The sequence below is a fragment of the Vulpes lagopus genome, chromosome 11 (genome assembly GCF_018345385.1).
Source record: "Vulpes lagopus strain Blue_001 chromosome 11, ASM1834538v1, whole genome shotgun sequence".
In the NCBI taxonomy this organism is placed as follows: domain Eukaryota; kingdom Metazoa; phylum Chordata; class Mammalia; order Carnivora; family Canidae; genus Vulpes; species Vulpes lagopus.
The window spans coordinates 49,530,880-49,647,076 of record NC_054834.1 but is presented as its reverse complement, the minus strand read 5'-3'; the positions used below and the strand labels follow the sequence as shown (position 1 = coordinate 49,647,076).

At 56.3% G+C, this 116,197-nt stretch overlaps 9 protein-coding genes and 1 long non-coding RNA gene across 11 annotated transcripts; 5 read left to right on the top strand and 5 right to left on the bottom strand.

Moving 5' to 3' along the window:
• The first annotated feature begins 22,747 nt into the window (after window positions 1-22,747).
• Window positions 22,748-23,567, top strand: LOC121471548 (interferon-induced transmembrane protein 1-like). The gene is made up of 2 exons (XM_041722353.1): window positions 22,748-22,933; window positions 23,373-23,567. Exons 1-2 carry the CDS (start codon window positions 22,748-22,750, stop codon window positions 23,565-23,567), a joined length of 381 nt encoding a protein of 126 aa, XP_041578287.1.
• Window positions 23,568-29,322: 5,755 nt separating this feature from the next.
• LOC121501414 (interferon-induced transmembrane protein 1-like) lies at window positions 29,323-30,404 on the bottom strand. Its single transcript, XM_041773429.1, has 2 exons — window positions 30,042-30,404; window positions 29,323-29,603 (listed from the first exon to the last, which is right to left on the bottom strand). The coding sequence occupies exons 1-2, from the start codon at window positions 30,288-30,290 to the stop codon at window positions 29,412-29,414; spliced, it is 441 nt and encodes a 146-aa protein (XP_041629363.1). The 5' UTR covers window positions 30,291-30,404; the 3' UTR covers window positions 29,323-29,411.
• Window positions 30,405-31,790: 1,386 nt separating this feature from the next.
• On the bottom strand, window positions 31,791-32,893 carry LOC121501415 (interferon-induced transmembrane protein 1-like). The gene is made up of 2 exons (XM_041773430.1): window positions 32,625-32,893; window positions 31,791-32,094 (listed from the first exon to the last, which is right to left on the bottom strand). The coding sequence occupies exons 1-2, from the start codon at window positions 32,802-32,804 to the stop codon at window positions 31,900-31,902; spliced, it is 375 nt and encodes a 124-aa protein (XP_041629364.1). The 5' UTR covers window positions 32,805-32,893; the 3' UTR covers window positions 31,791-31,899.
• Window positions 32,894-54,929: 22,036 nt separating this feature from the next.
• LOC121471919 (interferon-induced transmembrane protein 1-like) lies at window positions 54,930-56,029 on the top strand. Its single transcript, XM_041722812.1, has 2 exons — window positions 54,930-55,195; window positions 55,726-56,029. Exons 1-2 carry the CDS (start codon window positions 55,016-55,018, stop codon window positions 55,918-55,920), a joined length of 375 nt encoding a protein of 124 aa, XP_041578746.1. The 5' UTR covers window positions 54,930-55,015; the 3' UTR covers window positions 55,921-56,029.
• Window positions 56,030-57,416: 1,387 nt separating this feature from the next.
• LOC121471438 (interferon-induced transmembrane protein 1-like) lies at window positions 57,417-58,498 on the top strand. The gene is made up of 2 exons (XM_041722212.1): window positions 57,417-57,778; window positions 58,218-58,498. The coding sequence occupies exons 1-2, from the start codon at window positions 57,530-57,532 to the stop codon at window positions 58,407-58,409; spliced, it is 441 nt and encodes a 146-aa protein (XP_041578146.1). The 5' UTR covers window positions 57,417-57,529; the 3' UTR covers window positions 58,410-58,498.
• Window positions 58,499-62,115: 3,617 nt separating this feature from the next.
• Window positions 62,116-62,935, bottom strand: LOC121471547 (interferon-induced transmembrane protein 1-like). Its single transcript, XM_041722352.1, has 2 exons — window positions 62,750-62,935; window positions 62,116-62,310 (listed from the first exon to the last, which is right to left on the bottom strand). The coding sequence occupies exons 1-2, from the start codon at window positions 62,933-62,935 to the stop codon at window positions 62,116-62,118; spliced, it is 381 nt and encodes a 126-aa protein (XP_041578286.1).
• Window positions 62,936-68,139: 5,204 nt separating this feature from the next.
• On the top strand, window positions 68,140-69,522 carry IFITM5 (interferon induced transmembrane protein 5). Its single transcript, XM_041722101.1, has 2 exons — window positions 68,140-68,567; window positions 68,993-69,522. Exons 1-2 carry the CDS (start codon window positions 68,376-68,378, stop codon window positions 69,203-69,205), a joined length of 405 nt encoding a protein of 134 aa, XP_041578035.1. The 5' UTR covers window positions 68,140-68,375; the 3' UTR covers window positions 69,206-69,522.
• Window positions 69,523-70,565: 1,043 nt separating this feature from the next.
• On the bottom strand, window positions 70,566-77,696 carry PGGHG (protein-glucosylgalactosylhydroxylysine glucosidase). Of its 2 annotated transcripts, none has more exons than XM_041722099.1 (14): window positions 77,516-77,696; window positions 76,987-77,270; window positions 76,415-76,625; window positions 75,905-76,340; window positions 74,952-75,071; window positions 74,473-74,604; window positions 74,239-74,350; window positions 73,964-74,036; window positions 73,739-73,875; window positions 73,507-73,640; window positions 73,287-73,406; window positions 73,022-73,119; window positions 72,737-72,948; window positions 70,566-72,632 (listed from the first exon to the last, which is right to left on the bottom strand). In XM_041722099.1, the coding sequence occupies exons 2-14, from the start codon at window positions 77,243-77,245 to the stop codon at window positions 72,538-72,540; spliced, it is 2,139 nt and encodes a 712-aa protein (XP_041578033.1). In that variant the 5' UTR covers window positions 77,246-77,270; window positions 77,516-77,696; the 3' UTR covers window positions 70,566-72,537. The 2 variants fall into 2 exon arrangements, with proteins under 2 accessions (XP_041578033.1, XP_041578034.1); XM_041722100.1 differs by having other exon boundaries at window positions 70,567-72,632; window positions 73,287-73,382; window positions 77,516-77,690.
• Window positions 77,697-80,131: 2,435 nt separating this feature from the next.
• Window positions 80,132-87,308, bottom strand: NLRP6 (NLR family pyrin domain containing 6). The gene is made up of 8 exons (XM_041722098.1): window positions 87,023-87,308; window positions 86,015-86,304; window positions 85,734-85,772; window positions 83,775-85,497; window positions 82,868-82,960; window positions 81,581-81,751; window positions 81,310-81,477; window positions 80,132-80,889 (listed from the first exon to the last, which is right to left on the bottom strand). The coding sequence occupies exons 1-8, from the start codon at window positions 87,046-87,048 to the stop codon at window positions 80,751-80,753; spliced, it is 2,649 nt and encodes an 882-aa protein (XP_041578032.1). The 5' UTR covers window positions 87,049-87,308; the 3' UTR covers window positions 80,132-80,750.
• LOC121471382 lies at window positions 85,475-88,490 on the top strand. The gene is made up of 2 exons (XR_005982673.1): window positions 85,475-85,790; window positions 88,181-88,490. It is a non-coding gene; the product is annotated as an uncharacterized LOC121471382 (long non-coding RNA).
• Window positions 88,491-116,197: the final 27,707 nt, after the last annotated feature.

Sequence of the window (116,197 nt, the reverse complement as noted above, 5' to 3'; positions counted from 1 at the left end):
GCCCTCCAAACCTTGTCACCCTCCCACCCCGTTCCTGTCCTGCCCTCTTCCAGTCCACTTTTCATATTTATCTGCACACATTAAACAGACCAAATCGCCCGTGTTGTGAACATCAGCATCAGTGAGCTACGTTTCTCGGCTCTTCTCCAAACCGCATGTGTCCATGCCCGCTGGCAGGCGAGCGCAGCGGCCTTCGGGAGGCAGCAGGGCTGCGGCACGGGTGCTGCTCCTCGCGTGGGGCCAGCCAGGGCTGCAGGGACGGATGCATGCGGCCCGGACCATGAGGCGGCCTGGACCGACCGCAGAACCTCCTAGCACCCGGGCTTTGCCGGCCGAGGCACTGCAATAGCTCGGCCAGGTGAGGCGGCTTGTGTCCCAGGAAGCAAGGCGGACCGGTCACCCGTCTGCTTCTTGGTACAAGGGACTGGAGGCAGCCACTTGCTCTCCAGGAAGGAACGTCCAGGCGCTGCCGGGCTGCTGGGCCCCAACGTGTTTCAGAGGCTGAAAGCCCTGCACTTGATGTGGAATTTATTTTTCACTGTCTGGCACACACGTGAGGGGCAGAGGACAGTTGCTTTCTGCTCCGCGCTTCAGTCTGCGTGACGTCACCTGTGTAACGGGCCAGCGTGAAGTCCATGGAGAGGAAAAGCCGTCCAGGTCCCCAGGGGCAGCCCTGGGTAGTGAAATCGGGGCAGGAGCAGCGGGTGCTTAGAGGCCCCACCTGGCCAGGCTCACGGTGCGCTGTCAGCCTCCGATAGGAAGGGGGGAGTTGCCACCCCGCTTGTTTCCTGTTCTCCTCAGTGGCACTGATCTCTGCACTCGCCCTGCAGGTGCCTCACTGCTCTTGCTGGACGACTTTCCTCGGTAGGGGCGGTTCTGGGGTTGCAGTGGCCTTCCCCCCATAACCACCCCCACCCCAGGGGCCAGGAAACCAGCGTGGGCTTCTGCTAGCCGCCAGTTATGTATTCGGCAATGGGGTGCTAGCCAGGTAGGTTCAGGGACCCTCTGGACCCATGGTGAGACGGACGTGACCAGAGCACCATCGGTCACCTACTCTCTGGAAGCCGCTGCCCTCACTGGTGCTCACGGGGCCATTGTGGGTCTCAGGAATCAACATCGGCTCAGGGCCAGTGTCCCCGAAAAGCCTGGGATTTCTTCTTTCCCATCACAGCCCCGTGGTAAGTGGCTCCGCATCCAGGGCTTTGAGGTCTGTGCACTGCCGTAAACCCGGGAGTTGGTGGGAGCCCAGGGTTTTGGATCACAGCGATTCAAGTACAACCTTTCGTGTGGACCGGATGCTGGCATCCCTTAGGTCCATGTGTTGAAGCCCTAATTCCCAGTGTGACGGCATTGGACAAGGGATTGGGGGAGGTGGTTAGGATCAGAGGAGGTCGTGAGAGGGAGGGCGGGGGGGCTCTGGCCTTAGGGGATCATGTGCTAATAGGAAGAGACGGCAGGCGCCTCGCTCTCCCTCCACTCACACGCACACGAACCTAGGAGAGGCTGTGTGTGGCAAGGTGCTGCACCCGACAGCGTGGAACCTGACAGCTCCTGCCAGAACCCCAGCGCCGGCGCCCCGGCCGGGACATCCAGCCTCTGGAACGGAGCAAACACCCCTGTCACCAGGTGCCGCGGCCCGTGGCATTTCATTCGCTTGTACTCCCCGTGTCGTGTCGAGAGCTTTTCTGTTCTACCATCAAGGGACACTCAGCCCCGGGGTTTCCAGGATTTCTGTAGGTCAAGCATCCTGGCTGTGCGTTGGCCCCACAGTAACCACACCCCTGGTCTCTGGGCCTTGGGGGTGCCCTTGGCCCTGCCACACCAATGTCCTCAGAAACCCCATCTCGGGCAGCAGTTCCCAAGGTGCTTCCTGGCCCACAGAGCTCCTCGGGGAAGCTCCCCTCTCTCTGCGGTGGAAAGGAGGAGGGTCCTCTGGGTCACCCCAGGGGCGCAGCTAGGAGGGAAGAGCAGATACAAATGACCACTCATGCGGCATTAAACAGAATACTTCTTTAACAATTTTAGGTTTACAGAAATAGTGAGCGGGTGTCAGCACAGAGTCCCCATAGGCTGCCAATCCCAGTTTCCCAGTTAATATCGTGCATCAGTAGGGTCCATTTCTCACAATTAATGACCCAATATTGATGCATCATTATTAACTGAAGTCCACACACTATTGGGATTTCCTCAGTTTCCCCCTAATGTCCTCTTCCTATTCCAGGACCTCACCCAGGACCCCACATGACGTTCAGTCCTTGTGTCTCCCGAGGCCCCTCTGGGCTGTGACAGCTTCTCACGCTTTCGGGTTTTGATGACCTTGACAGTCTGGAGGAGGCTGGGTCGGGTATGCTGTAGGAGGTTGCGGTATTGCAATGTGTCGGCGGTTTTTCTCCCCATTAGGCTGGGGTTGTGGGGTTTGGGAGGATGTGCGCAGAGGCCAAGTGCCACTTGCATCATGTCGTGTCACAGGTGTGCACGTCGCCATGACTCAGCAAGTGGTGCCGCCCTGGGGCCTGGCTGTGCGTGCTCGTTGGGGCCTCTTGCGTGATGCTGCTCACCGCCCCCTCTTCCATCCCGTGCTCTTTGGGAGGAGGGCCCTCTGCGCAGCCTGCGCTAAAGGGCTGCTGGGCAGTGCCTCCCACTCTGTGTAGCCACACGCTTCAGTGTGAGGTTTGTCTCTTCCCTCCCACTTAATGTGTTCCACCATTTATTGACATCAGCGTGGACTCGTGGATGCTTATTTTATACTTTTGTTTATAATGCAACACCACTTTTTTAAAAAAAGATTTTATCGATTTATTCATGAGACAGAGATAGAGGCAGAGACACAGGCAGAGGGAGCAGCAGGCTCCATGCAGGGAGCCCGATGCAGGACTCGATCCCGGGACCCTGGGGTCATGCCCTGGGCTGCCCTGTTCATTCACCTTTAAAAGACATCCTGGTTGCTCCCAGTTTTTGGTGATCATGAATAAAGCTGCTACAAATATCTGTGAACAAAGTTTTCAATTCAATTGGATAAATACCCGAGCGTTGCCGTGAGGGGATCGTGTAGTAAGACTATGCTTAGCTTTGGAAGACGCTGATGGATGTCTTCTAACTTGGCTGCGTCCATTTGCACTCTTTCCAGGGACACCTGGGGCCCCAGCGGGTGAGCGTCTGCCTTGGGCCCTGGTGTGACGCCGGGGGCCTGGGATTGAGTCCCGCCTGCTCCTCCTTCTGCCTGTGTCTCTGCCTCTCTCTGTGTCTCTCAGGAGCAAATAAATAAAATCTCAAAAATTGTTTTGCATTCCCTCCAGCAATGAATGAGAGGCCCTATTGCCCCACATCTTTGCCAGCATTTGGTATTGTCAGATTTCTTTGTATTTTAGTCATTGTGTTGATATCTTACTATTTATTTCTTATTAAATGTTATTTATTTGTAACTTCCTAATGATACATGATGTGGAGCATCTTTTCAAATTCTTATCTGCCATCTGTACATCTTCTTGGGTGAGGTGTCTGTTCAGATCTTTTGCCCACTTTTTTAAAAGATTATTTATTTATTTATTCATGATAGAGAGAGAGAGAGGCAGAGACACAGGCAGAGGGAGAAGCAGGCTCCATGCAGGGAGCCCGATGCAGGACTCGATCCCCGGACTCCAGCATCAGGCCCTGGGCCAAAGGCAGGCGCCAAACCGCTGAGCTACCCAGGGATCCCCACTTTTGCCCATTTTTAACTTGTTCTCTTGTTGTTGATTGCTGTGAGTTCCTTGTGAATTTAGATACAGCCCTATATTGGGTATATGTTTTATAAATAGTTTCTTCTAATCTGTGGCTTATCTTTTTCCTGTGATACCAGTATATTTAGCAGAGCAGAATTTTAAAGTTTTAATGAAGTCCAACTTAACCATTTTTCATTCATAATGATTTTTTATCTAAAAAAATTATTGCCAGGGGGTCCCTGGGTGGCTCAGGGGTTTAGCGCTGCCTTCGGCCCAGCGCCTGATCCTAGAGTCTCGGGATTGAGTCCCACATCGGGCTCCCTACATGGAGCCTGCTTCTCCCTCTGCCTGTGTCTCTGCCTCTCTCTCTCTCTCTGTGTCTCTCATGAATAAATAAATAAAATCTTAAAAAAAAGATCATTGCCGTATCCAAGTTCACTTAGATCTCCTCCTGTTCTCTCCTAGAAGTCTTAAACTTTGCAGTTTATATTTAGGTCTATGACCAACTTTTTAGTTAATTCTAGTCTGTGTGTAGACTCACTTTTTGCTTACAGATGTTCGGTTGTTCCAGCACCATTTGTGAAAAGACAGACTTGAGTGTGTTGCCTTTGCTCCTTTTTCAAGGATCTATATGTGTACAGATCTATTTCTGGGCTCCCTGATATGTTCCGTTGGTGTATTTGTCTGGTTTTTTGTCGGTACCAGGTCGTCTTGATTCCTGTAGCTTTCTAGGAAGTCCTGTAGTACCAGCCCTGCAGTCTTGGTGTTCTTTTCAGCATGGTGTTGTCAATTCCAAGTGTTTGCCTTCTCTTTCTTCCTTCCTTCCTTCCTTCCTTCCTTCCTTCCTTCCTTCCTTCCTCCCTCCCTCCCTCCCTCCCTCCCTCCCTCCCTTCCTTCCTTCCTTCCTTCCTTCCTTCCTTCCTTCCTTTGTTTTTCTTTCTTTGTTTTTCTTTCTTTTAGATTTGTTTATTTATTCTGGAGAGAGAGAGTACATGGGTGGGTGGAAAGAACCTCAAGCACACTCCCAGCAGAGTGTGGAGCCCGATGCGGGGCTTGATTCCATGACCCTGAGATCTGACCTGAGCCAAAACCAAGAGTCGGATGCTCAACCGACCGAGCCACCCAGATGCCCCTATTTGCCCTTTCATATAAGTTTTAGCATCAGTTTCACAACGTCTACAAAATAACTTCTTAGGGTGCTTACATTGGAATGACATGGAATCTATAGATCAAGCAGGGAAGAACTGACCTCTTAGAAATGTTGAGGTCCTATCAATAAGCATGCTGTATCTCTCCATTTATTTAGAACTTTAATTTCTTTCATCAACATTTTATAGTTTTCCTCGTTGTAGGTCCTTTACATATTTTGTTAGATTTACACCTAAGTATTTCATTTCTATAGTGCTAATGTAAATGATATTGTGTTTTTTTTAAATTTATTTATTCCTGAGAGACATAGAGAGAGAGAGAGAGGCAGAGACACAGGCAGAGGGAGAAGCAGGCTCCACGCAGGGAGCCTGACGTGGGACTCGATCCCGGGTCTCCAGGATCATACCCTGGGCCGAAGGCAGCGCTAAACCATTAAGCCACCCAGGATGCCCTTGTGTGGTTTTAAAAAAAGATTTATTTATGTATTTATTTATGTATTTATTTATTTATTTACTTACTTACTTATTTTATGAGAGATCGAGCGAGCATGAGCACAAGCAGGGGGAGCGGCAGAGGGAGGAAAAGCGGGCTCCCCGCTGAGCAGGGAGCCTCAGATAGGATTCAATCCCAGCACCCTGGGATCATAACCCGAGCCTAAGGCAGACATTTAACTGCTTACTTGACTGAGCCACCCAGGTACCCCTGGCATTGTGTTTTAAATGTCAAATATCTACAGTTCATGGCTGGTGTATAGAGAAGCAATGGATTTTTGTATATTAACCTTGTATCCTGCAACCTCATAATAATTGCTTATCAATTCTAGGACTTCTGTTGTTGATAATATTTTGGGTTTTCTACATAAGCAGCTATACCATTTGTGAACAAAGATAGTTTTATTTTTTCCTTCCCAATCTATACATATTTTATTTATGTCACATCCTAGATTCTCAGTACAATGTTCAATGGCAGTGGTAAGAGGGGACATCCTTGCCTTGTTCCTGATTTTTTTTGTTAAAGATTTATTTATTTATTCTAGACAGAGAGAGGGAGCAAATGCCCAAGCAGGAGGAGGAGCAGAGGGAGAGGGACAGGGAGAGAAGCAGACCTCCTGTTGAGTGTGGATCCCAACACTACACGGGGCTCAATCTTACAACCTGGAGATCATGGCCTGAGCCAAAATCAAGAGTTGGATGTGCAACCTACTGAGCGACCCAGCTACGCTGCCTTGTTCCTGATCTTAAGGGCAAAGTACCTAGTTCCTTATAATTAAGAAATGTGTTAACTATACATTTTTTGATAGACGATCCTTAATCAAGTGAAGAAATCCCCCTCTAAGTTACTTGAAAGTTTTAATCATGAGTGAGTATTGGATTTTGTCAAATGCTTTTTCAACATCAGTACAGAATATCATATTATTTGGGGGGCACTGGGTGGCTGAATGGGTTAAGCATCTGTCTTTGGCTCAGGTTGTGATCCTGGGGACCTGGGATCGAGCCCTGTGTCAGGCTGAGCAGGGAGCCTTGCAGACCTAGAATAAATCCCACTTGGTTACGGGAACAGGTGTTTTTGTGATGTATAATTCCTTACTGGATTGGACTTGCTAATACTTTGTTAAGGATTTTTGCCTTTATGCTCATGAGAGATATTGAGCTGCATGCAATATTCCTTTATGTCTATCTGGTTGTGGTTTTATTGGGGGTAATGCTGCCTCAGGATGAATTAAGAGGCATTCTTTGTTTCTATTTTCTGGAGAAAATTGCAAAGAATTGGCATTATTTTTCCCCTTAAATAAATGGTACAATTTACCCATGAAGCCATCTGTACCTGGTGCTTTCTGGTTTGGCATATTATTAATTATTGATTCAATTTCATTGATAAATATAGGCCTATTTAGTTTACCTATTTCTCCTTATGTGAGTTTTGATAGTCTATGTATTTCAAGGAATTGGTCCATTTCATCTAAGTTATCAAATTTGTGAGCGTGGTTGTTCATCATATTCCTTTATTATCCTTTTAATGTCCATGGGATCTGTAGTGATGGCTCCTTTTCCATTTCTCATTATAGTAATTATTTTCTCCTTTTAATTTTGTTATCCTGGGTAGCAGTTTACTAATTTTATTGACTTGTCTCCCAAATAACCAGCTTTTGGTTTTGTTGATTTTTTTCCCCTAATGAGTACTGTTTTCAATTTCATTGATTTCTGCTCTAATTTTTATTGTTTATTTTCTTCTCTTTTTGGGCTTATATTGCTTCTTCTTTCTCTAGCTTCCTAAGATTGAGGTTCAGGCTGTTGGTTTTAGGTCTTTCTTCTTTCTGAATATACCTTTAATTCCATGGAGTCCCTTCTAAGCACTGCTTTTGCTACATCTCACAAATTTTGGTAAGTTGTGTTTTCATTTTAACTTAGTTCAAGTTATTTCTACAATTTCTCCTGGGACTTTTTATAGAATTTAATGCCCAGTCACATGTTATTCCTGCCATCCCTGTGCCTCGGTCTCCATCTGCTCGGGGCCAACTTGATGGCTGCAGGTTAAAATGAGAACCCTCATGTTTGGGTCCAAAGCCTTTGCTCCCAGCTCCCTGGTTAAAGCAGGTCCTAATTTGGGCTTTAGTCTAGTTGGAAATTTGATGGGGAGGGGGGAACCTGGGTGGCTCAGTGGTTGAGCATCCACCTTCAGCTCAGGTCATGATCCTGGAGTCCCAAGATTGAGTCAGTGGGCTCCCTGCTCAGCAGAGCCTGCTTCTCCCTCCTCCTTGCTTCTCCCTCTCCCTCACTCCTCCCCCTCCCTCTGCTGCTCATGCTCTGTCAAATAAATAAAATCTTTTTTTTTTGAAAAAAGCATTTTAGATTCTTCTTCCTTTTATTTTTATTTTTTAAAAGATTTTATTTAATCTTGAGACACACACAGAGAGAGAGAGAGAGAGAGAGAGGCAGAGACACAGGCACAGGGAGAAGCAGCTCCATACAGAGAGCCCGAGGTGGGACTTAATCCCGGGTCTCCAGGATCTGGCCCTGGGCTGAAGGTGGCGCTAAACTGCTGAGCCACCAGGGCTGCCCAATAAATAAAATCTTTAAAAAGCACAACAAAACAGAACTGCGATGGGGACCAATCAGGACCAGAATTAGGGTTACGTTGGCGCCAAGACCTCTGGGATTCCAGATTCTCCTTGGGCTTGAGGGACTAGGTCTCTGGGTGGACCCTCCTCTCTAAGCATACTCCTTGCCCCTCTCTGTACTTCCTGCGGCCGCATTTTGCCCAGGTGCCCACCAGGTGGTGTCGCAGGCTCATCTTCAGTGTCAGGTGTCAGGTCCTGGGCTCCTCCTTCCAAAGGGATGACGGGGGGAAGGGTGGGTGCCCAGCCAAGGTGAGGGTCTGCACCCTGCAGGAACCCAGGTGGCCTATGGTCAAGTGAGTGGCTCCAGTGGTGCGTCGGGAGGGGGCAGCACGTTTCCTGGCGCTCGGGGGTGGGGTAGGGTGGGGTGGGTGGGTGGTGGGGGGCACGTGATGCTCCCAATAAGACTGTGGCTGGGGGCCACCAGCTGGGGTGCGGTTGTCCAGAGGGCTCCTAGGGAGCCCCAAGTGGATGGTCATCCCTCCAGACCACAGGAGGGGGCAGAGGACTGAAAGGGGCTCAGAGTGGGGATGCCCGGGGGTGGGGCAGGGGCAGGGGCAGGTGGGGGCTGGGGATGTGTGCAGGAGCTTGTGGGAGGGTCAGGGTGGGCAGTGTGGGGGCTGGGATGGGGTAGGGACTGGGGTGACCATGGGCCTGGGGTAACCACGGGGACTGGGGTGACTGTGGGGACTGGGGTGACCACAGGGACTGGGGTGACCACGGGGACTGGAGTGGCTGTGGGGGCTGGGGTGACTGTGGGGACTAGGGTGACCATGGGGACTGGGGTAACCGTGGGGACTGGGGTGACTGTGGAGTGGTGGTGATGGTACTGGGGTGAGCGCAGGGGACCTGGGATGACCGAGGGGACTGGGGCGACCTTGTGGACTGGGGTGGCAGTGGGACTGGGGTGACCACGGGGACTGGGGTGGCCCAAAGTTGCTCCATTGGATCCTCCCTGATGTAGGAAAGACGTTAGGGTTCGAAGCTGAGTGCCAGGAAAGGATTCTTGAGAGTCTTTGGTGCACAAAGGTGGTTTTATTGGAGCTTGAGGACGAAAGAGCTGTGCTGGGTCCTGAGGGGCCCCTTACATGCTTTCAAGGTAGGAAGGGTGAAGGAGAGCACCAACCTCTGGGGCTGTGGAAACAAGGTTCGCGGATGCTGAGGGGCTAGCTGCTGTTAGGACAGGTCAGTCATCGTGTTTAGTAAGCTTGTCACAAGCCCCTTTAGATGGACATCAAGGGCCATGTGCTGGAGGGTGATCGCCAACACCATCTTGGGGGGTAGGAACAAAGGAAGTTTCCAAAGGGATTTTTATACGTTAAAGCAGAGTCACAGGGTTGTGGGGATCGGGCTAAGGTTGCCTTCTGCCCTCAGCAAAGTGTCCACACGGAGGCCACTGAGTCCCTAGAGGAAAGTCACTGCCGTGGCAAAGACTCGTCCGTGGGCTCTGAGCAGTAAGGACACTTGATAATTTCTCTCTTTGTCTCTCGCATCACTCCCGGCTTCTCCGTTTGCCTGAAGTGGGGGGCGGGCTCCTGCGGGGCCATGTGGGATGGGTCAGGGCGTGGGTACCCCGGGACCAGGAGACCTGGGATGTGCCTGAGGGAGGATGAGCCCGACTGTGGGAGGAGAACCTGAGCGTGTGGCCTTGTGCGGGGGGCGGCAGACACGGGGACACACCTGTGCTGCAGCCTGTGACCGCTGCTGCACAGGGAGCCCGGCCTAGAGGAGCGGCTAGAGGTGGGGCTCCTGTGCCCCTCAGGTCTGAGCCCTGGGGAGACTGTCCCCCGAGCCCCGCAGTCAGAGGGCAGCCCCCTCAAACTTGCTGCGGGAGAGGCTGGCCCCAGACCTGCCTGTGGAGCGAGGCCTGGCCCCCCCGGCCTGGGGCAGCGGCAGGGAGGCCTGCGAGACCCTGGCCGTGGCTCGTCCCCTGGTTCCACACTGTCCTTCTGAGGACATCCTCCCCCGGACAGTCCGGGAGCGCTCACCGGAGCAGGGGTGGCCCTGTGTGTCATGTAGCCTCATCGCGGCCTGTGTGGACGCGTCAGGCTCTCCGTGCCCAGGAGTCCCCTCAGGGAGCCCCCCGTGTCCTCTGCCTTCGCCAGGCCTCAGGTGTGACACCAGCCGCTGCGCTCGTCGTGGGAGCCGACCGCCTTCTGCTCTGACCCAGGCCCCCACCCTCTGAAACCGGCAGCTTCATCTGGGAGGCGAGGAGGCCCCAGAAGTAGTCCACACAGAATTCCCCGCCTGCTCCAAAGAGGGCAACCCGGAGCCCCGGCTCCCGCACGGCTGCCACCCTCCCCAGAGCCCCTCCCACGTCCCCGTGCCCGCGCTGTGCTCCCCATCGGCGGACCCAGAACAGGCCCATGGGGGGCTGCTGCCCCGTGGGGACCCTCCCGGCTGCTGGCGGCCTGGTGTCCCTTCCTGTGCTCAGCACCGCAGCGCACGTGGGCCCCGGTGCCCCCCGCGTTTCCCACCCCATGCATCCTTTGCCACCTTGCTGTCCACGCAAAGTGCACAGGCGGGGGGAGCCCCGGGCTCGGGTGCTCAGCCTACGGGGCTGCCGCACTGGCCTTGGGTTTGAGCGTGGTTTGTGTTTGCTCACGCTGCTTGGAGATCTGAGGGGCTGCTGTGGCGTCGGCCCCCTGCGGGGCTCCTCCTCTGTCACCCACGACACCGAGATGGGAAGGAGAGCACACAGAAGCTCAGGTTCTGTCGTCGCAGTATCAAGATGCCCCAATTTGAATATAAACCCTTTTCCAATATCCAGTACCCAAGATATTCAGGAATTAATCCTGTCCCCCAGTAAGCTGAGCCTCGGAGATTGAACTGAAATCCCTAAGTTCAAGTCCACAGGGTTCAAGTACTCGGGAGGAGAATGGCCCCAGACGTGGGGAGGAACGGGAGTTAGTGGCCAAAATCAAGGGGTTCTGTTGCTGTTGGTCCCCGTCACCACCCAGGCGCTTTCCCTGCTCTGCCCGGGCTGCCTGGTGGGTTCCCAGGGTGGGTGCTGGGCTGGCAGCGCAGGGAGGGCTCCCCGGCCCAAGACCCCCTCACCTCGACACAGGGAGTCTGCACGTCTGCAGTGAGCCTCGGGTGCAGGCTCGGGGCCTGAGCTTTGCTTCCGCCCTAACAGTCCTGTGCCTCTTTGATTTTAAATCTTTCTCTCTTTATGGCCCCACCTGATGAAGGTCTGGAGTATAGGTGAGGTCCGGGGCCAGGACCGGGAAACAGTTCTTGAGGTGTCTGTGGTACAAAGTGGTGGTTTTATGAAAGCCCCGGGGACGGGATGCGGGGACGCGGGGGCGGGAAGCTGACGATGTACCTGGGAGTTGGGGGGGCTTGGGGACAGCGTGCCCTCTGAGGGATGTTGGGAGCAAGGTCTCCAGGACCTGGAAGGAGCTACTAGCTGTTGTTGGGAAAGGGCACTAATTACCATCTAATAAAACCTGAGTCATGAGACCCTGCAGATGTGCATCATGGGCCACGTGCTGGGGGTGATCACCAACACGGATCTCGGGGGGTAGAGAGAAAGGACATTTCTTTCTCTTTTTTTAAAATATTTTATTAATTTATTCCTGAGAGACACAGATTGAGAGAGGCAGGGACCCAGGCAGAGGGAGAAACAGGGTCTCTGCGGGGACCCCGATGCGGGACTCGATCCCGGCACCCCGGGGTCATGCCCTAAGCTGAAGGCAGACGCTCAACCTCTGAGCCACCCGGGTTCCCACAAAGGACATTTCTAAAGGGAGTTTTACATGTTAAAGCCAAGTCACAGGCTCCTGGGGCCGGGCTGGGATGGCCTCCTGCTCTCAGCGCAGTATGAACATGGAGGCAGCAGAGTCCCTAGAGGAAGGGCCCCTGCCTGTGTCCAGGCCTGGTCAGCGGGCCGCCGGGCTCCTGCCTTGTCCTGGGCTAGCCCTGTGTTCCCCCATCATGCCCACCGGAGGCTGGGGGCGCGCAGGAGGGGAGGGAGGGGAAGAGGAAGGCAGCTGGGGACTGGGGGGTTAGGACGGAGGGCAGGGAGGGGGGGGCAGCTGTGGGCCCCTCAGCGCCCAGTGGGAGGGGCAGCACCCCGGAGTGTCTGTCCTATGAAAGGGCACTGGGAGGGGTGGGGTCCTCGCATCAGACCCACACGCTGTGGGAGACCTTCTCCGCTTCCAGATCTTTCTGGGCCTTCCCGCTTTCCCAGGTCTGGGGGTGGGGGCACCCAGGGCTCTCCAGGAGCAGAGACTGGGGACACCCAGGGGGAAGGAAGGGAACCCGTGCTTGGTTCAGACGAAGTCGAGCAAGATGGAGTGACTCGCGTCAACAGGGGCCTGTGTCCCTAAGCGGTCAGGGGTTGCTCAGCCTGGAGACCTGCACCTGCTGACCACCCCCAGGGCCCCCCCCCGCCCCCAGTGGAGCAGAGGGGCTTTGGCAGCAAACTGTGAGCTTCTTCAGACGCGACGGCTCGAGGACCACCTCTCAGGACAGAAGTCACTGCGCCGCAGCTTCAACACAAGCCGCAAGTGCCGCCGAGAGCTGGGCCGGTGCCCCCGCGGCTGGTCCGTAGCTTCCCGCCTCCCCCCTCCCCCTCACTGTGCTGCTCCCCGGTCCTTGCCACGCAGAGGCCACGCGACCAGGCCAGGAAACGTCCCCTGGAATCCTGGGCCTGCTTTACTACGGAGTGAAGCCCACGTTGTGGAAACGGGGCGCGCTCGGGACTCCAGGCCTCCGTCACCTGGTGTCACCGTGCTGAGCCCCCGGCTGTCCCCTGCTGACCTCCCACTGTCCCCCGCTGTCCCCCTGCTATCCCCTGTGGAGCTGCCGAGGCTGGAGGACAGCCGCCCTCAGGGACGGGCAGCGGGGCCTCACAGCCGGGCTGGGGGCACCTAAGGAGAGCAGCCATCTGACCGCATTCAAAGGAATCCGTGGGATCCCGTCACAGGAAGAAAAGCATGATGACATAATTACAAGGACAAGGTGCGGGGAGCAGGGGACGCAACGAAGCGGGTTGGAACCTGGGCGCGTCCAGCCGGTCCGTGAGGTCACTAGTCACCTTCCTGCCAGGCGACCGCGCCTGCGGATCTGGGCCTGCGCTGGGGTCGCCGTGGGCAGGAGCCGCTCACTGAGGACGGTCAGTCGGAGGCTGCGTGTGTCCCTGGCCCCGAGGCGGCGTGGGGTCGTCGCGGGGAGACCCTCGGGGAAATGAGCTCGTCAGGATGCTGTGTTCGTGCTCCCACCCCGGGAGAGGGCCTCGGCCTCCCTGACTCCACGTGGGTTCCCTGAGGTCCCCTTGGGTTATTTCCTCGGTTCCCCTTGGTCAGCAGCTCTCCTGGGAGCATCGCTGATGGGTCCCGGCCACCAGGTCCTGTGTCACAGGGACAGGGCTGCACATCCAGGCCTGTGGGGCGCGAGGACGGGTTGGAGGCCCACCTCAGGCTCTCCCGCCACAGGCTGCCTCACCAGGCACCGGGCGGGAGCCGGATCCGAACTCGGGTTCAGCGGCTCGCGGCTCAAAATCAACATGGAGAGAAGCAATGATGGGAAAGGAAGGGTTGCTTGTCCCGGAAGCTGGCAGCCCGAAGGAGGGCGAACGACAGCCCCAGAGCCCCGTGGCCCCAGAGGGCGGCAGAGGGAGGACGGCCGGCAGCAGGAGCAGGCTTGGCGGCCAGTGTGGCGATGCCCCAGCTGGGTCCGGGCGCAGGAGGCTCATCCCGGGGAGGCAGGTCCTCCTGGCCTCGACACCTCACTGCATCTCGGAGCAAGTAGGTCAGCTGTGCTACAGATCCCGGGACTCGGGTGGGCAAGCCAGCAGCGCGGGGGCTCAGAGCGAGCCGGAGGGGCCGTGGGAGCGTGTCACCGCCCGGTGTGCGGGGTTCCCAGCTGGCACGAGGCTCAGGGACGGTCATGGTTCAGTAGTAGGACAAGCCCGGTTGGTGCGGCGGCTCGGGCTGGGAGCCCAGACGGGGGTCGGGCGGCCACGCAGATGGAGCCTCAGCGGGTTTGCTGTGGCCCCGGTGAGTGCGACGCTCCCTCCCCAGAGGTGATTATCCGCACATCGCACATCACGAGGACGCCCGCCTGTGCAGTGGGTCAGCAGGACTGCGGAGTGGCTGCAGCTCCCTTGCCAGCGGGCCTGCTGCCGTGGGCTGCACCGCCGGCTCCGGCCGGACCTCCGAGGCCAGGGCGGCGTTTTGCTTGGCCCAAGCCTGCAGGACAGGCTCCCTCTGCGGGCAAACCCAGGGGCCCTGTGCCTGGTTTATCACGGCTGTTCATGGGACGGTTAAGTGTCCCATGAGTGGTGACCTCCGACTGGCCGGCCACCTAGGTCTCCATGGACGACCGGGAGATGCCGTCCACTGTGGGCAAAGACCACACGAGATGGCGCGCGGAGGCCTCCAGCCCAGACCTCGTTCCTGACTCATTAGCCACAATTTCCCAACTGCCCCTTTCGAGCTGTGGGTCGGAGAAGTCTGGGTGACTCTCTGGGGCGCCATCTCCTCCTCAAGGGGGCTTTTCTGAAAGCCTGGCAGAGAGGCGTACATTCATTCGCATTTGTCCTGGGCGTGGGGACAGAGATGGCGTTTAGCTACAGAAAGAACTCGGGCGGGCGAAGGCGGCCCATGGGCGGATGGAGGGACCCGGCCGAGTGGCACGGGGGCGCTGGTGAGAAGCCAGAACAGGGTCCGAGAACCGCGGCGTGGCCTTGCCCGTGGGCACCGCCGTCTGGGTTCATGGGATAATCAGCAGTGGCCTTTGAGACTAAAGGTAAATTAGCTGCGGGTTAGACCAAAGGTCTCGGAGGCTGACCAGATCGGAGCCTCTGATAACGGGGCCAACTGCAGGAAAGCCTTTCCCTTTTTGCGATATGTAGATCGGGAAGTGAGGGCAGGAGCACCATCCTCCCAACAAAAAGAGGAAATAAGACAAGGAGTGGCACCTGGGAGAGGACTTTGCAGCCAGCTGAAGAGCGTCTTGGACGAACTGTTGTTTCCAGCAACGGCGTCTCTGGGTTGTTAGACGTGAGGCCTAACATCTTCGTGTCTGCAAAAGGATTGCTTCCTTAAAGCATGGTTATTTCTTTAAAAAAAAAAAAAAAGATTTTATTTATTTAGAGAGAGTGTGCATGTGTGTGAGCAGCGGGAGACAGAGGCCGAGTCTCCAGCAGCCTCTGCTGAGCGCAGAGCCCGACGCGGGGCTCAAGCCCAGGACCCCGAGCTCACGACCTGAGCCGAAATCAAGAGCCGGCCGCTTCCCCGACAGAGCCCCCCAGGTGCCGCCAGCGTGCTCCTTTCCAGCAGAAGCAATCAGGCCTGAGCCATGGTAAAGCCTGGGTCCCTTGATTACTAAGGGCGGCAGCCGCCACGCCGGGGGAATGCGCCCCCGAGCTGTACCGCCCGGTGCGAGCTCTGACCTCCAAGGGGTGAACCCGGGATCGGGGACTCGTGACGGTGCCCAGGCTGGGGCGTCTGGAGGCTCCCCCTGAATGCAGCCACTTGAGTCTAAATGGTGCCATTCGGGACGACTAGCCCTGAGGACTGAGGGGGGTGCACACCGACCAGCAGAGTGGGTTCCCCCAGAGCCAGGAAGCTCAAGGGTTGGGGGGCAGCTAGGACCTGAGCCTTCAAGGCGGTGGCCCACCCACAAGGACCACAAGTGGCTCTTGCCCATGTGCGGCCGAGCAAGTATATCGCAGCAAGAGAAAGTACTCAAGGGCCGCATCCTGGAGGGCCGGTCAGGGAAGAGGGACTGGTCTTCCAGCTTCCACAGAGCCTTCCGGAATCGTCCTATAGCACAAATAGCTTGAGGGAAGTAGTGCCTTTGCATCCAGCTCGCTGCTGTGGTTCCGGGTTCCTAGGGTGCCGGAGCCGCGCTGAGGACGTCTCCCTGCAGGAGCCTTGGGCAAAAGCACCGCAGTAAAACAGTGGTGGTCGCAGGGGACAAAAGGCCCACGTGCCCGTCATCGCAGATCTGATGGGGACTCCCTGGGACCTGGCTGACAACGGGGTTTGCCTATTTCTACGACACTTTTTTTTAAGATAGATAGATAGATAGATTGATTGATTCATGAGAGACACACACACAGAGAGAGAGAGAGAGAGAGGCAGAGACACAGACAGAGGGAGAAGCAGGCTCCACGCAGGGAGCCCGGCATGGGACTCAATCCTGGGACCCTGGGGTTACGCCCTGGGCTGAAGGCAGCTCTGAAGCGCTGAGCCCCCCAGGAAAGCCCACACTTTTTTTTAAGATTTTACTTCTGTATTTGAGAGAGAGCCCAAGTAGGAGGAGGAGGGGCAGGGGCGGAGGGAGGGGCAGGCTCCCTGGAGCGGGAGCCCACGTGGGGCCTGAGCCCCAGGACCTGGGACCACGACCTTAGCTGAGGCAGACACTTCACCCGTTGAACCCCCAGGTGCTGCGTGTGAGACATTTTAAAATTATGACTGATGGCGTTATATCAGGACAGGTCAGAGATCCAGAACTTTCACGTGATTTCTGGAACATTCATAATGTAAAGCGACCTGTGTGGACATAACACAAGGACGGCTTAGCGTTACTTCTTCCTGGACAGCGTTTCCTGCGTGATCTGCTGCATCAGCTAAGCCAAGTTAGTTAGGATCTTCTCTCTGTAGGGACAGAGAACAAATCTTTAGATATTTCAGGGACCGTCCGGTAAGACTAAAAGTTAGTTCAAGGTCAAAAAGACTTTAGCCAGAATATGTATTTTGGAAAGTTTGTCAAAAAGATCAAAAGGGGGGCGTGGGGCAAGATGGTGGAAGAGTAGGATCCCCGGTCACCTGTCCCCACCACCTTCCCTGGGTAACTTTCAACTCTCCTGAAAACCTACGGACTCGGCCTGAGATTTAAAGAGGGAACAGCTGGTGCGCTACACACAGAAGGGCTCGCGCTTCTATCAAGGGAGGAAGACGAAAAAGAAAAATAAAAAAGCCTCCAAGGTTTGAGGTTCCTCAAAGAGTTAACAATAGATCTGCCCTACGACCCAGCAATTGCACTGCTGGGGATTTACCCCAAAGATACAGATGCAGTGAAATGCCGGGACCCCTGCACCCCGATGTTTATAACAGCAATGTCCACAACAGCCACACTGTGGAAGGAGCCTCGGTGGGGGAATACAGTGGGATATGCCTCAGCCGTTAGAAACGACAAATACAAAAAAAAAAAAAAAAGAAAAAAAAAAGAAAGAAAGAAAGAAAGAAAGAAAAAGAAATGACAAATACCCACCATGTGCTTCGACGTGGATGGAACTGGAGGGTATGATACTGAGTGAAGTAAGTCAATCGGAGAAGGACAAACATTATATGGTCTCATTCATTTGGGGAATATAAAAAAGAGTGAAAGGGAATAAAGGGGAAAGGAGAAAAAATGAGTGGGAAATATCAGAAAGGGAGACAGCACATGAGAGACTCCTAACTCTGGGAAACGAACTAGGGGTGGTGGAAGGGGAGGAGGGCAGGGGGTGGGGGTGACTGGATGATGGGCACTGAGGGGGGCACTGGATATGATGAGCACTGGGTGATAGGCTCTATGTTGGCAAATTGAACTCCAATTAAAAAAAAAAGAAAAAAGAAAAAAAAGATCAAAAGAGGGGCGCCTGGGGGGCTCGGTTGGTGAAGCATCTGCCTTTGACTCAGGTTGTGAGCCCGGGGTCCTGGAATCGAGTCCTCTGTCAGGCTCCCTGCATGGGGCCTGTTTCTCCCTCTGCCTCTCTCTGTCTCTCTCTCTCTCTATCTAATAAATAGATAAAATCTTTAAAAAAAAAAAAAGTTTAATTCTAGGACGCCTGTGGGGCTCAGCAGTTGAACGTCTCCCTTCAGCTCAGGTCGTGACCCTGGGTCCTGGGATCGAGTTCCGTGTCAGGCTCCCTGCATGGAGCCTGCTTCTCCCTCTGCCTGTGTCTCTGCCTCTCTCTCTCTCTCTGTGTGTGTCTCTCATGAATAAATAAATAAAATCTTTAATAAATAAATAAAATCTTTAGAAAAAAAACCATAAAGAGTGACATTGCAAACGTGGACAAGAACTAACTAGAAGTTCTAGAATCAGAAGGTGCAGTAACCAGAATGAAGAACTCATGGGTGGGTTTGCCGAGCTCAGGTGATGCCAGGCCCTGGGAGCTTGTTGGGGTGGATGCTGCGGTTCCAGGGCATTGCCTCGAGGGGACAGAGGAAGGGACAGTCCAGATGGGGCCATAGACACAGTGCGTGGGAGACACCGAGGACAGAGTGAGAGCGACCCACGTTGTGTTAATCCGAGTTCCAGGATGAGAAGGATGAAGAACGGGGTGGGGGTGGGGGTATCATTATTTCGATACTTAATGGGTGAGAACTTTCCAAAATAGTTGGAAGACTTTCAGCCCCGGATTTAAGAAACCCAGAAGTCTGTAGTAGGATAAATAGAAATGACACCACTCAGCGCGTTGGAGCGAAACTGCGGAACACCAAAGACAGACAAAATCATAAGCAGCCTGATTACAATAAGCCAGGTTTTCTAGTAAGGGGTAAAAGTTAACGTTGCAGCTGAGAAGTCCGTGGGCCGGTGTCTTCGGTGCCGACCTAAACCTCTACCAAGTGGAAATACTCAAGACAGATGGGGGGCGCCCGCGGCTCGGCTCCGCGGTGGAGCGTGGGCCCAGGGCGTGACCCCGGCTCGGGAAGGGGCACATCCGGCTCTCCACAGGCAGTCTGCGCCTCCCTCTGCCCCTGCCGTGCATGCTCTCACTCTATGTCAGATAAATAAATTAAATTAAAAAAAAAAAAAGAAGGCAAAGCGAAGATATTTCCAGGGAAACGGAAACGGAGGGGCTTGGGTCAGTGTCAGGCGAGCCGGCGGCTTGGGGGTCGGCAGTGTGGATGCAGCAGCGGCGGGGACCGAGGGTGAGCACAGCTGCGTGTGGTCAGTAGGAAGTGAGTATCAGCCACACCAAATGGTGACACAACGCGGTGTGTTAGGAAATTTCAAAGAGCACAGCAACGATGCGTAATCAGGAGGGAGGTCGCTGTCATTCCGGGGTCCTCAGTGTCCTCGTGTGTCAAGCAGGTGGAAGCACCTACTGGCCTCAGGTCCTCAGAAACCGGAGTCGTGTCGTAATATATGAAGCAACCGGTAAGAGGTTAGGAGGAGCGTGGACTCCCCGGGCTCTCAGGTGAAGACGGGAGAAGACACGATAATGAACATCAGCCGAAGGAAGTGGGGATGCCGCAGGGTCAGGGGGGAGTCTGGGAGGTTCGCAGGCGCACAGTCCTGCACGGAAGCCGCGGGATCCCGGCGCCCTCCCCCAGCAAGGGCTGGACCGGGCCTGGCCCCTGCCTCCCGCACACCGATCAGCGGGACGCGGAGGCCGGTCGGGACTTAGGCCTCGGTGGGGACCTTAGGACACAGGGCACATGGCGGGCTCCCAAGAGCGCGTGACCCCTGGGCCAAAGGTTGTGAGTTCAAGCACGTGATGGGCCAAGAGCCTCCTAAACAGTACAAAGCCTGAGTGACAGAGTTGTCACCTCCTCCCGTAGCTGACCCCTGCCCCCATAGCTGACCCCCCGCCCCCGTAGCTGACCCCTGCCCCCATAGCTGACCCCCCGCCCCCGTAGCTAACCCCTGCCCCCCATAGCTGACCCCCCGCCCCCCGTAGCTGACCCCTGCCCCCCCGTAGCTGACCCCCATCCCCTGTAGCTGACCTCCCGCCCCCCATAGCTGACCCTCTGCCCCCTGTAGCTGACCCCCCACCCCCCCTAGCTGACCACAGTGATGGAGGCTTGTCAGAGGCCTTGAGGCTGGAGCGCTGGGCTCTGGGCTCATGAAGCCAAAGAAGGAATCTCGGGGACAAGATGGAGTGAGGACAGCGACGGCAGTGTATGGAGCAGGAGCCAGAGTTCTTGGGGCGACAGGGGTCCCCCGACAGTCTCTTCCTTAGACCTGGCCTGGGAGCTTGTGACATCATCATCCTCGCGCTGTCCTGGTTTGGGCGAGGACATCCTACCGGCTTCCCTCCTCGTTGGGGTCTGGGCACCGTGGTGGTCGCAGGGAGGTCTGGGGCGCTCCCTGAGCTCTGGGGCCCCTGCCGGCCCCTCCCTGCCGAGCCCGCCTGTGGCCCACGGCCAGGGACTCTCGTTCTCCAGCAACACGGGGACCTGCACAGGGAAGCCGCTGGGAGAGAGGCTTTGGGGGCCCTGCGTGCTGCTGAGGGAGCAGTGAGCGTGCATGTCCCTGCAGCCTGGCCCAGCCCACGAGATTGCGGGAACTCGCGTCCCTGGGGTCAACTGCTCAACTGCAGAGACCCCTAGTCTCCGCTTCCTGCAGCTGTGCCATCCCCTCCGCCCCGGGGGCCTTCTCGTTAGTGGAGGGACAGGCCTGTTGCTTGACAGTAGCCGGGCCTCCGGGATCCCGACAGTCGTCTGCAGCACACGAAGGTCCTTCTGACGCCCCCGTGTCCTCGCCTCCCCCACCCCACACATATGTGACCAGTGCCCCCTCAGGACCCAGGGCAGCCCTCTCGGCCCACAGCCCCTGTCCCGATACTTTAGCACGACCACTGTTTTGCACCCGAGACGTCTCATGAATTCTTCCCTGGCCGTGGGCTCGGGGCCCCACCTCAACTCTAAAGGCCCGTCCCCGTGACGCAGCGCACACCCAGCAGAAACGCAGATCCACAGGCAGAAGTGCCTGCAGGCGGGGGCAAGGCCCGGGGGGCAGGGCACAGAGGAGCCGTGCGCAGGTGCAGGCAGCGCAGCAAGGAAACGAGCATGAGCGGGCGGCCCCACGGGGGTGAGGCTCCTGACAGGACCCCGAGCGAAGGGACCAGGGCCTTCCTCTGTGCCAGCTCAAGCAGGTGGAATCGAGCTGCGGTGTCCAGGGCAGGCCTGAGCTCACCGAGCCTCCGTGTGACCTACGCTTGGGGCGTACGGGGCTTGGCACTTAGAGGAGAGGCAAGGACGGGCCCCCAGAAAGTCCAGGGAGGGCGGGTGCTGGGGGGCAGGTGGTAGCTTCCCAGGCTCCTGCCCCCTCAGGGCTCGTCAGGCCTCCGCTAACGCACTCTGCTGAGTGTGCGCTGAATGTCACAGTGAGCAGCGGCCAGCGGGGTGCCCCCAATACCCTGGACCCGGACCCAGGTGTCTCAGGCAGCAGCCAACAGAAGTGCTGGGAACGGCTCGCGCCTGTGGAATTCCACTGGGAAGGCACGTGGGGGTCCCGGGGTCCCGGGATCGAGTCCCGCGTCGGCTCCCTGCGGGGGGTCTGCTTCTCTCTCTGCCTGGGTCTCTGCCTCTCTCTGTGTCTCTGTGTCTCTCATCAATCAATCACATTAAAAAAAAAAAAAGCGAAAGGAAATGAGTAAGACTTAGTTTAATGATCTATTTTATTTGAGCCAAAATCCAAAATGTAGCTCAAAAAAAAAAAAAAAACCAACCCAGTAAAAAATATCATCAATGAAACATTACACTTTACCAAATTTTTTTTTTTTCTCATCAAGTCTTCAAAACTACGGGTGTTTTACACTTACTGCTCTTCTCCTTTGGGACTCACGCGTGGCCATGGGTAGGCCACGGACTCAGCCAGCTGGGAAGTCCCAGGGGACTGGGAACCCACCCGGAGGACACCGAGGGGCAGGGGCGGTGAGGAGGGCAGGGCCGCACAGCAGGACAGGGAGGAGGCACTGGGGTCCTGGAAGCGCCCGGGGTGTCCAGACGGATCCTGACTCGGGCCAGGAGGGGAGCAGGGGACCTGGAGGGATGCTGCTATTGAGCACCACTGGCCGGAGCAGGGCCAGGCCTCTGTTGCAGCTCCTTGCGGTGAAGGGGCTGGTGCAGTGGTCACGGCGGTGACACAGCGTTGGCTTACTGCAAGCATGACCTTTCTCTTGCTCTGCTGACCCATCTTGCCTGCGGAGGAAGGGATTGTTGAGGAAGAGGAAACATTTTAAGTTCAGAAAGGGCCGGGAGTGGGGCAAGCCCCTTCCAATAGCCACCCCTGTGTGTTTCCCCAACACTTCCCCTGATGCGATGGGGGCGGGGTGCGTGACCTCGCTGGCCTGTGCCCCCGGGGCTGCCACATGGACCCTTGACACAAGCCGGACGCCTCTTCCGCCTGCTGCATCCTGACCTGGGCACGCACAACGCCGCACCCCCTCCCCACCACGGACTCCAGGGCAGGAAGGGGAACAGATTCCAGACAGGAGGCCTGCGACCCCTGGGATGCGGGCTGGGGACCTGGGGGCTCTCTGCGTGGGGACCGAGGGGCCTGCTGTGCCCGGTGGGGGCCCTGCAGCACCTGGAGTCTGGGTGGGGACGAGGGGGGAGCCTCACAGGCCACGAGAGGTCCTGGGGCTACCCTGAGCCCTGGATGAGGAGGTGGGGCAGCGAGGACAGCACCTGATTGAGAGCCTGGGACAGGGAACCCTCCAGAGACCTCAGCCCTTGACCCGCGAGCACCTGCTAGCACCTATCCAGCACCTGCCAGCACCTGCCCAGTACCAGCCCAGCACCCACCCAGCACCCACCAGCACCTGCCAGCCACCCGCCCAGCACAGGTATATGCTGACAGTGAGTCTTTAGGTCTACCTCCTGCCAACCCAGTCACCCAGTTACAAAACAGTAGGAAAGAGGAATTTCTGAGAAAGCAGAAGGAAGCTGAGATGGGGACAGGGGACCAGAAGGTGGGGCCGAGCTCTTCCAGGACCCACCTCCGGCACCCAGGCTTCACCCTACAATGGTCAAGGCTCTGGCTACCTAACAGCACTTCCCAGCTCCTCTTGCCTGGCAACCACACACAAACACGTCCCCGAAACTCAAACATGGACCAAGACCACTACAAGGTTCCTGAAACTGGAGCCCCCCAAAGCATGGTTCCCGTGACCACCACCGTGATCAACATCCACGGTGACATGGTCGTGCCCAACCACATCGTCTGGTCCCTGTTCAACACCGTCTTCATGAACTGGTGCTGCCTGGGCATCATGGCCTTCGCCTACTCCGTGAAGGTGGGTGGGGGTGGGAGGGGGAGTCCCCGGGGTGCGGGGTGGGGGCGGGGGCGCCTGTACCTGCAGGGAGGCTGCAGCAGCCCTGCGCCCAGGGTCCCACGGGTTCCCCTATTGACCGATACTGGAAACCACATCCCTGGGCTGCGCGTGTGGCCCCAAAGCCCCCCCAGGAAGAAGAAAGGACTTCGGGGGAAACTGAGGCCAGGGAGGGGCCAGAGCCGGGCAGGGGCAACCCCGGGGTGTCCAGGGGGGGCCGAAGGCCGAGGAAGGACGTGGAGGCCCCAGAAGGGACAGGCCCCGGGGCCCCGACCTGCTCAGGCTCCAGGGAGGGGGACTGAGGTCCCGGGTGGAGGTGAAGGGCAGGGCCCACCAGGGCGCCCCTGAGTCCCCGGTCTGGGAGGACCCGCCCCTCACCCCACTGTCCACGTGTCGTCCCCAGGCCAGGGACCGGAAGATGGTGGGCGACCTGACCGGGGCACAGAGCTTCGCTTTCACTGCCAGGTGCTTCAACATCTCGGCCTTGGTCGTGGGCATCATCCTGGGCATCATATCCATTGTCCTCCTGGGCATGGCCTACACCGCGACCTATGGGGCCCTGTTACAGGCCATGCAAGAGAGGCGTCGCTACCACTAGGCGCCCCAGCAGGACACCACGGGCCCCTCCTCACCCGCCGGCCGCGCCCCAGCCCCCAGCCCTCTGCTCTGGGTGCACAGACCAGCCTGTGTGCAGCCGACTTCAATAAAGTGCCATGTGTGTGATGTGCTGTGACCTCCCTCCTGGGGGGGTGGTGCAGGGAGGCCCCGGCGCCCTGGGCCTGAGCACACCGGCCTCCTGCCCAGTGTGGGGCTCCAGGGAGCGGGCACGTCCCCGGGCTGGGCTGGCTGCTGGCCGCTTGCTAGGAGCAAGGCCTGGCCGGGGTCCTGGGGGGTCCCTGACCCAAGGACGCCGCGAGTCCAGCACAGCCTGGGTCCCGAGGGTGAGGCTCCACCTCCCAGGTGTGTGGGAGCCGTGGGGTCGGGCTGGGGGGGCACAGAGCTCTCCCCTGTGCGCTGACGGCAGAAGCGACAATCACACCCCGTGACTAAGCCCGTGGACAGGAAGCCTGAGAAGAGGGACCCGTCCCCCCACCGTGGCCCGGCCCCGCAGGATGCAGCAGCTGCCCAGGGCCCCACCAAGGGTCTCCTGGCCGCTGGGGGTCGTGGGGTTTGGGTGTGAGCTGGGGCCAGGGCCACACGTGGGGCGTGGGCTTGGGGCGTGGGGCCGTCCTTGGCTCCTTGCCCCTGGCAGGGGGCGCTTGGCTCAGGCAGTGGTGTGGGAGGCCCCAGAGGGGGTGGGTGCTGGGCCCAGTCTACATGGCAGCCTGCAGAGACTGCGAGAGTGCGGGGGCCGCAGGCCGATGTCCGGGTGGGACCATGTTGGGTGCCTCGCCTGGGGTGTCCAGGCTGCCGGGTCCACAGTGGGGCAGCCCTGGCCTGTCTCCCTCCCTCAGCAGCCTCCAGGCCTGGTTCTGTGCTCCCTCCGGCACCCGGAGGAGGGACCTGGCAAGGCCCACCCCCCTGTGTCAACCTCCGTGGTGCAGGGCCCTGGGCAGCTGGCTGCCTGGGATCCCGCCGGGCCAATACCGGGGAGCCCAGCAGTGCGCCTCCCGCCTGGTGGGGAGGAGGAGGGACGTGTCTGGGCACTGCCGGGCTGGTCTGGGTGGGTCGGGGCGGCTGCCTGGGGCAGCTCCTCCCTGCCTGGACAGCAGCTCTGAGGAGCGGCCCTTGGCTCTGGCCACCTCCCGCCGCCTTCCCACCCGGCCCTGGTGTCCGGCCTCTACTTGTCCGCTCTCTACTCCGACTGTGGCGCCTCATGCCCAAGCCTCCCGCAGTGATGGGCTCGCCACCTGCCGTCCTGCCAGGGCTTTTTCAGTCCTGAACCCGGGGACACAGCAGGTAAAGCTGGAAACCCCACAGGAGGCTCCGGCAGGCAGGACGATGGTGGGCACCCCACTCCGCGTCTGGGGTGAGGGGCGCCGGGAGGCAGGTTTCAGCCTTCTCACCCATGACGCGAGCAGACTGGCTGGCGGGGCAGGCCCGGCAGCCACCTGTGCAGTCAGTCCCTGCTGCCCACGGCCAGCAGGAGGGGGCTTGAGACCAGTGTGTCACCCTGGGAAGAGGAACAGCGGCCAGTCTATCCTCCAGTAACTGGGCACAGGGTGCTGGCCCCACCTGCCAGCCAGACCCCGACCCAGGTGGGCCCCGGAAGGCCACGTGGAGCTGCAGACCCAGCCGGCCCAGGCCAGAAGGTGCGCACGGCGGTCTGCCCAAGTCCTTCCTTCCTGTCTCGAGAAGCACGTGGGCCACCAGGGGACGTCTGGCAGCCCTGCCCACCACGAGCGGGGTTGTGTCACACGTGCCAAGTCGGAGCTTGGAGAGGGCCCAGCCCTAACACTCTAGAGGATGGGGCGGAACATTCCAGATCAAGCAGGCAGTGTGTGCTGCCCGCGTCCTCCACCCCCGCTGTCCCACACTGTCCCTCTGCTCCTGCCTGGACGGCAGGGACCCCCTGGACCCGGAGGACAGGAAAGGAAGAATTGCCAGTCTGCTTGTCGGGGCGGAGGAGTGTGAGGCAGAGAGCTAGGCACGCCTGTGCTTGCACCCCGGCGCCCACGGGGCCTTGAAGATCCTGGGGTGCAGGCTGCGAGCTCCAAGAGGGGGAGCTGGAAGCTAAGGGACGCACCCGGAGCGGCGCCAGGGCGCCAGGGGGTCGGGGCTGATGGAGGCCTGAGGACACAGGCGGCCGCCTCCACACACGTCATATTTGGGACGAGACCCAGGCAGGACCCGGGGGCCTCCCGCAGCACCGCGCATCCGCTTCCAGGCAGTTTGGTCGGCTCCGAGCTCCGCGGGCCGCGGTGCCAGGAAACCCCGAGAACCCGCCAGTGCACAGATCCCACAACGAGTCCCTCGGCGGGGCCTTGGCCGCCTGCAACTCTGGCCCAGCCGTGAGGGGAGGGCCACTGCACCGCCCTTGGGGAAGGGGCCTCCTGGGAGCCCCTGGGCCTCGCCCTCACCCCAGAGGCCGTGTAGCCCACTCCACGCCACTGGCCTGTGTGTAGCACAGACGACCTAGGGGCGGCGGCAGCCCCGGGGCCAGCGGGGGTCCACCCGGCCCTCCCTGACCTCCCCCCATACCGGGCACCAGGGCCAGGTCCTCTCCCCGGGGCCCAGTGCTGGGTCCGTGGGGACACCTTCAGGGTCGGTGTGCGGCCACAACACCAGGACCACAGCGCCCTGCATCTCTGCCATCTGGCCACTCCCGACCTGCGTCCCAGCATGAGCCGCTGGGGACACGGGAAGGAGACCCTCTCCCAACTCCGTGGGCCGCTCTTGTGAATCAGTACAACCAAGAGGTCACGGAGGGCTCCAGGGGGCCCACGTGGTCAGAGCACAGGTGCGGCCCCGGCTGGTGCCGAGGGTCCAGGGACAGGGGGGCGAGGGGGGCAGAGGGCAGGAAGCAGCTGGGGGCGCCCTGGGGGTGTTACACAGTGAACTGGGAAACGCGAGGCTGGACTGGGGTGTGGAGCCCACTGGCCCCCAGGCTGTGGCGAGAGCTCCCAGCGGCCCAGGACTGCGGACAGCAGAGGACCTGCAGCCTTGGCTCTCGGGCGGGGCCGTGTCCTCGCTCCCAAGCTGAGCCGACCGACCCCTGAGAAGGGGGCGCAGGGCAGAAGCAGAAGGGGAAAGTCCCCACTTCCTCCATCACTACCACACGACGACCACAGAGCAGGTGGGGGTGGGGGTGGGGAGGGAAGGCAGGGGTGCGTGACCTCGAAGGCCTGTGCCCCCGGGGCCGCCACATGGACCCTTGACACAAGCCGGACCCCCCTTCTGCCTGCTGGGTCCTGACCTGGGCACGCACAACGCCGCACCCCCTCCCCACCACGGACTCCAGGGCAGGAAGGGGAACAGATTCCAGACAGGAGGCCTGCAAGCCCTGGGATGCGGGCTGGGGGCCTGGGGGCCCTCTGTGTGGGGCCTGAGGGACCTGCTGTGTGAGATGGGGGCCCTGCAGCACCAGGAGTCTGGGTGGGGGCGAAGGGGGAGCCTCACAGGCCACGAGAGTTCCTGGGGCCACCCTGAGCCCTGGATGAGGAGGTGGGGCAGCGGGGACAGCACCTGATTGAGAGCCTGGGACAGGGAACCCCCCAGAGACCTCAGCCCTTGACCCGTGAGCACCTGCCAGCACCCACCAGCAACCACCAGCACCTGCCCAGCACCTGTGTAGCCTGACACCAATCTTTGATTCTGCTTTACACCCTCCTGGACCCAGCCAATTCCCAATTCTCTGAGCACCAAAAAATAAATTTTCAGAGAAAAGGAAACCACTGGGGAAGGTGGGGCCCAGAGCTGCCTCTCGCGTCCGCCCCCCACGAGCTGCATCACCCACCATGAGCGGCAACCCTCTACCATCCGGGGGGGCACAGATCCTGCAGGTGGAGCAGAGCTCATCAGGGGTCACAGCCAGGCAGGGGGAGCACAGCCCCCCCCACAGTGAGAGCCTAACCAGTGGTAGGCAGGACCCCCAACCCCCAGGTCACTCCAATGGACTTCTCCTCTACAACCACCCCCCCCCCAATCTATGAAAGATCTTTGTTCCTCTGTTTTGGGATTTTTGTACAGTTTTGCCATCGTTTGCCTTTCTAGAATTGTAATTTTCTACTCTTCCCGATTAAACCTATTTGGCAAAATAAATAAATAAATAAAAATAAAATAAACCCATTTGGCGGTCAAATAACTGGCAGCTTTAACCTTAGTTTAACCCAGTTCCAACGTGCGCGGGATGGACAGCAACAGGCACTGAGAAGCCTCAGACCCCGCAGGGCGTCAGCATCGCCTCCATTCCCAGCCCTTCTGCCCAAGGGTCAGTGGGTCGCACGGGCCAGGGTTCATTTTTACCAACTGTCCCTGGACCCTTGTCACCAGCCGGGGCCGCACCTGTGCTCTGACCACGTGGGCCCCCTGGAGCCCTCCGTGACCTCTTGGTTGTACTGATTCGCGAGAGCGGCCCACAGAGTCCGGAGAGGGTCTCCTTCCCGCGTCCCCAGCTGCTCATGCAAGATCGCGGGTCGGGAGCAGCCAGATGGAAGAAATGCAGGGCGGGGGTGGGGAGACGTCCACGGCCGTTCCAGGCACAGCACTGTCCCCACGTCGGCCGAGGTCCCCAAGCCAGGGGTTCAGAACCTCGCCCTTAGGGTTCCAGGTGCGGGGGGGGGGGGGGGAGGTGGCCCGGGTCGCGGGTGGGGCATCGCCGCGGGCACGGGCCCCGGCCTGAGGGGCAGGCACAGTCACGTTCTCGAAGCTCTGGGGAGGATGGTCACAGCTGGTGTAACCTTCCCTAGCTGTGGTGCCGGGAGCAGGGTCCTGCTAGGGTCGACCCTCTCATGCCGCCTACAAAGCCCTTCGAGGTGAAGCTTTTGCAAATCGGAGGACGGAGCTGAGGCCTCCCGCAGGCCAGGGTGGCCCACGGGCAGTTGCTGGCTGCGGAGCGCGGGGCAGAGGGGCTCCACCCCTGGGTGCTTCCTTGAGGCCACGCGCTCTGGGCCACCGGGTGCCCGGGCCCCAGGGTGGGCGGCGGGATGAGGCCGCGGAAGAGCCTCAGAGGCATCGAAGCACCTCCCAATGGTGCTCTGGAGGGAACAGTCTCTTCCGGCCACGGGGGCAGCGGTTCCGGGAGGAAGACGGACAGGCGTCCACCCCGAGACGCCCGGGGTGGCCCAGGTGGGGGCGGGGAAGGGAGGACGGACACCCTCTTCGGCAGCAGGGGATCCGTCAGGTGCCGAGGATCCGGGAAGGTGGGGCTGCCCTGCCCACCCGGCCGGGGTCTAACCCCACTGGCCTCTTGGGGCCGGGATCGCCTCCTTCACCGACTGGACGGCTGATGGGCCAGCGTGCCCCCCTCCACCCAGGGTACCCCGAGTCTCCCCCGTGCATCCACGAGTTAGGGCGCCGTGTGCGGGGCAGGGACGCAGGACTGGGGAACTGCAGCCAGGGCCCCAGTGCTCGGGGTCTGCCTTGGGGCAGCCACGGTGTCCCCGATACGGAGGCCACAACACGAGGAGGTGATGATGTGACCCCACTCGGGGCAAGGGTACACCCCGACTCGAGAGCAGGGGCCAGACCTTATAGCGCCAGACGTAGAGGCTGTGCTCCCGGCAGCGGGTGTCCCGCCACCTTCCCCGCCACGGGGTCCCTGGGAGCTAGGAACAGCCTGAATCTACTGCCGCTCTTCCCCACACGAGCCCACCCGGCACACGCGCCAGAGCAGGTGCAGGCGGGCGACGGGCCGAGGGCGGGCAGCGGGGCCACGGGCGTCTTCAAGGGCCCCCCAGCGAGAGCGCAGCAGGTCACGGGCACGTGCTTTATTGACACCAGCGCTAGAGGGACCTGAAGGTGACAGTGCGACGGGAGGGGCCGCCGAGGCCTCCGGCACCGACTAGGACCCTCCGTCATGTTTTACCATCTCGAAAACTGTTTCGAAAATCACCAGGGAGCCGGTTGAGACAAGAATGACGAAGGTGACGGTCAGGAGGAGGCCCAGGACCAGCGCCCAGATGTTGAGGCACCTGGCGGTGGAGGCGAAGCTCTGCGCCCCGGTCAGGTCGCCCACCATCTTCCGGTCCCTGGCCTGGGGACGACACGTGGACATGGGGTGAGGGGCGGGTCCTCCCAGACCAGGGACTCAGGGGCGCCCTGGCGGGCCCTGCCCTTCACCTCCACCCGGGACCTCAGTCCCCCTCCCTGGAGCCTGAGCAGGTCGGGGCCCCAGGGCCTGTCCCTCCTGGGGCCTCCACGTCCTTCCTCGGCCCTCGGACCCCCTGGACCCCCCGGGGTCGCCCCTGCCCGGCTCTGGCCCCTCCCTGGCCTCAGTTTCCCCCGAAGTCCTTTCTTCTTCCTGGGGGGGCTTTGGGGCCACACGCGCAGCCCAGGGATGTGGTTTCTAGTATCGGTCAGTAGGGGAACCCGTGGGACCCTGGCTGGGCGCAGGGCTGCTGCAGCCTCCCTGCAGGTACAGGTGCCCCCGCCCCCCCCCACCCCGGGGACTCCCCCTCCCACCCCCACCCACCTTCACGGAGTAGGCGAAGGCCACGAAGCCCAGGCAGCACCAGTTCACGAAGACGGTGTTGAACAGGGACCAGACGATGTGGTCGGGCACGACCGTGTCACCGCGGATGTTGATCACGGTGGTGGTCGCGGGAGCCGCGCTCTGGGGGGCCCCGAGGACCACCACCTCGTGCTCCTCCTTGAGCATCTCGTAGGTGGGGGCGCCGGAGGCACAGGCGCCTGGGAGCAAGGGCCGAGGGGCGCGGCTCATGGTGGCAGGTGCAGCTCGCGGGGTGCGGACTCGGGAGGCAGCTCGGGGCCCCACCTTCCCTAGTGGTTTCCTTTCCCCAAAGTTTCTGTTTCCTGGCTTTTCTGAAAGTGGTGAACTGGCCGGGTACCAGGAGGGTGGCCCCAGAGCCCGGTGTCAGGTTACAGGGGGCGGGGCGGGGACTCGCTGAGGACAGGCGGTCCTGGCTCCCTCCCTGCTCAAGGGTGTGCAGGGGGTCCCCGGGCCTGTTCCCCCGCCTCCCACTCCCCGCAGCCTTGACCTGCCCCCGCGGGTCTCGGCTTATTACTATCCAGGGTGGAGACGGGCCGCCTGCGGGTGCTCCCTGATCCCAAGGAGCCTCCGCTGGAGCTTCCAGTAAACTTTGGAAGACTTGTAAAATAGGAGACTCGGGAATCACACAGCACAGGCGTAGCCTCAGCACAAGGTGTCAGGTTGTCAGGTGCCGGTTGGAGGCCCAGGGACAGGTGGAATGGGGTTGGGCCCGGGGGAGCGCAGGGAGAGAGAGAGCAGGGCCCTGGGGGGAGCCCTGGCCCTGAGCATTTGGGGAGCCGGAGCACCCAGGAAATCAGCAGGCGGCCCCAGGTCACCGGTCGGCAGGCAGGGGGCAGGGTGACTGCAGGCGCCGGCCTGTGACCTGGGTGCCTCTGAGGACCTGGGACTTGTCTTCCAAGGAGGGGACAGGAGCCAGTGGGGGAGCTGGAGGTTGCTGAGGGAGGGAGCCGGGCCAGGGCTGCCCCACTGTGGACCCGGCAGCCTGGACGCCCCAGGTGAGGCGCCCGACATGGTCCCACCTGGACACCCGCCTGCGGCCCCCCGCACTCCCGCAGCCTCTGCAGGCTGCCATGTAGACTGGATCCAGCGCCCACCCCCTCTGGGGCCTCCCACACCACTGCCTGAGCCAAGCGTCCCCTGCCCAGGGAGAGGAGCCCAGGACCGCCCCACACCCCATGCCCCACACCCCACGCCCACGCCCCACGTGTGACCCAGGCTCTGGCCCCAGCTCACACCCAAGCCCCATGACCCCCAGAGGCCGGGAGACCCTTGGCGGGGGCCCTGGACAGCCGCTGCATCCTGCGGGCCGGGCCGTGGTTGGGGGACGGGTCCCTCTTCTCAGGCTTCCTGTCCACGGGCTTAGTCACTGGGTGTGATTGTCGCTTCTGCCGTCAGCGCACAGGGGAGAGCTCTGTGCCCCCGCAGCCCGGCTCCAAGGCTCCCACACACCTGGGAGGCGGAGCCTCACCCTCGGGACCCAGGCTGTGCTGGACTCGCGGAGTCCTTGGGTCGGGGACCCCCCAGCTCCCTGGCCAGGCCTTGCTCCTCGCAGGTGGCCAGCAGCCAGCCCAGCCTGAGGATGTGCCTGCCCCCCGGAGCCCCACACTGGGCAGGGGGCCGGTGTGCTCAGGCCCAGGGCGCCGGGGGCTCCCCGCACACCCCCCCACCCCGCCCCGGGAGGGAGGTCACAGCGCGTCACACACAGGGCACTTTATTGAAGTCGGCTGCACACAGGCCGGTCTGTGCACCCGGAGCAGAGGGCTGGGGGCTGGGGCATGGCCGGCGGGCAGGAGGGGCCCAGGGAGTCCTGCGGGGGCTCCTAGTGGTAGCGGCCGCTCTCCTGCATGGCCTGTAACAGGGCCCCGTAGGCCGCGGCGTAGGCCATGCCCAGGAGGACAATGGATATGATGGTCAGGAGGAGGCCCAGGACCAGCGCCCAGATGTTGAGGCACCTGGCAGTGGAGGCGAAGTTCTGCGCCCCGGTCAGGTCGCCCACCATCTTCCGGTCCCTGGCCTGGGGACGACACGTGGACAGTGGGGTGAGGGGCGGGTCCTCCCAGACCAGGGACTCAGGGGCGCCATGGCGGGCCCTGACCTTCACCCCCACCTGGACCCCGTCCCCTTCCCTGAGCCTGAGCAGGTCGGGGCCCCGGGGCCTGTCCCTTCTGGGGCCTCCACGTCCTTCCTCGGCCCTCGGCAGCCCCCTGGACACCCCGGGGTTGCCCCTGCCTGGCTCTGGGCCCCTCCCTGGCCACTCGCCCCATCAGGCTGAGCAGCGTTCAGGGTCGTGGCTTCCTCTGTCCCAGACTGGGGCTCCAAATCTGATGTGCTGAGGCTCCAGTGGGGAGGAGAGCTTCTAGGGATGGTGGGCGCCGGGGATCCTGCCCTCCGCTGGCACCACGTGCGGCCTCCCCGCGCCTCCCTAGGGCCGGTCACACGGGCCGCGCACCCCCCACGAGCACGTGGGCTCCCCCCCAGCGCCCTCTGGGCGGAGGTCCCCGAGGTTGGCACCCCGGGCGGAGGCCCCGGCCCGCACCCACCCACCTTCACAGAGTAGACAAAGGCCACGAAGCCCAGGCAGAACCAGTTCAGGAAGATGGTGTTGAACAGGGACCAGACGACGTGGTCGGGCACGACCGTCTCCACCGGGACGTTGATCACCGTGGTCGTCGCAGGAGCCGTGCTCAGGGGGGCCCCCCGCACGTCCACCTTGTTCTGCATCATCTCTCGTGGGGAGGCGCAGGCGTGCCGGGGGAAGAAGAGTGCAGGTGGCCGTGTGGCCCCGAGCAGGTGTGGCAGGGAGCTGGGCCAGGCCTGGGGGTAGGTTGGGCTTCCCTGTGGTTTCCTGGTGCTGTGCAGGCTCCATGGGCAGGGGCTGGGCAGGGCTGCTGAGGCCTGTCACTCACTGTCATCTGCCTGACTCATATCTTATTGGCCTTGGTCTATTGTCCCGTCAACGGCCTCACACAAGGTGCTGCTGCACCCACTGGCGGGGTGGGGGGGGGCTCCAGGGCTCCAGCACATTCCTGCCTTGCAGCTGCGGGCCTGGCGCTTAGGTGCAGGATGTGCGTGTGGCACCTGACGTGGGTGCCCTCCAGGTCTGCCGTCGCCACCCGGGGCCTGTGCCCAGCGCCTGGCGGTCACGGGTCCCCGTGCCCCCCTCGGGGCTGCCCTCCACAGGGCTGCCACGTGTCTGCGCATCTGGGATTCTCTCTGGGCTCGTGTGCTGCAGCCGAATCTCAGGCGTCTTAGCGTCTGCGGCTGCTTCATTCCTCACTGGGGCGCCGGAGACCCTGTCGTGTGGACGCAGGGCCTGTTTCCTGCAGAGGTGACACGCTGGCGCGCAGCTGCTGGCGCACGGGCCGCTGTGGGCGACATGGGGCATGGCCGTCCTGGGCACCTCGCAGCGACTCTGTGTCCCCTGTGGGCGTCTTCCCTCTGGGCTGTGTCCTCTGTCACCACAGCTGGCCCTCGGTCCTGGGGTTGCAGGGAGGTGACCTGGCCCCGCTGGCCGCCCACAGCGCTCAGCTAGTGCCCATGTCCCGGGGTGCCCCGAGCACCCAGGCCCGCTGTGGGTGTGCGTGTGTCCCCCCGGGATCAGGTGCCAGCCACCAGGACCGCGGCCTGCCCGCCACACCACTCCCTGCGCCCCGCTGGCCCTGCGGCTGGTGGCCTTGGGCTCCCCTGAGGCCGCGGAGGACAGCCCGCTCCGGGCAGACGTCCCAGCACTGGGTCCCTGCCTGCCGGGAGCGCCAGGCCTTGTCCTGTCCCCGGTCCCCCGCGGGGCGCGGGGCGGGATCCCAGGAGCTCAGGACTCTGGGGCCCTCGCCGGGTCTCCCGCAGACGCTCGTGTCCACTTGATCCACTGCAGCGACGTCCTCCTCAGCACTGGATCTTCCACGTCCGCGTAGACGCGGCCTGTCCCCTTAGGGACGGCCGGTTGGGATGACGCCTCGCGGCTTCCTGGGCCCCGAGCCCCTTCCCTCAGCCCCGCGGCCTTGGACCCGGCTCTTTGGGGTCCTTTCCCGTTGTCCAGGCCACGTGGGGCTCTTGCTGGTGCCTGGCAGCTGCTCCCTCCGGAGCGTGGGCCGTCTTCCCTCAGGTGTCTCAGTGGTTTCTGGTGGAAACTCGGTCCGCAGGACATGCGGCAGCAATCCCGGCTCTGGTTTCCGGTTCCCGGGTTCCTGCTTGCCTCTCCCTCTAACAAGAGTGCCTGGCTTGGGTAGTTTTTCTCTCCCGTGACCCCAGTCCAGGGCCACATGGCGTGTTGGCAGGGACTCGGGACCACGTCTCCCTGAGCCCCCCTTACTGGCCACTGATCCCTCTACCGTTTCAACCCTGCCTTGTTGTATAAATAGCTCTGCAGATTAATCCAACCAAGGTCTGGTTCCTTCGAAGGAATATTTTCTGATGTGAATGTTTGATGTTTTTCCTACCCCAGGAATGTTCACTCCACCTGTGTATTCCAGGGTTCGTTCTGTGGATGAACTGACCCACAGCTGAGATTGTGTCTTCCCTGAGTCCCGGCCTGTCCCCCCTTTATCGCGGGCTGCACCGTTTCTGAGAGTCCCCTTGGCTTGAACCTCAGGCTCTGTTGCAGAGGAAAGCAGTGTCTGGGGGGAGAGGTCAGGAACTACCTGCTTCTAAGCCCTGCCTCTCTTCCCAGCAAGACCTCTGAGCCACTTTCCTGGAGCCATGGTGGGAACTTGGCTCTGAGGAGCCGAGCGCTCAGTGGACAGAGAGCATCGCTCTCAGGACCCAAAGGATAGCCAGGGTCCCCCATCTCTGTGCTGCAAGGTCCCAGGCACAGCTTCTATGCAACGGTGGGGATGGGGAGCTGGGCAGAGGGAGCCTCAGTCTCTGGACTTCACTCTCCTGGGGCTCCGCAGGGACTCAGCAGTAGGCAGCCAGGCAAGCAGGAAGCAGGATGAGGGAAGTCCCTCCTCCCAGGATGAAGCCCTCCCGATGCTGCTAGGGGAGGGGAGCCCTGTGTCTGGCCTCTTCAGTCTGGAGAGGAGTCTGCACCTTGAGGACCTGGCAGAGTGACGGTGGAAGGGGGAGGAAGAAGGAGGGAAGGGGAAGGGAAGGGAAAGGAGGGTGGGGAGGAGGAGAGGGGATAGGAGAGAGGAGTGGGGGGGGGAGGCAGAGAGTGGGAGAGGGAGAGCAGGAGGAGGAGGGAAGGGGAAGGAGGGAGAGGGAAGGGGAGGGAGGGGGAGGGCAGAGGAGAAAGGGTATAACCTTCCTTCCTAGTCAGCAGTTCTTACTGTTCTAAGTTTTCATAGACATTCTTGAACCGCAGTTTCTTCACCTGCTGGTCGTCCCTAGGGCCGTCTCGGGGGCCTTACGCGGTCACATCCTGTCACTGGCGTGGCTGCGGCGTGGGCCACACGGGGAGCCGTTCCGAGTGTGTCCGAGGCATTTCTCTGTGGTCTGACAGCCTCACTGACCCGGAGGGAGCTCCAGGGCCCTGGGCCCGGTGAGGGCAGCAGCACCCCCGGAGAGGTCGTGCCTCCCCATGAGACTGGGGCGAGGCGGAGGCTGCCTGGCCCTCGGCTGGGGTGTCCACTTGGCCTGCGGGGTGCATTCCAGGACCCGGTGGGAGCCTCCGTGCTGCAGGCGGGGTTGCCCGGATGGGCGCCGGTCGCGCCCCGAGTGGGCTGACTGCCCTGGGAGCACCTCACCGCCCCTGGGAGCACCTCGGGTATTCTGAAAACGGTTGGCTTTCATGAGGTGACCGGAATTGGTCGCAATTGGTCAACTTCTTGTGTGTCCCAAGTGACACAGGTGGAAAGTGGCCCAGGCTGGTGAAAACCTCGCAGCTCCCCCCCCCCCCCCCCCCCCCCCCCCCCCCCCGCCGACTCTCCGTCATAGCCGTTGGCTGCTGCCTGGCCCGGCCACGGCTCCAGGTGTGGGGACACGGAGGGCTGCGGCTTCGGGAGCTGCAGCTGCAGGGACAGGCCACGAGCCAGGCTATTCCGCCGGGAGACACCCGCGGGGAAGGAGGGCAGTGTGGCCCCCGCGGCGGGGAGTCGGGGTGCAGGGGGCACTCCGGGCCCCCAGGCCGGGCTCAACCTGGGCAGGTGCGGGGGGCGGTGGACGAGACACCTCCTCCCCGCGCCTCAGGTTTGCCTTATACTCCTTCACTCGTGAGTCATTTCCATTCATTTATTTAATATTTTCACATATGAGCTTCGTGTCTTTCTCGGGATATCATTTGCCACAAGGGTTACGCGTGTTTAATGTACATAAATATATTAACGAAATATTTCTGACCGGACAGGTATCTTACCGATCTGTTGCGTCAGGATGACCTGGAAGTCCTGCTGAGCAGGAGGTGGCGACCAGGCTGGGGTGCAAGCCGCCAGAGGCTTGAGGCTGGGCCCCCACAAAGCCTCTGGCAAGGACTGGGCGGCTGTGGGCTGCAGGCACTGAACGTGGGCACCCACGGCTCACACCCACGGCTCGGCAAGGGCAGCTTAAGCACTGTCGGTGGCCGCCCGGACACAAGGCCACGGGGTGCAGCAGGAGCACCCCGACAGCAGTCTCCCTGAACGAGAGGGACGAGCCGCGGGCAGGGGCCTTGTCCCCAGGCCGCCAGATCCTGTCGCCGACAATGGCCACTTTCGGACTGGAATTATCGGGCAAAGAGTCACAAATCCCTGGCGCACACACAGAGGGAAGCATTCGGCCCGGGCTGCTCCAAGGGGCCGGACTTGCTAGACGAAGGTTTCGGGTGTGATCAAGAAACCCCAAGAACTGGTGCCCAACAAGTTAGACAAAATATGAGAATGGTGTTCTACTAAGGGAGACTATAGAGAAGGAGAAAGCACTTTTACAAGAGCCAAATGGAGATTCTGAAGTTGGGAAGTGCATTCATGAGCTGAGAAATCACACGGGGCCGGGAGCACATCTGACCCACGGGAAGACTCTGTGGGCGAGCATGATGGCGGGTAATTGGGGTCACCCCACCTGAAGAAGGCAGATGAATTGGTTCGGAGGCCTGTGGGACGCCAACCACGGGACCACGTGCGTGTGAGGGCCCCAGGCAGGCGTGAGAGAAAGCACAGAACAAGCATTTGAAGAAAGAATGGCCAAAAGCTTCCCAGATTTGATGGGGGAGAAAAAAACCACACTAAACCTCACGTCTAAGAAGCACCACGAATTCAAAGAATGACCCCGAAGAGATGTGCATGCAGACGCGTCATAGCCAAACTACCAAAAGTCAAAGACAAAGAAACTCAGGCTCATCCCAGCGGAAAGTGGTGTCTCACTGGGACATCGTGTTGCATGTGACTCAGGAGGCTCGACGCCTCCTCGTGTGCTTGCCAGCCCTCGGACACCTTCCCTGGAGACGTGTCGAGCCGGGCCCTTTGCCATTTTGAACTGGGTCCCCTGTCTTTTTCCCGTAGCCGTATGCTGTGTGACCCCTTGAGCCCGTGTGTAGGTGCCGTGTCCGTAAGACTTTGTTTCCTCTGGATCATCTGACCTGCTGGTATGCAGCCGTCCTCGGGATTTCTGTAGTTCTGCTACTGGTGATTATACTGTCCCCGCTTTCGTGTCTGATTTTAGAAATCTGAGATTTTTCTCTTCCTAGTGCCTCTTGTTGGACCCTTGCTCACGGGTGCCAACGTGTCCCGGTGGACGCCCCAGAGACTCAGACCCCAGACAGGTAGATGCAACAAGCAAGAGGGTTTATTGAACGTTTGCACAAACGGGCTCTCCGCCTCAGAGGTGGCAGAGCGCCCCGATTAGCAATTACAGGCATCTTTTAAAGGCAAAAAACCGCAGGAGTAGCATAGCATTCGGGTTATGACATGATTGATTTCTTTGAAGGTCAACACGACCATGTTCAGGGACTTTTCCAGTCAGGGCCGGGTGGGGGGGGATAGTTTTCTTATCTCGGAAAAACAGAATGTTTTTGTGGCTTGAATTCATGGGAGGCGCCTGGATGGGCTGCCTCAGGGTTAGGCCTGGTCCCACTCACGGGGAGGGGGGTGGGGGGGGTGGGGGGGGTTCTTCACCTCTAACTGAAGGTTTGTCAATTTTGTTTGTCTTTTCAAAGAATCCATTTTTAGTTTTGCCGATTTTCTTTATGCCTGCCCTAAGCTGTGTCATTTCCTTCCTTCGGCTTGCATTTTACTTTGCTTTTTTTTTTTCTGGTTTCTCAAGGTGAAAACCCACGTATCGATTTCACATCTTTCCCCTCTTTAAGCGACAGTCTCTACCTGGAGGCGTTCCCTCCAAGCGCTGCTTGCCCTGCCTCCCCAAGTGTTCACACATTTGGGTTTGGTTTTCACTCATCTCCAAGCACTTTCTGGTCTATCTTGTGATAGACCCTATTCTTCGGGTCTCTGGTTCCGCGGGGAATGTCTCTGTTTTCCTTCTGTCACAGAAATCTAATTGTATTTCATTGCGGTCAGATAATATATTTTGTACGATTTCAACCCTTTTGCATTTATTGAGAATTGTTTTGTAGCCTAACATGTGTCCCACCTGAAGAATATGTCGTGTGCCCATAAGGAGAACATGTGTTATGTTAAGTCTAGTTGGTGTGTACTTGTGAGGCCACCCACAGGATGACGCTGTTCCCCCCCAACCCAAAACTTTTGATTCAAATGTGGAATGTGATGAGGACGCACATCCAAGGGACCGAGACTGGGTGTATTTCTCACACAATGACGCATTATGGGGAGAGCAGGGCAGTCCCCAGCAGGTCCAAGAAGGGCTTGAGAGGAGCACCTGGGGGACTCAGTGGTTGAGCGTCTGCCCTGGGTCAGGGCGTGACCCCAGGGTCCTGAGATTGAGTCCCACGTCGGGCTCCCCACATGGAGCCTGCTTCTCCCAAAGCCTGTGTCTCCGCCTCTCTCTGTGTCTCTCATGAATAAATAAATAAAATCCTAAGAAAAAAAGGAAAAGAAACAGCTTGGGAGAGTAGAGCAAGGAGGCTGTTCAAGATTTTTATGGTGGCCTAGGGACTGGGGCCGGGGCACGATTTGCCAGGCATGGTTGGAACTCCCCCGCCCCGCCCCTAGTGCCAAAGGAGGCAGCACCCAGGCTTTCCTACCAGCCTGAGGCAGAGAAGGAGGAGAAGGAGGAGACTTAGAGCTATCAGCAAAGAAAATGAAATCAGACCCTTGATCACAAGTCACCCCTGCTACCCAACTTTGACTGAATCATGCCTCTTTCACTTAACTTGAGCTTCCTTGAGGGACCCACCATGGCACTCTACGGGCCGCTTGAGGAGGCAGAAGCCCCGTGGAGCGCCCCATTCAGAAGCCCAGCCCTGTGTATCTGAGAAGTGAAACAAGTGTCTTTTCAGTATCAGGCTCTGGAACCCTGACAGGGACGAGGAGTGTCTTCAGAGCCTGTACGGTGGTTTCCGTATACACATGTGCTCGTGTGTCGTGTTTTGAGGCATCTGTGAGGCAAGAGATTCATAATTCAGTTCTTTACCCCCGAGTCTGTAAAATGGGAAGGTGGGCCCGTTGTTGGCCATGGCATCTGGTGCTGACTCGATTGCCTGTTCCCCTCCATCCACATCCTTTCAGGGACGTCCCAATAGAGGACAACAAGCAGCAGCCGTCCTTGAGCTCCACCATGCACGGTGGGGGCTGTGCCATCTGTAAAGTGTCCTAACGCTCATTGTGGTTTATAATTTTTATATCCTGGGGATCCCTGGGTGGCGCAGCGGTTTGGCGCCTGCCTTTGGCCCAGGGCGCGATCCTGGAGACCCGGGATCGAATCCCACGTCGGGCTCCCGGTGCATGGAGCCTGCTTCTCCCTCTGCCTGTGTCTCTGCCTCTCTCTCTCTCTCTGTGACTGTCATAAATAAAAATAAAAATTAAAAAAAAATAATTTTTATATCCTGTTCATGGATTGGTTGTTTTTTTTAAAGATTTATTTATTTATTTATTTATTTATTTATTTATTTATTTATTTATTTATGATAGACACAGAGAGAGAGAGAGAGAGAGGCAGAGACACAGGCAGAGGGAGAAGCAGGCTCCATGCAGGGAGCCCGATGTGGGACTCGATCCCGGGACTCCATGATCATGCCTTGGGCCAAAGGCAGGCACTAAACTGCTGAGCCACCCAGGGATCCCAGGATTGGTTGTTTTTTCATTACAAAATGTTCTTCATTGGGGCATCTGGGGGGCTCAGTTGGTTGAGCGTCTTACTCTTGATTTCAGCTCAGGTCACGATCTCAGGGTCCTAGGATGAAGCTCTGCATTGGGCTCCACACTTCGTATGGGGTCTGCTTGAAAGTCTCTGTCTCCTTCTGCTCCTCACCCCTTTCACACACTTTCTCTCAATAAATAAAAAAAAATCTTTATAAAAAAATACCCTCCATTATACCTGGTGATAACTGCCTTAATGTCCGTGCTGTCTGACGATTAGTCGCACCAGCATAGGCCTCTTCTGGTCACTCTTTTCAGGGTGTTTATCTTCCCAACCTGTGTGTGTTGTCAAATCTGAAGGTTATTTCTTGTATATTGTCTTTATCCGGATCACATTTTTGTTTTTCTACCCCCTTCTAGCATTCTGTCTTTTGATTGTTTTACCCATTTACATTTAATATGATTATTAAGTTAAATGTGACTTTGATTTACCATTTTTTCTAAATGTCTTATTTCCTGTTTTCTTTATTCCTCAATAACTGCCTTTTCTGCATGAAATATAGATCATTTGAATTTTAACTTCCTTTTCATTGATTTTACTATATATTTTTTGCAAGTTTCTTTTTTTGAAAAAGTGGTTGCTGTGGGGATTAATATTAGCAGTTTAACTTTTAATAAACTGGCTTGAAATAACCCAACTTAATTTCAGTGATATCCAAAACTTTTACCTCTGTGTAGCTCCACTCACTCCTCCATCTTTTGCAACGTTTTCATCACATATAAATCTTTATTCAGTGCGTATATCTGATATAAATATCAGATTTAAAATGTTTCTTAATGCCAATGCCTTTTAAATCAGAAAAAAGTCACAAACGAAAATACATTTATACTGTTTCTTATATTTCCAAATAGAGTTACTTCTATGGATGCTATACTTCTCCCTGTGTATCTGCATCACCATCTACTGTTTTTTTAATTTCAGCCTAAAGAACTCTTTTTAGTATTTTTGTTGGCTGGTTCTGCTAGCCTAGAATTATTTCTGGTTTTGTTTATCTCGTAATGTCTAAATTCTCCTTTACTCGTGTGGCTACTGTTGCTGGATATGGGATTCTTGATTGACGGTGACATGTCAGGGCAGGAGCGGGTCTCCATTGTTCTTATGGGGCATCCCTTCCCATCTTACTGAGGATTCCCTGTATGTGATGAGTTGCTCCTCTCTTGGGGCTTTCAAAATTCTCTCTTTGGTTTTACTTTCAGCAGTTTGGTTATATTGTGTCCAGGCTGGGTCTCTTTGCATGAACCCCCTGTGGATTTGTTGAACTTACAGGATATGCTTTTCACCACATCTGGCAAGTTTTCAGTCCTTATTTCTTTACACACAATTTCTGACACTCTTCTATCAGTCCTCTCCTTTGGGGATACCCATTATGCATGTGTTAATATGTTTTATGGTGCCCTACAAGCCTTTGAGACTAACTTAATTGTTCTTTTTTTGTTGTTCTGTTTTTCAGACTGGATTACCTCCGTTGACCTACCTTCCCATTCACGGACTCTTTCTCTGCTGCCTCAAATAGGCTGCTGGCCTCTTCTGTGAAATTTTCATTTTGTGGAGGGTACTTTTCCACTCCATAATTTCTATTTGGTTCTGTTTGATGACTTTTATCTCCTTATTGATATTTTCTATTTGATGAGAGTTCCTTCTCATACTTTGCTTTATTTAATGTCGTTTCTTTTTGGTCTTCAAACAGATTTCAGATAGCTGATTTAAAGTCTTTTCCTAGCAATTACAATATCCGGGGTTCCTCAGAGATAGTTTCTATAGACTCCTTTTTTTTTTCTGTGTATGGGTCATAGTTTCTTTTCTTTTTTTTTTTATTTATTTATTTATGATAGTCATACAGAGAGAGAGAGAGAGGCAGAGACACAGGCAGAGGGAGAAGCAGGCTCCATGCACCGGGAGCCCGACGTGGGATTCGATCCCGGGTCTCCAGGATCATGCCCTGGGCCAAAGGCAGGCGCTAAACCGCTGCGTCACCCAGGGATCCCGAAAATTAGACTTTTTACATTTTTTTATTTTTCACAAAAACTGGACTTCTAATATAATACAATTTGACAAGTTGAGAAACCTCTTCCCCAGGGGGACTATTTTCACCTCTTTGTTGTTATTGCTTCTGTTGGTACTATTCTCTGAAGTAATTCTGTTAAATCTATTTGCTTTATGCTTCTCTGATGAAATCTGGGGTGAGCTAATGTTTGGACAGAGATTGTTCAAACTTCTGAGACCAGTAAGTCCCTGTCTTTGTCAAGGGGCTCTGGGAACGTGTCGGGCCTGCTGGCAGCAATCAATCAGGAAGGTGAGAAGTCTGCCTCCACCTTCACTTCCTGCTTGCCGGTAGGTTAGAGCACAGGGCTCTTGTCAGGTCTTGCCTGAGCAGGAGCACCACCCTCCATATGTGCCTGGCTTCTAGAATTCCAGGAATATGTTGGGATTTTGTTTAATTTTTTAGATTTTTAAATTGAGGTGAAATTCACACAACATACAATGACCATTCAAAAGTGTACAATTTAGTGGCATTTAGCATATTCACAATGTTCTGCAACCACAACCTGTCTCTAGTTTCAAAACTTTTTCATCAAGACCAGAAAAATATCTTGTACCAGTTAAATAATCAGTCTCCATTCCCCTTTTCTCCCATTTCCTGATAACCACTAACCTACTAGAAAGGCCTCTGTGGAGTTGCCTGTTTTGGATATAGAACATAAAAGAAATCATACAATACGTGACCTTTTGTGTCTGCCTTCTTTTACTGAGCATAATGTTTCTGAGGTTCATCGAAGTCATAGCAGGTGTCAGGACTTTGTTCTTTTTATGTTGAATAATATTCCAGTGAGTAAATGTATCATGGTTTGTTTATCTTTTCATCTGTTGCTGGGTGTTTAGGTTGTCTCTTTGGGCAGGAATAATGCTGCCATTACCATTGCATCTAAGCTTCCTTTTCTCAGACAAATTTTTAAAAATATTTTATTTATTTATTTATTTGACAGAGAGAGAGAGCCCACAAGCAGGGGGTGCTGACAGGCAGAGGGAGAGTCAGGCTCTCTGCCAAGCAGGGACCCCAATGTGGGGCTGGATCCTGGGACCCTGGGATCATGACCTGAGCCCAAGGCAGCTGCTCAACCCACTGAGCCACCCTGGCACTCCACATATATGCTTCCTGATGGACATGTTTTCACTCCTCTTGGATAAACACCTCGGGTTGGAACTGCTGGGTCCCATGGCGACTCTATGTTAGGGTTAATGGCAGCTGCACCACTTTATACTCCCACTAGCAAGGCTTCTTACTTTTCCACACCCTCATCAACACCTCCTATGTTCTGTTTTATTGGTAAAAGCCATCCTAAGGGATATGAAGTGATTTCTCATTGTGGTTTTGATTTGCATTTCCTTAGTGACCAAAGATGCTGAATATCTTTTCATGTGCTGGCTGGTCATTTGTGCATCTTCTTGGAAGAAATGTTGATTCAAGCACTTTGCACATTTAAAAATTGTTGGAGGGGGATCCCTGGGTGGCGCAGCGGTTTGGCGCCTGCCTTTGGCCCAGGGCGCGATCCTGGAGAACCGGGATCGAATCCCACATCAGGCTCCCGGTGCATGGAGCCTGCTTCTCCCTCCGCCTGTGTCTCTGCCTCTCTCTCTCTCTCTGTGACTATCATAAATAAATAAATAATTAAAAAAAAAAATAAAAAAAATAAAAAATAAAAATTGTTGGAGGGACGCCTGGGTGGCTCAGTGGTTGAGCATCTGCCTTTGGCTCGGGGTGTGATCCTGGGGTCCCGGGATCAAGTCCCACGTCGGGCTCCCCGCACGGAGCCTGCTTCTCCCTCTCCCTGTGTCTCTGCCTCTCTCTCTCTCTCTCTGTGTGTGTCTCTCATGAATAAATAAATAAAATCATAAATAAATAAATAAATAGAATTGTTGGAAATTTTCAAAGCCTCCTATGGATGTCTCACCCCCACCCCCAGCTTTTCCTCTTGAACTTTCTGATTAGCTTATTGTTTGCCCCCAAATACCCTCTACTGCCTCAAGCAGCCATGATGTTAAACACTTGCTCCTCAAAATTTTAAACAAACGTCCACAGAGAGAAGTGTCCACCCTGTGCAGGCTCTGAGTGAGGCTGGATGAGAAGACCATTTTGACTAGTGTCTCCCAGAGCGGGCGTTGTCACATTGCTCAAATAAGGGCAGTTCCCTAGGAAGGAGTCCCAAGCCTGCTGTGGTCCACCTGCCTGGGAGGGCTGGGTGCTTGTTGGCTTCGTGAAACTGAGCAAAGGGAGCTTCACTAACCTGCAGGGAGAGCCTTCTCAGCCCCAACATTCCCAAAAGGAAGAGCCGCACACATTGCCTGTGGTTTTTGGGAAGCTAGCGTGTCCCAGATTGCAACTCTCTGCTATTCCTGAATAAACCCGTTTTGCTGGTAAAACAACTGACAGTTTCATTTTTAGGATCAACAGTTTTAAATTACCAAAGGGTTGGTGTGAGTGGTAGATGGGAGTATGGCAAGTTAAAACACTGCAAATCTCACTGTTTTTATTAAAAAAAAAAAAAAAAATAAAAATTGGGAGCTTTTCTTGATTAAATCACACCCAGAGAGTTTAAGACTTTTGCTAATTTCCAGAGTTCTGAAAAGTTCTGTTCTTACAAGTTTCACTTTTTCTCACTGCCTTTCTGGCAGAGGGGTTTTGGAAAGTAGAACCTATTTTACTTACCCGCACCCAGTATACATTTGTAACCTACCATGTCCACCTTCAAGTAATAGGACACTGCTCTAGAGATGGTGCAGGGACTCCGACGCTGTTCCCAATTCTTCCCTCCTGGCCCTTGAACATTGCCGTGATTCATCTTGCTTAGCTTTCTTTGTGCCGTGATAACCGAATACACCACCACTACGAACTAACCTAACTCATTTAATTTAATTAAGAACAAGAAATAGATTTTACATTCATTTATTTCTTCTCTGATGCACTTTCTTCATGGAGATTAAAGTTTCTGACCTCTGTATAGTTTTATTTCTGCCCCAAAAATTTCTTCTAACATTTCTTACAGGGTAGGTCTGCTGACAAATTCCTTGTTTTTGTTTGAGAAAACACATTTCATCCTCACTTTCAAGGAATAATTTCATTATATGTGGAATTCTACGTAAATGGGGTTATTTTTCTTCTTTCAACATTGTCAATATTTCACTCCACTTCTTGCTGGCATCGTTTCAGAGCTGACGTTTGGTGCAATTCTTTGATTTTCTATAGATCAGGTGTATTGGTTTAGGTATTGGTTTTTAAATCTGGCTTTTTTCAATATCTTTGCACTTTGTATAGGATATGTCTTCAGGTGGAGTTTTTTTCCCCATTGTGAAATATCCCATTGGTGATGCTTTTCCCCTTAAAATCTACGTTGTCCAGTATTACTACAAGTGTACCAGCAACCTTTTGGGTAATGTTCCCTGATGTTTCCTTGCAATTTTATAAAATCTAGTCTCTTCTATCCTTATCTTAAAATATGTGTCTTACAAGAATAATAAAGGGTTTTATTTTAAATCAATTCTAGCATTCAATGAATTTAGTTCAAATATGTCTGACATGTTATTATTTGACTTTCCTTGATGTAGTGTGCTTCTCTTTAGTCTCCTTTCTTACTCTTTTGCTTAGATAATTCATCATTCGACCTTCATTTTATAATGATTTGCACACTTTCCCTGTACTCCAAATGTTTAACTTACAGGTTACAACATGCAGTTCAGATTTATTAACTCCCAAAATATGTTAGTTATGTAAGTATTTCCTGGCAGTGAAACCACCTTAAGAACTTTAAACCTTGTTACCTGCCCAACCACACCTTATTTTTTTTATTTGCATTATATTTCTACATGTGCACCTGCTATTTATAGTCTACATGTAATTCAAATTTTAATTTTTTCTGATATCTCACTTGATAGCTGCATATTGAGTGATATATTGTTATATATAGCTCTATTTACCTATTTTATCTTTCATTATCAATCTCTAGATTAATTCCACTCTGATCATAGAGCATATTATCAATTATTTAAATATTTGAAATTGTTTTATATTTGCTACACTTAGCAAATGCAGAATTGTAACAATTCCATGATTTCAAGTATATCATATATTCGTGATACACACATCGTGGGTATATTTATCAATCTATATATGGACATGTGCATGTAGGTATAGAGTACAGTGTTCATAGAGCTGATTAGGTCAATTATCTTATTGTTTTGTTCAGATGTGTGATAATATTACTAACTCTCTAAATTTTTACATATTTTTTTCCTATCAAATTTGTCCTATCAGCCCTGAGGGATTTGTGTTAAATACTCACATTGTGATTATGTTTTCATTTCTTTCTTCTTGTGTTCCATTTCAATGTATATGTGTTAAAATTACATATTTATACTTTTTCAAGATTTTATTTATTTATTCATGAGGGATACAGAGAGAGAGAGAGGCAGAGACACAGGCAGAGGGAGAAGCAGGCTCCATGCAGGGAGCCCGACGTGGGACTGGATCCCAGGTCTCCTGGGCTGAAGGCGTCCCTAAACCGCTGGGCCACTGGGGCTGCCCTATATTTAGACTTTTAAATGGGATACTTCATCAACTAACATTTAATATAATTATTGATTTTTTAATTATATTTCTCATGTTCTACTTTTGCACATTGCATTTATTGTTTCATTTTAGCTTCTATTTTTAAAAATATTTTTTTTATTTATTTGAGAGAGAGAGAGTGAGCACGAACAGGGGGAGGAACAAAGGGAGAGGGAGAAGCAGACCCCTTGCTGAGCAGAGCGCCCCACATGGGGCTCCATCCCAGGACCCTGAGATCATGACCTGAGCTGAAAGCAGACACTCAACTGATTGAACCACCCCGGCGCCCCTTAGCTTCTATTGTTAAACATGGTTTTAGCTAGCTATTGTAAAATAATGCCACTTAAAAAAGCCTCCATAGCACAGAAGATAAGCATTTACTTCTGGCATATTAAATTGTGGGTCAGTGGTCATGGCTTTGCCTTAGGGTTGGTGCTAGGGCAAGCCACCTTCCTAAAGCTTATTTTTGGCTATAGTAGAGTTGCAAGAGGGTAAACCCCATATATAAACACTTTTAAAACACTGCTCACTTCACATTTATTGATTTTACATTGGCCAAAACATGTCCTGTAGCCAGATACGATGTCCAGGACAGAGCACCTGACAAGGTGCACAGGCCATGAGGCTCAGACCACCTGTTCACCAGCTCTCCTGAGCACCTAGTGTCCTCTTGCCTTTTTGTCCTATGGTCCTACCATTGCTATGTCTCACAATTATGGAATGAATGACACTTTGTTGTGTAAACCCTTGTCAAGATTTTCTCTCTCCAGAGTGGGTCCATTCTCTACTCCACATCCCATCAGGACTGACACGAGCCTGGGACCCAGGGGCACATGGTCAGGTTTCCATTGGTATTTCTGCAGGTGTATCCTGGTAGACTCTGAGCACTGACTGGCATCCTGTCAGACGTGCCACCCGCTTCTTGGAGGAAGCTCTCTGCTACCAGTGGAACCTCCAGGTCTATTTGGATAGGGTCAAGACCCACCTGCTCAAGACTACTCTGTCCTTCATGTTGACCAAAGCTTATGCTCTGGAAGTATGGTCAAATATAAAATGATAAAGGTTAAAGAGAAGGGTTTTCTAAAGATAAAGAGTTTGGTCAATAATAAAAAGTTATTATGCCATATTTTAGACTTTGGCTTATAAGGTGATTTGAGTAATAGTTTTCCTTTTTCCCATCTGTCAGCACTGACTGGTATATAGATCAACTAATCCTAAATCAACAGAAAAACCACATGGTTTCTGAGACGTTTCCAGGTAGGAAGGCCACTGAGGCCTACAAGACAACATCTGAGGCATGGCCAGGTTAAGGGAGCACAGCCACAGCATGGGTCACATTCAGGCCCCTGGCTGGGGCTGGGGCAGGAACCACTGGGGGACCCTTCAAGCCTTGTACAGGACCGACATGGGCCTGATAAAGGCCCAAGGGACCAGCATAGGAATGATCCCGGCACCACAGCCGCCTCCAAGGCTCTGCTCTCATCCCCACCCTCATGCCTAGAGTGCCCAATCCGTGAGTGCCCAGACTGAGGACCAGGGAATGGCATTCGTGGGCAGTGAAGGATTATCCTTCCTCCCATATTCACCCACAATTTACATAATTAGTTTATAGGTAAAGAAAGTTTTATACTAAATAATGTTAAAATTTAAAACTTAAAATAAGGTACATTTTATGTTATATATACTTCATCACAATTAAAAAATTGATTTTGACAGTTTATTCATTGATTATGTGGGGCAATGGACTTTGGAGTTCCCAAATTTTTCCTACATGATTTAATTTTAACAATAGTTATGTTTCACAATCAGCTTTTACAAGTTAGTAGGAGCTCCACCACACTTCTGCTATAGCGCATACGTCAAGCCAGAGAAGGTGCATCCTATTTGGGGATCAACATCTTAACATCTTTGTGCTTGCCCCTAGAGCCCAGGCAGGAACAGAGGGACAGGTGGTAGCAGGAGTAGCAGGGGTAGGTGACACAGGTAGTGCAAACTGCCTGTTTGATCTGGAATGTTCCACCTCCATCTTCTAGTGCATTGGTGCTGGGCCCACCTCAAAGCTCTGACTTGATGGGTCTGATACAACCTGCTCATGGTGAGCAGGTCTGCCATCAGGTCACCTGGCCAGCTGCATCACAATGGCTCTTACTCAGAAAGCCACTGCGTGAAGAGAACCAACCACCAATTCTATTCCCGTTACTGGTCCAAGAAATGGAAAATGCCTCCTGAGAGGGGCCAGAGGCCCCACTTAGAGTTTGATTTGGGCCAAGATTCCTTTCAGAACTTGGCTTCCATGTGCCCTCATGCAGTCACATTTTGCCATTTTGTCATCTGTCATTCTTTTTGCCATGCACGACCCCCATTTTATTGCTTTTACACATTTCAGCTGGCTTTATCTCTACTGACATACACAAGTCTTAGTTGTTCAACTTTGAAACCAGGAGGCACCCATGTAGCTCACACATTTACCATGGTGTAGAGCATTCTAGTGTTGGATCTAGCTCCTGGCAATGTACAGGAGCTCCTCTGTCAACTACCAGGAACTTCTGTATCTGTGTGAAATAAACATTATCATCCTATAGAAAAATGGTGGAGCGGGAGATCCCAAAAGCCCGTCCTTCCACCATTGCAGCAAATAAACTGGGAAAAATTATCTGAGTCAACATTTTCGGACTCTGGAATGTAGTAAAAGTGTACAGAAATCAGAGGAATGGTTAATCAAGAAAAAAGTAGTGAAATCTGAGTACAGAGGTTTGTGGCATTTTAACTTTCTTTGGCCCCACTCTCACTTCCCAGCTGGAAAGTTTGCAATGTCTCAAACTCTTCCAAAGGTTTGAAGAAGAAGGAACACTTCTTATGTCACCGTTGAGGCCAGCATGACCCCGACACCAAAGTCAGACAAAGATACTGCAAGAGGAGAAAACCACAGACCAATACATCCTTTATGAATGTAGATGGAAAAATACTCAGATTATTAGCAATCTGATTTCAGCAACATATCAGAAAGATTATCTACCATGACCAAATGGGATTTGTCCCAGAGATGTAAAGGTGGCTTAAGAGATAAAACACAATTATTATATTCCTCAAAAAATTAAAATAGAAATACCATATGACCCAGTAATTATACTGAAACTCCAGTGAGTATTTACTCAAGGAAACTGAAAACAGGAATTCAAAAAGATCCCTGCACCCCTGTGTTCATTGCAGCATTACTGACAATAGCTAAGGTGTGGAAGCAGCCCAAGTGTCCATTGACAGACAAATGGATAAAGAAGACGAGGTTTTTATATGATGAAACATTACACAGGTATTAAAAAATTAAACCTTGCCATCCACGACAACGTGGGTAACATAGAGAGTGTTATGCTAAATGAAACAAATCAGAAAAAGAGAAATACTGTATGATTTCACTCATATGTGGAATCTAAAAAACAAAACAAGCAAATAAAAAGCAGAATCAGACCCAATAGTGCAGAGAACAAACTGATGGTTGTCAGAGGGGAGGCAAGTGGGGGATGAACAGAAGGCAGTCCAATCCAGGGTTCCAGTTATGGAGGAACGAATCACAGAAATGAGAGGCACGGCAGAGCGAATACAGAGCGAATACAGTCAATGGCATTGTTTTTTTAAAAAAATATTTTTATTTATTTATGAGAGACACAGAGAGGCAGAGGGAGAAGCAGGCTCTTCACAGGGAGCCCGAAGCAGAACTCGATCCCAGGACCCCGAGATCAAGCCCTGAGCCAGAAGCAGATGCTCAAGCGTTGAGCCACCCGGGCGTCCCCAATGACATTGCTGTAGTGTTGTATGGTGACAGATGGCAGCTACATTTATGGTGAGCACGGCGTAACACAGCCTTGTTGAATCACTGTGTTGTACACTTGAGACTAATCTAACATTGTATGTCAATGTACCTCAATTTAAAAAAACAATCAGGGCAGCCCAGGTGGCTCAGCGGTTCAGCGCCGCCTTCAGCCCAGGACCTGGTCCTGGAGACCTGGGATCGAGTCCCATGTCGGGCTCCCCACATGGAGCCTGCTTCTCCCTCTGCCTGTGTCTCTGCCTCTCTCTCTCTCTCTCTCATGAACAAATAAAATCTTAAAAAAAAAAAAAAAAAAAAAAAAACAGGAACGCTTGGGTGGCTCAGCGGTTGGGTGTCTCTCTTTGGCCCAGGATGTGACCCTGGAGAGGTGGGATTGAGTCCCGCATTGGGCTCCCTGCATGGAGCCTCCTTCTCCATCCATCTGTGTCTCTGCCTTTCTCTCTGTATCTCTCATGAATAAATAAATAAAATATTTTAAATTAAAAAAATCTTTAAAAAAACAATCAAAATAATATTCTATATTAACAGAATGAAGAAAAAACACCATGTGTTCATCTCAATTACTGCAGAAAAGTGTTTGACAGAATCCTTTCATGATAAAAACACACACACAAAAACTAGAAATAGAAGGGAGATTCCTCAACCTAATTAAGGACATACATGGACAATCACAGCTGACATTTAACCAAGTAGGTACAAGACTTGTATACTGAAAACTATAAAATACTGCTGAAAGCAAACAAAGAAGAGTAAAGAAATGAAATCCATTCCGTGGTGCACAGATCTGAACTCTTAATACGGTTAAGACGGCAATACTGACTAAATTTATCTGCAGTTTCAATGCACCCGCTATCGAAATTCCTACTGCTTTTTTTTTTTTTTTTTTTTTTTTCAGAAATGGGCAAGCTGATCCTGAAATTCAGAGGCCAATTGTCAGACCAACAATCTTGAAAAAGCGGAATAAAGTCAGGGGCTCACATTTCGTGGTTTCAAAGCTTACTAGGAAGCTACCATAATCAAGACAGTGCGGCCCTGGCCCAAGGACAGACATACAGGCCCGTGGGACAGAGTTCAGAGTCCAGCCATAAACCTACACCGACGGCGAGCTGACCTTCAGCCAGGGTGCCAACACCTTTCTACACACGGCACTAACCGAGATCCGCCTGGAAAGGAATGAAGTCGGACCTCCGTCTTAACAAACTTTACACTAATTAACTCAAAATGGGCCCAAGACCCAACATGAGAGCTAAAACTACAAAACTGTTAGAAACATCAGTGTAAATACTTGTGACCTTGGCTTGGGCAATGCTGTTCTTAAACATAACATGAGCAATAAGAGAACAGACGAATTGCACTTTGACAAGTTAAAATGTTTGCACCTCGAAGGCCACGCTCAGGACAGCGAGAACGCAGAAGAGCAGCGCACGCTCGCGGCTCACGAATCCCACAAAGGCCAGGAGTTCAGAGCTCAGTCCCACAGGAACACAAGTAGCTGGACGAGTGAAAGGACAGAGACTTGCCCAGACTTCCTGTGGCCAAACCGGGACAAGCGATGAGGACGGGAGGAGGCGCAGGGAGAGCTTCACCCGAGGAAACCCACGCAGACCACAGTGACCACCACCGACAGATAACGGACCGGCGCTCACCTGGTGTAACGTAAAAATAAGTGTTGGTGAGAATATGGAGAAACAGAGACTCTCACGCAATGTGGGTGGAAATAGCTTGAAAGATCCTCAAAAAGGACTGAGCCTGGGGGGCTCGGTTGGGTAAGCGGCCAACTCTTGGTGTTGCCCCAGGTCATGATCTCAGGGTCCTGGGATGGAGCCCCCGGTCAGGCTCCGCGCTCAGCAGGGAACCTGCTCAAGATTCTCCCCCTCCCGCCCCTTCCCTGCTGTCTGCTCATTCTCTCTAAAATGAATAAATAATCTTTTAAAAAATCACACAGGCAGCCCGGGGGGGGGGGGGGGGGGGGGGGGCGGGCTCAGTGGTTTGGCGCCGCCTTCAGCCCAGGACGTGACCCCGGGGTCCCAGGATTGAGTCCCACGTCGGGCTCCCTGCATGGGGCCTGCTTCCCCCCCCCCCCCCCCCGACTGTGTCTCTGCCTCTCTCTCACGCTCTGCCTCTCATGAATAAGTAAATAAAATCTTTAAAAAAATCGCACATTAAGTTGTGACATGACCCAGTCATTCCTCAGAGCACCAAAAATGTGTCCGTGTAAACCTGCACTCAACTCTTCCCAACAGCATTACTCACAAGAGCCAAAAATTGGAAATACTCAAATGTCCATAAATTAATCAATATTGAATAAGGACAGTACGTTACAATCGTACAGTACAACATTTATCCGCCATAAAAAGGAAGGAGTTCGGATTCATTGAGCTCGTCCATTTATGTGAAATGCCCGACAGAAGGGAAGCCGAACAGACGGCCAGCTCAAGGAAGTAGGGGCGAGGAAATGTGGTTTCTGCCTTGTGGGTACCTGTTTCTTTTGCCGAAAAGGAAACGTTCAAAGCAATAGGACTGTGACACCTACGACACCAAGACACATGAAAAGTCACAAATGCTGCACATTTTCCATGGGTAAAATGACGAGTTCTTCTGTTATACAAATTTTATCTCATTTAAAATTAAACCATATCACCTTTAAATTAAATAAATGCTAGTAAACATTAGGCAAAACACATTCCTTGGCAAGGATGTGAGCTCCTTTCCCTTACCCTGTGCAGGTGAGGGGCGGCTACCTTAGTGCCACGGAGGGCACTGCCCGGTGAGCTCCTGCCCGACCCCACCTGAGCGGGCTCAGGGGCGGGGGTCACGGGGGAGAAAAACTACCCAAGCCAGGCACTCTTGTTAGAGGGAGAGGCAAGCAGGAACCCGGGAACCGGAAACCAGAGCCGGGATTGCTGCCGCATGTCCTGCGGACCGAGTTTCCACCAGAAACCACTGAGACACCTGAGGGAAGACGGCCCACGCTCCGGAGGGAGCAGCTGCCAGGCACCAGCAAGAGCCCCACGTGGCCTGGACAACGGGAAAGGACCCCAAAGAGCCGGGTCCAAGGCCGCGGGGCTGAGGGAAGGGGCTCGGGGCCCAGGAAGCCGCGAGGCGTCATCCCAACCGGCCGTCCCTAAGGGGACAGGCCGCGTCTACGCGGACGTGGAAGATCCAGTGCTGAGGAGGACGTCGCTGCAGTGGATCAAGTGGACACGAGCGTCTGCGGGAGACCCGGCGAGGGCCCCAGAGTCCTGAGCTCCTGGGATCCCGCCCCGCGCCCCGCGGGGGACCAGGGACAGGACAAGGCCTGGCGCTCCCGGCAGGCAGGGACCCAGTGCTGGGACGTCTGCCCGGAGCGGGCTGTCCTCCGCGGCCTCAGGGGAGCCCAAGGCCACCAGCCGCAGGGCCAGCGGGGCGCAGGGAGTGGTGTGGCGGGCAGGCCGCGGTCCTGGTGGCTGGCACCTGATCCCGGGGGGACACACGCACACCCACAGCGGGCCTGGGTGCTCGGGGCACCCCGGGACATGGGCACTAGCTGAGCACTGTGGCGGCCAGCGGGGCCAGGTCACCTCCCTGCAACCCCAGGACCGAGGGCCAGCTGTGGTGACAGAGGACACAGCCCAGAGGGAAGACGCCCACAGGGGACACAGAGTCGCTGCGAGGTGCCCAGGACGGCCATGCCCCATGTCGCCCACAGCGGCCCGTGCGCCAGCAGCTGCGCGCCAGCGTGTCACCTCTGCAGGAAACAGGCCCTGCGTCCACACGACAGGGTCTCCGGCGCCCCAGTGAGGAATGAAGCAGCCGCAGACGCTAAGACGCCTGAGATTCGGCTGCAGCACACGAGCCCAGAGAGAATCCCAGATGCGCAGACACGTGGCAGCCCTGTGGAGGGCAGCCCCGAGGGGGGCACGGGGACCCGTGACCGCCAGGCGCTGGGCACAGGCCCCGGGTGGCGACGGCAGACCTGGAGGGCACCCACGTCAGGTGCCACACGCACATCCTGCACCTAAGCGCCAGGCCCGCAGCTGCAAGGCAGGAATGTGCTGGAGCCCTGGAGCCCCCCCCCACCCCGCCAGTGGGTGCAGCAGCACCTTGTGTGAGGCCGTTGACGGGACAATAGACCAAGGCCAATAAGATATGAGTCAGGCAGATGACAGTGAGTGACAGGCCTCAGCAGCCCTGCCCAGCCCCTGCCCATGGAGCCTGCACAGCACCAGGAAACCACAGGGAAGCCCAACCTACCCCCAGGCCTGGCCCAGCTCCCTGCCACACCTGCTCGGGGCCACACGGCCACCTGCACTCTTCTTCCCCCGGCACGCCTGCGCCTCCCCACGAGAGATGATGCAGAACAAGGTGGACGTGCGGGGGGCCCCCCTGAGCACGGCTCCTGCGACGACCACGGTGATCAACATCCCGGTGGAGACGGTCGTGCCCGACCACGTCGTCTGGTCCCTGTTCAACACCATCTTCCTGAACTGGTTCTGCCTGGGCTTCGTGGCCTTTGTCTACTCTGTGAAGGTGGGTGGGTGCGGGCCGGGGCCTCCGCCCGGGGTGCCAACCTCGGGGACCTCCGCCCAGAGGGCGCTGGGGGGGAGCCCACGTGCTCGTGGGGGGTGCGCGGCCCGTGTGACCGGCCCTAGGGAGGCGCGGGGAGGCCGCACGTGGTGCCAGCGGAGGGCAGGATCCCCGGCGCCCACCATCCCTAGAAGCTCTCCTCCCCACTGGAGCCTCAGCACATCAGATTTGGAGCCCCAGTCTGGGACAGAGGAAGCCACGACCCTGAACGCTGCTCAGCCTGATGGGGCGAGTGGCCAGGGAGGGGCCCAGAGCCAGGCAGGGGCAACCCCGGGGTGTCCAGGGGGCTGCCGAGGGCCGAGGAAGGACGTGGAGGCCCCAGAAGGGACAGGCCCCGGGGCCCCGACCTGCTCAGGCTCAGGGAAGGGGACGGGGTCCAGGTGGGGGTGAAGGTCAGGGCCCGCCATGGCGCCCCTGAGTCCCTGGTCTGGGAGGACCCGCCCCTCACCCCACTGTCCACGTGTCGTCCCCAGGCCAGGGACCGGAAGATGGTGGGCGACCTGACCGGGGCGCAGAACTTCGCCTCCACTGCCAGGTGCCTCAACATCTGGGCGCTGGTCCTGGGCCTCCTCCTGACCATCATATCCATTGTCCTCCTGGGCATGGCCTACGCCGCGGCCTACGGGGCCCTGTTACAGGCCATGCAGGAGAGCGGCCGCTACCACTAGGAGCCCCCGCAGGACTCCCTGGGCCCCTCCTGCCCGCCGGCCATGCCCCAGCCCCCAGCCCTCTGCTCCGGGTGCACAGACCGGCCTGTGTGCAGCCGACTTCAATAAAGTGCCCTGTGTGTGACGCGCTGTGACCTCCCTCCCGGGGCGGGGTGGGGGGGTGTGCGGGGAGCCCCCGGCGCCCTGGGCCTGAGCACACCGGCCCCCTGCCCAGTGTGGGGCTCCGGGGGGCAGGCACATCCTCAGGCTGGGCTGGCTGCTGGCCACCTGCGAGGAGCAAGGCCTGGCCAGGGAGCTGGGGGGTCCCCGACCCAAGGACTCCGCGAGTCCAGCACAGCCTGGGTCCCGAGGGTGAGGCTCCGCCTCCCAGGTGTGTGGGAGCCTTGGAGCCGGGCTGCGGGGGCACAGAGCTCTCCCCTGTGCGCTGACGGCAGAAGCGACAATCACACCCAGTGACTAAGCCCGTGGACAGGAAGCCTGAGAAGAGGGACCCGTCCCCCAACCACGGCCCGGCCCGCAGGATGCAGCGGCTGTCCAGGGCCCCCGCCAAGGGTCTCCCGGCCTCTGGGGGTCATGGGGCTTGGGTGTGAGCTGGGGCCAGAGCCTGGGTCACACGTGGGGCGTGGGCGTGGGGTGTGGGGCATGGGGTGTGGGGCGGTCCTGGGCTCCTCTCCCTGGGCAGGGGACGCTTGGCTCAGGCAGTGGTGTGGGAGGCCCCAGAGGGGGTGGGCGCTGGATCCAGTCTACATGGCAGCCTGCAGAGGCTGCGGGAGTGCGGGGGGCCGCAGGCGGGTGTCCAGGTGGGACCATGTCGGGCGCCTCACCTGGGGCGTCCAGGCTGCCGGGTCCACAGTGGGGCAGCCCTGGCCCGGCTCCCTCCCTCAGCAACCTCCAGCTCCCCCACTGGCTCCTGTCCCCTCCTTGGAAGACAAGTCCCAGGTCCTCAGAGGCACCCAGGTCACAGGCCGGCGCCTGCAGTCACCCTGCCCCCTGCCTGCCGACCGGTGACCTGGGGCCGCCTGCTGATTTCCTGGGTGCTCCGGCTCCCCAAATGCTCAGGGCCAGGGCTCCCCCCAGGGCCCTGCTCTCTCTCTCCCTGCGCTCCCCCGGGCCCAACCCCATTCCACCTGTCCCTGGGCCTCCAACCGGCACCTGACAACCTGACACCTTGTGCTGAGGCTACGCCTGTGCTGTGTGATTCCCGAGTCTCCTATTTTACAAGTCTTCCAAAGTTTACTGGAAGCTCCAGCGGAGGCTCCTTGGGATCAGGGAGCACCCGCAGGCGGCCCGTCTCCACCCTGGATAGTAATAAGCCGAGACCCGCGGGGGCAGGTCAAGGCTGCGGGGAGTGGGAGGCGGGGGAACAGGCCCGGGGACCCCCTGCACACCCTTGAGCAGGGAGGGAGCCAGGACCGCCTGTCCTCAGCGAGTCCCCGCCCCGCCCCCTGTAACCTGACACCGGGCTCTGGGGCCACCCTCCTGGTACCCGGCCAGTTCACCACTTTCAGAAAAGCCAGGAAACAGAAACTTTGGGGAAAGGAAACCACTAGGGAAGGTGGGGCCCCGAGCTGCCTCCCGAGTCCGCACCCCGCGAGCTGCACCTGCCACCATGAGCCGCGCCCCTCGGCCCTTGCTCCCAGGCGCCTGTGCCTCCGGCGCCCCCACCTACGAGATGCTCAAGGAGGAGCACGAGGTGGTGGTCCTCGGGGCCCCCCAGAGCGCGGCTCCCGCGACCACCACCGTGATCAACATCCGCGGTGACACGGTCGTGCCCGACCACATCGTCTGGTCCCTGTTCAACACCGTCTTCATGAACTGGTGCTGCCTGGGCTTCGTGGCCTTCGCCTACTCCGTGAAGGTGGGTGGGGGTGGGAGGGGGAGTCCCCGGGGTGGGGGGGGGGCGGGGGCACCTGTACCTGCAGGGAGGCTGCAGCAGCCCTGCGCCCAGCCAGGGTCCCACGGGTTCCCCTACTGACCGATACTAGAAACCACATCCCTGGGCTGCGCGTGTGGCCCCAAAGCCCCCCCAGGAAGAAGAAAGGACTTCGGGGGAAACTGAGGCCAGGGAGGGGCCAGAGCCGGGCAGGGGCGACCCCGGGGGGTCCAGGGGGTCCGAGGGCCGAGGAAGGACGTGGAGGCCCCAGGAGGGACAGGCCCTGGGGCCCCGACCTGCTCAGGCTCCAGGGAGGGGGACTGAGGTCCCGGGTGGAGGTGAAGGGCAGGGCCCGCCAGGGCGCCCCTGAGTCCCTGGTCTGGGAGGACCCGCCCCTCACCCCATGTCCACGTGTCGTCCCCAGGCCAGGGACCGGAAGATGGTGGGCGACCTGACCGGGGCGCAGAGCTTCGCCTCCACCGCCAGGTGCCTCAACATCTGGGCGCTGGTCCTGGGCCTCCTCCTGACCGTCACCTTCGTCATTCTTGTCTCAACCGGCTCCCTGGTGATTTTCGAAACAGTTTTCGAGATGGTAAAACATGACGGAGGGTCCTAGTCGGTGCCGGAGGCCTCGGCGGCCCCTCCCGTCGCACTGTCACCTTCAGGTCCCTCTAGCGCTGGTGTCAATAAAGCACGTGCCCGTGACCTGCTGCGCTCTCGCTGGGGGGCCCTTGAAGACGCCCGTGGCCCCGCTGCCCGCCCTCGGCCCGTCGCCCGCCTGCACCTGCTCTGGCGCGTGTGCCGGGTGGGCTCGTGTGGGGAAGAGCGGCAGTAGATTCAGGCTGTTCCTAGCTCCCAGGGACCCCGTGGCGGGGAAGGTGGCGGGACACCCGCTGCCGGGAGCGCAGCCTCTACGTCTGGCGCTATAAGGTCTGGCCCCTGCTCTCGAGTCGGGGTGTACCCTTGCCCCGAGTGGGGTCACATCATCACCTCCTCGTGTTGTGGCCTCCGTATCGGGGACACCGTGGCTGCCCCAAGGCAGACCCCGAGCACTGGGGCCCTGGCTGCAGTTCCCCAGTCCTGCGTCCCTGCCCCGCACACGGCGCCCTAACTCGTGGATGCACGGGGGAGACTCGGGGTACCCTGGGTGGAGGGGGGCACGCTGGCCCATCAGCCGTCCAGTCGGTGAAGGAGGCGATCCCGGCCCCAAGAGGCCAGTGGGGTTAGACCCCGGCCGGGTGGGCAGGGCAGCCCCACCTTCCCGGATCCTCGGCACCTGACGGATCCCCTGCTGCCGAAGAGGGTGTCCGTCCTCCCTTCCCCGCCCCCACCTGGGCCACCCCGGGCGTCTCGGGGTGGACGCCTGTCCGTCTTCCTCCCGGAACCGCTGCCCCCGTGGCCGGAAGAGACTGTTCCCTCCAGAGCACCATTGGGAGGTGCTTCGATGCCTCTGAGGCTCTTCCGCGGCCTCATCCCGCCGCCCACCCTGGGGCCCGGGCACCCGGTGGCCCAGAGCGCGTGGCCTCAAGGAAGCACCCAGGGGTGGAGCCCCTCTGCCCCGCGCTCCGCAGCCAGCAACTGCCCGTGGGCCACCCTGGCCTGCGGGAGGCCTCAGCTCCGTCCTCCGATTTGCAAAAGCTTCACCTCGAAGGGCTTTGTAGGCGGCATGAGAGGGTCGACCCTAGCAGGACCCTGCTCCCGGCACCACAGCTAGGGAAGGTTACACCAGCTGTGACCATCCTCCCCAGAGCTTCGAGAACGTGACTGTGCCTGCCCCTCAGGCCGGGGCCCGTGCCCGCGGCGATGCCCCCCCCGCGACCCGGGCCACCCCCCCCCCCCCCCCCCCCCCCGCACCTGGAACCCTAAGGGCGAGGTTCTGAACCCCTGGCTTGGGGACCTCGGCCGACGTGGGGACAGTGCTGTGCCTGGAACGGCCGTGGACATCTCCCCACCCCCGCCCTGCATCTCTTCCATCTGGCTTCTCCCGACCCGCGATCTTGCATGAGCAGCTGGGGACGCGGGAAGGAGACCCTCTCCGGACTCTGTGGGCCGCTCTCGCGAATCAGTACAACCAAGAGGTCACGGAGGGCTCCAGGGGGCCCACGTGGTCAGAGCACAGGTGCGGCCCCGGCTGGTGACAAGGGTCCAGGGACAGTTGGTAAAAATGAACCCTGGCCCGTGCGACCCACTGACCCTTGGGCAGAAGGGCTGGGAATGGAGGCGATGCTGACGCCCTGCGGGGTCTGAGGCTTCTCAGTGCCTGTTGCTGTCCATCCCGCGCACGTTGGAACTGGGTTAAACTAAGGTAAAGCTGCCAGTTATTTGACCGCCAAATGGGTTTATTTTATTTTTATTTATTTATTTATTTTGCCAAATAGGTTTAATCGGGAAGAGTAGAAAATTACAATTCTAGAAAGGCAAACGATGGCAAAACTGTACAAAAATCCCAAAACAGAGGAACAAAGATCTTTCATAGATTGGGGGGGGGGGGGGTGGTTGTAGAGGAGAAGTCCATTGGAGTGACCTGGGGGTTGGGGGTCCTGCCTACCACTGGTTAGGCTCTCACTGTGGGGGGGGCTGTGCTCCCCCTGCCTGGCTGTGACCCCCGATGAGCTCTGCTCCACCTGCAGGATCTGTGCCCCCCCGGATGGTAGAGGGTTGCCGCTCATGGTGGGTGATGCAGCTCGTGGGGGGCGGACGCGAGAGGCAGCTCTGGGCCCCACCTTCCCCAGTGGTTTCCTTTTCTCTGAAAATTTATTTTTTGGTGCTCAGAGAATTGGGAATTGGCTGGGTCCAGGAGGGTGTAAAGCAGAATCAAAGATTGGTGTCAGGCTACACAGGTGCTGGGCAGGTGCTGGTGGTTGCTGGTGGGTGCTGGCAGGTGCTCACGGGTCAAGGGCTGAGGTCTCTGGGGGGTTCCCTGTCCCAGGCTCTCAATCAGGTGCTGTCCCTGCTGCCCCACCTCCTCATCCAGGGCTCAGGGTGGCCCCAGGAACTCTCGTGGCCTGTGAGGCTCCCCCTTCGCCCCCACCCAGACTCCTGGTGCTGCAGGGCCCCCATCTCACACAGCAGGTCCCTCAGGCCCCACACAGAGGGCCCCCAGGCCCCCAGCCCGCATCCCAGGGCTTGCAGGCCTCCTGTCTGGAATCTGTTCCCCTTCCTGCCCTGGAGTCCGTGGTGGGGAGGGGGTGCGGCGTTGTGCGTGCCCAGGTCAGGACCCAGCAGGCAGAAGGGGGGTCCGGCTTGTGTCAAGGGTCCATGTGGCGGCCCCGGGGGCACAGGCCTTCGAGGTCACGCACCCCTGCCTTCCCTCCCCACCCCACCCCCACCTGCTCTGTGGACGTCGTGTGGTGGTGATGGAGGAAGTGGGGACTTTCCCCTTCTGCTTCTGCCCTGCGCCCCCTTCTCAGGGGTCGGTCGGCTCAGCTTGGGAGCGAGGACACGGCCCCGCCCGAGAGCCAAGGCTGCAGGTCCTCTGCTGTCCGCAGTCCTGGGCCGCTGGGAGCTCTCGCCACAGCCTGGGGGCCAGTGGGCTCCACACCCCAGTCCAGCCTCGCGTTTCCCAGTTCACTGTGTAACACCCCCAGGGCGCCCCCAGCTGCTTCCTGCCCTCCGCCCCCCTCGCCCCCCTGTCACACCTCCCACACCACTGCCTGAGCCAAGCGCCCCCTGCCAGGGGCAAGGAGCCAAGGACGGCCCCACGCCCCACGCCCACGCCCCACGTGTGGCCCTGGCCCCAGCTCACACCCAAACCCCACGACCCCCAGCGGCCAGGAGACCCTTGGTGGGGCCCTGGGCAGCTGCTGCATCCTGCGGGGCCGGGCCACGGTGGGGGGACGGGTCCCTCTTCTCAGGCTTCCTGTCCACGGGCTTAGTCACGGGGTGTGATTGTCGCTTCTGCCGTCAGCGCACAGGGGAGAGCTCTGTGCCCCCCCAGCCCGACCCCACGGCTCCCACACACCTGGGAGGTGGAGCCTCACCCTCGGGACCCAGGCTGTGCTGGACTCGCGGCGTCCTTGGGTCGGGGACCCCCCAGGACCCCGGCCAGGCCTTGCTCCTAGCAAGCGGCCAGCAGCCAGCCCAGCCCGGGGACGTGCCCGCTCCCTGGAGCCCCACACTGGGCAGGAGGTCTGTGTGCTCAGGCCCAGGGCGCCGGGGCCTCCCTGCACCACCCCCCCGGGAGGGAGGTCACAGCACATCACACACATGGCACTTTATTGAAGTCGGCTGCACACAGGCTGGTCTGTGCACCCAGAGCAGAGGGCGGGGGCTGGGGCGCGGCCGGCGGGTGAGGAGGGGCCCGTGGTGTCCTGCTGGGGCGCCTAGTGGTAGCGACGCCTCTCCTGCATGGCCTGTAACAGGGCCCCATAGGTCGCGGTGTAGGCCATGCCCAGGAGGACAATGGATATGATGCCCAGGATGATGCCCACGACCAAGGCCGAGATGTTGAAGCACCTGGCAGTGGAAGCGAAGCTCTGTGTCCCGGTCAGGTCGCCCACCATCTTCCGGTCCCTGGCCTGGGGACGACACGTGGACAGTGGGGTGAGGGGCGGGTCCTCCCAGACCAGGGACTCAGGGGCGCCCTGGTGGGCCCTGCCCTTCACCTCCACCCGGGACCTCAGTCCCCCTCCCTGGAGCCTGAGCAGGTCGGGGCCCCGGGGCCTGTCCCTTCTGGGGCCTCCACGTCCTTCCTCGGCCTTCGGCCCCCCCTGGACACCCCGGGGTTGCCCCTGCCCGGCTCTGGCCCCTCCCTGGCCTCAGTTTCCCCCGAAGTCCTTTCTTCTTCCTGGGGGGGCTTTGGGGCCACACGCGCAGCCCAGGGATGTGGTTTCCAGTATCGGTCAATAGGGGAACCCGTGGGACCCTGGGCGCAGGGCTGCTGCAGCCTCCCTGCAGGTACAGGCGCCCCCGCCCCCACCCCGCACCCCGGGGACTCCCCCTCCCACCCCCACCCACCTTCACGGAGTAGGCGAAGGCCATGATGCCCAGGCAGCACCAGTTCATGAAGACGGTGTTGAACAGGGACCAGACGATGTGGTTGGGCACGACCATGTCACCGTGGATGTTGATCACGGTGGTGGTCACGGGAACCATGCTTTGGGGGGCTCCAGTTTCAGGAACCTTGTAGTGGTCTTGGTCCATGTTTGAGTTTCGGGGACGTGTTTGTGTGTGGTTGCCAGGCAAGAGGAGCTGGGAAGTGCTGTTAGGTAGCCAGAGCCTTGACCATTGTAGGGTGAAGCCTGGGTGCCGGAGGTGGGTCCTGGAAGAGCTCGGCCCCACCTTCTGGTCCCCTGTCCCCATCTCAGCTTCCTTCTGCTTTCTCAGAAATTCCTCTTTCCTACTGTTTTGTAACTGGGTGACTGGGTTGGCAGGAGGTAGACCTAAAGACTCACTGTCAGCATATACCTGTGCTGGGCGGGTGGCTGGCAGGTGCTGGTGGGTGCTGGGTGGGTGCTGGGCTGGTACTGGGCAGGTGCTGGCAGGTGCTGGATAGGTGCTAGCAGGTGCTCGCGGGTCAAGGGCTGAGGTCTCTGGAGGGTTCCCTGTCCCAGGCTCTCAATCAGGTGCTGTCCTCGCTGCCCCACCTCCTCATCCAGGGCTCAGGGTAGCCCCAGGACCTCTCGTGGCCTGTGAGGCTCCCCCCTCGTCCCCACCCAGACTCCAGGTGCTGCAGGGCCCCCACCGGGCACAGCAGGCCCCTCGGTCCCCACGCAGAGAGCCCCCAGGTCCCCAGCCCGCATCCCAGGGGTCGCAGGCCTCCTGTCTGGAATCTGTTCCCCTTCCTGCCCTGGAGTCCGTGGTGGGGAGGGGGTGCGGCGTTGTGCGTGCCCAGGTCAGGACCCAGCAGGCAGAAGGGGGGTCCGGCTTGTGTCAAGGGTCCATGTGGCGGCCCTGGGGGCACAGGCCTTCGAGGTCACACACCCCTGCCTTCCCTCCCCACCCCTCAACCTGCTCTGTGGACGTCGCGTGGTGGTGATGGAGGAAGTGGGGACTTTCCCCTTCTGCTTCTGGCCTGCGCCCCCTTCTCAGGGGTTCGTGGCCCCAGCTAGGGAGCCAGGACACGGTCCCGCCCGAGAGCCAAGGCTGCAGGTCCTCTGCTGTCCGCAGTCCTGGGCCGCTGGGAGCTCTCGCCACAGCCTGGGGGCCAGTGGGCTCCATACCCCAGTCCAGCCTCGTGTTTCCCAGTTCACTGTGTAGCACCCCCAGGGCGCCCTCAGCTGCTTCCTGCCCTCCGCCCCCCTCGTCCCCCCACCTCGCAGGTGTCCTGTGAAACCCCGCTGCGGTCCTGATGTTGTGGCCGCACACCGACCCCGAATGTGTCCTGACGGATCCAGCACCAGCCCCGGGGAGAGGAGCTGGCCCTGGTGCTTGGTATGGGGAGGTCAAGGAGGGCCGGGTGGACCCCCGCTGGCCCCGGGGCTGCGGTCGCCCCTGGTCGTCTGTGCTACACAGGTCAGTGGCGTGGAGTGGGCTACACGGCTGCTGGGGTGAGGGAAAGGCCCAGGGGCTCCCAGGAGGCCCCCCCCCCCAACAGCGGCGCAGTGCCCGTCCCCTTGTGGCTGGGCTAGAGTTGCAGGCGCCCAAGGCCCTGCTGAGGGACGCGTTGTGGTATCTGTGCGCTGGAGGGTTCTTGGGGTTTCCTGGCACCGCGGCCGAGCTCAGAGCCCACCAAATTGCCTGGAAGCGGATGCGCGGTGCTGTGGGAGGCCCCCGGGTCCTGCCTGGGTCTCGTCCCCGAATCTGATGTGTGCGCTGGTGGTCGCCTGTGTCCTCAGGCCTCCATCAGCCCCGACCCCCAGAGCCTTCCCCAGGTGGGGGCCAAACAGACCCACATTCAGAACTTGGGTGTCTTAGGGTAGAGATGGACTCAGGACCAGGCCCATATGTAGATTAGGGTCCTGAACCCTGGAGGGAGTAACTAAGGCGATGGGGAGGCCAGTGGCGAAGGGTGGTGTTGCATCCCTGACACCTAGCCAGGGAGTGCCAGCCACCCCGCAGCAGGTGGGAGCACAGGGCATCCCGGGAGAGCACAGCCCAATCCAGGTGGGGCACAGCCACCCCCCCCCACAGTGACAGCCTAACCAGTGGGAAGCCAGGACCCCCAGCCCCCAGGTCACTCCAATGGAGTTCTCCTTTACAACAGACCCTCCCTCCCCCCCCCCCAATCTATGAAAAATCTTTGTTCCTGTTTTGGGATTTTTGTACAGTTTTGCCATCGTTTGCCTTTCTAGAATTGTAATTTTCTACTCTTCCCAATAAACCCATTTGGCAGGTTATTATTTATTTTTTTTAAAGATTTATTTATTTTTTTATTCAGGGAGAGCAAAAGAGAAGGGCAGAGACAGGCAAGGAGAGAAGCAGGCTCCATGCAGGGAGCCGGATGGGGAACTTGATCCCAGGTCTCCAGGATCACACCCGGGGCTGCAGGTGGCGCTAAACCGCTGTGCCACCAGGGCTGCCCACAGGTAGCTTTATACTTAAGTTTAACCCAGTTCCAATGTGTGGGGGATGGGGGGGGCGTAGGGTGGGAGGACGGGCCACAGGCACTAAGCAGGTGTCAGACCCCGCAGGGCGTTCAACATCGCCTCCATTCCCAGCCCTTCTGCCCAAGGGCTCAGCGGGTCGCAGGGGCCAGGGTTCATTCTTACCAACTGTCCCTGGAGCCTCGTCACCAGCTGGGGCCGCACCTGTGCTCTGACCACGTGGGGCCCCCCGGAGCCCTCCGTGACTGTTGTGCCCAAGATCACGAATCTGAGAAACCACCGAGGAGCCAACACCGATGCAAACACAGGAGGGTTTATTTACAAGCTCGAGCTTGGGTCCAAGTGCACCTGACACAGCGGAGCAGGGAGTTGGACCCCGAGGTGGGTTCTAGCTGAGTTTTAGGGGCTGGTCTAGGGGACCTCCAGAAGGGGGGGAGGAGTTTCTCAAGTTCTATTTACATTCTGATATGGGGCCTTCAAGGGCATTGAGCTCTGTTCTTATTCTAATATGGAGTTTCCTGCCACTGGCTTGGACTCTGTTTTTATTGTAATATGGGGCTTTCTAGGACATCTAGCTGCAAGCTGTTTGCTTCCTGTAACTGAAGTAACGTAAATCTCAGCTCTTATTCCCAGGGGCCTGGGATGGCTGGACTTGTGCTAACGCTGAACTTAAAGTGGAATGGCCTTAATTTTCTCGGCCTCCACAGAGACCTCTTGGTTGTACTGATTCGCAAAAGTGGCCCACGGAGTCGGGAGATGTTCTCCTTCCCACGTCCCCAGCGGCTCATGAATGGACGCGGGTGGGGAGCAACCAGATGGAAGAGACGCCCATGGCCAGGGGTGGGGAGACGCACTGTCCCCACGTGGCCTGTGGTCTCCAACCCAGGGGCTCAGAACTTGCCTCATTAACATAACAAAAACACTGTGATCACTTGAGAAATTCCCAAGGCTTTATGGGTTTTGTGCCAGAAATGGGGATGAAAAAAATATATGTCTTATAAATCACAGTATCACAATATGTCAATGGGCAAAGCATCATCCTGGCCCCTTTCTGATGGGGTGCGATGGGCCCAAGGAATCATGGGGCTCCATGTGTCTGGCGGCCCCTGCTTTGTGTCCTCCCGACAAACCCAAAGTGATGGCATAGGAAGTGGGGACTTTGGGAAGTAAGTGGGTCATGATAGCATCAGCGTCGTTGTAGGAGACCCCACAAGCCCCTCCCAACTTGTGGCTCACAGTGAGGAGATAGCCACTGCACCCAGGAAGAGGGTCTCACCTGAACCCGCCCACTTTGCCTGCCTCCCAGCTTCCAGACCTGTGACCCTAAATGTCCGTTGTCTATGAGCCCCCCCAAACCTATGGTACTTCGTTATAACAACCCCAACAGGAGGTTGCGGGGCAGTTAGGTGGGAAACCCCAGGGCCCTCCTGCCAGAGTAGGCGTCTCCGGCTGGGGTTTACCGAAACGTGTGGCTCCTCCACGGAAGGGTCAGCCAAGAGGCTGCGGACCCTCCAGGGGGCCCAGAACAGCCCTGAACTCCCCCTCCACCCCCTAAGGGCCCCGAGGAGGCTGTGCAGCCTTGGGCTCAGGGAGCGGGGACGGCCCCAGGACCCATGGCCCAGAGCTCTGGGCAGCACGGGCGGGGCCTGGGCGGGCGGGCGCGGGGCCTCCTGTGTCCCACCCCGTGGCCGCCTGGGGCCGCGAGCCTGGGGAGCCCGGGGAGCCCGGGGCAGGGCTGGGGCGCGGGGTCGGGGTCGAGGGCCCAAGCCTGGGGGCCTCCAGCCCTTCTCCTCAGCCGAGGCGACAAGCACCCACCGGGGTCCCCAGGGGCACCTCCGAGTCCTTTGGGCCGCGGGGTCAGGGCTCGGTGGGCAGGGCGTGCATCCCCGGCGGAGCACACCCCTGCCCCTCGGCCCAGCCGCCTGCGGTGGGGGAGCTGGGGGGTCAGCGGGGCTGGGGCCTGGGACGGCCTGCTTGGGGTGGGGGTGGGGCCTCCAGGGGCGCGGGGTGCGGAGGGCGGCGGCGGCAGCGGGGACGCGGGAGCGACACGGGTAGGGCGGGAAGGGGGGGGGGGCAGGCTAGCGGGGCGGGGGCGGGGCGGTCAGCGGGCGGGCGGCTAGGGGGCGGAGGGCGGGGGCTCCGGGGGCTCTGGGAGAGGGGGGCGACGGGGGGGGCGGGGGGGGCACTCCGGGGGGCGGGAGGTCAGCGGGCGGGGGCTCCGGGGGCGGGTGTCGGGAGGCTAGCGCGGCGGGGCCGGGGCGGTCGGAGGGCAGGGGGGCTGTCGCGGAGCGGGGCGGGGTTCCGGGGGGGCGGGGGACAGGCTCGCGGGGCGGGGGCTCCGGCGGAGGCTCGAGGGCGGGGTCTCGGGGCGGGGCAGGGGGCAGTCATCGAGGAGCGGGGTCTCCCGGGCTCGGGGGGCGGGGCAGGGTCTCGGGGGGTCGGGGGGCAGGCTCTCGGGGCGGGGGCTCCAGGGCTCGAGAGCGGGGTCTCGGGGCGGGGCGGTCATCGAGGAGCGGGGTGTCCCGGGCTCGGGGAATGGGGCGGGGTCTCCACGGCGCGGGGGGCGGGGCTCCGGGGCGGGGCAGGGTCTGGGGGGGCAGGGGGCAGGCTCGCGGGGCGGGGGCTCCAGGGCTCGTGGGCGGGGCGGGGTCTCCGCGTCGCTGGGGCGGGGCTCCGGGGCGGGGTGGAGCCTCGGGGGCGGGGCTCCGGGGCGGGGTGGGGCCTCGGGGGCGGGGCTTCGGGGACGGGGTCTCGGGGCGGGGCTCAGGGGCTCGGAGGCGGGGTCTCGGGGCGGGGCTCCGGGCGGGGTCTCGGAAGGCGGGGGCGGGGCTCAGGGCCTCGGAGCGGGGGCGGGGGCTCAGGGGGGGCTCAGGGCCGCGGGGCGGGGTCTCGGGGCGGGGGCGGGGCTCCGGGCCTCGGGGCGGGGGCTCGGGGCTCGGGGCTCGGGGCTCGGGGGCGGGGCGGCGCCCCCGGCCGGGCCGTCATTCGTCGTCACACTGAGCGGGCGGCGCCGGCGGGGCCGCGGCGGGCGGCGGGTATAAGCGGCCCCGGTGCCCCGGCCCCGGGAGCCCGAGCCGGAGGAGACGGCGCTGGAACCCATGGACACGGCGTACCCCCGCGAGGACCCCCGGGCCCCGGCGCCCCGCAAGGCGGACGGCGCGGCGCACACGGCCCTGGCCGTCGGGGCGCCGAGGCCCCCGCCCCGGGACCACCTGCTCTGGTCGGTGTTCAGCACCCTCTACCTGAACCTGTGCTGCCTCGGCTTCCTGGCGCTGGCCTACTCCATCAAGGTGGGCGGGCGGGCGGGGTCCCTCGGGGCTGGTGCAGGGGCTGGGAGGCCGCTGCGGCGGGGCGTCCCGGGGGCACCGCCCGTGGGAGGGACACTGGATCCGCCAGGCCGCGGACCTGCTCCTCACTTCGTGGGGTGGTTGCGCTGAGGCAGGTGCTGTTCAGGAAGCGCAGGGTCCGACCCGGGGCGAGGCGGGCGCGTCAGAGGGCACGGGCTGGGGGGCGCTATGCAAAGGGGCCTCTTTCATCAAATGATGTTTCACACTCGGGGGACTCCCGTGACCAAAGCCCCCCAGGCTTCAGCTCCTGGGGCTTCTCAACACCCCAGGACTCCCCACCCACAGAGGGTCCTCGGAAGCTGATGCTGGCAGGGATGGCCTCTCCCCTCCCGCACGCATAGAGACCTGGCCCTGCCCCTGGTCCACAGGCCCGAGACCAGAAGGTGGCTGGAGACCTGGAGGCAGCCCGGCGATTCGGCTCCAAAGCCAAGTGCTACAACATCCTGGCCACAATGTGGGCGCTGGTGCCGCCTCTGCTGCTGCTGGCGCTGGTGGTGACCGGGGCGCTGCACCTGTCCCGGCTGGCCAAGGACTCTGCGGCCTTCTTTAGCACCAAGTTCGAGGACTCGGACTATGACTGACGGGCTGGGCCTTGTCCGCATCCTGACCTGTGGACCCTGACCCCAGGACCACCCCTCAGGGCAGTGTCCCCAGGGACTCCATCCTGTCCCCCCACCCCCGCCCAGAACCCTGACTCCAGCACAGGGCCTGATGCCCCCCCCCTCCTACCCCAGCCTGGGCGCCTAACGCTGACCCTGAAGATCCATTGTGTGGACCCCGGTGGCCTCACTCCAACTGTGATGCCCCGCCCCCCGACGCTGTGCCCAGGCTGCACCCTCCCTCCTCACCCATCAGACTCAGGCTTGGTTTCACAATTAAAAGTGCCTGGTTCCAGAAAGTGCCTCCTGGGCTTTTTGCTGGGGTGGGAGAGGAGCCACCCGAGGGGCCACCCAAGCTGCATCCCCCTGGACTGACCCCAGCATGACGGTTGGATGACCCATTCTGTGTGCTGGGCTGTGCCCTGATGGTCGCCTTCACTCAGGCACTGGGTGGCTTGTGGCTTCTGGGGTGGAGGCACCAGAGTATTTTAGAACACAGTTCGGGAACTCGGGGTTTTGATGTCTGCTGCCCTGCTGGGCCTGTGGTTTAGTGGTCTCTCTTCCAGAACACGTGTGCCCTTCCCCCTCTGCGTGTGCACTTGTGTGGACTTGTGCCCTCCAGGAGTCCCTGGGAGGACACCCCTCTTCCTGGCCCTGCATGTTTCCGTTGGTGGGTCAGGCGAGTGCCAGCCCCCTTGTTTGGGTCCTTCTGTCTGTCCCTAGGACTCCTGCATTCCTTGTTCTGAGAGATTGCGGTCCCCACAGTGGGTTCTGTCCCTCCTGGATCAGTGATGCTGGACACAGAGATACGGGAGTGCAGAGGCATGACCCTCCAGTCACCCGTGCCCACGTGCATCCACACACGTGCATTTAGGCAGAAAGTGAAAGCTGGGGGGCTGAGCATCCCTGGTACTAGGTACGCGTTCTTGTATAGTCTCCCTCCCTTGAGCACGGCCCCCCTTCCCGGGAACCAGCAGAGCTGGCAAAGAGGGGAGAGGCTAAGCATGCACACACCCTGTGTGGCTGGGGGTGAGGTCCCTCCGGCCTCACTGTGGCTGGTCCAATGACAGGGCAGGCTAATTGCAGGGGCCTTAACCTCAGGGTGGTTCAGGCTTGTGGGCACCCCACCCAGGGCTCCATCCCCACCCAAGGAGCCCCCTTTGCCTACCCATCAGCCTGGGCTGGGTGTGGGAGGTCGGCTTCGCCGCTGTACCTGGAGCCTCCGAGTAGTCCTCTCTCCTGTGACAGCCAACAGCTGGCCTAGCTGACACAGGGTGCTAGACAGTGTCCCGCCCTGGGCCGGAACGTGTGCTGCAGGGAGGGGTGTGTTGCCTGGGGCCTGGGGCCTGACACGGTGCACTGGCCCGTGCCAGGTGCTGGTCCCATGTGGGACCGAGGATAAGGGCAGTGTGCCAGTGCTTGGACCAGGATGGATATGGTGTGCCAACCCTGAGCTCCGGGTTTGGCCCAAGAAGGGAGCAACTCACAGGCTGGGAGTGAGGATCAGCTGGTGTGAGACCCATGTGCATGCCCCCAAGCAAGCCTGCTACGGTCTGCGGGTCCCCACACCTGGTGAGGGGCCCCGAGATTGTCTGGCCTGTGCCCAGGTGCTGAAGACACAGTGTGTGGTGAAGACAGGCACGGGGAGGGTGGCCAGTGGTCCTCTGCATCCCGGGCTGCCTCCTGGGCAGGCCGAGAGGCCCAGTGAAGTTCAGGTTAGTGGCTGCAACGGAGCCCTGACCAGACGTGGCTGGCACACGCGTATGGCCACCCTCCCTGGTCTCCGCGGAGGGCCCCTCACTGTGTACAGATAGAGGCACACGTACGCGGCACGTACAGGCAGGAGGAACCTGGCTGTATCAGCGTCGGGAGTACCTGTGCCCACGCTGGGCTCCAGGGCTACAAAGGTAAGCCTCTGCTCTACTGGGACGGTGCCCGCCAGCACGCCCTGCTCTGGCCGACCTGCCCTAGGCTTTGCCACGTGGCCAGTGGGTGAGGGAGAGCCTGGGGCACCTGGGCAAGCCCTCCAAGGTGCGGGCTTCATTCCCTGAGGTCACGTGCCTGCAGGGACCAGCACCGACCTCCCTGCGGATCTGCAAGGCTGCTGTGCACCCTCGGAGGCCACCCTTCGTACCACGTGCTGCAGAGACAAGCCCGGGGACCCCTCGTCGCCTCCTGCTCATGGCCATTTGCTTCTTGGAGAGCTTGGACTAACTGTCCAGCCAGGACAGATGCGGGACAGTGGGTGGCCCGAGCGAAGGACAGTGGCAGGCTCCCCGCCGGCTCTGTACGAGCACCCACTGCACTTCCTGTGTGACCCCATCCCTTACGTAGGCCTCACTCTTGGCAGGAAGGGGGGCGCCAGCTCAAGGCAGCAGACTTTCTCCTAGCACGGACCTTTAATTCCTCAGGCACACTTAGTGCACGTGGCACGGCTCTCACCAAAATTTTGGCAGCGGGTACCATTTCCCCTCATTGAGAAACCCCCAAGGCCCCAAGTTGGATGTGCCCACGGATGGGCTGAGGCCCCAGGAGGAGGGGCAGCCTGTCAGGACGGGTGGGCCCAGGCCTCTGGCCTTGAGTCCTCCAGGCTGGTCGGAGGCGAGGTGCACGGTCCTGCTCTGCACCCTGCCCCCCCCTTCCTGGCTGAGAAAGGCCCGTGATGGAAATGGTGCAGCCTCACTGAAGTGGCCCAGAGGCTGGAGGAGCCACGGACTGAGGATGCTGAGCACACCTCGATTCCGCTGTGCCTGCCCCTCGCCTGTGTGACACGCGAAGTTCCTTTGTGGTCTGTGATGGAGCGTCCCAAGGACTCTGCAGGGAGCCAAGTGTGCCTCCTGCCCCTCGGCCCTGCCATCCCCTACATGGAGGCTTGCGCCCCACCCGCCCCACCCTGTGGGGTCCTGGGGCAGGGTACCGGTGCAGGTACAGGCGTGGGCATAGGCCCACAAAGGCAGGCACAGATGTGGCTGAGTGTGAGGCCGTGGGGAACCCCACAGCCCACGCAGGGCTCGGCTGAAGAGGGGCTCGGATTAGAGGCAAACCGTCTTGAACTTTGGGCCAACGAATTCAGATTTTCCCAGGAGCCCGTGAGCCTGGCTGCTGGCTGGAGGGAGCCAGGAGGGTGCTGAGGAGGGGTGGGTGCAGCCGGAGGGGGGCGCCCACAGAGGGAGGAGCCGGCCCGGAGGATCTGGGAGACATCCAGGAAGCCTTGCTTGTTCACGCAGGTGCAGGGTGCCCAAGACAGCACCAGGGCGAGGAAACTAGGGTCCCATGGGTTGTGGGGCAGGGGGTCTAATGTCCTCAAAGTTCTCCTAGGAAACTCCTGGAGCAGAACCTGCTGCCTCTGCTCCGGGCGGGAGTGACCTCTGTATCCGTCCAGCCGAGCGGGGGAAGGAGACTCTGTGCCCTGCAGGGAGAGGGGGCATCTGGAGTGGGGTCACACACACAGGGGGCAGCCCTGGGGCGCTCACCTGCTCTGGATGCTTCAGTGAGTCTGGGCTGGCTGCCCACCTGGGAGCAAGGGGACTCGTGCGTGCGTCGGCCACAGCTCAGCCTCCAGCAGCGGGGCCCCGGGTCCTGGCTGGGCTTTGACCTCAACCGTCACGGAGCCCTCGGAGAAGGAGAAGTCCAGCCTGTTCCCCTGGTAACACAGGCCCCGGACATGCACTGCAGAGACTGCCACCGGACACATGGGGTCGAAGGTCACGCCAGCCCCAGTGATCCTGTGGGAGGGAGGCGGTGGTGAGAGCAGGAAGTAGGGGGCACACGACTGCTCCCGGCCGGCGCCCCACTCACCGGAACCCTGTGAATCCACAGAGCGCCGCCTGCAGGAAGCCCCCCATGCCGGTCAGGAAGTTCACAGCGCCCGAGCCATCCGCATTCTCCGTCCACACCTGCCCGGGCACCGCGGTTAGTGCCAGGCTGCCAGGCCGCCGCCCCGACCCCAGGCCGGGCTCTGACCCTGCGGTGACCGCCCCTGAGGCTGGGCTCCCGCCCCGACCCCGGGGGCCAGGGTGGAGGCAAGAGTGCCAGGCACGAGGGCTGACCCGCCGCCACCGACCTTGAAGGGCTCAGCTATGTTGGGAAAGCTCCTCTCCAGGAAGTCCTGGGCCCGCTGGGGATCCTTCAGCTCCATCCAGCCCACGGCGAACATGCTCTGGGGCCAGAGTAAGAGGACGTGCTGGAGAGGAGCCCCGCTGGGGGCTGGAACTGGGGCTGGGGGGGCTGGGTGAAGCCACCCCAGGACCCCCGGCCCACCCCTCCCTCCGCGGCCTCCTTACCCAGGTCATGGCCGGGCCTCTTGGGGACGTTGCAGCCTCATAAATCTCCAGGTTCCTCCTGCGAGTGTGAGGGCTCAGGTGGAAAGGGACGGGGTACCCCAAAAGCACCACATCTGCCTGCTTCACCTCCTCTCCTGGGGAGGGACGGGCGCTGATGGGCGAGGGGGCGGGAAGGCGGGGACACGGGTCCAGGAGAGGGTGAAGGGGCCCGAAGCAGCCTGAAGGCACTCACCAGGCTGGTACCCATCAAACTCAGGGTGGAAGTCCCGCCTTGGGTCAAAGGGCACCTTGATCTTTTCAGCCACCGCCAGCCACTCAGTGGGGACGGGCCGCCCCAGGTCCCGGGCCAGGGCCGCAGCGAAGCGCAGGCTACGGGGAGGCAGGGAGAGGGAGCTGCAGGCCCAGCCGCCCCCCGCCCCCTGAGTGCGGGCAGCAGTGCAGGGGTCTTGGGTCCTACTTGTTCTGGACCAGGACGTTGGTGTACACGGAGTTGTCAACCCCTGAGTGGTATTCGTCGGGTGGCATGACTCCTACGCACACGGACGGGAGCTGGTGTCCAGGGCAGGGTCCCAGGGACCTGCCCCGATGCCAGCAGCCCGCGTGGGGCTGGCAACGCCAGAGCCAGAGACCACGTGCCCCTGAGGAGCGTCCACCGGCTGTGGCTGTCCCCGCCTCTCCCCCACCACCACCCCTTATGCCCCCCGGGACGGCCCTGCCCTCCTCGCGCCTCACCCTTCAGCTGGTACTCCTCCTCCTCGGGGCTCCACTCCACGCGGCTGCACCAGAACTCAGCCACGGCCCTGACCACATCCCAGCCACCGGCCTCGCGGAAGAGCAGCAAGTCCTGGGGAAGCCACGGGCGGTGGGCGGGGGCCACGCCACCCGAGGTTTCAACGGGGCCCCCTCCGAGGGCCTGCCGTGGCGGGGGTGGGGCACGCCCGGGCCTGGGGGGCCGGGACCCCTCACCTGGGTGGCGTGATAGTACAGCTGGAAAGCCAGCACCACAGCTCCATTGACGTGAATCTCCTGGGCACCGTAGATGTCCTCGGGGCAGACCTCCCGACCAGAGCCTGCGCTCTCCCAGGCAAACTTGGCTCCCTGAGGGCCGCGGGGGAGGAGCAGCCTCCAGGGCTCTGGGCGGTCCACGGGCAGCCCACCCACTCCCCAGCCACAGAGGACAGAAGTGGGCGCACCACCTGTGCGGATGCCCTCACGGAGGAGCACCCCGCTGTGTCCCTGTCACAGGCCAGGGCGGCAAGGGGACTCGAGCTGGGCCCAGCCAGGCTGCTCGGACCTGGAGCCGGGGTGCTGCCGAGCCCCTGGAAGAATCCAGGAATCCCAGCCCTACCCAGAGGGGAACCTGACGAGATGGGTTCAGGCCGAGGAGGGATGTGGGGACACCAGCCCGCTGGGGCCCTGTAGGGTGGGTGCCAGGTCCCCCTCACCTGGTAACCCAGCTTCCGGGCGTTGTCCAGGGCCCCACCCAGCGTCCGGATGCGGTACTCCAGGAGGGCCCTGGCGGCCTCTGGCTGGAACAACAGAACGTTCGGGAACATCCAGAGGTCCTGACAGCAAGGAAATGCCCCTGGCTCAGGAGCTCCCCCAGCATCTGTGTCCCTGTTTGTGTCCCCGCCTGCCCAGTGTGCCTTGGCCCAGCCAGCCTGCTCCACGCTGCCTCCCGAAAGGCCCGGGCTCTGTCCAGCTCCTTGCCCCCACCCGCCGGCTCCCTCCTGGGCCCTCCGAGACTGCCCGCCCGCACCCCCAGCCCACGTTGCCATCTCCAGGCCCCGGGCTCCTCGGGTTAGTCCCCAGCAGGCATCTGCGGCCCCCGGGAGCAAGGCCAGAATCCGGGCACGGAGCACAGCCGCTCGGCAGCTGCCCGACTGGGGGTGAGGGACTCGGCTCCACCGGAGCGGACCTCTGGCTGCTGGACAATCTGATGAGGACGCAGTAGCACCCCGGCCCTGCCCACTGCACCAGCTGAGGCCTCTCCCTCCTCCCCTGGGCTCCCCTCAGCGCCCCAGGGTCCTTCCCGAGCACACCTTTGTCAGCGTCACTCCCCAGCTACGGTCTCTCCACGGCTCTACAGCCCGAGAGCTGCTCTCCGTGCCCCAGGGAGGTACCCTGTTGCCCTGCCAGGTGCCGCCCAGCTGTGGTGTTTGTCCCTTCTGGTCGCTTTGCCTGAATCACTCTTTTCTACTCAACTCCTATATGTTCTTTGTCAGAAATGCCACCTCCTCCAGGCAGCCTTCCCTTCCGCCGTGGCCTCTGTGCTTCCCAAATCGCAGGCCCCATCCCGGGGGGCAGAGCCGGCAGCCGCGCTGTGCCCTCAGCAAAGCATCCTCCGTGTCTGCGGGCTGCCCCGTGGCTGCCGCATGCAAAGTGTAATGGTGCATACCTGGTCCCAGAAGACGTGTCCCCAGTAGCATTCCTCTCGGCTCCCGTTGGACAATCCCCCAGGGCTGAGACCGTGGCAGGTGTATCCTGGGGCCCCGGGCTGGGGCAGGGCACTGAGCAGATAGTAGAGGGCACCACGCAAGGCCTGGCGCAGGGGGAGGGGCCCCACCACATCCAGGCCACAGGTAGCCCAGAGCTGGACCCAGGCCTGGGCGTGCGCAGCGTACAGAGTGCCCCCTGCCTGCAGCTGCAGGGCCTCGGTGAAGCAGATTTGGGCCTCGGCCTGGCTGCCACCCACCACGGTCAAGAACTCCCAGGTCTGGTCTTCCTCGCTTTCCCCAAGGGTCAGGGCTGGGGGCACCGGTGTCCACAGCATGTGTACCTCCTGCTGGGGCCCTCCAGGTTGCTCTGGGGTAAGCGTATGGCCATAAAGGTACCTGCAAGAGTGCGGCCGTGTCTAAGGGACCAGCTCCCTCCTTGGAGCGCCGGCTGGCCCTGACCCCCTCCTCACCGGGCTCCTTGGAAATCAGGACCCAGATGCAGGTCCAGGTCTGGGCTTTCCGGGGAGAAGGCTGACCGCAGCAGCACCGTGATGGGCCAGCTCCCCACGGCCACACGGGTGATGGACACACTGAAAGCCATGACGTGAGGCAGTGTGCGGTGGGCATAGATGCGCTGGGAGGCCTGAAAGCTGGGGCCCTCCAGGGTGTGCAGAAAGGAGCCTGGCAAAGGGCAGGGCCAACCCCTCAGTGCGGTGGATCTGCCGTGGGAGCCCTCACTGCCCGGTCTGCAGAGGACCCAGGAGAGGACCCAGGCTCCTACCAGCTGGGGGGGTCCTGCAAGGTGGTTGGCAGAGGACGCAGGCTCCTACCAACTGGGGGGGGGGCTCTGGACGTTGGTCTGCAGAGGACCCAGGCTCCTACCAGCTGGGGGGGCCCTGCAGGGCCGAAGCCCTGCCATTCTGTGAGTGAGGCATCCTGAGTTGGGAAGGGGAGGGGCCGGGATGGGGCTGCTCCTAGGCCTGCTGCTATTTCCCCCTCAGCTGCAACAGGGGCTCGGGTGGGGGAGCAAGGTGGTGGTCACCTGTGTTTGTGTCCAGGACAAACGTCTCCGTGAGCTCACGTCCTGTCTCTGCAGGCGCCTCCAGCTGGACATTGAGGGGACTGGGCAGAAGGGCCCGGTGTGTGTCCCCGCCAGCCCCGTTGTACACGCCGCTCACATGCAGTGTGTCATGATACACACGCGTGCCCAAGTACGCGTTGGTCACGGTGGCCAAGAGCCGGGGGTCACTGGGCAGGGAACAGGCAGCGAATACGGTGGGGTCCTCACCCGCATCCTCCATGGAAAGGCGTGCTCAGCCGCGCCGTCTGCAAAGGGGGAGTCACGGCTCCCACCGCTGGCCCGGCCTCCCCCTTCCTCCCTCCTTGGACTGTCCCTAAACCCCAAAGCTCCCCCCCCAACTCGGGTGATGCATCCAGCAGCGGGTGGGGAGGGGTGCGGGCCACCCGGGCAGCCCCCACTTTTGAGCCACCCCAGGAAACTTTCACCCCAAGAGATGCTCAGACTCCTAAAACTGATGTCCAGAGACCCAGCTTGGCCCCCGAACTCCCACCTTAGGCTCTCAATTCAGGGTCTCTCCAAGCCGCACCCCCACGAGCCCCGATCTTTTAGGGGCAGTGAGGAGGCCTCAGTCTTCCGGACAGCGGCGCTCAGCAGGGCGGGGGCGGGGCGGGGCGGGGCGGGGCTGGGCTGGGCCTGGGGAGCGGGGCTCACCGCGGCCGCCCCGTCGCCGGAAAGTCGTGCTGTCCCCGCCCCCAGGGCCGCGCCGGGCGGGAGGAGGGGAAGGCTGGGCGGACGGGGGCGGAGGGGGGCGGAGGGGGGCGGAGGGGGGCGGGGTCCTTCCCCCCGGGCGGTGCAGGGCGGTGCAGGGCGGTGCAGGCCGGGGCGGGGTCCCTCCCTCCCTCGGGGCGGAGCGGTGGTGGGGCCGGAGGGGGTGGCGGGAGCGGTGCGGTCCCTCCCCCAGGGCAGCGCATGGCAGGGCGGGGCGGGGTTCCTCCCGGGGGAGCGGGCCTGGCGCCGCTCCTGCGCGGGTGGGACCCACGGGAAACCGCGTGAAGAGCACACTTTGAACTGTGACCTTAGGGACGTGCCTGGGATGGATAGAGAGAGCCAGGGCCCGTGGCTCGTGGGGGACCCGGCCGCTCCCGGAGGAGCCCTTCACTTCGCCGCACGTTGGCCCCCCCCCCGCCTCTGCTCCTGGCCCCCCCACCCGCTCCCGGCCCCCTCCCCGCTCCCGGCCCCTCCCCCGCCTCTGCTCCCGGCCCCCCCCCGCTTCTACTCCCGGAGCCCCCCCTGCCAATGCTCCAGGCCCCCCCTGCTCCAGGCCCCTCCCCCCCCTCTGCTCCCGGCCCCCCCCGCTCCCCCTCCCCAGCCTCTCTTCCCGGCCCCCGCGCCCCCTGCTCCTGGGCCCCCACCCCCGTTCCCGGCCCCTCCCCCCCGCCCCCGCCCACCCTGCTCCCGGCCCCCCCCTGCTCCCGGACCCCCCACCCCCACCTACGCTCCCGGCCCGCCCCGGCCCCTCCCCCCCGCCTCTGCTTCCGGCCCCTCCCCCGGCCCCTCCCCCCGCCTCCTCCAGGCCCCCCCTGCTCCCGCCCCACCCCGCCTCTGCTCCGGGCACCCCCTGCTCCCGGCCCCCCCTCCCCCCGCCTCTGCTCCCGGCCCCTCCCACTCCCGGCCCCTTCCCCCCTCTGCTCCCGGCCCCCCCTGCTCCCGACCCCCCTCCCCACCGGCCCACCGGGCGCTCCAGGGCGGCACCAGCTGCGCTCCCTGGCCCGGCCTGAGCCACAAGCCCGCCCTCGGGCACTAGGCACAGCCAGAGATGCCCAGACCCAAGGAGCCCCTGGAAAGCAGCTCCTCTCGGCCCCCCCCCCGCCACCCCGCTACAGGTGCCGGACACCGCCTGTGCAGTTGCGGAGGCCTGCGCTGTCCCCACACCCACTTGGTTCTTCACTTGCCAGGGCTCCCTGCTCCCCTGACCCCAGGCAGCCTCTTGAGGCTCAAGCCGTCTCTCTGCTCTGCTCTGCCCTCCAGGGTCCTGGTCCCCGTGGACACGGAGCCGCGGCCACCCTCACGGTGCCCGGGTCGTCGGGGCCTTCTGCTCAGAGGCCTGCGGCGGCGGTGCCCACCTTGTCTGGAGAACGGCCAGCCGGAACCCCGACCCCACCCTGACCCCCTCCTCTCGCCCCAGCTGTCACTCTGGCCCTCCAGGCTGCTTCTGCAACGGTCCAAGCATGCTCCCTGTTATGGACTGAATGTGTGCCCCTAAATCCTCGGGTTGAAATCGGATTCCAAATCTGACCTTATGTGGAAGCGGGGGCTTCGGGAGTTAAGGAGGTCAAGAGCTTTCGAGAGTGGGATTAGAGCTCTTCTAGGAAAGGCCTGGGAGCCACTGAGAGAAGAGGGAGCTAGAGGATAGCCTTCTGCAGCAGGAGGGGCCTCAGCGCCGGAGAAATAAACTTCTGGGAAGCCCCCCAGTTTACGGCGTTTTGTCACGGCAGCTGGAGCTGCCCAAGACACTCCTCGTCACGGCCTTGTCCTTGCTGTAGCTCTGCCTGGAACGTTTTCCTGTCCAGACCTTCTCAGGGCTCGGGGCTGGACATCTTTCTGTTTTCAAGCACCCTGCGCTTGGTTAGGCTTTCCTAGATTCCTTACCTGTAACCAGAACCCCTGGGCCACATGGTCTCCCCGCACTTGGCCCTGCTTTACGCTCCCCCAAAGCCCTGGCTGGCCCCTGTCTAAACCTGTTTGTCTTTCTGGCAGGTTCAGGAGGGTAGGGGTTTTTGTCTGTTTTGTGGGATGAATGGCTGGACTTGAACGCTGATGACGGAAGGGGGATTTCCCCCGAGCAGGGAAGGCACTGACCCCCTTGGTCCTCATCCACCTGGACCTGAGGTCTCTCAGGAACTGGCTGAGCCCCGCGGTGTTGAGCAGAGACCCGAGGCTTTGGGGGCTGTGCACCGCTGGCCTGTCCATCCAAGCCAGGCCTCACCTCAGAGCTCCCTCCAGTCAGGCTGCAACCCCGAGCCTCAGTTCCCTTCCTGGGAAATGGGGAATACAGTCCCACCCCCTGTGGACAGGTTGGGGATCAGAGGAAAGATTGTGAACAGTCCTTAGGGTGCTTGGCCGCGTACAACAGAAATCAGAAATGAATCCAGGATTCATTCATTCATTCATTCAAAGGAGAATGTATTATCAGTGTTGGGGGCTGCTCCGTCTCCCCTCTCCCCTGGTGTCCATCCCTGAAGACCCAGACAGTGAATGGGCACCTCTGGACTAGAACCACACAGCCTCAGGGATGGCCAACCCCCAAATTCCTGGGGGAGTGACGCCCACCTTTGGTCAGAGGTCAGCCCCTGCTTGGTCCCCTGTGGCCAGAGGCAGGGCCGTGGGGCTGTGGGGCCTGTATACAGATGGGGATGGGGTCAGCGAAGGGGTCCCTCTGCACTGAGCACACCAGGTAATGGCCAATGCACGGGAGGTGCAGGATAACTGGGAACTGTTGGGGTCATCACTGCTGGTGGCCTCTGTTGGGGGAAGGCTCGAGGGCCCCAAGACAGAAAGGTGGGTGGAGCAGCGGTGGGGGTGGGGGAGGAGGGGTTCCTGGGCATCTGAGACAGAGGCACAACCTGTGCCTAGGCTGTGAGTGGAGGGGACACCTCCCGTCTGCCTGCCCCCAATCTCTTGGACTCAAGAGCTGCCCAGAGCGGAGAGCAACACCCTCCTGCCCATGGGATGAGGAAATCTACTCCATAGGGCTGACTGGAGTCCTCCCCCTGACCTTCTGGGCTTCAGAGGGCACCGCTGAGTTCCTTGGAAGGCTTGGGGTGACTGTCCAGGGCTGGGTGGATGATGACCAGACCCGGCTTTGCTGTCTTCACTGCCTGTAGCTCCTTCAGTGACTCCTTGCTCAGCTCCACGGAGGTAAGACTGTGGCCATGCACACAGAAGACAAGCAGGAGTTGGTTGGGGAAGCTGAGGCCAGGGCTGGGGGGACAGCCGTGCGGGGGCAGTGATGGGATGCTGGCCTGGGCTGTGCTACAGGCACACGGTGCCAGAGGCCGGGGAAGGGGTCAGGGGCTGGGGGCCAGAGCCTCTGGGGGAGTCCATGGGCGTGGGGATCACGGGCCGACTCGCATGGGCACCGGACGACAGGTGGACGTTTGGTCTGGCTGGGCGCTGGAAGCCAAGGGCTGAGGCCAGGGCTCTGGAGCACAGGGTCTGAGTGTGGCCACTCGGGGGGCCCTGGGCGGGGCTCTTCTTCAGGGTCTGAGGGGCGTCCCCAGTCCCCCAGCCCAAGCCAGGCCTGAGAGGCTGGGTTGGCAGCACCTTTCCCGCCCCTGCGTCTACCTGAGGGTCTGCAGGCAGCATCCTGGGTGCTGAAGGGCCGCACACAGGGAGGTGACCACGGGCCCCGGCAGCTGGCAGTCGCCGAGATCCAGGGTGGACAACACCACGCTTTGCCTGAGGATGCTGATGATGTACTGAGGCGCTTCCTGGAGGCTGGGCTGCTGCACCCTGGGGGAAGGGGGGCCTCAGGCGTGCTGGGAGGCCCTGGCCCTCTGCCTCTGCCCCCGCCCTGCCCCCGGCCCTCCCGGGGCTCCCCCGGGCCAGGTCTCACCGGAGCTTCTGCACGCGACACTGGGGCCAGGCCAGGCCCTCGAGGAGCGCGCGCAGCCCCGCCTCGCTGAGCTGGTTGTGGAGAAGGCCCAGCTCTGTGAGGGCCGGGGCCTCCCTCAGGGCCTCAGACAGGTCTCGGCACACAGAGTCAGGCAGCTTGCAGCGGCACAGCCTGCGGTCAGAGCACACGGGTCTGCTTCCAGGCCCCGGGGCCGCGCTGCTCTACCCCAGCTCTGCACACCGTGCGCCCCTTGGGTGGCTGCTTCAGTCTGCAGACATGTTGGCACCAAAGGAGCAGGGTTTCCCTGTCCTTTGCCACCACCTGTGTACCTGGGGGCCACGTGCAGTGGGCCGGGCTGCACTGCACGGTCAGCTTCCCGATGAACCAGTTTAGAGCCTGTGCCAGCCCGTTTAGTTGCATATGGTTGCCTCTCCAGCTAGAGTAGGCCACAGCTCATCCCCTTAGCCGGTCCCCAAGGACTGAGCGGCTGTGTTGGTTTTCCTTTCCTGCCGCTCTAAATAACGCCTGGTGAACACCTTACGCGTTCCGTTTTGTGGCAGATTGGTGGGCCAGATGTGCCGGTCCCCTGAGTGGCCCCGCTTCCCCCCAGGTTGCTGGAAATACCGTCCTACCGAGCTGTGTGGCCAAGTCACCGTGGACGTGCGCCTGTCCCTATCTTGCCATGTCCCCTCCGGCACAAGTCCCTACTGCTTCTCTTACTCGGCTCCCTTGGTGACAGTCGTGTATTCGGGTTGCCATACTCGATCCCATACCAACCCTTGAGGCAGGATCGACTGGCTGCATTTCGTGGGTGAAGAAACGAGCTCAGACAGACCGTCCTGGCCAAAGGCTGGGTGGCCTGGACTCAAGGCCTGTGCCCCGCACACTTCCCTCCGGGGCTTGTGAGAATTCACAGGGACTGCCAGGCACTTTCTAACAGGACCTAGCAGCCTTCCTTTGTTTGCTTGTTTTCTTTCTTTGGAAGGAAAGCACGTTCTGGTCTTCTTTATCCTTCTCCCAGAATGCTTAGCTGCACCCTACTTTCCCCTCAGACTGGGGCCAACCCCTCCTTCCTATCACCTAAGTTGGTGATGGAGCCCCTGTCCCCATCTCTTCCTCCTCCACCCTGTGTGGCTACAACCTGTTGACCCCAGCATGAGATACCAGAGGCCACGGGCTCTCAGCCTGTCCCCTGAGCCCTTTCCAGACAGGGCTACTATGCCTCTGTCCCTGCCTAGACTATCCTGCTTTGCATCCCTTCCAAGGGGGGCGGGCATGGTCACTCACGTCAGGCTGTTCAGACCACAGTGTTCGTCAGTCATGGCCTCGAAGAGTGGACGTAGTGGAGAGGGCTGGGGTTTTCTCTTGCTGGCTTGTGAACTGTTAGGAGAGAGGGCAAGGTGAAGCCCACCTGTCCTCTCTCAATCCCTACCTCTTTCCTGTGGTCCTGAGGTGTCAGAGCTGACGCTGCCCTTTGACCCTAAACTGAGCCAGGATCTCTCTATCCCCTTCACGCCAATAGTGAAGCTATTCATCCGTGGCAGCAGGCACCTTCATGCTAGAGCAGTCTATGTGGGTCCAGCGGGGGGCATGTCACCCACATTCTGAGGTGGGTCAACCCTGGCACCTGCAGTGGGCAGCCCCAGCTCCAGCCCTTCCTGACATCCCGACATTTGTCATCTGAACAGATGCTGAGCAGGGGGTCAAGTGCCGGTTGGAGCTAGGACGACTTGCCCTGAAGGAGCTGAGGGTGTGGGGAAGGAGACAGAGCTGGGTGGAGGTCATGGCATACAGTGGTCTATGGGGCACTTCTGGGGGCAAAGGGGTCCCAGGCCAGCTGGGGGAGCCTGGGAAAGTGCTGATGATAGATAGCAAACAGAGTGTTCTGGACGGAGGGGAAGAACAAGTGCCAAGGTCAGGGCACAGCAGGCATGGGGCATTCCAGACCGTATGAGAAAGCTGGGGCGAGCTGCATAGCCATGCTCGGAGGTTTGCCGTGGATGTGGACGGCTGGGGCAATCCGTCCAGGGCTCCCCGGGGAAGGACACGGACAGAGGAACACTGGGAGGCTGCCTTGCAAGGGGGTGGGCTCCTCCTCTGGGGGAGCAGGAGGCGGGTGTGGATCCAGTCCTCCTGCAGGGATGGATGCACGGACACACGTGCCTCCCCCCCCCCCGCCCCCCCGTGGACTCACGAGCTGCCGCCCAGGCTGCTGTGCAGTCGCTTCATCAGGCTCTTCTTCTTTTTCTTCTGTGCAGGGGCCAGCCCACAGCTAACTAGTCGCAGGGCCTGCCCGGGCGGGCAGCACCTGACGCAGTAGCTCAGGATGACCAGGTCCATGCGGCTGAGGCGCACCCTTTCCAGCTCCAGCTCCGGCAGGCAGCGCAGGGCCTGGCGCACGAAGGTGTCCTCCTGCGTCTCGTACAGGCAGTACAGCAGCTCCAGCGGGTAGTTGGGCTCGCACTCCTCCTCTTCGGGCTCCTCGGCGTCCTCCGCGGCCTCCGTCCCTGCCGTCTTCTCAGGTGCCGCCCTAGGGCGGCCCTGGCCCTGTTCCTGCATCCACAGCAGGACATCCCGCTTCACGCGCTCCGGAACCGCCACGCCGAAGTGGCGCTGCATGTCGGACACGCGATCTGGGTTCAGCAGCCCGAAGAGGAAGCGCGTGGTGAGCGTGAGGTGGCTTTCGCCCTGCAGAAGTGCCCGGAGATCCCGCTCCTCCTCCAGCAGGTAGGACAACGCCGAGAAGAACTCCTGGAAGCTCTGGTCCATGAACTGGTAGGTGACGTCCGTCTGCAGCACCCCTGGCAGCTCCTTCTTGCTGAGAAACAACGTCTGGACTTTAGAGCCACGAAGTTCCAGTCGTTCCAGGTCCTTCTCTGTGAACTGCGCCCGGTGCCCGAGGGTGCCTTCGCGGGCCAGGCGGCACAGCTTGCGCAGCTCGGCCCGCATCCGGGGAGCATCGGCGGCAGGTGCGGAGCTCAGCACGCTGATGATGAACAGCAGGTACACGGACGTGGTGGTCTTGGAGGTGCGCGACAGGTCCTGGCCGAGCTCGAGCTGCTGGCGCAGGACGGTGCACACGATCCAGCACACAAAGGGCACGAAGCACAGCGCAAAGAGCATCTCGTTCTCCTTCACGAAGCGGTAGGCACGCTCCGCCAGCCTCTCGTCCCGGAAAAACTTGTGGAAGTACTTCTTCTTGTCCTTGTCGGAGAAGCCGCACACCTCGGCGCACTGCGGGGAGCACAGGCGGTCCAGGAGCCTCCCAGGCGCCGTGGCGCGCGCGGTCACCAACAGGCGGGCGGCGGGCAGCAGCGTCTTGCCCAGCAGGCCGCCCAGCACCCGCGCGGCGTCGGCCACCTGGAAGGGGTCGGTGCAGGGCGCCGCGTGGGGCGCCAGCGGGGGAAGCTCGTCCGCGCCGTCCAGGATGAAGAGCAGCCGCTCAGGCCGCGCCAGCATGGGCTTCAGGGGAGCGCTGCGCTGGGGGCACTGGTCCAGGACCAGGTCGGCCAGGCTGCAGGCGCCTGGACGCTCGAGCAGCTCGCGGCAGGGCAGGAAGAAGGCGAAGTCCACCTGGCCGTGGTACAGCTTGCCGGCCGCCCAGTCGTACAGGATCTTCTTGGCCGCCATGGTTTTGCCAATGCCCGCAGGGCCCTGCAGCACGACCGTCAGGGGCCGCTGGCCTTCCTCGTCGCGGCCGAACAGGCGGTTGAAGGTGTGGGTGTCGGAGCGCCGCGCGCGCTGGGGCTCGGGCTCCAGCTCCTCTGCGCATCCCGGGGCCTGGTCAGGCAGCGTGGCGCCCTCGCGCGCGATCAGCAGCTTGGTGAAGCGCTTGTTGATCTTGACCGAGCGCGCGTTCCTCTCCTTGACCTTGGCATGCTGCTGCAGGACGTGGTCCCGGTACTTTTTCTTGTACTCTGGTGGGCGTCGGGGGGCAGGGAGGGCAGGAGGGACGGGGACGGGGAAGGGACAGGCGGTGTCAATGGGCCACCTCCAAGGTCCCCAAGCCGCCGGGTTCAGGGCTGCCTCCCCAGCCAGCCTTCCCACGCGCTCCCCTCCCTGGGATCAGCCGTCGGGCTCCTCCGACACGCGTGACTAACCCAAGGGTCACTAACCCGCTTAGGGCCCGCGCTTCCCACGGAGAGAGACCTACCCGACACGGAGCGCAGTGTGGAGGAGCTGGGGCCGAGCCCTGGAAAGGAGACCTGCGGTGAGGCCCCGCGAAGGTGCAGGGGCCGGGCGGGGGCTGCAGCAGGAGGGGTGCAGGGATGCGGGGGCACAGAGGGGCACGCTCAGGAGCGCCCAGGATCCCAGCCGTGGGCCCACCAGACCTTTTCCAGGGAAGTGGGAAGGATGAGGCCTGGGGCCCAGACTGTGCTCAGGCGGAGGCCAACCCGGAGGCAGGGACCCAGGCAACCCCCGGCCCGCGCTCACGCTGCAGCTGCTGCTCCTTGAGTCGCGCGGCCACGTCCAGCATGTCCGCCCTCTTCAGGGTCTTTCTGGTCACGTCCAGCGCAGGCTCCGGCCCGTAGAAATGGGTCAGCTGGGCCGCAAGGTCCATGGCGTCCAAGCCATCCAGCCGCCCCCACGGGATGTTGCGGCCATCCAGGGTCGCATCCCGCAGCTTGTGGCGGAAGCGCTTCAGCTGCTCCTGGTTCAGGTCCTCGAACGTGGCCTGCAGCAGCTCCCGCGCTGCAGCCACAAGGAGCTCCACGCTGCGGGGGCTGCGGCATCAACAGGTGGGTGCACGGTGGCTGCCTCACCGCCCCCCCATGCCCGACTGAGTGGGGGCCCCAGGTCAGTGGTTCAGATGCGCCCCCATCCCTCCAGGTGACCCCAGGCACTCAGCGGGGACAGAAATCTCTCCCTGCCCCAGGACCTGGGGTGGGGGGCGTATGGAGGGAGTAGGTGGGGTTTGCTCTAAGGCTGTGCCGCCTGCTGGTGAAATGGGGTCACTCCGGGGCAGGCACTGGCCACCCTGATCCAAGGTATGCCGCGCCTTCCTGCTCTGCACCTCCCTTCCCCTGTGCTCCCCACACACCAGCCTAGGCCAGGTCAAAAGCCGAAAACGAGGTGTCCACAGGGCCTTCACGATCCCCTTTCCTCTTTTCCCTGCCCCTCCCCTGGGAGTCTGGAACAGAGCTGGCCTCAGCAGACAGCCAGGCTCACCCCCTGGCCCAGCTGCTCCTCAGCTCCCCATGCCACTCATCTCATGGCATCTTCTGGTGGGACCCAGGCGGATGCCTAGACCATCCGCAGAGTCCGGGCCCCTCTAGGGAACAGACCCCGATGCCTTCTGTGCCGAAGGAGTCCGTAGAATCCTGAGCAGGGGATGTTGCGGGGAGATTGTGGATAAGCAGGTGTGAAGCCCCAGGGAGCCGGCAGGGTGAGCTGAGGCCCTGGAGGGCTTCCCGAGTGATGACCCTGAATGCCAGCACTCACCTGCAGCAGGCCTCTGGCGGGTCCATGGAATCTGGCCCCTAGAACTAGCACTTAGTGGGGATCAGAAATGTGATCTCTCCTCAGGTTGACTGGAGCCAAGCTCTAGTGGAGTTGTTGTCCAGCCTCGTCCATGCCTCAGGCCCAGGTGCTCTGGCTCAGCCAGGACTGAGACCTCCGTCCAGCAGTTGCTGAGCTCCCCAACTCAGGCACTGTGGCGCACACTCACAATCACCCTTTAAGAGTTTTTGCTTGGTGACCTTTGATTTTCTTCTAATCTTTTTTCTCTTCCTGTGCTCTGAAACCCGGTAGGGTGTGGCAGCGAGGCATAGCTGCGAGCAGGTGACTGCAGAATAGGGTGGACTGTGTGGGGCTCAGAACTAGACCTTTGGCTTTAAGGCCTCAAGATAGCTTGGATTCTGAAGGCAGCGGGGAAGAAGGGCTTCTAAGGGAGAGGGGACGCTGGGACTTGCATGCTCTTATCAGGGAAAGGAAGGCTGTCACGTGGGCCAGGGAAGGGAGCTCTGTGGCTTCCCAAATCTGCCTTGAGCAGGCTGATGGGAAGAGGTTTGGAGGTGAGGGGTGTGTGGGACTGATGTGGGACTATGTGTGACCAGATGAGTGTGAGGTTCTGCTGACAGGGTCTGACCATGTGAGGTGTGTTTGTGTGTGTGTGTCTGGGTCTATCTGTGTGACCACGTTAATACTGTCTTTGTGTGACTGTATCTGTGGTCGGCTAAATAATAGACCCCAAAGCCTATTGGGGTCCTAATCTCTGGAACCTGTGAATGTCCCCTCATATGCCAAAAGGGGCTTTGCAGATGTGATCGAATTCAGGGTCCAGAGGTTGTCCTGGATTGTGCAGGTGGGCTGTAAGCGCCGTCTCCAGGGTCATGGATAGTGGCAGAGGGGGAGTCAGTGTGACACTGAAGCCAGATGCTGGGCTGCTGGCTTTGAAGTTGTAGGAGGGGCCATGAGCCCAGAGCCCAAGAAAGCAGCACTAGGAGCTGGAAATGCAGCTTGAAAGGCAAGGCGAGGACACGTCCTCTACAGCCTCTGGAGGGGATGTGGCCGAGCTAGCACGGGGAACTCAGCTCAGCGAAACTGGTTGTGGACTTCTGACCTGCAGAACTGTGAGAGAATAAATGTGTGTTGCTTTAGGCCAGGTTTGTAGGTGGCGTTTACAGCAGCTGCAGAAAATGAACTCAGCGTCTCTCAGCATTTCTGTGAAACTGCAAGAACAGGTGTTCTGGAATCGTCACTGCCGTTCCGGCCATAAGCCATCCTTGTGTTTAATCCTGCTTCTGCCAGGAGCCTCGAGAACTGCCCCTTGGGAAGAGAATCCAGGGTCCTGGGGGCATCTATTCTGACTGCTCCCCTCCACCAGGAGGAGGGGACTCACAGAGGTGCCCATTTCTTCCTGGCTTTTTAAATTTTTCTGTTTAAAATAAATAGATCTGTGTCTCCCTGAGGTGGGCTCAGGCTTTCGTAGGTCTGGCTCCATTTAGCCACACTCACATCTGCCTGAGGGTAGCCCCTCCCTCACTCCTACTCCCTGAATCCCTGCCAGGTCCTCACCCATCTAGCCGGGCAGCCTCCGGATGCAAGGCAGGGTTGGGAGCAGAGAGCCTGGAGGGGCTCTGCCAGCACCCGAGGACTCTGTGAGCACGAACAGGTCTCTCTGCCCCTACAGAGCACGGGAAGGTAGGGGCAGTGCACGTGCCCTGTGTGTTGAAGCAGCTTCACCGGGGCAGGCCCAGAGTGGGGGCAAGGCCCTTACTCCAGGCCATGGTGTGGGCAACACCCAGCCAAGCAGAAGAGTGGACTGAGTCTCCTCAGAGTCAGGGTCCTGGAAACAAGCCCTTAGCACATTTGGGCCTCGGCTGCTGGGGCAGGTCGGGGGTTGGGGTGCTACTGTCGCGAGCTCTTATGGGGTCCCAGCTCCCTTGACCTGCTGGCTCCTGACTTAGCTCCTCTGACACAGCTGGCATTCTTTAGAGGCAAAGCAACAACAAATAGACGACATGTAGGTGTGTCAGGGCTGGACCGTGGGCCTAATGTGGGGCCTGCACAGCTCGGGGGACACTGCAGGGCCCTGGGCAGCAGCCCCAGTTCCAAAGGCCCCAATGCACCCCTCAGGTCCCCTCATGAAACCCGACTCTGACCCTGAGACACTCTGCACACCCTCACTCCCCCAGGCAGAGACAGATGTCCCAATGCTGTGATTCTCCTAAATGCACATTCGCTTTTCCTCTCCACAGTATAATTTCTTGAAAGCAAGTTCTCTACAACTGCACTGTCCCCTTTCATTGTCGTCTCGGACAGAAAGTGCCACCATCAACAGCACCATCTCCTAGCCAGACTGTCAGGATCAAATCCTGCCTCCACCACCCAGTAGCTGGATGACCTTGGACAAACTCCTTAACCTCTGAGTCTGTTCCTCACCCGCGGGAGGCCCGGCAACGGCACTCTAGCCTGCAGGAGGATGCAAAGCCTGGCCCACTCTGTGTTGCCTGTTCCCGGCTCTCCAGCCCCGGGGATGGCCTCTCACTGTGAAGCTCTGGGTCATCGAGAACACCCTGCTTTCTAAACTTGCTCACCTGTCCCCGTACCTAACGCTGCTGACCATGAGCTTTTCCTTGAATTGCACGCTCCCTTCCTTCCCTCAATCTCCCGAACCAAGGGGAGCGCTCAGAGCCGGCACTGGCTGGAGGAAGGGCGTGCATCTGCCCGCCCAAGGGCCCCGAGGCCTGTGATTTGGGCATTTCAAGGTCATCCCCATCTCCTAAGATGGACTCTCCTTAAATGGACTCTGGGCCCCACAGACTCTCAGCAGCTGCTGATAACAGTCCTGGAAAAGGCTTTGATAGTGGGAGCCAGTATCGGGGAGCCTTGCTGTGAGCCAAGTGTGGAAGGGATGAGGAGAGGAGGTTGTGAGCAGGTGGAGGGGTGCAGTTTGGGGGGTGGAGACAGCCAAAGGCTTTCTTTCTTAGAAAAGGGTAGCCAGGGGCATCTGGGTGGCTCAGTGGGTGAAGCATCTGCCTTCAGTGCAGGTCAGGATCCCAGAGTCCTAGGATTGAGTCTCACTTCTGGCTTCCTGCTCTGTGGGGAGCCTGCTTCTCCCTTTCTCTCTGCCTCCCCCACCACCAACTCTTTGTCTAGAAAGAAAGAAAGAAAGAAAGAAAGAAAGAAAGAAAAAAAAGAAAAGAAAAGAAAAGAAAGAAAGAAAGAAAAGAAGCAGGAGAGGAAAGGAAATGGAGGGAGGCAGTGTGGGTATCCCCACACGTTTAGCTGCTGAGCAGGGCCACTTCCAAAGGCGCAATCTTGAAATCTTTGCCAAGTAACTTAGACTGCATCGTGAAATCCCTCGAAGGTCCCTCCTGCAAGGATTTTGCTCCCCAGGAAAACTTGGAGCATTTCATCCTCACTCTCATGTTTTGTCCTGATGGCAGCTGCCAACAAGGTCTCTCTGATGTCTTCAGCATCACCCACTCCTCCTTGGGGGGCTCCCCTCCCCGAGCTCTCCTGTCTTCAGAAAACCTCATTCTTGCATGCTCATGACCTCGCAGCACGCTCCTTTCCCTGTTCTGAACATTCTACATCACATCTTGATCTCAGAAAGAGAACCACTTCAGGAGGAGTGGGAACCATGAGGAAAAGATGGACCTACAGCTGACCCATCCTCTGTGTGCTAAAATTAGATAACTTGGCTGAAATGGGCAAATTCCTAGAAAGACACAAACTATTGAAACGGACAAAAAAAAAAGTCTGAATAGATCTACAACAAGAGATTGAATTAATAATAAAGAAAAATTCCCACAAAGAAAAGTCCAGGCCCAGACAGCGTTTCTGGTGATTCTATCAAACATTTATTTATTTATTTATTTATTTATTTATTTATTTATTTCTATCAAACATTTAAAACATTCTAAACACTCCCTCACACACATTTACAAAAAACATAAATGAGAAAAATACTTGCCCAGCTCATTCTGTGAGGCCATATTTCCCTGATACCAAACAGACAAGGAAAACACAAGAAGACTAAAGACCAGTCTCCCTGATAAATAGACACACAAAAAAATCTTCAACAAACTCCTAGAAAACAGAATCATTAACATATGAAAAGAATTACAAACTGTGGCTAAGTGGAATTTATCCCAGTAGTGCAAGGTTGGCTTGACATCCCAAAATCAATCAGTGTAACTGGGAGTCTGTGCTGTGCCCCCCAACAGTAGGTGCTGGCCAGGCAGCCTGGCTGGTTCTTGTTCCCCTTTTCTCTGACGAGGGTTTTCATTGCAGTGATTTGCTTCCTTTTATACGTTTGTACACTGGGAGTTTGGGAGCTAGATGTCTTGTCTTTTAGCCTTCAGAAAGTCTGGTGGCTCAAGACCAAGGAATCAGCGAGGCTGGTTTCTTCTAAGGCATTTCTCTCAGACTTGTAGACAGTTCTTGCCTCCAGGGTCTTCACATAGTCTGCCCTCTGGGTATCCAATATGGATTTTAATACATCCTAACCTACCGAAGGATGGAAAATATTCAGCCCCAACCCTCTCCAGCCTTTCTATCTCACTCAGAGAAGAATTCAGAAGAAGCTGGGCGGGGGGTAAAAGCTCACCAATAGAACAAAGATACAGATTACATCAGACCTCTCTTAGAAATCACGCAAGCAAGAAGAGTGGAATGAGGTATTTAAATTGTTGAAAGAAAAAAACCCCATCTACCTAGAATTCTGTAACGAGTGACGTTATCCTAAAGTGAAGGCAGGAATAAGAGCTTTCTCACACAAACAAAAATTGTGGAGATTTGTCACCAGAAGATCAGCCCTGCAAGAAATGTGTTTTTTTTTAAGATTTTATTTATTTATTCATGAAAGATGCAGAAAGAGAGAGAGAGAGAGAGGCAGAGACACAGGCAGAGGGAGAAGCAGACTCCACTCAGGGAGCCCGTTGCGGGACTCGATCCCGGGTCTCCAGGATCACACCCCAGGCTGGAGGTGGTGCTAAACCGCTGTGCCACCCAGGCTGCCCTGCAAGAAATGTTAATAGGAGTTCCTCAGAGAGAAGAAAAAGAGTATAGGTCAAAATTCAGATCTACATAAATGAAGAGGCCTACTGAAAGAATAAATGGAGGTAAAATAAAATATTTTTCTTTTATTTTTTAAAAAATATTTGTTTATTCATTCATGAGAGACAGAGAGAGAGAGAGAGAGGCAGAGACACAGGCAGAGGGAGAAGCAGGCTCCCTTGCCCAATGTGGGACTTGACCCCAGGACTCCAGGATCATGCCCTGGGCCAAAGGCAGATGCTCAACTGCTGAGCCACCCAGGCATCCCAAAATATTTTTTCTTATACTTAACTGATCTATCAGTTTGTTCAAGATAATAATAGCAATATATTGGTTGAATGTAGCTTGTGAGTAGGGGAGATGTGACAGTAATATCATAAGGAATGGGAGGGAAGAATTGGGAATAGCCTGTTATAAAATACTTGCACTATCTGTGAAGTGGTGCAGTATTAGATGAAAGCAGACTTAGCGTAACTGTAAAAGCAGGTTATAGATTCTAAGGCAACCAATGCTTCTTTTTTAAGCATTTTAAAAAGAAGTATAGTCAGGGTACCTGGGTAGCTCAGTCAGCTAAGCATCTGACTCTGGATTTCTGCTCAGGTCACGATCTCAGGGTTGTGAGACTGAGCCTTGCATCAGGCTCCAGGCTGTATGTGGAGCCTGCTTAAGATTTTTTAAATCTTTCCCTCTGTCCCTCGCTCCCTGCTTGTGGTCTCTGTCTCTCTGTCTCTCTCTCTCTCTCTCTCCCTTTCAAAAAAATAAAAATAAAAAGGAGTATATTTGATATGCTAAGGGAAGAGAGAAACCAGAATGATGTAAAATACTCAAAACCAGAGAAGGAGAAAAAAAAGTGGAAGGGAAAAAAACCAGGAAAGTGAAGCAAAGGCATCAAATAGCAAATGGTTACAAATGTAGTAAATACTAATTCAACTATATCAATAATCATTTTAAACATAAGTGACCTAAATACCAATTAAAAGAGAGAAACTATCGGAGTGGATAAAAAGCATGACCCAAGTGTATGTTGTCCATAAGGAACCCACATTAAATATAAAGACACAGATAGGTTAAAAGTCAAAGAGTGGAGAAAGATAAACCAGGCTAATGGTAATAAAAATAAAACTGGGTCAATTAAGGTGGTCAAAAGGTACAAAATTTCAGTTATAAGATAAATGATCACTGGGGATGTAAAGGACAACATGGTGACCGCACTTAATGCTGCTGGATGCTATGCATATACAAAAAATGTTGAGAGTAAATTCCTGAGAGGTCTCATCAAAAAGAAAAGAAGGACATTTTTCTTTTGATATCTATTTGAGATTATGGATATATATGTTTTAAAGATTTTATTTATTTGACAGAGAGAGAGAGAGCACACAAGCGGGGGGTTGGGGGGTGGGCAGCAATGGGGAGAGGGAGAAGAAAGCTCTCTGCTGATCAGGGAGCCTGATGTGGGGCTTGATCCCAGGACCTTGACATCATGACCTGAGCCGAAGGCAGACACTTTACCAATTGAGCCACCCAGATGCCCCTGAGATGATGGATATTAACAGAATTTATGTGGCAATCATTTCATGATGTGTGTAAGTCAAATCATTATGCTGTATACCTTAAACACACAGTTTACATGTATGTCAGTTATCTCAATAAAACAGAAAAAAACTGGAGTAGTTTTATTAATTTCAAAAGCAAAGGCATCAAATAGCAAAGCAGACAATGCATATTTTAGGACTAAGGAAAATCATCAGAGATAAAGAGGGGCATACATAATGATAAAGGGTTAATCCTCCAAGTAGTCATAACAATCCTTGACGTGTATGTACCTAGTAACAGTGTCAGATACCTGAGGAAGAAACTGATAGAATTTCAAGGAGAAATAGGTGAACCCATTTTTATATTTGGAAATGTCAATACCCCTCTTCCAGAAATGGACAGATTTAGCAGGCAGGAAATCAGTAAGGACATAGTTGAACTTAGGACCATCAATGAACTGGATGTAATGGACATCCATTGACTACTTCAACCAACAACAGCAGAACACACACTCTTGTCAAGCTCATATGAAACATTCACCAAGACAGACCACATTCTGGGCCATAACACACCTTAACAAATTTAAAAGAATAGAAATCATACAATGTTTGTTCTCAGATCACAGGAATTTAACTAGCATTCAATAACAGAAAGATACCTAGAAAATCCTGAAATATTTGGAGATTAAACAACACACTTTCCAATAACACAATGGTCAAAGATGAAGTCTCAAGAATAAATTTAAAATATTGTTGCCCAAATGAAAAGGAAAAACAACTTCTCAAAATTTGCAAGATTCATATAAATTGCTGCTTAGAGGAAAATTATAGAAAAGAAAAAAATTCTAAAATCAGTAATTTAAGATGCTACACTGAGAAACAAGGGGAGGGGAAGGCAAATTAGATCCAAAGTAACCAGGAAAAAAGATGAAATAATAAAAATTAGATAAGAAATCAATGAAACTGAAAGCAGGAAGTTAGTAGAAACAGATAAAAGAATGAAAAGCTAGTTCTTTGAAAATATCAATAAAATTCATAAGCCTCTAACAAGACTAACCTGTAAAAAAGAAAGAGAGATAAGGGATGCCTGGGTGGTGCAGACAGTTAAATGTCCAACTCTTAGTTTCGGTTCAGCTCATCTCGGAGTTGTGAGATCAAGCCCCACGTTGGGCTCCAAACTCAGTGTGGTGTCTGCTTGAGATTCTTTCTCCCTCTCCCTCTGTCTCTCTCACTCATGCTCTCAAGTTCTCTCTCTCAAATAAATAAATAGATAGATAGATAGATAAATAGATAGACAAATAAATAAATCTTTAAAAAGGTACAAGTTATCAATACCAGAATGAGAAAAGGGCCATTACTACAGATCCCATGGACATTAAAAGGAAAATAAAGGAATATTATGAACAACCCTATGCTCACAAATTTGACATTTTAGATGAAGTAGATCAATTCCTTGAAAGATACAATATACTAAAACTTTCACAAGGATAAGTAGATAATATGAATATGTCTGTATCTACTAAAAAGAATCATAAATTAATCATGTTCCAAAACAGAAAGTACTAGGTCCAGATGTGTTCACTGGTGAATTCTAAAGAAGAAATAACAGCTCTACTATCTCTTCCAGAAAATAGAAGCAGAGAGAACATTGTGTAACTCATACTGTGAAGCCAGCATTATCTTAATACAAGACCAAAAGTAGACATTACAAAAAAAAATTGAACAGGGGATCCCTGGGTGGCGCAGCAGTTTGGCGCCTGCCTTTGGCCCAGGGCGTGATCCTGGAGACCCGGGATCGAATCCCACATCGGGCTCCCGGTGCATGGGGCCTGCTTTTCCCTCTGCCTATGTCTCTGCCTCTCTCTCTCTCTGTGACTATCATAAATAAATAAATAAAAATTAAAAAAAAAACAAAAAAAATTGAACAATATCTCTCATGGACATAGATGTGAAAATAATCAACTAAATATTAGCAAATTGAATCCAACATGAGTAAAATTAATTATACACTGCAACCAAATGAGATTTATCTCTGGTATGCAAGGCTGGTTTAATATTAAAAAATCAGTTAGTGTGGGGCACTTAGGTGGCTCAGTGGTTGAGCGTCTGCCTTTGGCTTAGGTCATGATTTCAGGGTTCTGGGATCAAATTGTGCATCGCGCTCCCTGCAGGGAACCTGCTTCTCCCTCTGTCTGTGTCTCTGCTTCTCTCTGTGTGTCTCATGAATAAATAAATAAAATCTTAAAAAAAAAATTCCCCAAAATCAGTTAGTGTAATCTATCACATCAATAGGCTAAGAAAGAAAAATCACATCATAAAATCAATAGATATAGAAAAAAAATTGGCATAATTCAACACTGTTTCATGAGAAAAACTCTCAGCAAACTAGGAATAGAGGGGAACTTCCTCACTTAATAAAAAAAGATCTGCTAAGAATCCTTCCACCCTGATGGTGGGAAACTAGAAGCTTTCCTCCTAAGATTGAGAATGAGACAAGGAAATTCCCTCTCACCAGTCCTAGTCAACAAAGGAAGTCTTAGCCTATGCAATAAGACCAGAAAGTGTAATGAGGGTATACAGATTAGGAAGGAAGAAATTTACTTTTTTCGCCACATATGACATTATTGTCTATGTAGAAAATTCCAAAGAATAAAAAACTTCTGGAGCTAATAGGATATTGTTGTGAAGCTGCAGGATACAAGATCAATATACAAAAGTTGCTTGCTTTCCTTTATACCAGCAATGAATAACTAAAATTTGAAATTAAACATAATATCATTTACATTAGCACCAAAGAAGGTAAAATACTTGGGTATAAATCTAACAAAATATGTACATGATCTGTATGAGGAAAACAACACAGCTCTGATGAAAGATATAAAAAATATAAATCAATGGAGAAATATTCCATGTTTTGGATAGGAAGATTCAATATTATAAAACTGTCAATTCTATCCAAATTGATTTATAGATTCAATATAATCCCAATCAAAATCCCAGCAAGTTATTTTGTGACATCAACAAACTTATTTTAAAGTTTATACAGAGAAGCAAAAGACCCAGAAGAGCCAACACAATACTGTGTTGGAACAAATGATTCAGGACTTACTGTAAAGCTACAATGATCAGGACAGTGTGCTATTGGCAAAAGGCTAGAGAAATAGATCAATGGAATAGAATAGAGAAGCCACATACAGATCCATACAAATAGTCAACTTATCATTGACAAAGGAGGAAAGGTAATTCAACGGAGAAAAGATAGTCTTTTTTTTTCTGGTTAAAAGTTTTATATTTGCTTTATTTTATTGATGTATAAGTGACATGCAATATTAGTTTCAGGTATACAACATAGTGATTCAACATTTACATACTTCGTGAAATACTCAATACAATAAGTATAGTTACCATCTGTCACCATACAAAGTTGTTGCGATATTATTGACCATATTCCTTATGCTGTACTTTGCATCCTTGGGTGTAGTTTATTTTCTAATTGGAAATTTGTACCTCTCAATCCCCTTCATGTGTTTTGCCTGGAAAGGATAGCTTTTTTTCAACAAATGGTACAGGAGCAACTGGGTATCTACATGAAAGGAAAAATCTAGACACAGATTTTAACCTTTCACAAAAATCAATGCATAAATGGGTCATAGATCTAAATGTTAAATACAAAACGATGATGTTTTTAGAAGAGGACATATGAGGAAATCTAGGTTATCTTGGGTTTGGCAATGGTGTTTTAGATACAATGCCAAAGGCATGACCCATGGAAGAGAAAATTGATACATTTGACTTCATTAAAGTTAAAAACTTCTTTTTTTTTTTTTTTTTGATAGACATAGAGAGAGAGAGAGAGGCAGAGACACAGGAGGAGGGAGGAGCAGGCTCCATGCTGGGAGCCTGACGTGGGACTCGATCCCGATCCCGGGACTCCAGGATCGCGCCCTGGGCCAAACGCAGGCACTAAACCGCTGAGCCACCCATGGATCCCCAAAGTTAAAAACTGCTGTTCTGCAAAAGACATTGTTAAAAGGATGAAAGTACAAGCCACAGACTGGTACTAAATATTTGCAAAAGACATATCTGATAAAGAAATGTTATCCAAAATATATAAAGAACTGTCAAGACTCCCAAATAAGAAAACAACCTCCTTAAACAGTGGTTAAAAGATCTGGATGCTTTACCAAAGAAGGTATTCAGATGACAAATAAGCACGTGAAAAGAAGCTGAGCATCCTGTATCGTCAGGGGGATGCACCTTGAAATAATGAGCGACCACTGCACATCTATTGGAATGGTTAAGACCCAGAACACTGGCCTCACATGTTGGCAAGGATACAGAGCAATAGGAGCTCTTACTCATTGCAAAATGGTGCAGCCACTTTGGGAGACAGTTTGGTGGTTTCTTACAGACTCTTAACCATACAATCCAGCAATCATGCTCCTAGATATTTGCCTAAATGAGCTGAAAGCTCATGTGCACACAGAAACCTGCATACAGATATTTATAGCATCTTTGTTCATGACTTCCAAAACTTGGAAGTGGATGTTCTTCAATAGGTTAATGGATAAGCAAACTCTGGGACATCCACACAATGGGGTATTAATGAGTGATCAAAAGAAATGAGCTATCAAGCCATGAAAAGACATGCAGGAATCCTAAGTGCATATTACTAAGTGAAAGAAGTTAGTCTGAAAAGGCTACACATTGTAGGATTCCACATCTGTGAAATTCTGGAAAAGACAAAACTATGGAGACAGTAAAAAGATCAGTGGTTCCAAGGGGTTAGAGGGACAGTGGGATGAATAATGGCGCTTAGGGGATTTTTATGGCAGTGAAACTACTCTTCATGACACTCTAATGGTAGACACACCATGATGCATTTGTCCAAACCCACAGAATGTACAGCCAAGAGAGAACCCTAATGTAAACTCTGGGCTTTAGTTAATAATGCATCAATATTGACTCATCAGTTTTAACAAATGTACGACACTAACACATGGTGTCAATAATAAGGTTAGATTTATAAAATATATATGTATGTTTATACATTCTCTGTACTTTCTGTGAAGCTTTTCATAAACCTAAAAGTGCTCTAAAAAATAAAGTCTATTTTAAAAAACCGTAACGCGATACGGCTTCACCTCCAGTAGGATGGTTATAATGAAAAGGATGGACCATGAGAGGTGTTGGTGAGGAAGTAGAAAAATTAGAAGTCTCACGTGCTACTGGTGGAAATGCACAGTGGTGCAGCCATTTTGGGAAATAGCTTGTCAGCTCCTCAGAATGTTAAACATGATGCTGCCCTATAACCTAGTAAGTACCTCGGCGGTATCTTCCCGAGGGAATTGAAGACAACATCCACACAAAAACGTGTGCGTAGGGAATCCCTGGGTGGCTCAGTGGTTTAGCGCCTGCCTTTGGCCCAGGGCGTGACCCTGGAGACCCGGGATCGAGTCCCACGTTGGGCTCCTTGCATGGAGCCTGCTCCTCCCTCTGCCTGTGCTCTGCCTCTCTCTCTCTGTCTTTCATGAATAAATAAATTAAAATCTTAAAAAAAAATAAAAACATAAAAAAAACATGTGCGTCTACTAGCCAAGAAGTGCCAGCAACACCAATGTCAACTGAAGACTGGATACAGGAAATGTGGCCCGTCCACTCAGTGGGATGCTATGCGGCCACACGGAGGCATGAAGTCCTGACGTATGTTACCACGTGGATGAACCCTGACAAAACTGTGCTTGGTGAAAGAAGCCAGACCCAGAATGCCAAGTACTGTATGATTCTACTCACAGGAGATGTGCAAAACAGGCAAATCCAAAGAGATAAAACACAGACTAGAAGTGGCCAGGGGCTGGGGGGGGGGGGGGGGGATGGGAGCAACTGCTAACGGATACGGGGTTTCTTTTCGGAGTGGTGGAATGTTCTAGAACTGACTGTGGCGATGGTTGTAGAACTCTATGAATAAGAGTTCTGAGGACCATTGGATTATATCCTTTAAGTGGGTGAATTTTATGGTATATAAATTATATCTCGCCAAAGATGTTTTTGGGGTTTTGTTTTTCAAATATTTTATTTATTTATTTGAGAGAGAGTGATGGAGAGAGACAGTGTGAGCAGAGGGAGGGGCAGAGGGAGAAGCAGACCCCAGCTGAGCAGGGAGCCCAAGTGGGGCTTGATCCCAGGAGCCCAGGATCATGATCTGAACCGAAGGCAGATGCTTCACTGACTGGGGCCCCCCGGCACCCCTCACTAAAGATGTTTTTAAAACATTAATTCCAGGGGGCCTGGGGGCTCAGTCAGTGAAGTGTCTGCCATCGCCTTCGACTCCAGTCATGATCCCGGTGTCCTGGGGTCGAGGTCCTCATCGGGGCTCCCTGCTCAGAGGGGAGCCTGCTTCTCCCTTTGCCTCTACCGCTCCCCCCTCCTCGTCTCTCTGGGTCAAATAAATAAATAAGCAAACAAACAAACAAATAAAATTTTTTGGAAAAAGAAAGCAAGCTCCCAAATGTAACAAGGAATCCCCTAAAATGCCTGAAAGCCCATCAGGGCCCCATTCTGTGTGATTAATTAAGGGCCTTCGTCTAAGTCTTCATGTCCCAGGAGGTGACCGCAGGACAGTCAGGCCAACGACAGAGGAGAGGCAGCCTGAAGCCTGCCGGGTGCCGAGCTCCTGCCACAGAGGATGCGGGGGGCACAGCCTCTGGCTCCTGGCTGCACTCCCACCCGTCCTACACACACGCGGACACGTGGACACACATGCCTGGGCATCCCCCAGTGATGAGCCTGTGAGGGTGGAGCCCCCACTGAGGCCAGAGGAGCAGACTGACCTCGGGATGACCCCACGAGCCCAGGCCACCTCCAAGCCCACCTCCAGTCCCCCGTGCCCCCGTGGAAACCAGACCACGCCTTCTGTGCCTTCGTGTCCACGGTCCCTCTGGGGACGCCCTTGCCTTTCCGCTGTGGATCCAGAGAGGAGGCTCCTCCCCCGGGAAGCCTGCTGCTCAGACGCTCCACTGCTCAGGTTGGTGGCAACTGGTCTAGGAGGGGGCGACGCAGCCGCAGCCCCGGACGGAGGGTTTGCATTGTTTAAAGTAACACAGAACTATCACTCGGCCTGCACAGAGAGGGATGCGCTGACACCTGCCACAGTGTGAGTGGCCCTAGGGGACGTGAGGCTGAGTGACAGGCCAGACGCCAGGGAACACATCCTGCAGGATTCCACCCACACCAGATCCCTAGAGTCTCTACATTCACAGGGACAGAGAGTGGACGGTGGTCACACGACAGTGTGAATGTGCGTGGAGCCCCTGGGCTCTGGCTGAGAGACAGTGAAGACGGTACATTTTCTGTTCTGTGTATTTTACCACGATTAGTAAGACAAAAAAAGTCGCCATATCTGTGACCTGATTAATTATTAGCTCAGGTATCCTGCCTGGAGAGGTCGGGAGCCAGGGCCTGTTTGTTTAGCCGGGAAGGGCCTTGAGCCGGTCCTTGAGAACCTTGAGGACCAGCTCGCCCGCCGCCTGCTGGGAGCACAGGGGCCATAAAGTTTATCGCTTTTCATGCACTGCCCCCTGCACCTGCCAGCGCAGGTGTCTCCTGGGGCCCGGGCCTGGGGGGGCACTGTGAAGGCCGTGGGGGGGGGGGCATGGTGGGGAAGGGGGGGTCACTGTGAGGGCCGGGGGGGGCCGGGGGGGCACCATGGGGGCAGGGGGGCCGGGGCCAGAGCCCTGTAATCCTCTCAGCACCCAGTACTCACCCGCCGGCAGCTGCCGGGCCCCTTCCAGCAGCCCGGGGCCCCGAACCTCCTGCCTCGGCAGCGCAGGGGAGGGCAGGGCAGCTTCCACTCTTGCCCAGGTTCCCCTGTGGGCAGGTCGGTTGGGTGGGGACGGAGGGCCGAGGTAAGGTTCCTGCATGAAGGGTGGCCTGACCCCCAGAGATGGCGCAGCAGCCGCGTCCTCGCCTCCTTTGCTCAGATGACCGTCCCCAGAGGCCTGCGACCACCTGCCCCAGCCCCACCGCTGGCTCTGGCTCTCCCATGTCGTGGGCAGTACCTTGGGGACAGAGGACATGTGTAGTTTGAAGGAGCTACTTCAACATCTTACCGGGCTGTTCGTGACAGGGTGCAGCTGGGCGCCACCCTCGTGGCTTGGGAGGCAGAAGGAAACCCCGGCCGGGGCATCGGCCTCCCCAGTTGGCACCTGCCGCGACAGTAGGGTGCTCCTCAGCAGCGAGGGGCCTTCCACACCCTTGCACCGCCCGGAGCTCGGCCTGCGCCCTGCACCCGGGATCCCCTGGCTGCTCGCCCTTGGCCCGGCGCCCCGTCCCAATGCCGGGAGTCCGCCAACCTCGAGCCCCCTTCCCTTGAGCCCCCCCCCAGTGCCTGGTCACCCTCTCCCGCGCTCCTGTGGGACCGTCGGGATTCTGTGGTTGGCGCGGCCCGTCTGCCGACGGCTTTTCCTTCACCAATTTGACCTCTTTCAATGGTCCCATCCTTGGCCTCCGTCTTTAGGTCCCTGGTAACCCTCGGACCCAGCCCAGAGCCACTCCAATGGGCTCCTGGCCCCCACGGCCCTCATGATGCCCTCCCAGGCCCCCCCGGGCCTCATGGTGCCCCCCACCCCCATGGTGCCCCCCCACGGCCCTCATGGTACCCCCTCCCCATCCCCAGGGCCCTCAGCCCTGCCCCAGGGCTGGGCTCCTCAGCCCCTTGGACCTTGCCAGAGACCCCCTACTCTCCTGGGTTACCCACTACTAGTGGTCCCCCTACCATGGCAAACACCCCACTTCCCAGCCTCTTGCACACTAGTCTCCCTGCGGAGCTTCTGGGAGCTTCCTGCTGTCTCCCTGAGCTGACCCCACCCTTTCTGCCCCCCCTGCTCTCGTGCCCCGACCCCCACCCAGACTCATGGGTTAAACACCCCTGCAGTGGACTCCCAAAGGTTTCCACCCAAATTTCATCCCCTCGCAGAACCCCAGCGCTAGCCCCACCTCTGCGACCCGCGGCTGGCTCAAAGTCCCGACCCAGGGCCACTCCTGAGCCTTCTCCGCAGGTGGGCCCATGTGTGGGCCCACCATCCCAGATGGGCGCTGGGATGGCGGGCTCATGTGTGGCCCGCCATCCCAGATGTTCCCGTCGCGGGGCCAGAGCCCTGGTGGCGACCTGGCCACGGCCACTGTGTGCCTGCCCCGCTGCTGGCCCCGGCCTGACCCCGCTATCCCAGCGCCGCCTCGGTGGCCTGTTGCAGGGCCCCGCGCTGCAGCCACAGGGTCCCCGCGAGAGCCCAGGGGAGGTCACGGCCCCTGTGTGTCCCCCCACGGGCCCAGAATGGAGCCACCGGCCCCCAGGTGCCTGCACCTGGCCCGTCCCCTCCCTGTGGATGGCCCGGCTCCCGGGCTGTCCCGACCAGCCACTGGCCCTGTGGCCAGCACGGGGGTCGGGGTCATGAGGGCGACAGCCGAGCCCCCGAAGTGCTGGCATCGCCCGCTCTGTTCATGTGAGTCCCGGCCTCTGCCAGCGGCTGGCGTGCCTGGTGCCCTGGTGCCCTGGGCGCGGTGCCCCGTGATCTTCAGCCAGGGAGGGGGATGGACTGGGGCGCGGCCTTTCGGGGGACCTTCTGTCTGCTCCGTCATGTCCGGGGCCCCCAACGGCCCACAGCCTCCTTCCTCCACTGATGCCTCGGGCTGCCTGCGGGCTTGGGCGATCATGCGGGAGCTGCTGTGCATGTCCCCGTGCGGGTGTCCAGGTGGGGGCAGGCTGGTGTGTCACGTGTGCACCAAGGCCTGGGACCCCCAGGACACACCCCTGCCCCGGGCTGCTGCGCTCTGCACTCCCAGCGCGACCATGGCGCTCGAGGCCCGCTCCAGGCTTGGGCCACCGACAGGTGGGACGGGACTCACAGGTGCTTTAAGTTGAGACTGAAATGCCATAAGATGTGCAGCTGTGTGTCCCGGCCACTTGCCACCTGCACACCTTTGCCTTTGACAAGGCTCCTGTTGCTTCCTGGCCCCATTGTTTGCTTCTTTCCTTTCGCAGGCCTCGAAGTCGTTGGCAGCTGGGCTGTGAGTGACCTGGGACGGGGGTCCCTGTCCTCGACTGCGGCTCAGTGTCACGTGAGGCTGTGCTCCGCCCGGGGAGCTTCACCGGGTGCAGGTGGGGCAGGAAGGCCGAGGGCGGTCGTGTCCTTTCCCGCTGCCCCAGCGGTGCCAAGGGGTGTTTCTCTGATCGTCGCTGAGAATGCAGCGACTGTGTCCCTCTGGCGTCTCTGCCTCCGACCTGTCCACGCTGAGCCTGCAGGGACTCAGCACTGCCGCTCCGGGCTCCCTCACCCTGGCCCGGGTCCCAGCGGGGTCTCTGCGGCCGGAGTTGGCCTCTCTGCGTCTGCCTCTCTGTCTCTCCGATCCCGGGGACAATCCTTTGTCCTGGGATCTCATTTGCCTTGTTGGATCGAAGAAGAATCATTAGTTTTTCAGGGTCTCACTTGTTGGGGGGCAGTGGTGATCTTCAAACTTCTTATATGCTGGATGAAAAACCAAAGTCCGTTTGTTATTTTTGTAAATTTTTTATGCTTTGTAAAATACCTCCTTTTTGTTTTGCTTTCTAATTGCTTATTGATAGTATGAAACTACAACAGATTTTGACCTCGTACCCAGTGGCCTTGGCCAACACATCTATTCATTAAAATAGCTTGTTTGCAGATTCTTTTGGATTTTAGACATCTGCATCCATATTGTCTCAAGTAATTATAGTTTTATTTTTCTTCTTTCCAATCCTTATAACTTTTACTTCTTCTTCTTGTCTCTTGACTCGTGTAGGGCCTACGATGTAATGTTGGCTTGAGCTCATGATAGAGGACGTCCTTGGATCCCTCTGATTCTGAGATAGAGACCTCTCAATATTCCACCCTTGACTAACAGTGTTAGTCGCAGAGGCCACTTTTGGGCAGCGGCCTTGAGCAGTGGACATCTGAGCACGGCCAGAGGGTCCCGCGTCCCCGTGGATGCCAACTGCTCTAGGCCATTAGCCCTCACTGACCAATGGCTACTTACGACCAGGCACAGTCCCTAGGATCACCAGAAAAGAGAACATCCTGGCCATCGCCGTATTCCTTCACTCCGCCTGTGACTACAGCCTCTTACCACCGCCACCTGGCAGAGGATCCTGCCTTTGCTGTCCTGCCCACCAACCCCCTGCACCAGCCCCCTGCAGTGCCTTCCGGAAACTTCCATCCCCTGTGCTCTGCCATGGGTGAATCCTTTCATGGCCAGCCGTGCTGCCCGCCTCCGCCGCATCCAAAACCCCATGTTTGTGCCCGATGTTTTCTTTCTTTTTATTTATTTTTTAATTTGAATTTTAGTTAGTTAACATACTCTTTATTTTTATTTTTTAAAAGATTTTGTCGGGCAGCCCAGGTGGCTCAGTGGTTTAGTGCTGCCTTCAGCTCAGGGTGTGATCCTGGAGACCCAGGATCAAGTCCCACGTCGGGCTCCCTGCATGGAGCCTGCTTCTCCCTCTGCCTGTGTCTCTGCCTCTCTCTCTCTCTGTGCCTCTCATGAATAAGTAAATATTGAGGAGACACACACACAGAGGCAGAGACACAGGCAGAGGGAGAAGCAGGCTCCCTGTGGGGACCCCCCCGGGGTCACGCCTTGAGCCAGAGGCAGATGCTCAACCTCTGAGCCACCAGGTGTCCCTACTCTTTCTTTTAAAAATAAATATAAAACTAAGGAAATTCTTTCTATGCCTGATTGCTACTCAAAAAAACGATGAATGGATGTTGACTTTTATCACATTTTTTTTTTTTTTACCAGTTGAGGTAACTTTGTTTGCTCCTTTGTCTGTTACTGTAATGAATTGCATTGTTTAATTTTAAAAAGTAAACAAGCCTTTAAACCCAATTTAGTCAGAAGGTCATATTCTTTTTATACACTGCTAGATTTGATTTGCTTATGTTTTCTTGAGAACTTTTGTGTCTATGTTCATGAGAGACATTTACCTGTACTTTTTCATTTAAATCAGTGTCCTTATCAGGTTTTATTGACAAAGATGTTTGCTTCATTAAAAAAAAAAATAAATGAGACACATTCCTTTCTTTGTTTTTTCTATTCTCTGGAAAAGTTTGTGCAAGATTGCTACTATTTTTTTCCTTAAATTTTGGCAAAATTTGCTCTAGGCCATCGGCCCTCACTGACCAATGGCTACTTACGACCAGGCACAGTCCCCAGAATCTATCTGGGGCTTGAGTTTTCTTTTTTTCTCTCTTTTTTTTAAAGTTTTATTTATTTATTCCTGAGAGACACAGAGAGAGGCAGAGACACAGGGAGAGGGAGAAGCAGGCCCCATGCAGGGAGCCCAATGTGGGACTCGATTCCGGGACCCGAGCCGAAGGCAGCTCAACCGCTGAGCCACTCAGACGTCCCGGGGCTTGAGTTTTCTTTGTTTAAAAGGTGAGGTACAATTCTCTGGTGAAGCCATTTGAACCTCAAATTTTTCTTTGTGCAGAGGCTTTAAATTATAAATTCAATTTCTTTTTTTTTTTTTTTATTATGATAGTCACAGAGAGAGAGAGAGGCAGAGACATAGGCAGAGGGAGAAGCAGGCTCCATGCACCGGGAGCCCGATGTGGGATTCGATCCCGGGTCTCCAGGATCGCGCCTGGGCCAAAGGCAGGCGCCAAACCGCTGCGCCACCCAGGGATCCCTATAAATTCAATTTCTTTATTAGATTTCCAGAAATAAAATTACCTAGATTTTCTATTATTTCTCACAACAAAATAATTTTTTATACTTGCATTTTTTTCTGTGAACTTGTCAAATTTCATCTATATTTTCATTTTATTAACATAAAGTCCACAATATTCTCTTACTAATTTTTATTTGTAAGGTCTATAATAATGCCCCCTTTTTGTTCTTTTTATTAGAACTGGAAATTGGGGCCCCTGGGTAGCTCATTTGGTTAAGCATCCGACTCTTAGTTTCAGATCAGGTTGTGATCTCAGGGTCATGAGATTGAGCCCTGGGTCCAGCTTTGCGCTCAGTGAGGAGTCTGCTTAGAGATTCTCTCCATCTGCCACCTCCTCTCCTCAAATAAATAAATAAAATCTTAAAAAAAAAAAAAATAAAAAATAAAATAAATAAATAAAATCTTAAAAAAAATAAATTTGGGGACTATAATGGGAAATGGAAGTTTACAAAAGATGTGAAGGGAAAAGCTCAAAGTCTCTGAATAATCCTCTTCTCCTCACCCCTTCCCTTGGAGGTGGAGACAGAAGTCCCAGATCAAGAGTCAGTTTCATTCTGGATCCCACTTTTTTCATACAGGTAGAGTCAGGACAGAGGACTTGAAGTAGAAGAGGAAAAAAACAAAACAAAACAAACAAACAAACAAACAAACAAAAAAACACCCCCAAAATGTGAGGTAGTAAAATGAGGGAGAAATGGGAAAGACCATTCCTTCTCCCCTTTATTTTGTGGACGGGGTAGGATTTAAGTAGTGGATGTGTTTTTGTTAGTGATTTGTTATAGTTGTTATGGCTTGTTTGTTTGATTTTTAATTCCCAAGTTCCAGGCAATAGGTAGAATGGTGCAGTTCAGCTGATTATAGGGCTAGGGAAACACTGGGTCATTTCTCAAAGTTATAACTGACTTAAAATTTTGTATTAGTTTCAGGTGTACAATATAATGATTTGTTAGTTGTAAATATTGCAAAATGATCACCACCATAAATCTAGTTAACATCCATCATCACATGTTACAAAATTTTTTCTTGTGTTAAGAATTTTAAGATCGACTATCTTAGAAAATTTCAAATACACAGTACATAGGATAGTCACAATAACAACTGTCACCATAATGCTGTACATCAAATCCCCATGATTTATTTCTTTTATAACTTTTGGCCTCCTTCACCCATTTTGTCCACTCACCATCCCCCTTCTGTAGCAACCATTAATCTATTCTCTGTATCTAAGAGTTTAGTTTTTGTTTGTTTGTTTAGATTCCACATATAAGTGAAATTGTATGGTATTTTTCTTTCTCTGTCATATTTATTTTACTTAGCATAATGGCATAATGGTACATCCATGTTGTTGCAAATGGTAAGATTTCCTTGTGTGTGTGTGTGTGTGTGTGTGTGTGTGTGTGTGACTCAATAATAGTCCTTTGTGTATTTATGCCACTCCTTTAAAGTGGTATAAACTTTGGTTTATTGGTTGATTCATTGGTTGATTAACACGTTTCCATGTCTTGGACATTGTAAATAATGCTGCAAGGAAAATGAGGGTTTAGATATCTTTTCAAGTTAGTATTTTAATTTCCTTTGGGTAAATATCCAGTAATGGAATTACTGGATCATCTGGTAGTTCTGTCTTTAACTTTTCGAGGAAGCTTTGTACCATCTTCCACAGTGGCTGCATCAATTTACATTCCCACCAACAGTGCACAAGGCTTTTCGTTTCTCCACATCTTCACCAATATTTATTTCTTGTCTTTTTGATAGTAGCCGTTTTGACAGGTGAGAGGTGATACATCACTGTGGTTTTGGTTTTTATTTCCCTGATGATGTTGAGCATCTTTTCATGTACCTGTTGGCCATCTGGATGTCTTGTTTGGACAAATATCTGTTCAGACCTTCTGGCCAATTCTTAATCATATTGTTTCTTTTCTTTTCTTTTCTTTTCTTTTTTTGCTATTGAGTTGTATGATATATATATATATTTAAGATTTATTAATTTATTTTAGAGAAAGAAAACATATGAGCTGGCAGAGGGCAGAGGGAGAGGAAGAGAGGAAGCAGACTTCACACTGAGCAGGGAGTCCATGCAGGGCTCCATCTCTGGAGCCAGAAATCAGGACCTGAGCCAAAATCAAGAGTTGGATGCTGAACCGACTGAGTCACCCAGGTGCCCCTATCTATTTATATATTTTAAATATTAACTCATTATCACATGTATGATTTGCAAGTATTTGCTCCCATTCAGCAGGTTTCCTTTTTGTTGTGTCAATGGTTCTCTGGCTGTGCAGAAGCTTTCTTGTTTGGTGTAGTTCCACTTGTTTAGTTTTGCGTCCTTTGCCATTGCATCTGGTGTCAAATCCAGCAATCATGTCCAAGACTGGGGTCAAGGAGCTTACCGCCTGGGTTTTCTTCTAGAACTTTTATGGTTTCGGGTCATACATTCACGTCTTTAATCCATTCTGAGCTGATTTTTGTCTGTGGTGTAATAAAGGGGTCCAATCTCATTCTTCTGCATGAGAATGAGACTGGACCAACACTGGCTGTCCAGTGTTTCTGGCACCGTTAGTTGAAGAGACTGTCCTCTCCCCACTGTATGTTCTTGGCTCTTTTGTCAAAAATTATATGGCCATATGGGTATGGATATATTTCTGGGCTCTATTCTGTTCCATTGGGTACATTGATTCTGTGTCTGTTTTATATCAATATCAGACTGTTTTGATTGCTATAGCTTTGTAATATAGTCTGAAATTAGGGAGCATGGTAACTCCAGCTTTTTTTTTTTTTTTTTGCTTTTTTTGGTTGTTGTTGTTGGGATTGTTTTGACTATTCAAGGTCTTTTGTGGTTCCATACAAATTTTGGGTTGTTTATTCTATTTCTGTGAAAAATGCCATTGGAATTTTAATAGAGATTGCATTGAATCTGTAGATCACTTTAGTACTATGGACATTGTAACGGTGTTAACTCTTCCAAAATATGAACACAGAATGTCTTTCCATTTACTTGTGTCATCTTCACTTCCTTTCATCAATGTCTTATAATTATCAGTATACAAGTCTTTCTCTTCCTTGGTTACTTTTATTCCTAAGTATTTTACTCTTTTTGATGGAAGTGTACATGGAATTGTTTCCTTAGTTTGTCTTTCTGATAGTTTGCTATTAGTGTATAGAAACACAACAGATTTTTTGTAGGTTGATTTTGTATCCTGCAACTTTACTTAATTCACTTATTAGTTATAACAGTTGTTTGGTGGAGTCTTTAGACTTTCTGTATATAATATGTCATTTACAAATATTGACAGTTTTACTTCTTTTTTTATTTGGATGCATTTTATTTCTTTTTCTTGCCTAATTGCAATGGCTAGGACTTCCAATACTATGCTGAATAAAAGTAGCAAGAATGGGTATCCTTGTCTTGTTCCTGGTCTTAGAGGGAAAGCCCTCAGTCTTTCACTGTTGAGTATGATCTTACCTACGGGCTTATCATATATAGCCTTATGCTGAGGTATGTTTCCCCACTACCCAGTGTATTGAGAATTTTTATCACAAATAGATGTTAAGTTTTGTCAAGTGCTTTCTTTTCCTGCATCTTTTGGGATGATCACATAATTTTTATTCTTCATTTTGTTAATGTGGTGTATCACACTAATTGGTTTGTGGATGTTGAACTACCATGGCATTCCTGGAATAAATCTCACTTTATCGTGGCACATGACCCTTTTACTGTTGAATTTTGGGTTTGTTAATATTTTGTTGAGGATTTTTGTTTCTGTGTTCATTGTTTTTCATTATTGAAATTGGCTATTTGTATCTTCTCTTCTTTTCTTGAATAGTTTATACCTGGAATATCTCTATTAATTGCTTAAAGAATAAAAATTTTCACCTCTCTTGTGCATTTATTTTCTACATTTATTTATTTATTTATTCCTTTTACTTCTTGGAGTACATGGAATGTGCTCTTTTTAATATGCTTAATATGCTGTTTTTCCACCTAAATTATTGAGAAATTCTTAGATCATTGGTTTTCAGTTTTTCTTCTTTTGTATGTATCCTTTTAAAACCGTAAGTTTCCCTCAAGGCATGAGTTTAGCTGCATCTCACAAGTTTTCATATGCTGTATTTTTAAAGGGTTTATTTATTAATTTGAGAGAGAGAGAGAGAGAGAGAGAGCCTAGAGCGAGCAAGAGAGAACACAAGTGGTGGAGAGGATCAGAGGCAGAGGGAGAGGGAAAAGCATACTCCCCAGTGAGCATGGAGCCTGATGCAGGGCTTGATCCCAGGACTCTGGGATCATGACCTGAGCTGAAGACAGACACTTGTTTGACTGAGCCATCTAGATATTCCTTCATATGCTGTATTTTCATTATTTTTTATTTTTAAATGTATTTTTGCATGTATTCTTTTTCTTTTCTTTTCCATTTTTTTATATAACTGTTTAAAAATGTAAAAAACAAAACAAAACCATTCTTTACTCACAGGAGATACCAAAACCAGATGTGACCTGAATTTTCTCATAGGTGATGGTTTGCCAATCCTTGAGGTGGACTGTAGGTTGCTGAGCCTGGCCCTTTCACTCAGTGTAGTTTGATTCATGCATGTGGTAACACATCTGTTCCTTTTTATTGATGAATAGTATCCCATTGTGTGGATATAATATGATGCTTCTTAACTTGTTTTTTTAACCAACCAATATGGTTTGGACATCTTTTCCATGTTGGTGTATATAAATATATCTCATTCTTTTCACCTTCATGGACCACAAGTTATTTAACTAGTATCTTACTAATGCAAACTAGATTATTCCCATTTTCTCCATACTATAAACATAGCTCTAGGAAACAACTTGATGCACGAGAATGTTTATGTAGTCAGACCAGGAACTTACTCATATCGCTTCCACTCAGAATCGTGTGGTCAATCCTAACCGCAGGAAAGGGTGGGAAAGGTAGTGCAGCCATGCGTCCAGGAAGGCAGTTATGTTACTCATTTGTGTTTTCTATTGAGTTGGCTTTCTACTGTATAAGCTGGAGTGACACACTGCAGTTTCTTTGCCTCTATCTGTACAGACTCCACTCATTTCCTGTTACTGGGGGTCAGCGTCTTCCCCCACTCCCTTCACAGAGATTGTTTCATATATGTATAATGTGATTGTTTCAAATATGTATCCTTGGTTCCACATGAGGAGTCCCTGAGATCCTAATGATATTTTAAAATTTGCACACATTAATGTTCACTCTTTGGGCTGTGAAGTTCTATGAATTTTGACAAATGCATTAAGTCATGTGTCTACCCACTGCCCAGATCTTGGTTTCTAGTGCTATTCACCAATAAAAGGGACCAGGTCTCCGTGGCTTATTTTCAGACTGGGGCAAAAAATAGGCAAGATGAGGCTGGAGCATTTTATCATGCCAGGAACTGAGGAAGTGCTCAAAACAAACAAAGGAAGAAACAAGCCATAACGATCAGGCTATGTATGTGAAAGGGACACAGGAGCCAAAAGAAAGAACTCTCAATGCCAAAAAAATTGAGCAAATAAAGTAAAATAGTATTGGTTATAATCCAACATATAAAGCAAAGCCCATGAGTTCATACTGACATAAATAACTGAATAAATAATAACAAGTGGATAAAACAATAAATAGGAATAAAAGGGAGACAAATATCTCATGTAATAATTCCAAATAATTTATGCAGATATTCCACCCTTAAGGAGGTGGAGCATAACCCTGCACTTTTTAAGTGTGGGCTGCGCAGAGGGCCCTCCTCCCAAAGAGCAAGGGATGGAAGAGGGGGCGGTGAGCAACGTCACGCAAGAGGCCCCGACGAGCACGCACAGCCAGGCCATCCAGGGCGGCACCACTTGCTGAGTCACAGCGACATGCACACCTGTGACACGACGTGATGCAAGTGGCACTTGGCCTCTGCGCACATCCTCCCAAACCCCACAACCCCAGCCTAATGGGGAGAAAAACCGCCGACACATTGCAATACCGCAACCTCCTACAGCATACCCGACCCAGCCTCCTCCAGACTGTCAAGGTCATCAAAACCCGAAAGCGTGAGAAGCTGTCACAGCCCAGAGGGGCCTCAGGAGACATGAGGACTGAACGTCATGTGGTGTCCTGGGTGAGGTCTTGGAATAGGAAGAGGACATTAGGGGGAAACTGAGGAAATCCGAATAGAGTGTGGACTTTTTTTTTTTTAAGATTTTATTTATTTATTAGAGAGAGAGAGCATAAGCAGGAGGAGCAGCAGAGGGAGAGGGAGAAGCAGACTCTCCTCTGAGCAGGGAGCCCAACACGGAGCTTGATCCCAGGACCCCTGGATCATGACCTGAGCCCAAGGCAGACACTTCACTGACTGAGCCAGCTAGGCACCCCAAAAGTGTAGACTTTAGTTAATAATGATGCATCAATATTCGCTCATTAATTGTGACAAATGTACCCCACTAATTGCATTAGCCAGGGTTCTCCAGGGAAACAGAGCTAACAGGATGCAGACAGTTATAGATTTGTTACAAGGAATTGGCTCACATGATGGTGGAGACTGAAGTCCCGAGATCTGCAGTTGACATGCTGGAGCCCCAGGAGACCTGATGGTGAAGTTCCAGGGTTTGTTGTTGTTTTTTTTTTTAAGATTTTATTTATTTATCCATGAGAGACACAGAGAGAGGCAGAGACAGAGGCAGAGGGAGGAGCAGGCTCCATGCAGGGAGCCCGACACGGGACTCAATCCTAGGACCCCTGGATCATGACCTAAGCCAAAGGCAGACACTCAACCGCTGAGCCACCCAGGGATCTCCTGAAGTTCCAGTTTGAAAGTGGCAGGCCTGAAACCCTGAAAAAGCAGAAAGTGATCCCCGGGTGGCTCAGCGGTTTAGCACCCGCCTTCAGCCCAGAGCGTGACCCTGGAGACCCGGGAGACCCGGGATCGAGTCTATGTCGGGCTCCCTACATGGAGCCTGCTTCTCCCTCTGCCTGTGTCTCTGCCTCTCTTTCTCCCTCTGTGTGTGTGTGTGTGTGTGTGTGTGTGTGTGTGTCTCATGAATAAATAAATAAGATATTTTAAAAAAATGCCAGAAGGATTTGAAGCAAGAAAGATTCTCTTGCTGGCCTTGAAATAGCAAACAAGATGTTATGAATTACTTCTTGAGGGAGTGAGGATCCAAGGGTGGCCTCCGTGAGCGGAGACCCCGGCCGACGGCCAGCCAGGGGTCAGGACTTCAGCCCTACTCCCTCGAGGACCTCAACTCTGCCAACCAGCCGACCTTGGAGGAGAACCCCGAGCCTCGGATGGGAACCGTGGCCCCAGGACTCCTGAGGTCAGCAGGTGAGACCTGAGCAAAGGACCAGCAACCACACCGGGGCTGCTGACCCCGGAACCCCGGAGACAGTCAGCACACTGTTCTGGGCTGCTACATCTGTGACCGCTCGTGACACAGCCAGAGAAAGTGATGCTTCAGGTGTCGGTGGTGTGAAGCATTCCTGCTAGTGGCATGTCTGGGTTACATTAGCATCATTTAGTATGATCCACATTAAAGGCAGGAAAGTGTAATAATTGTATTTTTATTGCCAAAGGTGAAAGGACAAAGCAGCTAAAGGGCTTCTGTTCTGGCACAGTCTTTTTTTTTTTTTTTTAATTTTATTTATTTATTCATGAGAGACACAGAGAGAGGGAGAGAGAGGCAGAGACACAGGCAGAGGGAGAAGCAGGCTTCCTGCAGGGAGCCCGACTTGGGACTCGATCCCGGGACCCCAGGGTCACGCCCGGAGCTTAAGGCAGATGCTCCACTGCTGAGCCCCCAGGGGCCCTCTGCTGGCACAGTCCTGTGACCGTATTCATTAGAGTCCTACCACAGAGTCAGGACCAACAGAGTATGTGGGGCTGGGGTGGGGGTTACTTTAAGGAATGGGCTCATGTGACTGTGGAAGACTCCAAAATGGGCCGAGTGGGCCAGCAGTCTGGAGGCCCAGGGAGGAACTGATGCTGTGCCTTGAGTCCAAAGGCCATCTGCTGGCAGGATTCCTTCTTGCTTGGGGAATCAGTCTTTGTTCTGTCAAGGCCTTTAACTGATTGAACGAGGCCCACCCACATTGTGCAGGGTGATCTGCTTTACTCTAAGTCCACCCATTTAAATGTTAGTCTCAACCAAAAATCGCCTTCACAGGAACATCCAGAATAATGTTTGACCCAGTATCTGGGCATCGGGGCCTGGCAGAGCTGACACATGCAATTAGCCGTCATGCCAGAGAACGGGGTGCTAGTAAAGTACTGACTGTGGAGTGGCCCGGAGTGTCTGCGGGCACGTCCCACATGGGCAGGCTCCTCTGAGAGCAGGCTCCAGGGCAGTGAGGCAGAGGTGGGCTGAGGAAGGCGCGGCTGGAGACTCCATCTCTACCCACGAGCTGAGTGATCAGTAGGTGCTGCATGGCTGAGAAGCATGAAGTGGACCTGTGTCTGTGGATAAAGGGAAGGGGCTGAGTTTTGCCGTCTGGGTGAGAGTTTAATCTTTTTGGAAGTGGAAATTTAGTTTTGAACAAAATAGCATGGAGCATAAATTTTTATATGACACAAAATGGTTCTCAGCCATATATGTGCGTCATGGTTCCCTAGGAGGGCTATTGTCACAGCAGCTGAGACCACCAGACTTCCTAAATGAGTTCTAGAAGTTTCCAGGTGACACTGATGCTGCTGGTCCACGGGCCAGACTTTGAGAACCGACGTTTTAAGTGATGAAATCGATTTTCAAAAGTTTGGGGCACTGGGTGGTGCGGTTGTTTGAGCGTCTGACTCTTGATTTGAGGTCGTGATCTCTGGGTCGTGGAATCGAGCCCCGTGTCGGGCTCTGCACTCAGCACTCAGTCGGCTTCTCCCTCTCCCTCTGCTCCTCCCCCTGCACCTGCTCTCTGTCTCTAAACTAAGTTAATAGAATCTAAAAATGAGTAATATGCACATTTGCATGCACGTGCCTATTTTCTGGGTCCCTGATGCTAGAACCTGTGCCTCACAGTCAGCCTCTCTGCTTTGTCTCCTGTGGTTCCAGGTACGGACACAGGGTGGTGCCATGTGCCCACGGTGTGACCCCAGACCTTCCAGGAAGCCTGAGCGCGAGGCCTTGAGAGGGAGGATGTGTGCAGGTGGCTGGTCTCCCACGTCAACCCCCAGGGGCGGTAGGGTGAGGGCAAGGGCAGGGGAAGCTATGTGCCAGGTGTGGGTAGAGGAGGGAGATGGGGGTGAAGACCCAGGCGACAGGGTACGTCGACCTTCCAGAGCCCTTGGGAGCCCTTCCTGATGCCACTCCTGCCATGACAGGTGGGACCAGGCCTGGCTCTCCCTGGTCCCCGGGCCCTGCTCCTTTTCCAAGCCTTGATTTCTCCTGCAGTTACGGGGGGGACTCATCTCACCCTGCACCCCTCAGAGCCTTTTACTGTCTTATTTAACGTGACCCCTCGTCCCCCACTTGGCCACTGCCCCTTTCTCTGTGGGTAATCGCACTGTCCTTCCAGGTGGAGGAGAGTCCAGCGCACAGAGCAGCACTCTGTGGGGGCATCGCGCGGCCTTGGGGCAATGAAGGGGGGCTGTGCCAGGCTCCCCACCTCCGGCGGCATCTATGTGTGGTGCGGGCAGGACAGATATGTGTAAGGTTTGGTTTGAACCCTGAAAACGCGGTCACGGTGAAGTCTGAAGCTCACTGTGGTGGCCGGAGGAGCCCCCAAAGCGACATGAGCACTGAGATGCGGAAGGCACGTCTGTGCCCTGGGAAGGCTGGAGAGCCCAGGCCTCTGGGGACACAGGCAAAGGGGGGCAGGCTGGTGCGCAGAGGTCCTCTGGAGAGGGGGGGATGCT

What these genes read in the sequence shown, in the direction of transcription:
- LOC121471548 (XM_041722353.1), top strand. Translation starts at nt 22,748, where the DNA reads ATGGACCAAGACCACTACAAGGTTCCTGAAACTGGAGCCCCCCAAAGC. An exon ending in CCTTCGCCTACTCCGTGAAG is followed by an intron (nt 22,934 to 23,372) that starts GTGGGTGGGGGT and finishes TGTCGTCCCCAG; the next exon opens with GCCAGGGACCGGAAGATGGT.
- LOC121501414 (XM_041773429.1), bottom strand. Translation starts at nt 30,290, where the DNA reads ATGAGCCGCGCCCCTCGGCCCTTGCTCCCAGGCGCCTGTGCCTCCGGC. An exon ending in CCTTCGCCTACTCCGTGAAG is followed by an intron (nt 29,604 to 30,041) that starts GTGGGTGGGGGT and finishes TGTCGTCCCCAG; the next exon opens with GCCAGGGACCGGAAGATGGT.
- LOC121501415 (XM_041773430.1), bottom strand. Translation starts at nt 32,804, where the DNA reads ATGATGCAGAACAAGGTGGACGTGCGGGGGGCCCCCCTGAGCACGGCT. An exon ending in CCTTTGTCTACTCTGTGAAG is followed by an intron (nt 32,095 to 32,624) that starts GTGGGTGGGTGC and finishes TGTCGTCCCCAG; the next exon opens with GCCAGGGACCGGAAGATGGT.
- LOC121471919 (XM_041722812.1), top strand. Translation starts at nt 55,016, where the DNA reads ATGATGCAGAACAAGGTGGACGTGCGGGGGGCCCCCCTGAGCACGGCT. An exon ending in CCTTTGTCTACTCTGTGAAG is followed by an intron (nt 55,196 to 55,725) that starts GTGGGTGGGTGC and finishes TGTCGTCCCCAG; the next exon opens with GCCAGGGACCGGAAGATGGT.
- LOC121471438 (XM_041722212.1), top strand. Translation starts at nt 57,530, where the DNA reads ATGAGCCGCGCCCCTCGGCCCTTGCTCCCAGGCGCCTGTGCCTCCGGC. An exon ending in CCTTCGCCTACTCCGTGAAG is followed by an intron (nt 57,779 to 58,217) that starts GTGGGTGGGGGT and finishes TGTCGTCCCCAG; the next exon opens with GCCAGGGACCGGAAGATGGT.
- LOC121471547 (XM_041722352.1), bottom strand. Translation starts at nt 62,935, where the DNA reads ATGGACCAAGACCACTACAAGGTTCCTGAAACTGGAGCCCCCCAAAGC. An exon ending in CCTTCGCCTACTCCGTGAAG is followed by an intron (nt 62,311 to 62,749) that starts GTGGGTGGGGGT and finishes TGTCGTCCCCAG; the next exon opens with GCCAGGGACCGGAAGATGGT.
- IFITM5 (XM_041722101.1), top strand. Translation starts at nt 68,376, where the DNA reads ATGGACACGGCGTACCCCCGCGAGGACCCCCGGGCCCCGGCGCCCCGC. An exon ending in CGCTGGCCTACTCCATCAAG is followed by an intron (nt 68,568 to 68,992) that starts GTGGGCGGGCGG and finishes CCTGGTCCACAG; the next exon opens with GCCCGAGACCAGAAGGTGGC.
- PGGHG (XM_041722099.1), bottom strand. Translation starts at nt 77,245, where the DNA reads ATGGAGGATGCGGGTGAGGACCCCACCGTATTCGCTGCCTGTTCCCTG. An exon ending in GGAGGAGTACCAGCTGAAGG is followed by an intron (nt 74,037 to 74,238) that starts GTGAGGCGCGAG and finishes CCGTGTGCGTAG; the next exon opens with GAGTCATGCCACCCGACGAA. An exon ending in GTTTGATGGGTACCAGCCTG is followed by an intron (nt 73,641 to 73,738) that starts GTGAGTGCCTTC and finishes GTCCCTCCCCAG; the next exon opens with GAGAGGAGGTGAAGCAGGCA.
- NLRP6 (XM_041722098.1), bottom strand. Translation starts at nt 87,048, where the DNA reads ATGGACCCGCCAGAGGCCTGCTGCAG. An exon ending in CCGCCAGAGGCCTGCTGCAG is followed by an intron (nt 86,305 to 87,022) that starts GTGAGTGCTGGC and finishes TTGATGCCGCAG; the next exon opens with CCCCCGCAGCGTGGAGCTCC. An exon ending in TGTCGCGTGCAGAAGCTCCG is followed by an intron (nt 81,478 to 81,580) that starts GTGAGACCTGGC and finishes CCCTTCCCCCAG; the next exon opens with GGTGCAGCAGCCCAGCCTCC.